The 141,861-nt window shown below is 53.1% G+C and overlaps 2 protein-coding genes across 3 annotated transcripts; one reads left to right on the forward strand and one right to left on the reverse strand.

Moving 5' to 3' along the window:
* Window positions 1-14,421: 14,421 nt before the first annotated feature.
* On the reverse strand, window positions 14,422-106,339 carry HIVEP3 (HIVEP zinc finger 3). Of its 2 annotated transcripts, XM_044237970.1 has the most exons (7): window positions 106,301-106,339; window positions 69,940-75,547; window positions 65,680-65,825; window positions 31,992-32,167; window positions 25,622-25,708; window positions 20,303-21,216; window positions 14,422-19,269 (listed from the first exon to the last, which is right to left on the reverse strand). In XM_044237970.1, exons 2-7 carry the CDS (start codon window positions 75,013-75,015, stop codon window positions 18,457-18,459), a joined length of 7,212 nt encoding a protein of 2,403 aa, XP_044093905.1. In that variant the 5' UTR covers window positions 75,016-75,547; window positions 106,301-106,339; the 3' UTR covers window positions 14,422-18,456. The 2 variants fall into 2 exon arrangements, with proteins under 2 accessions (XP_044093905.1, XP_044093907.1); XM_044237972.1 differs by lacking the exon at window positions 106,301-106,339 and having other exon boundaries at window positions 14,422-19,266; window positions 69,940-75,561.
* Window positions 88,972-90,175, forward strand: LOC122899831 (delta(3,5)-Delta(2,4)-dienoyl-CoA isomerase, mitochondrial-like). Its single transcript, XM_044237973.1, has one exon. The coding sequence runs from the start codon at window positions 88,998-89,000 to the stop codon at window positions 89,982-89,984; it is 987 nt and encodes a 328-aa protein (XP_044093908.1). The 5' UTR covers window positions 88,972-88,997; the 3' UTR covers window positions 89,985-90,175.
* Window positions 106,340-141,861: the final 35,522 nt, after the last annotated feature.

A 141,861-nucleotide genomic window follows, 5' to 3' on the forward strand; every position in this document is an offset into this window, starting at 1 on the left:
CCTGGAGCCTCTGTGGCTTGGCAGATCCAACTGTCAGCTTCAAAGCCCTGTGACTCAGGCTTGAACCCCTGTCCTGCCCCCCAGTCCGCCCCCAATCCCCTATGGCTGAGTGTTCAGCCCCGGGCCAGGATATAGGTAGTGTGGGGCAGGCGCTGGACAGTCTGAGGCTGGTTTTCATGCTCACTGGCCGTGTGACCCAAGCCACACCACAGTTTAACCTTCCTGAGGGTCAGAGGCCACAACTGTCAAAGGGATCTGAGAAGAAAAATCCTACCTCATAGCTACCGGGAGGGTTTCTGGTAGAGCCAATGGCAGATTTGGCCTCTTGCCTGGCCAGATCTACTAGAAATTGTCATGCCACAGGCCAGATCCCCCACGAGGCCCCTCTACTACTCTGGGTCACATAGATGCCCCCAGAGCACCTGCCCCCACCCCCGGCCTGCTCCGTCCACCCCCATTGGCTTTGGCATGCCATATAATGCCACAACAGACAAGAAGCATGTGCAGGTTTGGGAAACGCAGCCTCCCCATGAAAACCAGGCTTCAGCAGGAAGCCTGCAGCCAGGACCCAGCCCGGCATCAGGGTGAAGCGACTCGCCGTGCCCCGATGCCCACCCTGGCGTCTGACCTGCTAGGGATCGGACGCTGAGCTACCCTTCCTTCTTCATCCCACCGATGGTGACCTGGGTGCGCAACACTTTAGCCCACCACACTGCAGGGCTTGTCATTCCCTGGAGACATCACAGATTTTCTTGCCTCTTTGCCTCGGTGCAAGCCTGGGCCTCCTGGCCTCCTTCCAGTCTTACCTGATTTATTCTGGCCGTACTTAAAGCCCACCAAAATGTTACCTCCTCCAGAAAGTCTTCCTGATTCCATCTAAGATATGAGATCCAACCATCCTCTGAACACCCATGTGGTTCTCATTTATAGGCTTGCTAGACTCTAAGTCTCTAGCTAGGCCTTACTCGGGGTCTCCAAGGGCTCTGCCTCCCGTGTCAGGCCGAGCCAGGTTTGGAGCAGAGGCCCACCTCTCATGACCTGCGCTCTTCCCTCTTTCTTCAAGCCCCAGCCTCCTCAGTCTCGTCATCTACAAATAGGCGTCATCACAGTACTGTGGCTGTCGGAAGGGTTAAGTGAGAAAGGGCTCTGTCCGTGGTAGCCATTGTTGAACACCTAATTACAGAGCAGAGTCCTGTTCTCGTTCTCACTTAATTCTGACAACATAACCCTCTGAGCTGTGTCAGTGCCTCCATTTTCAGACGAGGCTTCAGACTCTGAAAGCTTGGAGAGTTTGACCTGTAATGGTCAGAAGTTCAAGTTCAGGTCTGTCGGACCCCAGTGTCCGTGACGTTTCTCTTTCCTCTCTGCCCTTCTCCTCCTATGTGAACTCTCCAACCTCTGTCCCCTTGTCCCAACCAGAAGCTCCATAGGACTTGTTGAATTGGAAATGGGAAAGTCGGGAATGTTCTCTCTTGGGTCCACTCTTCCACCACTGGCCTTGGCCCAGGCTTGCTGGGTCCCCACTTGGGGGTCCACAGCTTGGGGAGTGGCCTTCTAAGCATCATGGGACCCGATAAAGACAAAAGCCTTATAGGCTCATGAAGCCCAGCCCAGGGTTTCCTGTAGTATGTTCCAAGGAAAACAATGGAAGCAGGTGGGACTCCATTGCCAAAGGAGTTTGGGAAACTGGGTTCCGAGCAGGGTTCCCGAGAGCTTCCTGTGGACAGATGAGCTCTGCAGTCCTCCACAGAATGCTGTCTCTGGCACTGGCAGGGGAGGGCATCCTGGGTCCTGAGAGGTGACTGGGAAGAGGGGCATGGAGTGGCAGGCTCGGGTTCAACTTTCAGCTGGGAGGCTGCAGGCAGGCCCCTCCTTTGGTCTAAGGAGGTCTAAGGAAGTCTAAGGAGGTCTAAGGAGGTCTAAGGTCCTCCAGGAAATGAAGTGTTCTGTGGCTACCCTAGAAGCTGCAGAGTGTGAGGTCACCTGTGGCCTCTTCACAGAGCCTTCTGGAACCACCTAGGGAAGTATGGTGCCCAGCCTGCAAAGGGCAGTCTGGAAGCTTCAGTGTCCAGGGAGTCTTTCCCTGGAGTGGCTTCAAAGACCGTGTACTGTCTCCCCACCAGCCACTGAAACCCTCCTGGGCTTATTAAGCAGTTGGCACTGCTTAATAAGAATGAACCCTAGGCACTGTTCAATCACTTTCCAGATGGGGAAACTGAGGTGTCTTGTCCAAGGTCACCCATTCTGACGGCGGAAGAGCTGAGATTTGAATCCAGGTCAGTCTGAGGCCTTGATCTGAGCTCTTTACCTCAATTCCAGATTTTGCTGTCAGGGCCTCAGAAGCGGGTTCTGGGGGTCATCCTCGGGGCCCGAGTCTAAGGACAGTAGGAAAAGCCCCCCATCCCTCAGCCTGGCTGGTGGGCCTTTAGCAGTGGGAACTCTGGGAGCTTGGGGGAGAGGAGTAGGCTGTTTCTGCTGTGAGCCACGTGCTGGGTGGTGAGGTGAGCGGTGACTCAGGATGGGAGGCCCTGAGCGGGCAGGCAGGGAGTGGGGGCAGCCCAGGCCAGGCTGTGCCATGGCTGGGGTCCCCTGAAGGAGGAGGTCTGGGTATGGCAGGGCTGAGTCACAGCAGCGAGATGGGACAGGGAGCTGGGATGGCCAATGACCTCACGCTTTCATGTGAGCCTGGCAAGGAGCCTCGGGCCCAGGCAGGCCTGGTGGGCCCACCCTGGCAGGAATGGCACACGCCCTCTTTGGCCACCCATAGCCATGGGGTGTCTGTGAGACCGCAGGGTCCCCCTGCAGGCTCCCCGAGGCCTGGTATTGGCAGAGCCCTGAAGCCCTGACCGACTGGGGAAGCAGCTGGTATAGGGCCCAGAGCAGGGATAAAGGGGACCGAATCTCTGCCTCTTTTGCCGTGTGACCTGGGCCAAGCAATTCTGGCTCTCTGAGCTCTGATGACCTCTTCTGTCCTAGGGATTCATGTGAGGACTCATAAATGGATTCTTGTCCAAGCCCTGGCACACAGCTGGTGTCCTGGCGGGTGGAGAGGGAAGGAGGCAGCCAGCACCGGCCAGGAGCCCACAGAAAATGGAGGGCTACAGCGTATGGGCTCTGACTAGGCTGACAGACCCACAATGCCACCGGCCCAGCTGTTGGCTGTGTGGCTTGGGGTAAAGGCTTTCCGATCTCTGCACCTCAGTTTCCCTAAGTGGCATGTAAAAATAACTACCCCAGGCTCTCAGAAGGATGATGTCATGGGGTTGTTGGAAACTCCTACCACCACCTTGGGCCAGACACTGAGGAGCAAGAGAGCAGGACCTCTTCCTCAGGGGCCCAGAAGCCGTAAGGGAGCCCCTCTCGCCCCAACCCTGCCTGCCTGGAAGGCATGCCCACAAGCTTTGTGAAGCCACTGCCTGCCCCCAGTCAGGACTTCCCCAGGCTGGCCCGGAGAGGGTGAGGGGTGCCAAGGTCACACGGAAGCCAGCTGAATAGCTCTGTCCTCCAGGGGGAGGGGACCTTTATCTCCCCCGATAAGAGGACCAGAATGGCCTCGGATTTGGGCAAATCCTGGGGTGGGGAGTAGAGGGCCAGGGCTGGGTTGGCTCAGGCTGACCAGAAAGCAGCGCTTCTCCCGGGACCTTCTCAGCCTGAGTCAGCCAGGGGCTGGGGCTGCTGCTGAGTTCATCAGCCGCCTGCCGCCCAGCCTCAGCACCCAAGCCTCCGGCACAAGGCAGGTCCGTCATAATGACCCAGTGATAATGACAGCTGTGTGGGGTGCTGTGCCCACGTGCCAAGGATTCTCTCTGTTTTCCTTCAAACAATCTTGCAAACAGGCCTAGGAAGCAGGCAGGGCAGGGCCTACCTCAGCGGCCCAAGGTCCCACAGCCAGAGGGCAGGGGTCCCCAGGCCCCAGGGCTGTGCCTTCTACTGTCGCACAGCGAGCGTGCTGAGCCAGTTTTGCATCAGATGCGGGCTGGGTCTTTGGGTAGCTGGCCCACCTGAGATCCTGGGAAAGAGACCCAGTACCTGCCTGGGACAGGGTCTTAGGAGCCTGGAGGACCGGGGATCAAGGCTCTGGGCCCAAGGACCACTGAGCTCTGTGCCACGCTTTGGGTTGGTCGAAAGGGAGGGAGAGACACGGAGCCCCAGGAACACAGAGGAGTGAGTGCCTGCCTCTATCTGCAGGGTCAGGAAGCCTTCCTGGCAGAAGAGATATTAGAGCAAGGCTCTGAAGGCAGAGAAAGCATTCTGGGTCGTAGAGGAAGCGGCATGGGCGCCAGCTGGTGGGCCTGAAAAGGCATGGCTTGTCCTAGGAGCTGCAGTGAACGGTGAGAGAGACTCAGTGATGGGAGAGGAGCTTGGAGGCCAGCCCAGCGGCCTTGTGTGTCTGGCTGGGAGTGGACCTTCCCCTGAGCTCAAAGTCGAGTCTCAGCTGTGCTGGCTGGGGTTCCTTGGGATTTCCTTCCAGGCCCTTCCCTGACTTTCAGATGAACCCCAGGTGGGTGACACCATAGCCTTGGGAGAGCAAGGCCACCTGCTGGCCATTTTGCTCCTGTCAGCTGGGGTGTGGGGGGGGAGGCCTCTGGCCCAGACACCCCAGGGTTGCACAGAGCTCCACCTTCTCTGAAATCAGGCTGCAATGGGTAAAGCGGCCAGGCTGGAAGAGGGACCAGGGCGAGGACCCTTCCCCCGTCTCAAATATTCTCCCAAGGGGCACAGGCAGCTCAGGGCTCTCTAGCCTCCTGGTTGCCCTTTGGAGGCCACCCCAGTGTGTCCGTGCCTGGCAGGTGTCCCCAGGCTTAGCTTGGCTCCTCTCGGTACTCTGCTGTTTGCCCAGCCCACCGCCTGGCCCTGCGGAGGAACACCGGTAGAATCTTCCTCCCACCAACCCCACTTGGATCCTCACTTGTCATTTCCCAGACCGCCCCTGGAGGGCGCCCTTCCACAGGCACTCACTTAATAGGCTAGGGAATGGAGGTTTATTGAAGTGAGGGGCCTGGCCGCAACACCAAGAGGGGCAGCAGCCAGGGACGACACCCCTCGCTCTGCGCCAGATGCTTCGCTGCATACTTCAGCCTCGGGGGTGGGGGTGGGGGTGTTCATGAAGATTCCGGAAGCTTACAACCTGGGTTCGAACCCTAGCTCTGACACTCACTCGTAGGGGACCTCAAGCTAATCAGTGCCCTGGCCTCCGCTTCCCTCTTTGTAAAACGGTGATAATAATACACGTTTCTCCTGGGGTTGGTGTAAGAACTAGTTGAGGCGGGTCATACCAAGTGCTTACGACCGTGCCCTGCGCATCCCCATTTGGCAGATGCGGAAACAGAGGCTCCAAGACAGGTGCTCCTGGCCCTCCGCCGGAGCCTTGCTCACCCTCCCACCCCGACGTGGCCCCCTGCCTGACCCTCCCGGGCCGTCGCTGGGACCGCGGGCGTCCCCGCCGCCGCTCCCTCTCTGGCCTGTTTTGGGAAATCCTCGGCGGGGCGGGCAGGGTGGAGGGTGGCGGCCCGCGCACCGCTCGCTCCCCGCCCCGCGCTCCCAGCCGCCGCGCCGCGCTCGGCCCGCCCTCGCTCGCGACCAATTTTGGGCAAAGCGGCGGTGGCGGCGGCGCGCTACGTGCGGGCGGTGAGTCAGCGCGCAGGAATGCGCAGGACGCTTTGTTCCCCGCTCGGCGGCCGAACGTGCTGGGACCGGGGCGCGGTGGGGTCTGACATCACCGCGGTGCAGCGCCTCCACGTGCCACCCCCCCCCCCCAAGCCAACCGCGGCTCCCCCTGCGGGACTCTAGGACACACCGGGGAGGCCGCCCCTTCCTCCTGCCTCTGGGACTCTGGCTCTGCGTGGTCCCTGCGTGGGGCACAGGGAAACAGCAACTGGGGGAACTGGGAGGGAAGGGTTGCCCAGAAGGAGGAAGGCCTGTGCCCTGGAAGGGCCAGAGGGTGGCACCGAGAGCTCGAGAAGCCACAGCAAGACCCCAGGGCTATGGACTCTGAAAAACAATCTGAGGGGTTTGAAGTGGCGGGGGGTGGGGTGGGGGGTGAGGTGGGGTGGGGTGGTTGGGGTACCAGGTGGTGGGTATTATAGAGGACATGGATTGCATGGAGCACTGGGTGTGGTGAAAAAATAATGAATACTGTTATGCTGAAAATAAATTTAATTAAAAAAAAAAAAAAAAGACCCCAGGGCTGCCCCAAGGACACTGCTGGGAGCCTGTGGTCTCCTCTCCTCTTCGAGGCTGCCATGGGAGAGAAAGCTGGCCATGAGTCCTGCGGGCCCTGCCTGTTTGTTTCCCGGAATCACTCCCCCTCTCTGGGCCTGGGCCTGGGTCTGGGAAGCTGAGAAGTGGGTTGGCACTGGCTGTCTTGCTCTGCTCCAGAGTCCTGTGCTGGGTAGCGTCTCTAGCCTAGGAGTGCTTTAGAAAGGAGTGCAGGGGCCTTAAGAAGTCTGGAAACTGCAGATGGCCCTGGTGAGAGCTTTTGTGTAGGAGGCTGTGCCTGGCTCTTTCGGAATGGGACGGCAGCTAAGGGTCAGAACAACCCTGAGTGGTGGGCAGTGCTGCTGTTCAGGGAGACTGGGACCCAGAGAAGCGGAGTCACCTGTCTCCACCGCTCCTGGTGCTGGCAGAGCAGGTGGGAGCCTGGGGCAGTGAGACTGCCCCCCACTTTTTGAAAAGGGCTGGACAGGCAGGCTGGGGACCCCAGGCCTGACCAGCGCCGAGGCTCCACTTCAGGCTCTCCTCAAGGAGCCGTGGCGGCTGGAGCTACAGTCCTTCCTACCCTGGATGGCTTTGGCATGTCACTAGCCTGCTGGGTCCTCCCTTGACTCCACTGTCATTGTCCCCTTTTATCTTCCCCAGGAATAAGACAGCCCAGCCTGTGGGGGGAGCCTGCCAGGGCTACGCAGGGGTACCCATCCAGCTCGGGTTCTCTGGATGGGATTTTGGTTATTCACTCTCTCTTTCCCCCTCCCTTCCTCCACAGGGTCCTAGACACCACTGCATCATGCTCCTTGTCCCATGGGGCTGGAACATGGGGGACCCAGTTGACTTGGGGACCTTTCACAGGGGCCTATGAGCATCAGGTCTGGTCTCAGGGACTCTGCCATCAGGCGGGTCCTCACTGGGGTCCTCACCAGCCCCTCCCCCTGCTCAGTCTATTCTGGAACTCATTGGCTCCTGTTCCTCTGAAGCCATATGTTCTTTATGGGGGAGATAGGGGATGGCCTCCCCGACCCTGGGGCTGATGATACAGAGAACTTGTTCCCATCTCAGGGCCTGCTCTCTCTTGGTACACCAGCATGGCCCCCATGTAGCCTCAGCTGGTCCCTTGTGCTGGGTGCTGGCAGAAGAGCCCAATGCCCCCAGGTGGCTCTCAGCCTCCCCCCTGCCCCGCCTCCCACCCCCATGTGGTCCCACCCGTGGGTAGCACAGCTGTGATCTGCAGAGGGTAGATGTGGCAATGCCACCTGGGGCCAGGGATCCTTGCCTCTGGGACCGTGCTTTTCATGCTGCCTGCAGTGTGTAGGCCTCACCTGCAGACCCCTTCACCTGCTGTATGCAACGTGCCCACTGGCAGAGGCCGCACACATGCACCTGGGTGGAGGCTGGGCTCGGGAGTCGGCCAGCTCTGGGACCCGGGAAGGTCACAGACTCAGACTCCATGTCTGTAAATGAGAGTAGGGCCTGATTTGTGAGCATCTGGGGAGCTGGTAAATGCAAGTGCCTTAGCACACAGTGGCTGTTGGATCAGCATGAGCCCTACCCAAGGAGTTCTAGAGACTTCCACATCCTGTCCATCCCTTGAGTTGAGTCAATGACTGCAGTCCTCCTGTAGATCTCTGTGGTCCTAGGTTCTCTTGGTTCCCCCGTGAGGAAGACCAGCTGGTGTGGCCCCTCACAGCTCAGACCAGCCACTGCAGCCCAGAGAGAGAAAGGGCCCTGCCACACAGCAGGGCTGGGCAGTCAGAACCTGCTCGCTCCCTCCAGGGGAGGACAATGGTCTGTGAGACCCTTTGGCCTTGAAGTCCCAGAGGCTCCGAGGACACTGGGTGTTGGGAGAGACGAGAGTACGAAAGTATCTGCACATGCCCCCCCTCCCAGCACAATTTCTGGCACCCGAGGGCCCCGCCTCAGCCTGGCATGCCTGCCTGGATGCCTGCCTGTGTGGTTTCCCCAGGGCCTCTCCCTCACGTCCGCTGGCAGAGTGTCCCCAGCTGTCTGCATTCCTCTGCTGTGAAGACGGTCACCTCAGGGCCGGGCCCGGCCGGGACACCCCTGAGTCTGAGAGCGTGCGTGCTGGTGAGGGTGTATGGGGACACACCTGCAGGCACCCGCCTCTCTGTGCCCATACATGGGTGTACATTTGTGTGCACGGCCGTGCCCTGGGTGCCCGTTTGTTCATGGACGTGTGTGTGTGCAGGTACTCATGCGGGGGTCACGGACATCCGGGTGGACATTCACGAGCACGAGGGGTGCAGGGGGGCTGCTGCGGAGACCACAGCACAGCAGGGACCTGAACGTGGCACGGCCCAGGGCCAGGCTGTTCCCTTGGCGGGCAAGAGCCTCAGAGCTGCCCTCCCAGGCCCCAGCCTCACAGCCCCCATCTGCTGGGCTAGGTGATCGCAATAAACATGCACAAGCCATTGCTCCGTGCCAAGCCCGGGTGTCAATGCTTGGCATGTGGTAACTCATCTAAACCTCCCTGGCACTCTTGGAGGCTGGCGCCCTTATGGGCTCTTGTTATTGTATGTACGCAATATATATTACATGTAATATTTATATTATATCATAACATGTAATAAGAACTACCATTGTTATTCTCATTTTAGAGACGAGGAAACTGAGGCACAACTATATCCAGTAACCTGTCTGAAGTCCCACCGCTGACAAAGGGACAGCCTGGATTTGAGCCCATGCGATCTGGTTCCAGAGTCCGAGTGCCAGAGCAGAGCTGTACACATCCCGCTCGGGCCAGCCTCTCCTCGTGCACGAGGTCCCAGCCTCATCCCCTTTCTGCTGGGAGGTCTCCAGTTCCATGGTACCTGCAGCAGGCCCAAGGCAAGGGAGGGCTAGGTGCGCCAGGCCCCCATCTCCCAGGTGGGGAAACTGAGTCCCGATGGATGGAGGGCCTGGGCCTGAGAAGGTGACCTCTAAGGCCAGGTGCAGCCCTGGCTTTATCTGCACCTGACCTGCTGGAGAACTTGAGGCAAGCACCCTCCTCCCTCTTGGGCCTTGGTTTCTGTCCCGCCCCCAGAGAGCAGGTAGGAAGGGCTGTCCCAGAGTTCCCAGGTGGGGAGTCCTGGGAGGAGGCGGGGCGGGCCTGGCAGCGGGCACAGAGTGGGCAGGCAGGTAAAGGTGAGACTGGTCCAGGGCTGAAGTCAAGGCGTGGAGCCGGTTTTCCCAGGCTGTGTCTGAGTAATCCTGGGTCTATATTTATCTCCTTTCTTGGGTGAGCCAGCAGGGCCCAGTGGCAGCCTGGCCCACCACCCCCCCATGCCGGCACGTTTCCCTCACCTCCAGGTGGCCCCGGAGAGTACCGCAATCTTGGCTCCAAGCTCAGCTCGGTCCACGTAGAACCCATAATGATACTCAAGCCCGGTGGCTTCCATGATGAATCTGATAGTCAGGGAAGCTCCATGTGGGCCTCTGAACATGGGGGCAGCCATGGCCGTGGCCTGGGCAATGGCACTCAGGGGTCTGGGAAAGCCCACCCCACACAGGAGCAAAGGTCCTCTCATCTCGGGCAGCCATTTTCCTCCCTGCATATGCACTTAGGTCCAAGTGGCCGCCCCCGTCCCTTCAAGATCTGAAATTCCCAGAGGAGGAAGTCCGCATGCACGGTGGTCCAGAGTCAGACTGCTCTGGGTTTGAATCCTGGCACCCTGACCTTGAGCAAATAATCTGTGACTCAGTTTCCTTGCTTGTCAAATGGGGCCAAACCTTCCTATCTCCCAGGGATCTTGTGAGCATTAGTTTGAGGGCACTGTGAGCTGACAGGTGGGATGAGCTGGCTGTCTGTCCTTGCTCGCTCCCACCCTCCCAGGCCCAGGCCCTCAGCAGTGAGCAGGAACCCCACAAATTCCATCAGGGGACATATATGTCTATGACTCTCACAACATACACACACTCACAGACACCCCTAATTCTGAAAGGCGCATATAGCTTACACTCAAGATGGATTAGCTGAGTTAGGGATTGGACCCTGGGAAGACCCCAGAAAGAACCAGATACTAACTCTGCCGAGACCCTTCCCAGAGAGGTCAGGACAGGTGGCCAGTGAGGCCAAAGGGGTGATGGGAACAGAAGGGCCTCTTGTCAAGAGACGACGCAGCTTGGACCGGCCCCGGCTCTATCTGGCTGGGATCCCTACGGCTAGCTAGGTCCCTGTCCCAGTTCTGGCCTCTGGCCTCATGGTGCCACCCTCCTGACCCTCGGGAGCCCTGGGCCTGGTGCACGTGCACCACGGCCCTGCCCACTCCCAGGCTGGATTAGGCAGAGTCCAAGGACGTGCTGGGCCGGCAGGCTCCCAGGCGGGGCGGGTGCCTGTGCTAGGGCTGCCCTGTGCTGGCTTGAGACTGGGCCACAGCAAGGCCTTGTATGGCTCTGGCAGGGTAGCTCAGCCGGCAGCACCCATTGGCTGGGCGGGCACTCCCAGCCGGGGCCGCCGGGGCCTCAAACCACGGTAACCAGAGCTGCCGGGAGCTGGTGGATTAGGATGGCCGCCTGCCCACTAGCTTGCCTGCCACCAGGGCTGCTCTTTTCCTTTCCTAAAAAGGCAGAGCTGGGAAGGATAGCCAGGCAGGTGAACTTGGGCTTGGGGTGGGCAGAGGAGGGGGTGGGCAGGTGTGCAGGGGGAGTGTGCTGAGGGCTCAGGAATCCTAGCCCTGGCCTTGGGCCAAGCCCTTCTCTGCTCTGGACATCCATTTTCTCATCTATAAAAGGGGGCGCTTGGCAGCTCGGTCTCCCTAAAGTGGCTGAGGCCTTGATGGGACCAGGGAAAAGGTTTGCTGGGGTCCCCCAAGCCCACCCCAGATTCCGGGGCTGCTCAGTAGCAAAGAGGCAGATTCTCTTTCCATAGGAAGCCAACCACGTCCCAAATATCAGGACCTGGTTTGAAATCCCAGCTCTGCCACTTAGCACGACGACCTTGGGAGGCAGCAGCATCTGTCTGAGCCCCAGTCCTCCTCCTCTATAAACAGCATGGGGCCACAAGCCCCCTGCCCTGGTGATGGGCCCCTGCAGTCAGCCCCAGGCCGCTCTTTCTCAGCTGCACTGTCCTCCCCCGGCCCTTTCTTCTTCCCATTTTCCCTCCACTCACATCCATCTCAGGCTGGTCTGCCTGCAGCAGCCTGGCCCCAGGTGTCTCCAGGTCCCGAGCCCAGAGAGCGTCCAGGCCTTGGGGTGAGGGCAGGGTCACCCCAGCCCTGGATGAGGAGCCAGGCAAAGCCTGACTCAGGCCCCCATGGTCATGGACAGCAGCCTAAACCCTCTTGAGGCTCTGGGTCAGGTCTTATTAGGTCACTGGCCCTGCCATTGGCTAGGGTGTGATTGGGAACTTGACCCTTCCTGTGAAAAATGGGGGCATGTGCCCCATCTTGCCTTACATAAAAAGGGAAAGTGCTCATGACCTCTAGAGGGCAGCCGTGGGAGGCCTGTCCGCGGTGTAAATGAGTGGGAGGACTTGGGCCCTGAGGCAGGTGGCGGAGGGCAGGTGGTGAGTCCCGCAGAGTTCACGCACAGTCTTCACACTCTCCAGTCCGGGAAGCCAAACCTCGGCACCTGCCAGCTGATCCTGGGGCCTGCGGCCTCGTCGTGAGGAAGCCACGTGACTACCAGATGGCATTGCAGAGAAAGCAGGCAGCTGCTGGGGAGAAGCCCCAGTCCGGGTCTGCCTCGTCCCATTGCTTCCCGGGGCAGAGGAGGGGCGCTGCCTGAGACCCAGGGCTTCCCCTCGGGCCAGAGTTCCGGTCGGAGAGAAGGAAGGAAGGAGCTGCCCTGGCGTCAGGTCGGTCTTCATGCTGCCCCCGACTAGCTACGCACGTGCGACTGGTCCTTTCTCCTCTAAAGATGGGGGCCATAGTTCTCCCCTTCCTGGGTTGTCGTAAAGACTGCAAATCAGGTTTGTAAAATGCTAGGCATGGGGCATGGCATCTACGAAATCTCTTTTTTCTGTGGGGCTGTTGGGGACTTTTCCCACGGGCCTGGACCGAGACCCAGGGGTGGCGAGGAAGCCGCTTCCTTGGTGTCTCATCACCCTTGCGCACCCCACGATTCTAATGCCAGAGGCCATCTTCCCTCTCTGGGCCCCTTCCAGACCTTTGTTTCTTTCATCGCCTGGAAAAATCCAACACCTCTGAGGCTGATGTCATCAGGCCTGCCCTGCCCCCTGCCACCGCGGACCTCTGCCCCTCTCCCGGGCACTTCTGATTTCGGGAAGTCCTAGCATTGAGTGACGATCTTGAGGGCTGCTTGGAGGGACTCTGGGTCTCTTCCCTGAGGCCTGGCTATGTGATATGCATTGGCCCCTGAAATGTGAGTGGAGGGAGGTTTATTTCCCACTGGAAGCATTTATCTGTCCGGCCAAGGGAGCACAGCGCTCTTTTCATCTGCTTCTGAGATTACGGGAGCACGGAGATGCAGCCTCCATCAGTCTGGGTCTCTAAGTGTCTGGGATCCATGGGGCTATCCTGCTGACCCACATTGAAAGTGTGGCCAAGGGGGGAAATAGGCTTCTGCCGAGTCAGCCCCAGAGTTTTGGGGGTGCTTGGCTCTGCGGGAGGCAGCCTTTCTCCTGACTGCTACTTACCCCTTCGCTCAGAGCCCCAGTTCCCCCCGAGGCCCTGCAGTCACCGGAGGTGATCTCCATGACCACTCGTTCCCCCAGCCTGTCCCTACCTAGGTGGCGGCCTCCTCTCTCCCTGCACCCCAGCAGCCTCACTGGAGGCCAGCCATCCTCTGCCACACCTGGCTTGCCTCTGAAATAAGGAGCTAAGACAGCTCATAGTCACTTCTTTTCTCATCCAAATCCCCCCCCGCAGCAGCACAGCAAGTCCTTCTTTCCTGGGCTGCATGCCCCTTCCAGAGGCTGCCTCACTCTCCCCTGGGAAGGCGTCTGGATCTGTTGTCCCCGCTTTCCACCCTTTATTTGACACCCAGCAGTTCCTGGGAAAGACCTGCTATGCACCAGGCACCGTGCTAGGCCCGACTTTCCCGAAGTCGGCAGCGATCCCCTCATAGCTGAAACAGAACTTCTTGGGTTCTCAGGGCTGAACTTCCCAGCTGCTCCTTCTCACAGCTTCCCCTTCCTTCTTAGGTGCCCCTTAGGTGTTTCCCAAGAAAGGGCTTTAGGACGACTCAGACCCAGTCTGGACTACAGCTTTTGTTCTCTCCCGCCACAGATATTACGGTGATTGGGTCATTAATGACGTCATCAGGAGGTAATATACATGCAATGCCGCGTTAGAGTGGGACTGTTTTGCTCACTGTTGTATCCAGCCATCGGCCCCTCACTGGTACTCAACAAATCATTACAGAATTCAAAAGGTGGGGGGGTCTATGCCAGCCTTTTCTCCTTGGCATCCCCAGGCCCCCATGTCAGAGCTTCTCAGAGAAGATTTCTGGAGGCTTTCTCCATTCAAGCCTGCATTAACCTCCCTGTGTAGACCAACTCATTGACTGCCCACCACCACCCTCCGTGTTACAGCTGGGCAGCGGAGGCCCAGAGAGGTTGTGTGATTTGCGAAAGCTCACACAGGAAGTAAGGGGCTGGGTCACAGTCTGACTCCCCGTCTTACTCTGCAGGGAGCTGGGTGATGGCCTTCCAAAGTGGAACTCATGCTCCTGTCCCCAGAACCTGTGAGTGTGACCTTAATGTGGAAAACCGGTTTTTGTAGATATATTCGGTTAGGGATCTGGAGATGAGATCATTTTGGTTTAGGGTAGGCCCCAAATCTCATGACCAGTGTCTTTAGAAGAGAAGGGGAGGGAGAGGGAACCTACGGAGAAGGCAGGAGGAAGGCAGAGCTACAAACCAGGGCCCACCAAGTCTCAGTACAAGGCCACAGAAGCCAGGAGAGGTGTGGATTGGACCCTCCCTCAGAGCCCCCAGAAGGAGCCCACCCTGCCAACACCCAGACTTCAGACTTCCGGTCCCCAAAACTCTGAGGGAATAGATTCCTGTTGTTTTTTAGCCACGGCAACCCCAGGAAACAGACCCCCAGATCACAATGGTGATGTATCCAGTGCTCGCCAGGCCTGGAAGCCAAGGGCCCCACAAGGCCCAGGCTGTGTGTCTAGGGCCTGCTCACCTCCTCCTCGGGGCCTGATAGCTGTCCTGTAAAGCAGCGCTCAAGACAGCAAGCATCCCTCCAACTCTGACCTTCTTCAACCCTCACGAGAAACCAGGAGCCAGGCGAGCAGGGCTATGTTGGGATTTTCAAATTTATTCCAACGTGCTGTGTGTGTTTTTTTTTTAAAAAATATCCTCAGGCTGAACACTCAGCCAGAGCTGTAATAAAGGCAATTATTATACTTGTAAAAACCTCTCATTCACAGTACAGATGTAATTTACAACAAAGGTCACACACATCAATACTGAGCATTTTTTTCCTTTTGTACATCAGACTCTGTGCTTTAGACCTGCATGGGTTTTTTTGTTGAGTTTTTTTTTTTTTTTCCTCTTTGCACTGATAGATACCATACCAACATTGCAAGTTGCAGGTGTAGAAACTGGAGTTTAAATAAAATTACAGGCAAAACTACCCCATCCCCATGTTGCTGCTGTACATATCTACAAGACAATTTTTGGAATGTATTGCCATTTAAGAACATAGAAACTCTCTACAGACAATTCACATACAGAATACATACACCTTTTAGAAAAAAAAAAAGGCAAATATTTATCTTACAGAGCACATGTATCTTACATTTGCCTACACATTTCCTTTTTCGGTTTCTTTTCCTCTTCTTCTTCTTCTTCTTTTTAAACGCTAGGTTTAGTAAAGTGATCATAAGTGCCGAAGCGGTTTTCTAATGGAAAGCAGACCGGAGCCACACCACAGAAGCAGAATTTGCGGGACTGGCCTTCGGGAACTTTCTCCCCCTGCTCAGGGCTGCAGATCTGTCTCTGAGGCAGGGCTTTTGCTTTAAGGAGGATTTTTTCCTGGAGAAAGGACTGGAGAGCAGTTCAGCTCAGATATATTGCTGGTTCCTATTCAGAAGGGCAGGGTGGAGAATGGAATGAGGCGCCAGGGATCTGGAAGGTAATTCTTTCAGACTTTTTCCCCCCAGAGGGAGGCAGAGGGACTTCTGGGCCTGGAAGCTGGAGGTGATGGAAAAGGGGGAGTAGCCAGTTTGCTGCTGTCAGCGTCCTGGAGGGGCTCTGGGCGGGGCCAGAATGCAAGCCGTGGGCAGGGGAGCCGGGTGGGGGTGGGGGAGGGTCCTGGGCGTGGTGCCTCGGAGAAGGATACCCAGAATGGCCCTGAGCTTGCTGAGGGTGGGGGGCATCCTGGAGGGTAGGCCTGGGGGCTGAGTGTCTTGGAATTCCTAACAGAGGGTGAGGGCTGGCTGGGAGACCTCGGCAGCTTGGTTCCAGCCACTCGGCCAAGAGCCAAGGACCAGCCGACACGCTTCCACAGAGCACCAACAGGTGTCTGTGGCAGCCAATCAGCACTACTCTTGGTGCTGCCCCTGTTTAACAGGAACAGGCGCATGACACGAAAACTGCAAATGGAGGAGGGGTTGGGAGTGGGACAGGGTACCCTCGGGGAGGGCATGGAGTGAGCATCCTTTTCCAAACTATGGAGGGGTGTGTGTGTGTGCGCTGGGGCCTCTGTGCTTGGAGGAGCACGGGCAGAGGATGGCAGGAGGGGTTAGCCCTTGCCCAGCGACAACTGTCCCAGGCTGGTGGCACTGATTCCATCCCTCTGAGGATCGGTGTGGGGCAACAGCCCTTCAGCCAGATTCTGTTTGTGCATTATGTCCTCGTCATTGAGAAACGGATCTCCGGTGACTCCCGGTCCATGTCCCCTCTGCTTATGCCTGTGGGCCTGAGTGGCTGTGAGGACTTGGCCACATTGACCATGACTGGGTCTCCCAGGGAGGAAATCTCAGTTGGCAGGCTATCCCAGAACAGGGGAATGATGTCCAGGAGAGCAGGGGTGTGTGCCTGGGTGGAGAGGCCTGACTACCCCCAAGGTCAGGGGCTCGGCTAGCAAAAACCCCCATCTGCTACTTTGTAGGTCTGGGCTAGAAGATCTTGCCCAGAAAGGTTTCAAACCTGGGCTGAAGTGATGCCCTTTATCTAGCTCCCAGACCCCAAGGCTAGAAGTGTCCACTGGTAGGGCTGAGAGGTGAGGGTGAGGGAAAATGAGGGAAGCCTGGGCTGTAACCAGGGCTGGGCACCTTCCCATTTCCTGTGAGGCCAAAACAGGGCCAGTAGAGTCAAGACTGGGCTTGCTGGTCTTCTCCCAGGGTGGCAGGAGCCCCGGACTCTGGGGCAGGCAGCTGAGCACGGACAGCTGACCTCATCCCCCGCGCCTCAGAGCCCAGCAGACCCCCAGGGAAGCCCTTCCCCATTGTCCGGTTTGTGTCTTAACGGAACTTGGGGCTGGCCTGTCTACTCAGCAGAGGCCAGGTAGGGAAAGGCCCTGAACTGGCAGAGAAGGGAATTAGAGCCTCAACCTGTATCCTGTCTGTACAACTTCAGTCACTCAGGAGGCCCCAGGCACAGGGTTCGCACAGCCTGACTGAGGCCTGGGGACTGGCCAGGGACTTGGCTGCTCTGTAAGGCAGCTTCAGCACCTAGCCCAAGTGGGCTGGGGCCATCGTCCCTGTGGTTTCTCCCCCTCTGTAGAAAGGAAAGGAAAGAAATTCTGGAAGGTTGTGAGAGAACCCGCCTCTCCCAGGGCAGGGTAAACATGAGTTCTCTATTTCAACTTGGGATTTTCATTTCTGGTCTTATTATTTCTCTTACAAAGCAGGTTTTTGCCCCCAGGAAATACAGGGCAGTTTCTTGAGGGAGGAGACAAGGCTGAGGGAGGAGACGGCTGCCTAGTACTGATTGCTTTGGAGAAGAATTCAGTTGATTTAGGACAATTCTTCTAGGTCAAGAGAATCTGAGGAGGCTGGGAGAGGTACCAAATACCATCCTGTGTGTGTGAGTGTGTGTGTTTGTGTGTGTAATTTTTCAAAGAGATTTAAACCAACAAACAGGCCTGGGCAGTTCCCAGCAGTCATGGTTTTGGGTGCTTCCTGGGGGGTAGTGGAGGCTTGACAGTGTGTGGGGTGCGATGAGGGGAGGAACCCAGTCCTGCTTTTGAAAAGAAATCCAGAAACGGGTCCCTATACACTTACACTTCCAGTTCTGAGCACTAGAAAAGCTCAGCCATGGAAGAAATAGGGCCCTTTGAGCCCTAGGGGCCAAACATGCAAGGAAACCCAAGCCCTGGCCTCGGTAATGCAAGGCAATACACCTTGGGTCTTGACCCCTAGGGTCTGGGCCCTGTCACTTTGGCCTTGTGGGTAGTTTCTAGAACAAGGGAGGCAGTCTGTAGCTGGGGGCCCGAAGCAAGGCCCCATTTGGGTGTTCAGGAACCAGGACATGAATAGTCAGGGTTCTTTTCGCAGCTTAGGGGCTAGGGGGTGGGGATAGAGGGGAAGGTTTGAGGATGGGGGGGCCAGGGGAATTTGTAAGGGTGCCAGGATGGGTACACAGATCAGGACACCTGGGTATCAGGGAGCCCTGGGGGAACCAGCAAGCTCCTACCTTCTGTCTGCTCCTCTCATCTGTGTTGAAATCCTAAGAAAGGTAACATTTTCTTTTCCTCGGGAAAAAGAAAACTGGAGTTTTCTGAGAGGCTGAGTGGGGTCCCCCTGCCTTGGGCCACTGACCTTCTGCTGGCAGTGAGGGTGGCCACTAGCTGGGATGGAATGAAGTGGGAATAAATAGGAACCATGAACATCTGTACATAGGATGCTTACTTTTACATTTAATTATATATTTTTAAAGGTTTTTTTGTTCTTTTTTTTCCTTTCTCCTTCAGTGCATCCCCCTTTCCCTCAGCACGTGGCCACCTCTTGCCAGCCCTGGGGGGAGGGGGGGTGGCTGCAGACCACAGTGGCCCAGGCTGAGGCCACACCTACACCCTTGCTCAAAAAAAGCACAGAATATTCACAGCCTCAAACTCCTCGTGGGTTGTTTGTTTGTTGTGTGTGTGTGTGTGCGCGTGTGTGCGCGTGTGTTTTGTTTGTTTCTTTTCAAGCAACAAAAGGTACAGAAAAAGGCACAGGAAACTGCATACGTGGGAAGATAGAACAGTTGGGTGCTGAGCAGAAGCTGTTTGGACAGACAGACAGATGGGAGAAGGAGCCCGTGAGAGCAAGATGATTCGAGGAAGTTGGCTGGAAATGTCTGTTGCTGAACACCGGAAGCCAGATGCTGAAGCAGTCGGAGAGAGGCTAAGTGCTTGGGGGGCCCCTGTCCTTGGGCTGGTGTGGAAGTGCCTCAGGCCCCCCACTTCCTGAGGGCTCGGGGGAGCCCTGACTGGTCCTGGGTTCCCCAGAGAGGTTCCTCCTCCGGGCTGGGAAGCGAGTGGAGGCCTCTGCCAGGCAGCCCACGGAACTGCTGCGGTCCAGGGGCGAGGCGGTAGAGGCCACGGGGTTGGCCAACGTGCGTGGTGACTCCAAGCGGGGGCTCCAGGACTCTGGCCTGCGGCCTTGGGATAGCCGGGGCGAGGCCTCGGGCGGGGTGTCGGGGCTGTGGGTGGGTACGGGCTCTGCGGGCACCTCAGCCACTCGGGGCTCCCAGTCAGGAGGTCTGCCCAGGCCCCCACTCGTCCTCTCCCTCTCCTTGGGGTAGTCCCTGCCCTCCAGCTCCGATGAGAGTGTGAATTTGGATACCTTAGCCACAGGGGACACGGAGGCTGACGAGCTCTCGGTGGGACTCCAGCGGCCTCGCTCCTGGGCCTCCCGGGCCCCTGTCAGGTCACTGCCACCTCCTGAGAAGCCACTGACCCAGGCGGCGGTGGGCCCCGGCAGCAGGGTGGGGTGGGCCCCCGGCCGGGCCTGCACCATCTGGATCCCGCCGATGGGAATCAGGGGGCACGGGGCACGGGTCAAGTGCTGGGAATGCAGAGGGAGATGGCTGAAGATGTTCTCCTCTGTCCGGGCAGGGGTGTGGCCATGGAAGTCATGGGGGGCTGAGAAGGGTCGGGAAGAGGGAGGATGAGCAGGGCCTGGTGAGCAGGAGGGACTCCGGGATGCGGTCTTCTGCTGGGGTCAGAAAAGAAGACAGGGTAAGGCAAGGGCTCGGTGCTGGCACATGGAGACCCCCGCCGCCTAAAGATGAGGGGCGGGGGGCTCGCCCGAGATGACAGACAAGTCTTGGCTGAGCTAGGGCAGGAGCTGAGCTCCGACCCCCGGCCCATGGTGCCGCCCTGTCCCCAGCCCTGCGGTGATCGTGAGCACGCGGGTCCCCACGGTCTTCATGCCTCAGGCCAGCACACCTGACCCTCTGGCTCCATCCTGCTGCCTCTCCTGTTCCTGGCGTGGTCTTGACCCAACTCTACCCTTGGAAATGAGCTCCCACTCATGAGAACCACTCATGAGGTTCTTTATACTCTCCCACCATCAGCAATAATAATGTGACGCCAAGAGGGAGGATTCCCAGCCCATGCTCCTCCAGGATACTAAGCCTCTGAGCAATGGTGTCAGTGCTGCTGGTAGGGGAGGGTGGCATTGGGTTATGACAATAGGGCTCCAGAAGAGGCACTGGGAGGTAAAGGTAAGCTGACAGGGATGGAGTTGGTGGTGACGGGAGAGTGCTGGGCTGCCGACGTGGGAATGCGGACGGAGCTGACCTGGTGGTGGCCGGCGCTTATTAACTTAGTAATGGTGGAGATGGCGCTGGGGGCGGGGACAGGGAGGGTGCTGATGGACAGTGATGGTTTGGCAAGGATGGCATTGGTTGTGGTGTCCCTGAGGCTGCTGGTGACAGGGCTGTTGGGGAGGTGGGGTTGGGGGACTTGGGGGGAATGGCACAAACCTTTCTGCCTGCATTCAAGACCAGTCCGAGTCCATGCTCTGCTGCTTCCAAGGCTACACTGGCTGGCTCTGGGGGCCCCCGTGGGGTGCCTGTCATAGGAGGCACCCCACAAACTTCTGCTCTGTTAGCAATCACCCAGCTGGCAGGGCTGTGTAGCTGCAGGTCTGATGCCTCAAGGAGGAGTGCACTGTGCCCACCCCCCCGCCATCCCCCTTACCCATCAGGGATGAGCAGCCCAGTCACTGGGGGGCAGAAACTCACCCACGTGGAGGCGTAGGTCTCGGGGCTTCTGCCAAGAAGCTTGTGAGGTAGAGGCACGGGCGGGTAGAGAGCCCGCGGGGCCAGCCCCGAGCCTGGGCCGCGTTCGCCTCCTGAGGGGCTGCCCGGCCCAGCCAAGGCCCACTTCCCTGGCAGTGCCGACCGTGGCGGTGACTCGGCCTGGCCCGGGGACCGTCTCCTGGTGGGTGAGTGTCTGGGGGGGCCCGGGTCCGGGGCCCCCTTGCGTTCGGGGGGCGGATGCGCTCGAGAGGACAGTTCCCTTCCCAGGGGGCGGGGGGTGAGAGGAGGTTGCTCGAGTCTTGGAGACCCACAAGGGAGAGGGCCCGTCTGGGGGCCAGGCGGGCTTGGGGTGGAGGCCTGTGGCTCTCGGGCCGGTGAGTGTCGCTGGGGAGACGAGTCGCTTTTGGTGAGAGAGTGTTTGTGGGTCAGTGGTGGGCGGCTGCCTGCGTCTTTGCTTGGGGACCATGGCCTTCTTGGGGACACAGTCTTGGAGCTCAGGGCTGAGCCTGTGTCCTTCTCCACTGGGCCTGGAGGGGCCGGTCCCAGCCGGGGGAGGCACGGGGTGCTGAGGCAGGACGCGGAGCCACTGCCGGCTGCCAAGAGCTCCGCTTCCGACCCCGAGCTGCCCCGCGTGGCCTGGCTGCCCGAGGTGGCATCGGGGTGCTGAGGGCCCAGACGGGGGGAGGAGTCTGCCGGCAGCGGGGCCAGCGGGCCAGGCGGGGGGGCCTCCGAGGCCGGTCCCGATGGCTCATCCTGGCTCTCCTCTTCGTCCTCATCCTCGTCTTCGTCCAGGTCTGAGTCCGAGTCTGAGTCCTCCAGGTCTGAAAACTGGTGCTCCGCCACGGCCTCTGAGCCCTCTCGCCCTTCTGAGTCCTGGAACGGGTCATCACTGGTTCCTGAGGGGTAGACACAGGAGGCCTCGGGGTCACAGCCAGCCCCACGTGCTGCCGCCCTCTATGCCCCTGTCCTCGTCTGCAAACCGGGCTTGATAGCTGTGGCCATGGTCCAAGCTTGTGGAGAGAATGGGGGCCGCAACACCCATGGGAACACTATGTAAAGAATCCCAGCGAACAACAGTTACCTTGTAACTACCCTGGGCCAGGTTCCTTCTAAGACCTTCACGTGTGTTAATTCATCTAATTCTCAAATGCTCCGAGAGGTCCCACTGGTCTTACCTTCATGTTACAGAGGAGGGAACACCAAGGTAAGATTAAGTAACTTGCTCAAGTAAGAGAGGTCCCAGGGCTGGGACTGAACTGCAGCAAACGAGACAAACCTTTCTGTTGGTTGGTCTCTTCACTAGGATTTCAGGACGGGATCCCCTCTGAGCCTGTGCAGTCACCTTGCTGTACTGTCATCTCCCCTTTTGTCAAATGAATGTGATACTCTCACCTCCTTCACAGGCTTGGCCAAGAGGAATAACCCCACGGGGCAAGAGAAATGGCTCAAATAATTATGGCCACTCAATATGTTCATGAAGAAATCTAGTATTCTGGGACCCAGCAGCCAGGCTGGCTGGTCCAGCAGCACCAGCCATGGTCAATCTAAACACACACCTGCCCCACGGGCCAGGCTGCTGCTGGCTGGCCCAGTAGCATCGGGCAGGTGGCAGGTCCTGGCCTCTGGGAGGGGGAGGGGTGGCTAAGCTGGCCTCAGACTGCACAGCAGGGTCCCCTCCCAGTCGCTCTTGTCCAGAGGACGTGTTGCCTTTGGAGAACTCCGGCTGCTCTCAGTGAGGAGGGAACGGACTTCTGGAATACTTTCAGGTCTGGCTGCTGGTGGGGCAGCCCCAACCAGCCAGGTCACGTCTAACACGACACCAGTCAAGTGTGGGCATCCCTGAGACGGGGACCAGTCAGGACTCTGGGGAGAGCTCTGCTGACATCTGGCCCACCTGTCAGGCTCCTGAGGGTTTGGGTCATGCCAGCCCCTCTCCGGGTTCATCGTCAGCACCCATTCCACCACCAACCAAGAGAGCTGGACATACAAGCAGACTTGACCATGGCCGGGCTTCCAAACTCCACCACACCCCAGCAGCCCTGGGGCTGGAAAGCCTGGTGTTCCTGCTTCTGAACAGCTCAGCATGCAGCGGTAAGAAGCCTGAAGTGGATGCTGGTGGGTCAAAAACCATGGGGTGGAACTGGGGTTGGTAGATGAAGGGCAGGTCAAGGGACCAAGGGCAGGGTCTCCTGACCACCAGGAGCAAAGGGGAAGGCAGGAGGGATGTGGTAGTGGTGGTAGGGGTGGTATGCAAAACACAGAGTTGCAGTGCCCCAGGCCCTGCCTCAGACCTGATTTCAGACCCAGCAGTTCACCTCACCTCACCCCTCATTTACATATGGGGAAATCCAGGCCCAGAGGGGGCAAGGGCTTCCTCCCCAAGATTAGCCAGGGAGCACTGGCTGAGTCAGGACTAAGGTTTACAACCCTTGCATTATTACTCTGCCAGTATAAAATGATATTTATGTGCCGAGAAGCAGGAAATGGTCTGGGTTTGGATCCCAGCTTTACCCTTCCTAGCTGTGTGGTGTGCAATTGACTTTCCCCGTGTTCAGTTTCCTCATCTGTAAAATGGGGGTAAGAGCAGTAAAAGTCACCTGAGGAAGCTGGTAGGAGGATCATGAGGGTCTGACACATAGTAAGTACCCAATACAACTTAGCAAATACCTCAAGTACCCCAAAATGCCAAGCAGATGGTCAGCCTTGCAAGCATCTCACGGTTGATGGTCAGAAGGGTAGTTCTATTTGTGAGGGAGAGTCAAGACCAGTGTCGCCTGATATCCAGCAGGGATATCTTTACGAATGAGGAAGTGGAGGCCCAGAGTGGCCTGCCCTAGGCACCTAGGGCAGGAATGATGGAAGCCAAGGGTCCCCTGTCTAGAACGGGGTTCTCCAGACCCTCTGCATCTGGGCTCCTGCAGGACTGTGTAAGATGCCCTTGCCTGGGGGGGTCCATCCCCAGTGCCCCTCACGGAGCTGCCCGTCCACTGCTGGCATCACCGGCAAGCCTCCATCCACAAAGCCCAGCCCGCTTCAGGCCAGGGGACCACGGAGGAGATGCAGAATGAAACCTGCGAGGGTGCGGAGGGAGTCTGGGTGCTGAGGGAGTCTGGCCACACGGTGGCACTGGTGCCCAACCTCCTCACTGTCAGGGGCGGGGCTTTGTTGGGGGGAACCTGGCCACAGGGGAGCAGTGGTTCCTAGGCTGTGTTCCCAAGCGCCACTTGGCGTCTAGCAGACAGGCTCCTCCCAGAACCTTCCTCATCATCACGGGAAGGGGAGACTCCGTCCTTCCAGTTTCTTAAGCCATAAACCTTGGATTCATTCTTGGCTCCTTTTCTCTCATGCCACCACCATCCCCCATCATGGTAGCCAAAACCTGTCGGCTCCACCTGTGGAATGTTTCCAGAACCCTACCACTTCTCCCCACCTCCACCTAGTCCAGGCCAATGTGTGCTCAGCCTGACAGCTGCCTCCAGCCACTCCCTGTCTTGACTGTCCTCTGCACACAGAGTCACTGAGAGTTGGGGGACATTACTCCACCGCACGGCCCAGCCCATCCCTTGACCTTCATGGCCCTGTTCTCTAAGTTCATCCCCCACCTGCCGCTCGGGTCCTCAGGAGCTCTGTACCTTCTGTCCCCTTTGGGGGAGAGCCCTTCCCCAGACCCCCACCCCCGCCGCACCTCCTGACCACTCCCCTCCTGTTCTCTGCTCACACCTGCCAGAGCGAACCCTTCCCATCTCCCAGCCCCTCATGCGCACCTTTGCTTCCTACTCATGGACCCTGTCCTATTCCGCATTTGTTTGCTGCCCTGCTCCCTTCGAGAATGCAAGCTTTCAGAATAAAACATACAGTTTTATTCACTGTGGGATCTCCAGCAGCTTCAATAGAGCCCGGGATAGAACCGGTGTTCAGTAAGTACTTCTAGAATAAATGTGCTGATTTTATCCTCAAACGAGGTGGGTATGGTTATCCTTTTTTGCCTCATTGGGAAACTGAGATTGGGAGAGGGGCAGGGGCCAGCCCTGGGTCCCGCAGTGGACCCTCGGTGTGTGCCTGTCACAACCTCTTGACTCTCCCCCAGGTCCAGCCCAGCAGGCACTGGGCTGCTGTACAGCCAGCATTTCTGTGTGACCTTGAGTAGCTGCCTCTACCTATCTGAGCTTTAATTTCCTCAACTGAAAACGGGGTCACACAAGTCCCTACCACACGCTATGAGGACTCAGTGAGACAACAGGTGCACGGTGCCCCCCTCATTTCCATTTTGGTGGAAACAGCCCCAAGTTGACCGTGTTTAGTGCAGTAAAGGTGATGTCGTATGCCTAAAAGGAAACGTGCTTTACCTCTTCTGAAAGACTGTAAATGGATCTTGAAATTGGAAAAACAAAGACACGCGCGCGCGCGCGCACACACACACACACACACACACCCTCTCTGTCACACTCTAAATCCCGATACTGATTTTAGGGAATCTGGTCAAAGGGTTGCTGCATACAGGGGAATGCCCCTGGCCTCCCTGACTCCCTTTGCCGGGGTGGGGACGGGGAGACACTGCTGTCCACCTGCCAAAGTCCTCCTGGCCTCCTCCCTGGATGCCGTGGCTGCCCAGGGCCTTTGACCCCCACGCCCTCCTCTGTTGTTTTTTTTTTTTTTTTCCCCAGAAGTAGGTGCCTCTTGCTGATGGAGGACTTTGGCCAGGGTGCGGGTCTGGGGCTGTGGGATTTGATGGGGAGGTGACAAGGGGCTGTCAGGTCTAGCTTTGGCTCTCTCACTCCATAGCTTCCCAAGTTCTAAAAGACCCAGGTGTCAGGCTCAGGCCCAGAGTGTGGAAGGTGGGGGGCAGATGTGGAGCGTAGGTACCCCCACCCCCTGCATCACCGTGAGGATTTATGAGATAATCCCCAGCAAGGGTTTACAACCCGCCGGACACATAGTAGGTGCTCAGTCAATGTTGACTGCAATTACTCATGTGCTAGTGTTTACACCACACGTTGGCTGAGCACCTGCGAGGCGTCAGGCACGCCGCCTCCTTGCTAGACCACGATGCACGTTCAGTGTGCCACAGTACGTGGACTCCAAGTGTATGGAGAGAAGGGGGCGGTCCCTCTGAATTTGACCTTTATCTCCCAGTAGATGGGAACCCTGGCTGTCGGGGAGGGCCCAAAAGTGGGAGAGGAGACAGCAGGGAGAGAACAGAAGGAAGGGGAGGGCAAGGGGGACAGGGGAGGAGCAGGCAGAGGAAGGAGGGGAGACGGTGAGGAGGGCAGAGGGGAGAGGAGGGAGTTGGCAGTCCGGTACCTTCTTCGGCTTCCAGCTCCTCAAGCACCCCTGTCTCTTGGCACTTTTTGCTGTGGGCCTTCGACTTCATGTGCTTAGTCAGATTCCCTGGAAAGAAATGAGAATGGACTCAGGCTCTTGGCCGCAGGGCAGGGGGTCAGCGAAGGCCGGGGGCTCGCTGATGCAGTGCCCGGCTGGGAAGGCTGTGGCTTCGAAGACCCGCCAGGGCCCCGCCGGCTGCAGGGGCTGGGCAGGGGAGCTGGGACATCCCTGCGCCTGGGTGCTCAGGCTGGGATGTGTCCCACAGCCCTAGTTCAGGACCGTGCTCAGGAGCTGGGGGAGGGAGGGAGGGGGGCGGGCTGGGAGACGGAAGTGGGCGTAATGAGAAAGTGAGATGCTTGTTAACAAACACACAGAAATTAAAAAGACAACTCATGTGGAATAGGTTTTTCCTGCTTTGGGTTTAACTCTGGGCCCAGGAGCTAGTTACCCTTATGGAGCAGGATTTCTGGCCTTCTCAGATGCTGGGATGCCGGGAGGGGCCCTGTGAACCGATGTGCTGGGTGGGTACTAAGGATGCCCTTCTGACTGAGGCCATGAGTGGGGCAGCCCACAGGGTTTGGGAAAAGAACCAGGACAAAGTTACTGTTAGAAATGGAGAAAGAGCAGAAGGTATAAGGAAGTCTGCTGGACAGGGACCTTGAGCCACAAAGCCTTCCTCAGAGAAGTCATGGCCCGGGCCTCTCTTTCTCCCAGGTCACTGCGCCATGCAAAGGCAGGGAGGGCTGGGCAAAGCTTCTGCCCACTCCATCCCTGCCTCTGCCCTAAGCGGTCCATCCAGTCCCACAGCTGTGGGCAGGAGCAGCAGTTCTGTGGGATCGGGGGAAAAGGTAGTGATACCTCTGTTCTCCCCCAGGTGTGCACAGCACATCATAGACCATAAACCTCTGTGGGCAGGAGCACTGGGGAAGGAGAGGCAGAGCACCCCAGTCTGCCCCAGAAGGATGCAGGCCAGAAGCCTCAGGATGCTCCTCTGAGCTCAGCAGCCACCTCTAAATGGTGATGGTCTCACCGTAGCTGGCAGATTGCTACATTTCCCCGTGATTGTTCATATAACAATCGTCAGTGCCCCGAGTCAGGTGCTCTGTCTCCCTGAGCTTATTAATTGCCAAGTGTAAATAGATGGTTGGAAGAGAACAGAATGGACACTTGAACAGATGCAGAGAGACCGGTGGGTGTATGGATGGATGGACAGATGGACGGGTTAGTAGGTAAGATGAAAAATGGGGTGAAGGAAGAAGGGGAAGAATGTGGACAGACGGACAGGACACTGGATGATTAGATGAGCAGGTGGAGAGACAGATGGGGAATAGATAGTTAGATAAAAAAATAAATGGAAGGGTAATTGGAAAATGGGCTAATAAACAGGTAGGAGGATGGAGAACTGGAGAGGAGAGAGAGGCAGGGGTGAACGGGAGAGTGGCTGGATGGTTTGCAAGGGTGAGGGGTTATGTGCAGGAGGGGCAGACAGGAGGGAAAAAGACTGGGCAGGTGGATGGAGGGATGGACTGGTGGAAGGACAGATGTGAGAACGGGAGGAACAGACAGAATGAGAGAATAAATGGAAAGCTATATGGTCAAGAAGAGAAACTAGGAGATGACAGAAATGGATAGACAGGAGGACAGACGGATGGGTGGGTGGGTAGGCGAAATAGAACAGAGTCTGTGGGTGAGCCAAACGGTGCTTCTTAATCATTCCGAGAATTTTAAGGAATCTGTAAGGTTTTGCTGAGAAGGCCATGGGAACCTCAACCCGGGATTCCCTAGGGTACGCAGGTCAAGGGCAGTGGGATGGAAGGGGACTTCTTTCCTCTTTCTTCCCTTACTCCTAGTCTGTGACTGCACCTTTCCCACTCAGTCTCCTCCTATAACCAGACAGAAACCTGGATCTTTTACTCCTGGCCAAAGGGAAAGCAGAGTCATAACTTCAAGAGGCATATTGGAGCCAGAGGGTCCCCAGAGGTCCGTATCTAACACTGGGGGCCTCTGCCCTCCCTGTCATGAGTGAGTGAGCCCTGAGTAGGATGTCGAGGGCTAGCGAAGGCAGCAGGGGTCTTCCAGGGGCCCGAGATATCCGTGGTCTCCTGAGGTTCTGGGACTGGCCCACTGTCCCGGGACCACAGAGGACTGTGCACACTGCCATCCTGGCTAGGACACTATTCATCATGCATGTTTCATCGGGAAGGTTTAGGTCTCTTTTCAACCAAGGTAGGTTCTGAGCACACAACAGGTGCACAGTCACCACAGGGGGCAATGCTCTCCTCACCACAGAAGCGAAGGGTTGGAAGGAACCTCCCAGACCTTGTAACCAAGTGCCACCCGGCCCCGGGCAGGGGAGGATTCCTTCTTGTTTCTGCTCTAACTTGGGGCCGTGACGCTGTTGGACAGGATTACTGACTATCTCAGCAGCTGGGACGTCACCGGAGGGCTCCCACGGACCAGCACTGTGACCCCCCAGCAGGTGGGTTAGTACAGCTAACCCCGTCTAGAAGCAGGTTCCGGGGCTCCAGGGGTCTCGCTTGCCGCACGCTGGCAGAATCAACCCAGGCTGGCCCAGAAGCTTGCCAGCCTCGGGTCTGAGTTTGGGCCCCGGCGCTGGCTAGCTGTGTGCTCTCGGGCAGGCTTCTTAACCTTCTGAGCTCCCCATTGCGGCAACTCTGAAGTCACACCTACCTCTCGGGGGTGCTGGGAGGAGCTGACGCTCACCTTGTGGGACCCCCTTCCCTCCCGAGCCAGGAACCCACCTCCGCCCGCGTGACCACCCTCCAGACTGGGTGCCAGGGATTCTGCCACAGGCCATGTTGGTCATGGGGGACAGAAGGCGAATGGCTCTGGTCTGGGCTCTGGTCTGGGCTCGGGGGCTCCCAGGAGAAGGTGCTGGTGGCCCCTGGAGGCTGCAGGGAGGAGTCGGGGAGTCTGAGGGGATTCTGCCGGGACAGGCCGTGCAGTGTGGGTAACAGGAGATGAGACTGAGCAGCCCTGAGTGTCACCCGGTGCCCTCCCTGACCTCCCCTCCCTGGGGCTCTTCTGTGAATGCAGGGAGGTGTACCCCATGGCAGCAGGCATTGTTTCTCGGCTCAGACACCCCTTCTCTGTCAAGGGGCAGAGCCTCAGCTTGCCAGGCCGAGTCCACAGCTTCTCACGGTCGTCCCAGCCCCCACCCAAAGACCCCCCAGTCCTGGAATGAAGGAGGAAAGGCAAGCGGATGGAAAATGATGCATGTCTGGAAGAGGTGGGACCCCTGCCAAGGGCACCGGCCAACGGCTCTGCCTCCTTCAGCTTTGACCCCTTGCCCTCCTTTGGCCCGCGGGCCTGACAGACGGACGCCTGCCCACAGCTGTCATCGCTGTCCCCTGCGGCGACCGGCGCAAGGGCCTGTACGTGGCACAGCCACCCCGCCGGCATCTGGGAACCATCTGAAAAGAGGAAAGGGGACGCCCACACCTCCACAGGGACATCGTGGCAGCCTTTCCCACACGACCCCCTGAGACGCCTCTGCTCCCGCCCAGGAGTCCAAGCTGCCGCCGCAATGTATGACACGGAGACAGAGACACAGACAGGCAGACAGAGACAGACAGGAAGGGCTCCCCGGGCCTGGGTGCAGCCAGGTGGTGGGTGGGGGCATCCTGAGGACCACTGGGCCCAGCCGGAGCCCAAGGGTAAGAGGGGAGGGAGGGTACGGCAGCCTGAAGGAAGCCGAGAGCCTTAGAGGAGGTGCCGGAGGTTCCTGAGTGATGGCTGAAGGCCCACCCCTCCGGGAAGACATAAGGCCCTGGAAGAACAGGAGCGTCAGCGTCCTGCTGCTTCCCTCAGTCCCCGCGCCGCAGAGACTGCCAAGAGCAAGCTTCCTCTGCTGCAGCTGCCCGCCACCCACCCCCGACTGGCCCCTCTCTGCAGTCACAGTTAGAGATGCCTCCATTTCAGATCCGCTTCCTGCTTCGGCTTTGAAGGTGTGGTCTTCCAGAAGCCTCTATGAGCATTTGAAGAAAGCTCACAACGCTCCCTGATCACTGACTGGGAACCGACCCTCCTGGGCCTGGCCTGCAGGCAGTGTGGGCGAGCCTGCACACCCAGGATGCCACGGCCCGGGGTGTGCGGAGTGTCTGCTGCTGCTCTGCTCAGGTTATGCCCTCCGGCCCCTCCCGGGCTCCATGCCAGTCCAGAGGGACCCAGGAAGGGACTGCGGTTAGGCTTGGCATGGCCTCCAGTGGAAAGAGCTCTGGAAAAGAGATGTTCATGCCAGGGACCAGACCTTTTCTCTCCAAAAAGGCAGGAGAAGCTGGAAGGGACCATCTTTGGAGAGAGTGTTCTGGGTGGGAACCTAGATAGGTTTTTCTAGTCTCACATGGCAGGGGGAAGGCTCCCCAAGATGGTCCTCTGGGTGCTGGGCCCAGGCGAGCTCTGGGTAACCCTGCGCTGGGATGTACTCTTAGGACCGGGGTCCTCGGGCTGAGAGCAGAACGGGCTGGTCCCTGAACGGCCTGGAAACAGGGGCAGCCGCGGTGACCCACTCTGGAGGCCACCCGAGAGGCCGCCCGAGTTTGCCACTCCTTCCAGAGAAAGAGGATCTGCTCACTGACAGGAAGATGATGGGGGTGATGCCCTGAGGTGGGGGTCCTGGGTTCGCACCACAGCTCTAGTGTTAACAGTCAGTTGGTTTGCAGGGACCGGCTTTCTTTACCTTCAAGGGTGTTTTGGACAAGTGGCTTTTTATTCTGTTACTAAATTATCAGTCAACTATTTCTATCTCTCTTCCTCCATAAAGTTCCACTGGCCGCCTAAGGCCAGAGGGAGTGAGGCTGTAGGGGACACAGCGGGGACAGAGCCTACATCCAGGGCCAAGGCACGCTGGATTGTACTGCCTTCGACATAGCAGGACTCTGGAGCTAGATGCACCCATGATGTGGGGGGGGGGCAGGTACCAGGCCTACCTGTCCTCTCTGGGGACCCTTTGGAACATTGTTTATAAGACGCCAAGGGAGAAGAAGATCGGAGAAAGAAAGTGGGAGAGAGGGCACCTCCATGCCACCCAAAATGTAGATGGGAAAGTTTGAGGGTCCCTGAGAAGGACGGCCAGAGGACAGAGGAGGGCAGGGGTCGGTGAACGGGGTTAGGCGAGCAGAGACAGAGCTCTGGCAGAGAGGATCTGGGAGCCAGGAGATGTGGTAAGCTGCCCCCGGACCTAGTCCAGAGAGAGCCAAGGGGACCAGCAAGAGGAAGAGGAAGGGAGAAAGGCTGGTGAACTCCACAGGGCTTGGTCTGGCCTCTCTGGCTGGGAGCAGCTTGACCAACAGAAGAAAGAACAGCCAGGGCACAGCTGAATCTGCTCTCGGGTTCTGTCTGCAGAAACATCACACAGCTCCAGTGGGGGCCAGCATGGAGGCCCCCCGCCAATTGCTCAAAGGAGGAGGCAGGGCCCTCATGCCCAAATCCTTACCCAAGAATCTGCAAAGCACAAGAGGCTGAAGCCATCAGGGGGGTCAAGAGCCCTAGCCCTTCCTTGGCTTCACCTCTGTCCCTCTGCTCATCTACCAGGAAGCGATGCATAAGCCACTGCATCTTCCCTGCCTGGCCTGTGGGAACTGCGCAGGTAGGAGCCTGGTCCAAGTCCCAGGGACTCGGCCCCTCTTGTTCACCCGAGGGTCCAGGCAGCTGCAGCGGGACCCTTCTTCCTTTCTCAGGTGACAGCCAGAGCCTGTGCTGAGCCTGCCTTGGGGCGTGGCCGGGGCCCCAGGTCCGGGTCACCAGCCGGGGCAGGGGGATGTGAGCGGGTCTGGGCTGAGAGCTGCAGAGGGGCTGGGTGGGTGGTCGCAAACATGGTCTGAGGGGTGAGGTGGGTGGAGGCAGGGGCGAGCTGTGCCATGAGAAGTGACCATGCGAGTGTTCTACGTGGCTCAGAGTGGAATGGAGTTCCGAATGCAAGAGTGGTGGTGACAAGTGTGGATGCTGGAGCTCGCCGGCTCCGTGGATGGAGGGCGGAGGAGACATGCAGCAGAACAGGGGTGAGGAGAGAAAATCAAAACCAGGAACCGTGTGCAAGAGCGCCACCTGGCGGCCGGGGAAGCAGGCAGGCGGAGGGGCTGTGTGGGATCCAAGAGGACAGGCTGGGGCAGCTGGGCGGGTGTGGGGTCCAGGGGTGGGGAGGGGATGTCACGGCCCCGTCTGGAGCGGGCTGCACAGCTGGCCGCTGGGGAGTGGGGGCAGTGGGGGGACAGGGAGGGGCCCAGGCCCCAGGCGGAACGGGTCCGGGCCTCTGATCTCTGAGCTAGGGCTCCCAGAGGGGAGCTCCCTACAGTGGGCCGGGGCAGTGCTCCAGCTGACTGTCTCTTACCTTTGGTTTTAAAAGCAAAGTGACAGTGCTTGCACACATAGGGCCGGACGTCAGTGTGGGTGCGGATGTGTTTCTTCAGCATGCTGGGCTTCTTGCAGCGAATTCCACACTCCTCACAAACATATTTCCCTCGGCCGCGGCCTCGCACATATACATACTCTTCGTTTGATTTGTACCTATGAGCAACAGGCGTCATGGTAAAGGAGAAAAAAAAAGGAGGAGAAGAGGCTGGTTCCAACCTTAGAAGATGCACACGCTTCCTAGGTATACCTCCAGCCCTTCATGGATACTGGGTGAGAAGGACGTGGACCAGAGAGAACTGCATGGGGGCAGGGGGCAGGGAGTCGCCCTGGGGATCCACCGCGGACCCCTTGCACCTGCCATGCCCTCGGCCGCATATGGCTGCCCCCTCTCTTCCCTCCAGAGGCAGCAGGCCCTGTGCTTCCCACCAGAAAGGGAAGCCACAGGTTCACGGAGTGCCTCTGTCCCAGAGCCGGCCTTGGCCCCAGGCTCTGCCTGCAAAGGACGCCCCCTGGGCCAGCAGAATCACAACGTACGAGTGATGGAAGGTGACAACCACGCTCCAGTGGCTCCAGCGGCTACCATTTGCCGAGGGCTCCCTCTGGGCCCACACTTTAGACAAATTAAATCACAACCGTGAGCACGAGCTCTTAAGAGCCTAAGGCTCAAAGTCCTGCAGCCAGAAAGGTATGGACCTAGGATCTGAACCTGCCTGCTCCAAAGCCTGCCCATCTCCCGGGAGCGGCAACAAGTGCTAAAACAGCTCGTTTGGAAGCCGCCTGGACACCGGGGTGACAGGAGGTATGTGGGACCGCTGTCACCTCCCTGTTTGGAGAGTCAGAAACCAAGAGTCCTGTGCACTCTCCCCGACCACATCTCCTGATAAGCTGTAAAGCTCTCAGGACCCAGATTCTAACACCTTGCTCCCGGGGACCCTCCGGGGTCACCATATCAGGGCCCAAAGCTTTCCTAGGGCAGCTCCTAGGGCAGCCATCCCACCTGCCAGGCCTCAGAGCCACCAGGGCTCTTGGACCTGAACCAGAATGGTCTTATTTCCACCGAGAAGGAAGCCCAAGAGGCTCACACGCTACGATCCTTATCAGAACGCCTCGTTGTCCCTGATGTTACAGCAGCGCCCTTCTCCCCTCGGAAGCAGGAAAGGCTCTGCTGGGACCGGGAGGGTGGTTCCTGGTGGGATTCCAGGACAAGAGCCTTCTGATGCATGAGGCCGGTGGGGGGGGGGTGTCTGACATCATGGGCGCCTTAGGGAAGGTGCAGCCTCTCTGAGCATGCCCCCCAGCACCCAGCAAGGGGCCTGCCAGTGCCCCACACTCAGGCTACACAATAGGTCCCGGCCCGGCAGTCTTGGCTCTCAGACTTGGGGCAGGCACAGGGGGCAGGGAGGTGGCTGGGAGAAGGTGAGGCAGTGGGGACAGCAGCTGGGACTCAGTCCTGCTCTGCAGGGACCATCAGCTTCTGGCTGAGAGGATGTCACAGGATGACCTGAAAGAGGGGACTCTATGAGAGGGAGCCAGCAAACGGCGACGGAGTGATCACACACACACACACACACACACACACACACCCATATGCACACACACACTCACACCTACCGCCTCCCCACACTCACACACACACTCTCACACATGCACTGCTCTCCGCGAGTCCCTGAGGGCCCTGGTATTTGTCAGCTCCCTTTGGCCAACCAGTGCCTCTCCTGTTGTCTGAAACCACCTTCCCTCCTTAGAGGCCCTGACCGGTTGGTGGTGGGACCCTGTTTTCCGGGGAGGGGCCAACTTTCACCTGATCCAGGGCGAAGTGACATCTTGTGTTCAAGGAGAGGAAGGGAGGGCTGTGGGGAGGGGGCGGGGAGGATGATTCTTATCACTCTTATGGAGAACCCCCTATGGGCAAGCCCGGGAGACCCGTCTCTGAGGGACAATGGTTCATCCTCATGCAGCAGGATGCCTCAGGGCCACCAGGGACCCAAACCACACCCTGATCTTAAGTCCTGTGTCCCTCTATGGCCCCCTGGAAACCAGTCTAAGATGGAGTGGGCACCCTTTTCCCAGCCGGAGAAGAAAGAAGTGAGAATGGCTTGGTTTTCTTCTTGGCACTGGAGGCTGTGCCAACTGGATCCTAACCTCCACTCGGCCCTGCCCGGCGGGTCCACGAAACCCCCTCCCCTCCAACATCCAATGACAAAGGCGTCCCTCGGTGCTCCCTGGCCCTCCTCCCAACTGCTGTGCTGGGCATTGCGAGCTAGGCCCACTGCCACTCTGACTCTCCTGTATCTGGCCCCTGCCCTATGCTCGAGCCAACTCAGCCACAGTGACCTGTGGCTGCTCTCAGACCCCCCAGTTCTTCCCCCACAGCAAGCTTAGACCACAAGTGGTCTTCCCTGGCTCACGCTTGCATGTGTGCAGAAAGGCACACATGTGCATGCACATACACATAGAAAAAACTCTGAACTCTCGCCTTGACTTGGGTGTCTTGGCCATGGAAGGTGTGTATAACCTGCTGGGGAGCAGAAGGGGGCTTGGAGGGGCCAGAGAGGACGGTGAGAGATGGAGGCAGGAAGGGGGAGCTCCAGGCAGGGACCAGAAACAAAGGCAAGAGGGATTAAAAGGCCCTGATGGACTTGGTGGGGAGAGCAGATGAGGTGGGATGGGCAGGACGGACGGGATCCCCATCCCCATCAGCCCTGAACGCCACGCTAAGAAGTTCAGACTTGACCAAAGATAAAGGCTCAGAGAAAAGATGCTTCCCTGGCACCAAGAGGAATGGTCCGGTGGGGGGGAAGACCTCGAGTCCCCACAAGAAGCGCGTGTTTTAGGACAGGGGGCCATCGGATGGGGGAAGGGTCACAATGAGGCAGAAACAAAGATCAAAGTATTCAACGTGGCTGGCTCAAGTGATACCACCTGTGGGCGTGGAGGGGAGCGATGCAGGACCCCAGGCCTTTGCTGAGAGTGAGAGGCCGGTGAGGAAGACGTGAAGAGATGTCCAGGGCACGGCTAGAAATCCTCAGGATTCGCGACGGGACGTGCGGATTTGTAGGGAGGAAGACGACAGTGCACGAGAGGATTGAAAAAGAGAAGAGGGTAGTGTGAGGGTCTTGGAGGCTCCCCAATGTTGGGGGGCAGAAACACAGTCCCAACACACCTACCCCCCAAGCAGCTACTTCCTGGGAGCTCAGGAGGTTTGGAAGCCAAGAGAATGGGACTGAACTGACAGCAGCCACCTGCTCCGATGTCCTGGAGAAGGGTGGTTCCCTAGGAGGAAGGGCCCTAGGAGGAGGAGGAAGGGCCCCAGGACTTGAAGAGCGTGGTCCTGTCTGAATGGCCCAGAGCCTATGACTTCTCTCCTCTCTGAAGACTGAGACCGGGATCTGTACAGCTCAACAATCTGTGGTTCCCAAAGGGCGCAGCCCAAGGGCAGGCATGGGGCCACCATCCAGTGTGGGCTGGGTCCTCCCCACCAGCTCAGGATCAGCCTCTTCTTCCCCAGCAGCTCCACAGCCTCTGCCTTCTGGCACATTCTGCCATCACGGACCACACGCTCACCAGTCAACCCACCAACCCCCCAACCAACCTCAAAGCCTTGCTGGACCTCAGCCCGCTCCAGTTACTGCTCCCTCTGCTCTCTTTCTCAGCCCAAGCCAGGGAAGGGCAGCCCAGGTCTGCTCTCCCTGCCTCCTCCCCATGCCCGTTCCTGAACCGCCATGATTCCGCTTCCCTGGCCAGCTGTCCCTGCCAAGGTTGCACATTGCTAAATCCAAAGGACAGCTGCCTTTTCCTGTCTGCTCTTCTGCCCGCTTTCTAGAGGCTCCTGCCTGGCTTCGCGATGCTTCTCTGCAGGCTCCTTCCTTACCCCTTTCCCTTGCTGCCACTCCTCAGGCTCCAGCCCGCACTCTTCTCCCCTCGCCCTTCCCAGGTTATGCCCCCTGCGCACGCCTGACTTTCCACCTGGACTCCGATGGATTCCCTGTGCTCTCCAGGTCTGACGCCCTGCTGTGCATCCAGATGTCCCCTCAGTCTCTCGCCTGGTGGTGGTCAGGCCCCTCCTGCCCTGCACGCCCAGAAGTTTCCACATCCCCTCTGCAGCACCCTCTCCTCCTGGGCACTCGTCTCCACAAGCAGGACACACACGTGTATGGCTAGTGAAGCCGGTGGCCAGGCCTTCCTCTCTCCCACACGAGAGCTGTGGCACTGACATGCTCTGTCATGCTCCTCCCAGTCTGGGGAGATGCTCCTCCACCTCCGTCAGGACAAGGCCCTGTCCCTGCACGGGCACGCCACCAGGTCGGCTACCTCTCCAGAGCCCTGACCCCTGCACCTTCCCACCAAACATGCCAAACATCACTGGGGGCCACAAAGGCCCTTTCCTCCAGCCTTCTGCCCTCCCCGGCACCATCCCCCTACACCTGTCCGGCTCCTCGTCTCCTTCAGGGCTTTGCCAAAAGGTCCCTTCCTCCGAGCCCTCTCTTAAACCTCTGAGCCTGGGGGTTCCCCCTGCTCCTCCCTCATGGCACGGTCAAGCTGTGGGCACTGAGGCGGCCTTCTCAACGTGTGTAGCCCCCATTATCCCAGCTGTTGGTACATCCCCAGGACTCAGCACAGCGCCCGACCCCCACAAGGGCTCAGCACTCCTCGGCTGCCCATAAGAAAGCCAGACCAAGGCCTTCTTTCTGGGTCTGCTCTAATCAGACTCTCAGCCATGACATCCCCTCTCTATGAGGCTAGAACACAGGCTCAACACAATACAGTGGCCTCTCCGCAGGCATGGCACCTAGCCACGATGGACAGGCCGAACTCTCTCCAGTCCCTGGCAGGAACTATTCTGCTCACGGGTCAGCACGAGACCTGGGTCTGAGTTCCGGCTGCTGTTCAAACTTGTCGGGTGACCTTGAGTCAATCAGTCCCATTCCTTGGACACAGTCAATCTTCATTGTCCTAAGATACGCCAAGCCCCGTCACACGCCTGACCTCAACCGGTCCTCGCATTGGCCTTTTACCTTTGTCCTCATTTTATGGAAAAGGGAACCAAGGCCCCTGGAGTTTCAGTGACGTGGCCGATGCAGCCAGTCAGTAATCTACCCCCCCAGTTCCCCAGCCACGCACAGACGTGCCGCACAAATACTTTTTGGTGATGTTGATGTTTCTTTAGCACTTTCCTTCTCCAGGATTCCCAGGGGCCCACCACACAGCAGACAAAGAAGCACAGCATCGTTCTCTACCCAGCCCTTCCTGAAAGGGCCGCCAGTTCTGGGTAGGACCTGCAGCTGTTGACAGCTACAGAAAAATGCCTTGCAGAAAGCCAGGGCAGGAAACCAGAAAACCATGGTGGGGCCCTGAGGGGAACAGTTCTGCCTCTCAGGTCTGCTGGCTCCTTCCCATTGCCCCAAGGCTGCCCTTGACTCAGGGGGGGGAGTGACACCCCCCTACCCCACCCCCTACCAATTCGGAGGCCACAGATAGTCCCCGCTGACAAGCGTGGTTGCAGCAGATTCGTGGCTCCCGGGATAGGGAATCATTTCTCTGAGCCCTACCACCTGCCTGTCTTCTGCTCCCCTGACAAGCCAGAGGTGTTAGCCAGTGTCAGAAATGTTAAGTTTTGTCCTAGACGGATAGCTATTTCTGTGGATTCCAGAATGCTTTGGCTAGAGGGACCTCGAGACCAGAGGCCCAGAGTCAGGCTGGCCACACAGCAATGGAGCTGGGCAGAGCAGGGCTGGTTGGGCCGTGGCCGTAGCACCAAGCGGGCGGGGGGGGGGATGTCTCAGACCCCTGCCTCCTGGATGCAGCTTTTTGGTTCTGCTGCCTTAGGTCGAGCAAAGAGTAAGACTGCCAGGAGGGGCGAGGAGCTGCCAGATCCCGCCACGTCTGGTTTTGTTCTTACGCTGCAGCAGTCAGACTCACGGACTCCAAGGAAAGAGCGAGAATCTCAAGCAATCCCCGATCCAGGGGGTCTTATTATCGTCCTCTGATAGAGAAGGAAACAGAACCAGACAGGTCAAGTGTGTTGCCATAGCTACAAGGCAACTACAGAGTGGTGAGGCAGAGCTTGGACCCCAGGTCTGATCCCAGAGGACAGAGGGCACAGCACCACCTGCCTTCTCTTCCAGTCCTGCTGCCAGGGATGCTGAGCCATCTGACTGGGAACGCTTGTGGCTCTAGACTTTTCAGCGGCACTTCTGGAGCCCGCAGCTTGCGCCAAGCTCCCCCGAGCTCCAGAGCCCGGACATGGAGGGGGTGGAAAACAAATGTCATCGCAGTCACGGTGACAGGGGAGCCGTGCTTGGCTCTGCTGATGACGAAGACTCAGCAAGGAAGCTGCTCCGTGCGGGAGTGAGGTCCCCGTCACTAGCACTGTTCACACAGAGGCCAGAGGGAGCCTGGAGCAGGTGGAAGTTCAAGGTTACTGCATACCCACACCGCGTCCAGCACCATGAAGCCTGCTTACTCCTACGATGGTGCTATAAGATGGACATAGTTATCCATTAAGTATTTCATATTTATTCCTGACCAAAGGGAAATTCAGGGCACTAGGTGAGGGGCTGGCAACATGACTGAGTGGGCAGAGGAGGCATGGGGGGAGGGCTGAGGTGGGCTGGAAGGCAGGACACAGTCCCTCTCTAAAGGGACAGGGGTTACACCTTTCTGGCCAAGGGTTGCAGGATGCCGTCGGATCTTCCAGGTTTTCAAGAAAACCACAAATACAGATTTTTAATAATATGGGTCTACTCGTATGTAGCTTTTCCTAGGTACCCAACACTATTCTAGATGCTTCATATGCATTACTTCATTTAAACTCCATAAGACAGGGGCTCTAGTCATCCTCATTTACACAGGAGAAACTGGAGTCGCAGAAAGGTGAAGTAACCTGCCCAAGGCCACACAGCCAGGAAGTTAACAGAGCGAGAATATGATCCCAGGTCACACGTTACAAAGTTCAGGTGCTTAACTGCTAGGCAATGCTGACTAACACTTGAAATCACCTGTTTCAAAAGACAATTCAAGGCACATAAAATAGAAGAAGAGGCGGATTCAGAGCTTAACTTCTGGCTCTAAGTAATGTCCCCAAGGTCACGAAGCTAGCGGCAGGGGTCCGTCTGACCTTCAAGTCCACGACTTTTCTCTCCACCAAGCTGCATTTTTCTTCTAAATGAGGGTGTGAACTCTGTGGCTTCAAGTTACCAGCTCTCTGAGGCTGGTCTACAGCTATGTTACTGACTTTTCCATAGATTATTAATATTTTATCATTAAACCCTCACCAATCCTCCAAATTCACATATAATCATGCCAAGCAAGAGGAAGAGGTGATGTGAGGTGTGCACGTCACCGCTCTGAGTCCCACTTTTGCAGGGAGCCTGTGTCCCCCGAATTGAGGTTAGAGTCGGTTCCCAGAGGTCACTGTGTCCCCGAAGGTCCCACCATAGCGGGCCGGTCGGCGTGTCTGCAGAGACACACTGCTCTCGTGGTGCAGCCTTAAAGGAAGGGATGTGGGAAAAGGAACAAGGGGCAGGTGGTCCAGCCCACTGAGCTGCCTCTCTGTTACAAATATTCAGCTGCTAAGAGGTAGGGAACACATCCCTCTGCGAGAAGTAAACCAGAGAGGCCAAGCTCTGGGCCATGGAGGGACGTGCCCACCGGGTTCTCGGTGCATCCTGGATTTTCCTTCTGCGGGGTTCTGCAGAGATGACATTCCATCACAACATCTGGGGCTGGGGTGGCCCTTAAGGCATGGTCCAGGGACAGGCCTGCTGGGCCAGGAATTCCACAGCCGGTCTGTAACTGGAGCGCAGGCTCAGAGCCCACCTGTGGGCTGTCTATTTTAAGCCAGTGTTCTGTGTATTTACTCAACGGTACTGACCAAGGCCCGGTCGGAGCCTGAGGCTGGACCAGGGCCAGGAAAACAAAGCTAAATAAAACTTGGACCTTGGTCTCCAGTGCGACGAACAGATACTTCAAGATCACGAAACAAAGAGGAACAGTAACTCCGATCATGTACAAGTAACTCCGATCATGTAACTCTGATCATGCTTTGGATGATCAGGGTGTGTCTTAGGTGGTTTTCTCGGAAGAGATGCTTTTCCTCTGGTAACTGCGGGGAGTCCGAGCCAGGGCAGAGGCGGGAGGACAGAGAACGCAGGTTGGAGGTCGGCTGGCATAACGGAGGCAGGAGAGAAGCGGGTCAAAGAGCCTTCGTTTCCATCTTGCAGAAGGACTTCCTCCACGGGAGCAAGTCCTTGTCCATTTCACAGGCTTGCATTTGTGCCTCCGGGCCATTTCCTTGGTTTGACCGTAATGAGTTTCCATTCTTGGGGGCACATCAGCAGGCAGCATCAGCTTTCCGGGAGAGAGAAGCAGTTCTGGGGACTGACCAGGCCCAGAGCTAAGACCAGGAGGCGTCTTTGATTCTAAAGACATTGGTACGATTCGTGGAGATGTTGTGGAGTGAACGACCAAGGGCAGACACCCAGAGCCACCAAGCGGGCACCGCGCCTGGGCCCATGCCAGCTGGGGTCAAAAGAATGCAGCCAAAGGTCCTGTTTCCGAGCAGACAGGGAGATTAGGGAGAGAGTGGCAGGAAGCCAGAAGCTGGGCCTCTCGTGTTCAGAGAAGTGAAACTGCCAAAGAGGCACTCACTCCCTAGATGTGCACAGATACGGAGCTGCTCCAGCTTTCGGCAGGCTCTGGCCTGCAGGGTTCTAGAACAATGACTCTCATACCGTGCTCAGGACTCCCGGAGGCCTCCCCCTCCACACTGAGCTGTTTTCCAGAGGAGGCATCTAGGCAAACTGAACCTGGTAGCAAAAAGCTCTGTGGGTTTAAAAACATTGAAAATCACTGTTAAAGAACATCCATGCTTGGAAGGACCTTAAAACCTCCGACTTCAGAGTGGCGGAGGGGGCTCGTGCAGCCTCTGAGGCGGTCATGGTCAGGAGGATCCCATTCCGCCTTCTCCCAGGGCTGCATACACCTGGGCACCTGGGGGTCTCACGGTTTCTGGGCAGCTCTTCTTCTACTAAAGCTAAAGAGGTCAGCCTGTGCTCCCACCTGCAGCCCGAGCTCCGGCTAGTGCCCCTCTTCTACATGACAATCTCCGAAGGGGGCCAGTTCACCCAAGACTGCTCTCCTGCAGACCTGTCATTTCCATAGCCCCAGGCTACGCCACTCAGGATGGATGCGGGAGGCCTCCGCAGACTCCCCCAGGCCTCTCTGGGTTGTCCTTCGTAAGACGGGAGCCCCCCCCCCCCCCCGCCCAGGGCCCTTGGGTGGGGCTGGACCAGCCCAGCTGAAGCAGGACTCTGGTCTCAGTTCTTCCTGCCTCCTTTCCTTGTTCCCCAGACAGGAAGCCGGCCCAGAATGGGGACAGGACCAGATCCTGGAGACTGAATGCCTGCCTTACTCTTGAAGAAAAAGCAGCGACAAGAAAGTCAGCCGGGGTTCGAGCGGTCAGCTTTTATCACGGGAGAGGGCTATTGTCTGTTGAGTGCTCGCTCCGTGATAGGCACTTTTTCCAGGAATTCTACTGTGGAAGCCAGGAATTCTACTGTAGGACCCGTGGCAGGAACTGAGGCTGGAGGGTCGTGTTGAGGCTGGCTTGAAAAGTCTCAGATACCAGCACAAAGGCTGGGCCCGTGTCTTGCAGGTGGCGGGGGTTGGGGAGGGCTATTCAGTGAGGGCTGTGTTCTGGAAGCACATGCTGGGGCCGCGGCTAGAAGGGGTGCTGACCAAGGCCGTCTTCTAGCAGTGACTGCTGAACTGAGTGTATACACGAAGTGCCTGATTAATGCTTGTAAGCCAATGGCTAAGACTCCTGGGCCAGCTTGCTCGTGATCTGTGAAGCATCAGTGTTTCCAGAGCAGACATATATATGCACTGAGATGCAAATAAGGTGAGAAAAGGCTGCGAAGTATATTGGAATATTCCAATCTCACCCTCAATGCAAGTTCTCAGCCTGGTCCTCTCCCCCTAGTAACAGCTTTCCCAGAGGCAGAGAACAGCAGCAGTAAAGAGAATCAGGCCTAGGAGCCAGAACTGCCAAGGCTGAAGCCAGGCTCTGCCCCTCATTAGCTGCATGACCTTGGGCAGGTTACATAACCTCTCTGTGCCTCAGTTTCTTCATCTGTAAAATGGCGATGATGACCTATTTCTTGAGCTGGGACTAACAGAGCATAGTGATGGCATATTCACTGCAAAACAGCTCACGGACTATATACTTAGGACTTGGATCGCTTTTTATACGGATGATACGTTTCCTTTTAAAAATCACTGAAAAATAATAGTACACACTCATAGGGCCCTTGCGAGGTTAACTTCATTAATCCAAGTCACACGCTTGGAACAGCACCCAGCACATACATTGGGCTCTGTCAGTACTTCCCTCTCCCTCTAGCCCTTGGCCATGATAGCCCTCATGACAGTTAAATTTATTCTTCAACAATGTAAGGAAAACCAAATGGCCCAGTTGTCCATCGACTGAGAAGCTTGGAGATGTCCCCTGCCCTTCTGATCAGAAAGGAGGCCAATGGTTCAGTGCTGTGATGCCAGGCGATCCGTCCATCTGTGGCCATGCGTGGACCGGCTGATGGAATAGCAGGCAATGACGATGGAGGTTCTGCTATCTCCTCCTCCCTTGCCGTGGCCAGGTTTGCAAAGCAATCCCAAACATGCTGATGGGGAGGCCTGTGCCCTGGGAAGCCGGTCACGACCACAGCCAAGGTGATGGTGGTGAGGAACAAGAAGGAGCTGCTGACTTGGGACGTGAAGCATTCTAGCATCCAAACTTGGATGGTGATCACACGGCCGAAGCAGCTTCAGTTTCCCCTATGAACATGATCCATGCCACAGCGAGCTCGACCAGTCTTAGCCTCCGGCCGTCCACCCACATGAGACTACTTGTGAAATGGAAATTGGGAGGACCCAGGGATCAAGGTGCAGAGAAAGAAAATACAGAGGAGGAAGAAGCCTCAGTGGGAGGAAGAAGCCTCAGTGAAGTCAACCAAAGCTTTTGAAACCCGATCAGGATAATACAGGTGCAAAGTGGGCAACAGCTTTCAAGAGAATTCCAAGTTTAAGAGCAAAGGGATTTGGTTATTTGCATTTCAAAGCCGCAAACCAGGACTCTGCCAGCTGGAGGGACCTTGCTGGCTTTGACTGGACGCAGAGTTTTTCTCCAACCCATCTCCTTCACCCCCAGGCCGTCATGGTGGCCCAGTTAGTACCCTGGCCAGAGGAGGGGTGTGGGGAGGAGGGGTCACAGCACAGCTGCAAGCAGGCGTGGCCCGGTGGTGGACAGTCTGACCTCCTGCCTGACGACCACATGGCATCTGGCCTTCAGTTAAAAAGCTCAATGCTCTGGACAGTTCTTAGCAAGACAGATGGAACAGACACTCTGCAGAGAGGTAGGCAGGGTGGGAACCCTGGTGATCCGAGCTCATCGTGAAGATCCCACTGAGCACTACTGCCCCAGCTCACCGGCCTCCGGAAATGCCATTTCTATGAAACCTGGTCAGAGGTGACAGAGTGTGCGGGGCAGTGGGCAGAGAACACTTCGTGTGTCCCCAGCACGGTGAAGCTGACCGTGGCCAGGGGCTGGACGGGAGAGAGCAGACCCAGGGCACATGAAACGAGGTGGAGGCTCCTAGGGACCTGGTTCTTTTGAAATCCTCCAGTGCAAATAAAGGGAATGGAGAAGTTTCTTAACTCCCTGGAGAAGTTCCTCACTGGCTGCGCACCATCCCTCAGACAAGGCAGTTGCCTCGCTCCCTTGCCCTTAGATGCCTCACAGCCTTCCTCTCCGGGAGCCAGGTACCCTGTGTGTGGGACCCCCAGTCTTGCCCTCAAAAGATCACAGCTTTGGAAGACTCTTCCTTATCTTCCAGTGGGGTAGGAAGCAGCACCTTTGTCGATGGGAGCCTTAGATCATCTTTACGGTCAAGGTGAAGTGGAAAGTCTCCAGTCTGATGGGGCTGCTGAGGACGGCTTTGCCTGTGGCTACTGGACTCAACACAACTACTGAGCCATTTCCTGCTCCGGAGGGACAACGGCAGCAACAATAGTAACGACTGAACAACTGTGACCCTTTAGCACGATGGGGCCGCCTTCCTCATTATGGGGCTCGTCTATCCCTTACTGGAAATCAGCGAGGTGCGTAATGTCATGGCTCTTTTCAGATAAGGCAGTGGAGGATCAGAGAGGTAAGGTAACTTGCTCAAGGTCACACAGCCAGTGGGCAGCAGAGAAGGGCACCCAATCCCCAAAGCTCCTCTCTGGCCCCCATACCCTTCTAGCTCTCAGGGCTGGAGAAGATGCCACTGATGGGGGTGACTGTTCTCCAGAGCACGGAAGGAGAAAGGGAAAGAGGAGAGATATCCAGCTCTCACCATGAGCCCTGGGGGAAGCACCACCATCGGCAGCATCTCCATGCACAAGCATTTTGTGTGTGGGGGGGTCCATTCAGGGCCTGGCCCTGGGCATATGCGGGGGCAGCCACAGGGTCTCCCCAGGAGCTTGCCACACAGGTGGCCGAGAGTCAGGCACCCTAGTGTGTAGGGCTGTGGAGGAAAGAACACAGATTTGGAGCTGGTAGGGCTGGCTTTGAATCCCAGCTCTGCTCCTCAGGACCTGAGCTGAGTTAGAAGTCCCTTTGCTCCTCTGAGCCTCTCATCTGCAGATCGGACACGTGTGTGTATGTGTCTACATAGGTAACTGTGACTTAGCAGGTGGTGACGAGGGTCAGGAATGACAGTTTTGGAGAGCTTAGTGCTCCATTCTGCACTGCGGCATGGCAGGCCCTCAGCAAACTTGGGCTATCATTACTGCAAGTGGTGATGGTGAAGGGTGGGCCCTGGGCAGGTGACTGCGGTTGGGACAGGGCTCAGCCCAGGGGACCTTGTGCCACACCTCAGCAGGTATTTCCCGGAGCTGAAGTCAGCCACCTGGGATCTCCCTGAGAGCGTGCACAGGGAGGGCTGCTGGGGAGAAGGCGCGTGGAGCCAAAGTGCCAACCGGCCGTGGGAGAATGAGGCTCCCCGCGGGGCCGGAGAATGCTCAGTCCCGGGCACAGAAGAGTGAGGAACGTTCTCAGCAGGCTGAGAGCTAACCGAGAAGAGTTCCAGAGGCAGAAGAGGAGCCCTCAAGAGGGTCTAGCTACATTCTGAGAACAGTCCCCTCAGAAAGGTTTTAAGTAAGTTGACCGCAGGTGTATGAGGGCCTGTGGCTTCCCCAAGGTCGCTTGCACAGACATCAACAGCAGAGCCAGGACCCACGGCAGGGCTGATATGACCGGGCGTGTCCTCATTACAGGCGACCCGACACTCCCCACACACTTCCCTGCACTAGGCCCGGTGCCCAGTAGAGAACTGAGTCAACACACAGTGTCTCCAGAAAGCCCTGGGCACCTGTCCAGCAGCCCTGGCCCAGCCTGGACCAAGTGTCACTTACGACTGCTATTTACAGCCCACAGGGCCTTTCCGAGTGACCCTGTGGCCTGAACTGAGCCCAGAGGGGATGCAGAATCAGCTCGAAACGGCTGAGAGAGAACAGACCCTGCTAACATCTCCTGCAGGCCCACGGGGTACTTGCTGGGAGTGCTGGCAGAGGCTGAAGCAACCTTCGGGTTTCCCAACGGCCTGTGAAAGTCCAGGTAGCTGTCCCTATCGCAGAGATGGAGAGACTGAGCTCAGAGAGGCACAGGGACGTGCTCTCAGCCACACAGCTCCTAAGTGGCACTGGGTCCCCCCAAAGATCATTCTTATTGTGCTCCCTGCCTACATTTTTCAACTTAACATGTTTAAACCACACACGGGTTTTATGGAACGGATTGTCCCTGCCTGTGGGCTTCAAGGCTGTCCACCAGGGGCAACCTCTGTCTGTCCAAAGCAAACCAAAAGTAAAAATGTCAAGCTAAAGTAAGAGGACACACCCCGGGGTTTGGAAGGAGAGATGGGGTCTGGCAGGGAGTGGCAGGGTGGGGGAAGGTCAGGGAGGTGACTGGAATGGGGGTATTTGACCTGGGCTGGGAGGACAGCTCAGCTGTGAGGATTAGGAGATGAAGACAGGGAGAGGGCTCTCCAAGCGGAGGGAACAGCATGAGCAAAGGCACAGAGGCAGAGAAGCATGGGCAGCACAGTGGCTGGGCCCAGGGGGAAGGGACTGAGGACGTGGTGCTTGGGAGGGAACTGGGGCGCCAGCAAAGACTCTGAGCCAGGCTTTAGGGCCAACTGTGTGGTAGAGGCACAGAAATACCAAGCTTTGGGGATTTAAAAATACTTCGAGCGGGTGATGTGTTTACAACTTACAGTAATTCCCATTTGCTCATCCCCACTCTCTCCCCTGCAAAAATGCGATGAATGAAAAGGGACAGAGGATCTTCCCCTCCCACGGCTGACACCTGTGACAGGATCCAAGGCCCCTCCCCATCCATCCTGTCCTCTCTGGTCACCAGCCCCCCTCCCTGCGGCCTCCTTCTGGCCTCCCTCCAGCCTCACCAGTCCCCTGTTCAGGTCGCTTCATCTGGAACAGTTCTCCCTCCCCCGCCTCTCCCCATGCCTTTGTCAACTGCGGCTGGCCCTCAGAGGCTCTTCCAGAGCGCAGCCCAGTCCTCCTGTTCAATGGCCGCCCGTGCTGAGCCATCCTGGAGGTGCCCGGCTGCAGGGACAGGGGCCCGCAAGCGGACATTCAGTGCGCCACTAGGACTCTCCCCGCTTTGCCGGGGACAAAGGGAGGCACAGAGAGGTTACACAACAGCAGGGGATAGAGCAGGAACTCAAACCCAGTTGCACCGGCTCCAGGCGGAGCTCCCAGACCCCCCAATCCTGCCTTTGTCCTTCTCCGGTCCCTTACCCCCAAGCAGGCTCTGTTCCACCAGGCAACAGGCCGCTTCCAAGCTTGGGGGAGAGGCGGGGGTGTTTCTTTATTTAATCTCATTGTCTGCGTATTTAATCCTCACCTCAGCCCAGGACACAGCCTGTCACCCTCCAGATCACCTCAGCCCAGGACACAGCCTGTCACCCTCCAGATCGCGAGGCACAGATGGGCTCACAGCTTGCCCCAAATCACGCTTGCCTCCAGACGCAGTGATTTTCCCTGGCACTCGTAGAAGAGGACCCAGAGCAGAGGGCCCACCCTCCAGTCCCTTGCTGCCTCCCTCGGATTTACTGCCATGCCCTGACGCAGTGGAAGTGACCTTGACGGTGAGTGTGGTAAACGCCCACCTTGATGTTCCTGGGGGCTGGTCCCAAGGCCCCACACAGCTGGGGCTCTCCAGCCTCTGAGCAGAGAGCCAGAGCAACGCCTGCAGGGCCCATCCGGCCACGGCTTCACCCTAAGGACTCCCAGTCATGGAACGGCGGGTCCTCTCTCTAACACACATTAAGATAAAATGTGGCCGATGAAATAAGGAGCATTTGTCCCGATATGGCCCAAAATCCCCATGATGGTTTGCATCACAGCCCAAGGGAGGCTCTCGCCCAGAGAGCTGTGAACACGGAGAACTAGCTATGAGGCAGGTAGATGCTGGCAGGAGCCACGTGCCCAGGAGTCCAGGGAGGGGACATGGCCTGGGAGGAATTCCTGGAGGGACAGAAGCAGTGTTCCGAGTGTGGTACGCCCGCACCATGATTCTTCAGGAGGACAGCGACAGTGTCCTCTAGGTCCAGCCAGTAGCTGGGGTGTGGAGAGCAGCCTGGGTCCTGGGGGACAGCCGGGCCTGTCTACAGAGCCTGTGGGGACTCCAGCTGCCACCTTGGGCCTCCCTGCAGAGACCAGTACTTGACCCCCATTTCATCCCTGTCCTAGAGAGAAAGGCTCCGGCCCTGCCAGGGCCAGGGGTGCCAGGGAGCATGGAGGAGCCTGGCTGCTTTCCGTGTGCTGTTCTGTCCGAGAGTAAGGGCACCCCCTTTGATGAGGACTTGAGCAGCCTTCATGCCTTGTCCTGCTGGACCCCAGAGAGAGCCTTCCTGCAGTTACAGCAGCCTCTCCCAGCCCCAGGTGAGGGCTGACCTTCAGAAGTCCTTTAGAAGAGTAGGGGGGCCGATGAAGGCCCCTAAAAAGGGAGGGAGGGAGCCTAGAGCAATGTGGGGACACCCGCAGGTAACTGCTCTGTTCTTCCTGCTGTAGCCAGACCCCGAGACATCTGCTGGAGCCTGGGCAGGGGCTGCAGCTGGGCCTGAGTCCCACCTAGGCTGTCTCCTTCCATCCCCCAGGGTGGGGTGGGGGACTCCTGGGTCACCGCCCCTCCTGCAACTGGTTTCCTAGGGGACACTGGGTTTCCTGGTTCCAGACCCATTCCAGCCAGGGTCTCCTGCTTGCCCCAAGGGGCTCCTCCCTCCTCATGGTTGATTATAGAGGAGGGAGGCGAGGCCCCAGCTGCCTTCCTCATTGAGGGCTCCCCACTCACTGTGGTGGTAGAAACCCAGAGTCCATAGAGTGCCACCACCGGTGGGTTACAACCTTCAGGAAAATCATGGTTCCAGAATCTGCTCCTGAGCTTGCAAGTTAAGCAGTCCCAGAAACTTCCGAGAGACGGATCGGAGGTGCCCCAGCTGCTGGATCTGCTGACGTTTTGAAAGTCTACAGGAATCGGCCTCCTCCTCTTTGCCAGGGAGCGGGGGGGAATGGCTCTCCTTCCCCCTGAATCAGCCTGCGTCCAACCTGGCCCCCACCACACAAACATACTTTCCTACCTGACCCCTTGGCATCCTGACCAGCACAGCCTGTGGACAACCCTCCCCCCACCTCCCTGCCCTGGTCCTCTGGACCCTGCCAGCTGCCTCCACTCCTTGCCACCGTCCCTGGGGAGATGCCCTCCCTGTTCCTGGCTCCTGTCCCCGGAAGCCCTGCCTGGCCCCAGTCTGCCAGTCGTACTTGCCAACGGGTCATAAGGCCTCGATCACAGCCTGGCTTTCTGGCTGCCTCAGGCTCGTTTTGGCTCCTGTGTCCTGCCCCGTCTGTTGCCACCATGTTCCTGGGAGCCTGCCTGCCTGGCATACCCACCCCCAGCTGCCCCGCTCTGGCCCGATCTGTCTTCCGCTGGCTGCTGTGCCCCAGGACACACCGCCCTCCACCCTCCTGCCAGCTGGGCTGTCCCTCTTTGGTCTGCAGGTCTCCCATGGTGACAGAAGACACCTGTCCATAGCATGGGCCCAAACTTCTGCCTGGAGTTCAGGTCCCCCTTGTGCTTTGGTCTGATGCCCTTGGCTTGTCCGGGAATCTGCCAGACAGCCCCTGAAAGCCTGCGTCCCTTTTCAACACTTTCCTTGATTCCCGGCTTCCTCAGTCTCCTTTCTTCTGAGCCAAACTAGTTCTCTTTTTTCATTTTACATTTTTTATTTTGAAACTATGACAAACATACAAAAAAGTTAAAAGTAAAATGAAAAACAAAACAAAACAAAACCAAAAAAACCCAAAACCCCTTTCTCCCTGAATCAGTGGAGGGCAAGTTGCCCTATCCCATCCTCCCAGAATTCTTCCATTCGTATTTCCTCCATCCAAGGCCATGCCAGTCCACCCCTGTCAAGTCAGGCTCTGCCTCTCCAGCCCTGGCCCAGCCCCTGGAGGGAAGTGCCCCTCCGCCTATGGGGGTCCTGGCCCTCCCAACCGGCCGCCCTGTGTTATCTCTAGAACCAAAGGCTCCTCTGGGGGTCCATCATCTCTCTTCATGGAGGCTGAAGGCATTGAGAGGTTTTCCAACGCAGTAGCACACCAGAGCTGTCTCCTTACTGTCACCAAGATGACACGTGTCCCTCCTGCACTCCCACACACGTACCACACCATCCTTCCTCCTTTCCTCCCACTGGGATGTTTTGAATGGGGGTCAGCAAGAGGGTTTCTGTTATTAACATGCCCTGGGCCATAGCTTCCTCATTGGCAAAGTGAGGAATTTGGGTGAAATGATTTCTGGGGACCCTTTTGTAGTACTAGTAATAATAGACTTTCACTGAGTACTTATTATGCACCGAGCACTGGACATTCTTCCCATGGAGTGTCTTAGTTAATCCACATAAATCCTTTGAGATGGAATTACCGTGACCATTTCCACCTTACAGACAGGGAAACTGAGGCACAGAGGCGTGAGCTAGCTTGCTTCACATCAGAAGGGCACTTGATAGATTCCGGATTCCCAAGCGGGCCATTTGGCTTCTGTCCTCTTTACCGCAAAGTGTTTGTAAAAGGCAGGAGACACCAGGAATTGACCCTTTACTTGAAGAGGCCATCATGTAAGTAAATATTGATAATTCATGACGACGGAATAAGAGGTCAACTTTCTGCATGCCAGGTACTGTGCCAGGTATTTACAAGCATTGTTTCCTTTTATTCTCAACAACTTTGATAAATCGGGACCATTAGGATTCTCCCTTTCCAGCTGAGAGGGCTGAGCCACAGGAGAGGGGAAGCAGAGCCAGGATTTGAACCCAGATCTGGCTGGTGCCAAAGTCATGCTCTTGTCACTGTGTTCTACTGCCAGAACGAGACGGGTGCTCTGCGCGGCATGCAGGGAGTGAAGGATGCCCCCCACTCCCTCTGCTTGGCAATGGGTTGGGGTGGAGGGTTTCTTGTGTCTGATTCTATCAGATGCCCACAACAGCCCCGAGAGGGGTCTCCACCTCCAGAGTGGAGAAAGACACCCCAGGAGCCCCAGAGAGTAAGGTGGGCAGACGCATGGCAACAAGGTATGGTGGGAGGCATCGGTGTCTCCTGGGGCTGGACCTCCACCCTGGGGACGGCAAGGAGGGGGAGACACGTAACTGGGACCCCACCTTCAAGAGACCCCGCACCATGAAGACAGAGCAGCTCCCTTCTCATTTTTCTAAGCTGTGGGGCCAGAGAACCCTAGAGACTGAGCCTCCCCATTCCGTCCTTGTCCCTTTACCTATGCGTGCTCAGGCAAGCGATCCGCAGAGCCCGGCTCTGGGCTCTGAAAGAAATTCTCCCCGACAGATGTCTCATCTCAGGCTGGGGCATTCGGCCAGAGGCTCCTGCCCAAGAAGGGGCACCCTGCGGATGAGCGTGGCTTCGATTCTCTGACAGCTAGAAAAGGCCAGCTTCTCCTGAGGGAGGGACAAGAGCTCACAATAGCCTGTGGCGCTCCCCCACCCAGGCTTTTCCCTGAAGACTGTATCTGAGCAACAGCTCTTCCCAGGATCCAGTACAGAGCCGAATGAGCTCATCCTCTGACAAGAGCCGGAAAGTTCCTGCGTGTCACATCATGATCGCCAGAGATCCTTCACCCTGGCCGAGCAGCAAGCACTCGTTCTACGGATACAAACCGGGGTTCATGGAGAGCACAGGCACCGTCCGGGATCTCAGAGCCAGCGGCAGCCGTCAGCACTCGGACCCCAGCCCCGACTCCAAGACTCAGGTCCTCTCCTACATCTTCCAATTACCAAGGAGGGAGCTGAGATCCAGAGAGGGGACACACTTACTCAAACTTGCCATGGCTGGGCTCCCACCATGTTACCTCCTTCCCTGTCGGGGCCTCATTTCCAACAACACCTAAGGTGGAAAAGGCCAGCGTTTCCTGTGATTTGCAGCTAATAAAATCCAGCCTGCTCCACGCCAGTGTCATACACTCCCTCTGCCCCACAGCCCAGGTGTCGTTTTCACTGTCCCAGGATCTACCAGTCACAGACCTGGAGCTGACCTCCAACTCTCCCCCCTGTCACGTGGGGTCCTCATGCAGCCGGGCCCACAGAGACACCCTGACTTAGAGCCCTTAGCGGCTTCCCTGACCAGGCAGAAAGAACACCTCAGCCAGGAGAAGAACAGAGTCGCGCCGGGGAAGGGAAGGCGGGAAGAAAGAGAGGAAGATGGGAGGAAGGAAAGAACAAGGAAGACGGAAGGAAGCAAGGAAAGAAGTGGCGCCTTTGTGGGCACTTCCTGTATGCCAGGCCAGCGGTACGGGGACCCCGCACTATCTCGCCATTCATTCCTCACAAGCAGCCTGGGAAGTAGATACTTCCGACCCTATTTTTAGGGACTGGCCAGTAATTGCTGGAGGTGGGGCTGGAATCCGATTCCATCTCAGTCCAGAGCCCAAATACCTTCCAGACTTTCTGGAACTGGCATTTTGCCCTCCGCTCCTCTGATGCCTAGAAGTTTAGGGAGGCGCCATGGGGGAGCTCCCAGGGCCTATGGGGGAGCTTGGCAGGGTGGCTTTCCCTGGGGTTCTTCAGAAGGCAGGACACTGGCAATGAGCTCACAGACGGTGGGAAGAAATGAATGAGTGCAAAAGAGTTTTTGCAGACTCAGGAAAATGGAATCCTTCACTGACAGTAGGGAAATACAGGAACCATGCCCCCCTTACACCACAGACACTCTCAAGGACTCTAGAGACGAGAGTGGGGGGAACCAAGAGAAGGAGGCTGATTTTATTTACTTATTTACTTCTTTTATTTTTTAGAGCAGGGACAAGGATGAAGGGTGACAGAAGCTGATGACTGACTGACTGACTTTTAAGTAAACTCTACCCCAAACATAGGACTCACTCTCACAAACCTGAGATCAAGAGCCGGGCACCCCAGGGTAACTGCTTTTATTTTTATTTATTTTTAATTTTAACAAAGATTTTATTTATTTGAGAGATTGAGAGAGCGAGAGAGCGCACGAATGCACAAGCAGGGGTGAGAGGCAGAGGGAGAGGGAGAAGAGCCTCTACTGAGCAGGAAGCCCAAGAACATGATCTGAGCTGAAGCCAGATTCTTAACTGACTGAGCCACCCAAGCACCCTTATTTTTAAAAAAATTTTAAGGTAATCTCTACACCCAATGTGGATGGAACTTAACATCCTGAGATCAAGAGTCACAAGTTCCACCACGTGAGCCAGCCAAGTGCCCCTCAGGATGACTGCTTTTAGACCCCTATCCCTTTCTCAACTTCGGTAGCCAGGAGACCACCTCTCCTCCACCCCAGAGAAAGTCTGGAAGTTTCTCTACAAAGGATGAAATGGGAGGCCTTTGAGGAGGGCATCAGGCGAGCTGAGGACAGGCAAGGGCACCATGAATAAATGAGGGGATGAAGGGCGTCTCTCCCCTCTACCTCCCACCTTTTTCCATTTTGTGGCCCACAAAATAGAAACTCTACACCTTCATTCAGGAAATTGGAATCTTCGTGGGGGTTCTGTCCAAGCAGAAAGCCCTAAAGGCACTGTCACTGCAGCGACAGGGCCTGGATGGGCAGCGACCAGGATGCGCGCCGTCGATGAGCCCCCCTCAGACCCAGAGCTGCCGCCCACCTGTGAGCCTCCTTCTTACACAAGCAAAGACGCCAGAGGTCACCGGACACCTGAGAAAAAAGACAAACACACGGGCCAAAGGGAACCTGAAGGGAACAGAAACCAGGTAGAAAAGAAAACCAAAACCCAAAACGACGGACATTAACAGCCTCTGAGAGATAAGAGAAGGTATGGGGATCTATAAGGATACTATTAAGAAGAGACCTCCAGGGAGTAAAAGGAACTTTTGATAATTAAAGATGCAATGACAGAAAAGAACAAAATGGCTGGAAGACAAAATGGAGAGAAGTACCCAGAAAGTAGTGTGAAAATACAAAAAGATGGGAAATCTGACAGAGAAGTATGAAAATCGGAGAAACAAGCTAGGAGGTCCCAGCCCTGACTCCCAGCCCATCCAGAGAGAACGGAGGAGCCATCAAGGAAACAGCACAGGACCTTTTTGTTAAGCCCAAGTCCTTGAGTTGTCAGACTGAAGAGTCACTGCCTCAGAGGGACGGCCGCATGCTGGGAGCCACACCTGCGACGCTTCCCAGCTCTGAGCCTGAAGGGAAGATCCAGAGACAGTCACAGAGAAGGCTTCAAGGCACAGGAACCAGAACGGATATGGAACTCTTGCCAGCAACCAGAGCCTCGAGGACAGGGCAGCGATGCCTTTAGAACTCGGAAGGAACGTTATTTCCAACCTGAAATTTTACCCTTCGAGCAACCGAGAAACAGAATAAAGACTTTCCAATACCTTGAGTCACATCAAGTGCCAAAAAACCCCCACTCATCAGAGACCCTTTTCTCTAGAAGACCCTGCTGAAGGATGGGCTCTGTGAAAATGAGGAAGCAGAGGAGGAAAAGGAAAAGGTCAGTTGGTGGAGAGAGGAGATCTGATACAGGAGGAAGAGACTCTCCGGGCGTGGGGGGTGAAGGGAGACCCCGGGGTGGCAGCCGGTACCGTGCAGAGGGAGCCGCTGGGTGACACAGGAGGGGCCCGCGTGGGTACTGTGGAGTTTTCACAGTAGCCCGTGCAGCCGAATGTCTGGAAGGGGTTTCAGAGGTGAGAATTTGAGGGCTGAATTAGTAATAAATATATGGAAAAATAAGTGAATACACGCACCCACTTTTATCCAAAGAGAACAGAAAAGTGCAGGAAGGAAAAAGGAGCCACAGGTCATTACGTGACTTGGGTGTGAATTATACGTGCGGCACTCTCATGAGAGGCTGGGGAAACGGGGGGCATGGGGGGCATGGGGAGAGGCTCTCGGCTCTCTAGTTAATGCCGAAATGCTATTGTGGTAGCAACTTGGGCCCGTTTGTTAGAGATAGAAGGGTGAACAAAGAGGAAGGTCTGCTACTACTGCTGTTTTCCATAACACAATTTATGGAAATAATTCGTTCTTTAAACTCTATGCCTGTGCAACTTTGATAAAATTAAAACCAGAAAAAATGAAAGATTGTGCGCAGGTCACTATATCCCTGAGAGGCCACTGCTCCCGCAGGAGAGAAAGGAAGAAGCTGGCCTCCTCCTAGGTGCTGGTCCAGATTCCCTGGGATGCGAGAGTCCAGGACTCAGACACACACCGTCCAGACTCAGGCGGATGGAGTCCTCAGCGCTGAGGGGCCACAGTGGGTTGGGGTGAGCACCCCACTTCCTGCACTCTAACCCCCACGCTCGGGCTGAGCCCCATGCCTCCTTAGATCCCCTACTGGAACCCAGGGGGCAGCGTCTGCTTGAGAAATGGATTCTCCTTTAAATTTTAATAGGATGCATTTAGGTCTTCTCCGACCGTGCTCAGGGCTCCGGGGACTCTGGTCCCAGCCCACACAGACACTCAGTCTGCCCCGTGATCAATATGTCTTTTCTCATTTCCATTTTGCTTTCACGCTGGCTTTTTTTTTTTTTTTTTTTTTTTTTTAACACTGTCCTGGACTTGGGTTTCATAGTGACATAATCCGCTCTCTCGCATGCCTGGAGTTGAGTGTTTCCTGGGAAGTCCTTCGAGTCCTCAGGAGAAGGATGTCAGGCCAGTACTGAAAGCTGACCTCACTAGACTGAGATCTGATCCAGTGATCCAGGCCCACCTCGGATGGACATACTATGAGTTCACTTCCAGACCTCGAAATAAAGCAAGACAGATGGATTTTTTTTTTTTTTGGTTTCCCATTGAATACAAGAGTCGCATTCATCTGATGCTATACATAGCCTAATAAGTATATAACAACATTATGTCTAAACGGTGCACATGCCTTAACTTAAAAATATTTTATTGCTAGAGAAATGCTAACCGTCATCTGAGCTTTCAGTGAGTCATGATCTTTTCGCCAGTGGAGGGTCTGGCCCCAATGCTGGTGGCTGCTGACTCATCAGGGCGGTGGGTCCTGGGGTGGCTGAGGCGACTTCTTAAAATAAGATAAGAATGAAGTCGGCTGCATCAGTTGACTCGGCCTTTCGTGAATGATCTCCCGGCAGCACGTGTGATGCCGTTGGATAGCATTTTGCCCACCGGAGAGCCTCTTTCCAAACTGGAATCGATCCTCTCAGACTCTGCCGCTGCTTTGTCCCTGTAGCGTATGGAGTGTCCTAAATCCGTTGTTGTCATTTCCGCACTCTGCACAGCATCTTCACCGGCAGGAGATTTCGGTCTCAAGAAGCCCCTCTCTCCGTTCACCCAATGCAGTAACTTCCTCATCTGTTCGGTTTGATCATGAGATGGCAACGATCCAGGCTCCACCTGGAAGGCTGGTTCCCCCGCTCTTCCCATCACATCTGTGGCTACTTCCTCCGCTAAAGTCTCGAACCTCTCTTTGATCAAAAGGCACTGATCGGGCGCCTGGTGGCTCAGTGGGTTAAGCCACTGCCTTCGGCTCAGGTCATGATCTCAGGGTCCTGGGATCGAGTCCCGCATCGGGCTCTCTGCTCAGCGGGGAGCCTGCTTCCTCCTCTCTCTCTCTGCCTGCCTCTCTGCCTACTTGTGATCTCTCTCTGTCAAATAAATAAATAAAATCTTTAAAAAAAAAAAAAAAAGGCACTGATCTGCAAAGCCCAGGAGAGTGAAACCCGGTAAAACGAGGTATGCCTGTATTCTTATTTGAGGGGATAATCTTCCCAAAGGGATAACCTTCCCAAGAATCTTAAGTGGTTTCCTGGGAACAGAAATGTCCTGCCCTAGTTTTCAAAATAGCCATTTGCAAATCTATCGTTGGCCAAGACCCAGAACCCGGTTTGGGTCTGAGAGAACCCTCCCGGCTTCCTAGTCCAAACCATCAACCTGCTCGCCTGGCAGCCAGCATCTTTCCTCCTGCCGCCCCAGAGGAAGAGCTCTCTTCTTTTTTTTTTTTTTAAGATTTTATTTATTTTATTTGACAGATAGAGATCACAAGCAGGCAGAGAGGCAGGCAGAGAGAGAGGAGGAAGCAGGCTCCCTGCTGAGCAGAGAGCCCGATGCAGGGCTCGATCCCAGGACCCTGAGACCATGACCTGAGCCAAAGGCAGAGGCTTTAACCCACTGAGCCACCCAGGTGCCCCGGAAGTGCTCTCTTCTTAACTCTGCTTTGGCCCCCATCCCTCAAATCTTCTCCAGAGTCCTGCTCCTGCATTCTGTGCCTTGGTAGAAGTCATGCCTAGCAGCCCTAGGATTCCTCAGTTTAGACACCCACGTGCTCCACTTTTCATCTCTCCAGTCCCCACTCCCTTCATTTCTCTGCTTTCCTCCGCAGCCAGCCTCTTGGTTGGAGGTTTACCGTCCCCTGATCCCTCCACTCCTCATCTCAGCGCACGCCACTGGGATTTTGCCTTGACCCAAACAGCTCCCATCCGGGCCACCAGTGACCCCCCTCATGGCCACATCTCCTGGACACTGCCTGACCCCATGTTCCCGGGCCTCTGGGCAGCACTCAGCACAGATGACCATTCCCTCCCTGAACACCCTCTGCCCTTGGCTTCTAGGACTTCTCACTCTGCTGGGTGTCCTCCTACTCCTCTGGCTTTTCCTTCTCCAACTGTTTGCAGCTTTGTCTCTACCAGCCTCTAACTGCTGGTGGATCCTGGGCTGGGTCCAGATATCCTTTCCTTTTCTCTCATTCTGTCTCCTCAGGTGACCCTTTCCAGACCCATCCCCTAAGGAGCATTGACAAACACGTATCCCAGTGTGTATTTCCAGCTCGGACCTGACCTCTGAATGCCAGGCTCACCTGTGACCTGTCATGACCCAGCATCTCAAAATCAACATGTCCACCAAGTTGCGATTTCCCCTTCCCCAAACCTCCTTCTCGCTCTCTTCTCCCCTCCCTGTGCAGCTCAGTAAATGACACCACCACCCACCCACTGTCACCTGAGCCTGAAGTGGGGCAGTCATTCTTGATTCCAAGCTTCCCTTTCTCACCCTCCACACTCGGTTCACCGGGAGTCTGATAGTTACATTCCTGTCTTGGCCACCGGATACTGCATGTGGACTCCGCTGCATCCTGCCCTTCCATGCCCTACTCCTAACCCCTCCTGAAGTCCAGGTCATCCTCTTTAGGAGAGTTGGAGCAACAGGATTTGGGGAGGAGGAGAAAGAGAACAAAACCCAGTGTGGGCACATGATATGGGGCTGAACAATTCACTCCCTAGCCCACTGGGACCATACTCAGAGTTGCACATCCAGCTCCACTTCCAGGGAGAGGTCTGAGATTTAAGGAGAGATCAGGGTACCAGGGTCCTCTCAGGAAGAAGACAGGGCCCTGGCAGCCTGGTCTCTTTCGGGCTCTACATCCAGAGCAGGGCGCCTGGGACCACTTCTCTCTGGCCCCTAGGACATAAGGGGTTGGTTCAGTCTGGGAGCTGGCAGCCCACAAGCCCTTTTCAGCATCACATGTTTCATTTTGACCATGAACACTTGCAGGACAGGTCAGCATGCAAATGACCTTGGCTGCCAACCCCAGATGCCGGCCCCATCACTGAGACCATCTGACTTTACCCTCCCCAGATCAAGCCTGACTCCAAGTGCCCAGCCTGGTTCAGTCCTGGCTCTTGTCCTTGTTCCTTGTGAGACCCAGAGCCTTGATCCTACTCACAGGTTCTAGAGTTGCTGAGTCCAGGGACCTGCCCCTCACCTACAGTCTCCTGACCATGCTGGAGGGATGATCATTTAATAAGCACTCTTTAGCACTGACTATGTGCCAGATACTTTGCTCAGCATCAGGGATACCACAATGACCAAAAGATAATTCCTGCCTTCACGCAGAACTTACATTCTGGTGGAGGAAATAGAAGCAAACTAGTAGGTACATGAAAAAAAAAAAAAAACAGGGAAGGGGAATAAGAAATGTCAGAAAAGGGCACAGGAAAGTAGGTAGTCTGAGAACGCTTTACTGAAGGATAACTAAAAGAAGTGAGAGAACCATGGGACTCCTGGAGAAAGTGTTCCAGGCATAGGGCATAGCAAGTGCAAAGGCCCTGAGGCAGAAGTTCTGGTCACTGGCCAGAGCACAGGGGCACAGGTAGAAGGGCAGCCATTGGCTAGGGAGGAGCTGAAGTCTGCACACAAAGGTCTCTTGAGGGCTGTGGAGGGTGCAGGACAGCAGTGACAAGGTCTGTTGATGTGAAACAGGATCCCCGTGGTGGCCAGGTTGAGAATACACTGTGGTGGGAAAGGTGGGGGGGGGGACGCAGGTGATTATAGGAGGACACTGTAAGAGATGGCAATGGCTTGCCCCAGGAGGTGAGAAACAAATAGGCAGTTTCTGGGCATGGTTTCAAGGGTTGAGCTGACAAGATCTGCTGATGGACATGAGACAGAGCAGTCTGGGGCCTGAACACCTGGAAAAATAAAGTTGCCCGTGCAGAGTGTGAACAAGCGCTTTGTTTTTCTCTTGCAAAAGATGCTCCTTTCCCCTCTGGCCACTTACAAGACATTCAAAAGGACATTGAGCAAGTGCACGGTGAGGCATCCAGTTTCTCCACCCGTGTGACACGGCATACTCCGTACATTACCAGCTCCTGAGCAGGGGCTTTTTTTGTTGTTGTTGTTCTGGTGTGGATTTTCAGAGCGGTAGACCTGATGAGTTTATCGCTTACATCTATCCCCAGAACTCCAAATTAACAGCACGTGATTCAAAATTTTATCAATGTGCTCCTCGAAACATATTACAGAGGAAACAAATATTACTAAAGACAAAATCCAACATTGTCCTTCATCAGGAGTTCCCAGGGAGGAGGGGCTAAGCAAAGCAGAAATTTGGAAATTTGGGATGAAAAATGATACACTAGTAAGCCTCAAAGTCCAAGAAGAAATGAGTTTCTGAAAAATTACTGAGAAAGAGAATAACCTTTAAACTTAAAAAAAATGAAAACTATTCTCTTCAAGCGACTATTATATAAACACACACACACATACACTTTAAAAATATGGAAATATAGGTGCACCATAATACTGCATGAGCTCTTAGGCTTGAATAAAATAAATTCAGCTAGGAGAAATGGAAAGACATGAGCTAGAACAGCATGTCTCTTAAAAATCTATCTCCCTCCAATGGAGCAATATTGAATTAAGACAACTTTTAAAATAAATTCTTGAACAACTGTCCCAAGAACCTGATGAGCCACCGTGGTTCTTAACATTTGTGTGTGTTGCTCTGAGGATGTGTCCACTGAACACCCCAGTGGACATTACACAGATGGCTGGAGACCCGACACGAAACCCTGGGGAGAAGTCCGACTGGACGTATATGTCTGGGAGCCATCAACCGGCAGTGGCATAGCGAGTCACCTTGGGATTTTAGACAATGGAAAGGAGGATGATGGAGACCAAGCCCGAGGAACCCTAATATTCAGAAATCAGGAGATGATGGGAAATCACCAAAGAGGAGGAGAAAGTGCCACTGGCAAAGGAAGAGCATCAAGAAAGATGGCGCCATGGAAACCAATGGACGAAGGGTTTCAAGGAAGGGAGAAGAAGGAGGGATCAATGGTGCCAAATGCTGCTGGCAGGTCAGGGAAGAACAGAAGTGAGAATGGACCACAGAATTCTACAGGGTAGAGGGTGCTATTGACCTTCACAAGAGTAGTTCTGAGGGGTGATGAGCCCAAAGGCACACCTGGAATGGGCTGAGAGAGAACGGGAGGAAAGACACGGAGGGGAGCAAGTATGGTTCACTCCTCCTGGGCATCAGAAAAATCTGGTGATACAGGCCGTTCAATCAAAGATGTGCTTTTAAGGTAGGAAACTTCAAGTTTGGACACACTGAACTGAATGGGCCAGGAGAGAGGCAATGAATGGCTGCAGTGACATATCGGGGAAGATGGGAAGAGATGGGACCCAGCACCCTCTGATGGGGGACCTGGGTGCTCTTCTTTCAGCTGGGCTTCTGGGTGATGCGGTCAGCAGGGTCTGGGATGGAGTCCTGCTAAAGGCCTGAAGGGATCAGGGGCAGCCCTGGGGTAACCCCGTGTCCCTGAGTCACCTTACCCACCCTCCCTGGCCCAACCACAGCGGAGCTTCCATTCTTTGCCCTAGATTCCAGTTCCGAGTTGAGGTTGGGCTGCCCCGCTAAACACCAGTCTCTCCTCAATCCCTTACTCCCTGGCCGTGGTCACCTTTCTGAACATCCCCACCCTTGCTGGGCCTGGCCTTTCTGGCTCTTATGTCTGATCCATTGTTCCCTTCGGACCGAAGCCCCAAGCTCCCCATCCCTCAAAGCTCGGATGACCACCTCCAGCAGCCAGGTAGTGTTACTGATCCCAGTTTCTCCTTCTTTCACACCAGTCCTCGGGGCTAAGTTCCCAGCTTTCCTTGCAATGAGTGAACTTGAATTAGGACAATATAAGCATTGCCCTCAATGAACAATATAACTTTGTATGAGTGAAAACAACATTCCCTAACAAAGGAGGCCTTCTAAAACAACCCAGGCAAATGCATAGGTGCTGGGTGAGAGAGCCAACACATTCCTGATGGGCACTCCCAGAGGCCGTCTGGAAAATGCAAGCTTTGTTCGGGTGTGGAAGTGATGCAGAGCGAAGGGAGGGGGCTGTGTGCCAGGAAAATCAAGGCAACAAATAGGAACCGATGCATAGTGTGTACAAAGCAAGGCCCTAGGACCCAAGTCAAGAGGGGTCCTGGAATGAATTTCAGTGCCATGGTTATTCTAGAAGTAACACAAAGAGCCACGGAGTTTTCTCCATGGTGGGACCTGAGAGGTTAGTTAAAAGAGAGGGTTGAGGCTGGATAGGACTTGGTAGTGGGCAGAACTCAGCAGGTCCAGAGGGGGATCTACAACAGGGACGGGTCAGACTGGGGGTCCATTCTGTAGATAAGGCAGCCATAGAAGGCCCTGGGGCCCAAGTGTGACATAGGCAGAACTCTGATCAGACACCGAATGGCACCAACATGGGTGTCTGGAGAGAGGGGGGCCAGAGATCACAGCTGAGTTATGAACCACTTCATGTGGACACCAGAATTTGGGGACTAATAAGAAGTAGGGGGGGTCAGGGGAAAAGGGGCCCAAGATCATACTAAGGTTTTGAGTGTCAAGGTGTGGGGACATCATCTGAGATCTGGATGCAGAAGATTCTCTTGGTGGTTTGGTTAGCACATGCTGAAGTTGAGGGGCCCAGGAGGCATCAGTTCAGGAGTGAGACTCTATCTGGAGACCCAGATTTAGTGTTGCTCACACAGTGACAAGGTTAGAAGAAGAGCGAGATGATGCTGACAAGGGAGAACACTCAAGGACATAAGAAATCAGTCCGACTGACCAGGTACAAGAGTCACCGTTACACCCAGACTGCTGACCCAGCGACCTTCCCTCTCCACCCGTCTCCTCCACCTTCCCAGGCCTCGCTCCCCCCGGTCCAGGAAGCCCCTTCTGGCTGTCCAGCCCCAGAAGTCCCCGCGTGCTGGGAGCATCTCGACATTAGCAGTCCACACATCAGCACCCAGCCCTGGTTGCCCCCCGAACCAGGCTCCCGGCACCTGGAGCACAGAGCCATGGTTTACCCCCTTGGCTCTTGGTTTCTTCGGGCACAGGCACCCAGAAGGCGTTGAATTAATGGGTCCTCCTGGATGGACTGATGAATTGATCGAATGCTGGGCTGGAGGTCAAGTCGAAGGGTAAGGAGACCAGCGAGTAGTTTGACTAGTGATAAAAAGACTCATGAGCAGGGGACTCGCAACATCTCCTCTTTGTGTCTGGCTTCTCGACTTTTGGCTATGAATTCAATCTACGTCAATCAACAAGGATACATTTCAACAACGCTATTGAGGAAAAACAAGGTGCAGACAGATGTGAGACCGACTGAAGTCATTAGCACTGTCGACTGAATATCTCTGGGGTCCCCCACGTGCACGGGAGTGCTCTCCCCCATTCTCTCCCCAAAGCAGGTGAGGCCGCAGGGGGCTTGCCCTGGCCATTCACGGGAATAGAAGCTTCTGGGTGCAAGCTGTAAGGGCCAGTGCACAGCTGACTATTTCTCACCTTCCTTTCTCAGTCTCCATCACCCTAGGTCTCTGAGTGACCCCTAATGACAGAAGCCCACCACAGACCCTTATCAAACAGGTCCTTGAGGGATAGCAATGCTTGCTGTGTTAAAAAAAAAAAAAAGAAAGAAAGAAAGAAAGAAAGGAAAGAAGTAGAAAAAGAAAGGAAAAAGGGAGAAACCAGTCGAAGACAAAACTGTGGTGGCCTCAGATGGGAGTGCTTGAAGGATACAGTCAGTTTCTGGGTGGGGGGACACCCTCGGCAATTTGAAGGGGACAAGGGGTTTCGTGGCTGGTTGAATGGATGATCACATCCTTGGCCCCAACCATGAAATGCTGGAGGTGCCCCCTGTTACACAGCAAACTAGAACATGCCCCCCAAATTTCCAAACATTCCTGGGGGGGGTAGAGAGCAGCCCTCAGAGAACCATGAATGGAGAGGGATTGCCAGAAGCCGGGGGTGGGAGGCACAGCGGGGGCCTCAATGGGACAGCTGGGCGGTAGGAGAAAAGAATCTGACGGGTGACACCATGTGGCCCCAAACTGCCCTAGCTGGACATGGCGAGCTGAGCATGAAGAAGCCATGTCTCACAGTCCACAGAACCGAGCCATGTCATCCCGGAGGGAGGGGGACACACGAGGTGGCTCCAGCAGTGACAACATGCCCTGATGCCCATTTGTCAGCGTCCTGAACCACGACCCTTAACGTGGGGGAACAAAGGACCTCCTGCTCAACCCATAAAGCATGTCCTTTCCCCTCTTACGGATGAAGAAACATAGCTGGAGACTCGATGGCTAGTCTGAGCAGGAGAGAGCTAAGCGAGAGAGGTAGGGAGGGTGAGCCTGGAAAGGGACGGAGATCCTGGAACAGAGCAGGTGGGACTAAGTGGCAACCTGAATGGGACAGTGAGGGGAGGGGGGTCCCAAGGCCCAGGCTGTAGGAAGAGAAGGGGACTCAGGGGTAACCTCTCACGTTTCAGCTGAAGGCGGAGACTCCAGGTGAAGTGACTGGAAGCGGGGAGAGGTTCCTGCCAGCTGCCCTTCCTGAGCTCGGGCTTCCCAGGAAAACGAGGGCAGCAGGGAGCCTCCTTGGGGACCCCCATCTCCAGTCTGGAGGCTGCTGCTTCTCAGGGAAGAAGCAAATCTTTTGGTGCACACCAGCTATCCCTCAGCAGCCCCTCAGCGTCTCACAGACGGTTCTTGAAGCCAGAGGCGAGAAGGCAAGTCATTGTGACCAGACGCATCAGTCCTAGGATGAATGAAGTCTTAGGGGGCCTCTTGGGTACCCGGTGATATGAGGCACAGAGACACAAGAGGGCGCTCTATTCAAATATCAGGGACTAAGCCGTTCTGCCCTCAGCTGGGGCTTAGTATTTTGAAAAACCTTTGAGATTTGAGATGAACTACGAGAGACTGTGGACTCTGAGAAACAAACTGAGGGTTTTGGAGGGGAGGGGAAGTTGGGGGTTGGGTGAGCCTGGTGGTGGGTATTAAGGAAGGCATGTATTGCATGGAGCACTGGGTGTGGTGCATAAACAGTGAATCTTGGAACACTTAAAAAATTAAATTAAATTAAAAAATATATACAAATCCTTTTGAAACCTCCTTCTTCTTTATCTCCCCCAACTTCCAAGTATGTAATCAGCCACAAACAAACAGCCTCACAAACCCGGGGCAGCTGCTGTTTCTGCCCACAGGTCCTGTCCCCGGGCTTTAATATGACCACCATTTTGCACCAAAAGACCCCCCAAAACCAAGACAAACAAACAAACAAAAACACACCTTTGGGCTACTATTTCTCATGAAGCTGCTACTGGAACTCTGGACAGGATGTTTCTCTCCCTAGAGAGAAACCTCTACCACTGCATTTTTTTTTTTTTTTTTTTGCCATCCTTGACCCCCTCCATTGACCCCCAGTTGCGACAACCCAACTCTTCCAATTTTGTTTCCAAACATCCCCCTCTCCCGACAGCCCCTGTTCCTCACTGCCACCAGAAGATGCCCTCCGGTGGCCTTGGGGAGCTTGGCCATCTCTGCTCTCCCCAACCAACAGAGGAATCCGGCACCTCCCACTTTGATTTGCTGAGTTAGGCACCTGCAGGTGCTAGAGATTGGCAGGTCCCCAGTGACACCCCCCGTTTGCAGGTGCTCACGTTCGGTGACGACTCTCTGCCTTGGCAGGTAGTGCTATCGTCCCTTGGGACTGCGTGGGACGAGGGCTGCGTTGATCACACTGGGAACACAGACACAGGACCCTGAGACAGACACCACATCCCCGGGAGCAAACACGTGGTCACACACAACACAGCTGGCACAAAACTTCCACAAAGCAAGTCCATAACAAGGCACCCTTCCGAAGCCCAGAGGGCCCCACAGTGTGAGTTGTGAGATGCTTAGATCATTGGGTTTTCAAAGATAAGCACCAAGGGTAAAAAAAACCAGCGACGATATTCCAAATATTTACCCACCAATGAGTCCCCGGCCCCAACCAGTCAGAATGGAGACCGGTGTAGACAGTTGGAGTGAGCAGCGCCTTTGTGATCAGCCCAGCGAACAGCGTGTGGGCAGAGCCCGAGTCCCCTGTGGGACAGTGCACATGCCGAGGTGGCTGTTTGCGCAGAACCGAGTGATCTGGGGGACCATGCACGAGGTAGATGGCAGTCGGGACACAGGACCTAGTTGGCGTGCTGTCAGCCCCAGTGCCGCGACTAGAAACGGAGACGACATCCGAAGCAAGAAGGGGCTGGAGGAAGACCCAGACTGCTCCGATCCTCGGCACACAGCCGGCTCCCATCCCCCGCCAGAGAGCCCGGCGTTGGGGACCAGAGACGGCCAGCGAGTCCCGTGAAGGTGGCGGCTGCTGGAAAGCGCCCATGGGCGCAGCACGGTCGGGGGAGACACTCACCGCCTCTCACCACGGACGGCACCGCCTCTGCCTCCGCAGGAAGCAGAACCAAACGCTGCCAACCAGACACGATTCTTACCCTCCTTCGAAGATTTTGATCCTCGCTGGCTCCCCTCGTTTGGAGGCGGGAGCGTCCTCCTCCGGCTTCCCTCGCTTCTCTTCTTCCTTCTGCACTCTAGCTAGATCTTTCTGGCCTTCCGGGGAAACCAGCGAAGGGAGGTGAACCTGGCCCACCACAGGAATGACAAAATCACAAAGTCAACGACATAAGCACTGCGTGGAGCGGGAGTCGTGGGGCGGGGCCTTCGGGGGCCCTGCGTGCCTACACTCCCCTGCGTGCGCCGCACCCGCTGTTCCCTCCACCCCGTGAAGACATGCTAGAAGCTCCAGCGGGCAGAAAGAAGGAGCTGGCTCCCCAGAGAGCTGAAGTCCCTTCTCCCAAGGCCACCCGGTTAGTTGGGTGTCCAAACTGGGACTCTCATCAGGACTTTGTCCTGGAAAGACCAGGCCTTCCCACGAGAGCCGTGTTTGCTTTTTCTTTCCATACTAGTCTAGAATCTTCTGGGGGACAGGCCCTTATCTTGGTCCTTGGTCACACCTGCACCTGAAACAAGGCCTGCCTCAGAGAAGAGTGTGAGGAAGGAGGAGCAAATAAATGAAGCCTCCATGCCGAGATTAATTGCTCCAATTCTCCTTGACAAATCAGAAAATGAAGGTCACCCTGCAAGTTAAGGGCATTGCGGGGAGCAGAGTGCAGGTCTTCTGAGGGCCCTGACCAAGACTTTGCGTGCACACTGATGGGCATGCACCTGGTGTGCAGGCTCTGGCCGGGAGTCTAAGGGAACCCATTCTCTTCACAGAGCTATGGGTCTCAGTGGTGGGAGCTGGCTCAGGAGGGAAACAGGTCCTCTAGACCCTCTGCCAGCTGTGACTGGAGTGATACTCTCTTCCTACTTCACGCCACTGTCAGTTAAGGTCATGGTTACAGCCCGTGGGAGAAGCACCCATGTCTCTTGATGCCAGGACAGTCTAAACCACAGGCTCCCAGGCCAGCTGTGCTGTTTGCCCTTATATGGGGTGCTTGGGCTGAGCAGAAAGAGAGCTGGTTGGGAGTCAGGGGACCTGGGTGTTAACCCCACACAGACTCCATTGCACGCTGAGCCATGCTTGGGTGGCTCCAAGCCCTCCTCTTTCTGGGCTTAGTTCGCCTCTGAGGAGATTTAGATCATCTTGAAGATTTATCCCAGGGCCAATGTCTATGACTCAGTGATCCCCCCAAACTGTCTCGTCAGCACTGGAGATGAGGAGTGGAAACCGAGGGAGGCTACGGACTGCTGCTCTGCCAGAAGACAGCAGATACTGCGCCGTGCCCAAGGAGTTCCAGAACATGCTCTTTTCACTCCTATCTTGGCCTGCCATCTGAGCCATCCGTGGAATGACCAAGGGGGACTTCCACAGGCTGCCGGAGGACTTCTCTCTCACAACCAGCTGTGATGTCTGGGCAGAGCTGGAGGAGACTGGTTGGGTGGCAAAGTGCCATTCTATCAGGAAACACTGTTAGAACTGAGAGGGGGACCAGGAGTCTGCATTGGCTTTTAAAGACAATAATATGATTGTCTTTAAATCGTAAAAATGATTGTTGAGTGCTGGTGTGCCAAGCACTGTTCTGACACACTTTGTATATTTTAACTCACTTACCTCTACAGCCCTAAGAGCTGAGTATTTTTTGCACCTCTAGTTTATAGATGAGGAAACCAAGGCACAGACAGAAGAGGTAACTGGCCCAAGGTCACACAGCTAGTATGGGAGGTAGTGGGAAATGTGGCACTGAGTCCTTGTTTTCAATCTGTTTGCAATATGTGGTTGTCAAAGTGACCCCCAAAGGGGAAAAAAAAATCGCAGGAGAAACTGGGAAATGGGACATGGCTGCAAAGTGACTTTTGTCTAAGCTGGGGTTTCTCCAGGGCTTAGATATGGGGGGAGAAAAATACCTGTGACCCAACTGAAATTTGATAGTGTGGCCTAGACCTACATGAGGATAGTTTGGAAGATCTTTACAATGCTAAGATAGCCCAAAGGGCTTTTCAGAGCTACTAAGAGAGAGGGGAAACTATAAGACAAAAGACAGCTCAGGAAAGAAATCTCTTAAAGTACTGTCCAAAGACTGTTTGGGTTGTACCAAGAGATGATGAGCTCCCCATCACTGGAGCTATGCAAACAGAGGCCAGAGAGAGAGGTGTGTAACTGTAGGAAGGCATGAAGTGGTGGGCCATGCAGCTATATGAATACACCATACGGGTGCACTTCTGGTAGGAAACACGCCAGTGTATCTAGCATTTTATTTTAAGAAAAAGTTTGCAGGTTTCCGCTCATTTGATGAAAGCTGACTTTTAAACCAAAGATGGCCAAACTCAATTAAGTTAACTCTTCCTTTCTCTTACATGGACTTTTAGTATATAGTCATTCAAACAGAGGAAGTCCAGATCGTTGGAAAGGGCTTTGGAGTGAGGTCTGGTTTTGAATCGCGGTGCTTACATTTACTGTGTAGCCCTCTTCAGGTTACCTAACTTCTCTAAACTGGCCATTTCATTTATAAAATGGTGATACAGTACCCTAACTTTCAAGGTGGTTGTGAGGATGAAAGCAAAGTTCTACACAATGTGGCCCACAGCAGGGGCATGAGAAGTTGTAAGTATGAATACAATTACAACAGCATCTTGGGGGGAGCCATGGCCAGGAAGACATGCTGGAGAGAAATCAGTCACAATGTTTATGGCAAACATGGAGATCTCATCTAGGGATGTCTGTAAACTGACAAGGATATTCAGAGACTAGATCTGAGAAACAATCCTGTGAAGACTATCCAGCTGAGCTAGGGACGAATTTGGTGCACAAAATTCACTGGGTGATCAAAGAGGTGGAGACAAATATAGGAGGAGATCCCAAACACAGTTTTGTTCGTGTGTCTGTGATACGAATTTAGTTTGGTGGATTTAGGCCTGATTTGATCAAAGCGTCTGATGTGAAGACACTTTGATGAACATTTTAAAATCTGCAGTCACGGGACGGCTGGGTGGCTCAGTTGGTTGGACGACTGCCTTTGGCTCAGGTCATGATCTTGGAGTCCTGGGATCGAGTCCCGCCTTGGGCTCCCAGCTCCATGGGGAGTCTGCTTCACTCTCTGACCTTCTCCTCACTCATGCTCTCTCTCACTGTTTCTCTCTCAAATAAATAAATAAATAAAATCTTAAAAAAAAAATCTGCAGTCACTTTTATGGTTTTGTTTCCTCCAATAATAGAAAAAAAAATTGATTCTCTGGAGTCAGAGAGGTCTAAGTTCAAATTCTGAGTGTTCCAAAGACCTTCCATGTGACCTTGACCTCTCTCACCCTCTGACCCTGGGGTCCCTCATCCATAACTGAGCTGGGATGTGGCCTGGCTGCCTCCTGGGTAGAGACAGCTCTGACTGGGTTCAGCACAGCGTCTGGCACACCAAGGTGACTCAATCAACAAGACCAACTCTTATTCCACACACACCAAGTTGGTGTTGTTTCGCATGGCCTGGGTGCTCAGGCTGGCCCTACTGGGGTATGCGGGTGTCATGTATCTGAGGCAAAGAGGAAATTATCAAATGTCAAACTCCCTGGACTGGCAGGGGTCCATTCATTGTATGGCTCCTGAAGCAGGCTCAGGTCAGAGGCACTGGAAGAGACCCTGCGACCTTGGTCAGGGCTGGGTGCTGACACACAGCATAGATGGGTCAGGCTGTGAGTGGTCTTGCCCCCTAGTGGCAACGAGGAACACTGCAGCCAAGCTCTGTTGGCTATCCTGCTCCTGGGAGAGAAAGCAGCAGTATTTCAGAAGCTGCTGGTGTCACATTCTAGAAACTTGAGGAGTGGGAAGATTCTGAGTGCTCCCAGAAAATGGAAATAGCAGGTGTGGAGAATAAGAAAATCGGGAGAAGGCTAACAGGACCATGGAGGAACACGTGGAGTGGCATAAAGTTTTGAAAATGAAGTAGGCTGTCCTACCAGCCAAGTTTTCCAACTTGGTCTCTTGGAGAGCATTTTCCACCCTAGCTCTGACTGTGTCTTTGATTTGACAATAGTGGCTAATGGGAAAACAGGACGACTTTAAAGCTCATTTCATTGGAATGTATCTAGCCTGGTGATGGGAGAGACACACTGACAAAGAAACCCGATAAATATGTTTCCTTATAAGATACCCAGTCACAGCTGACGGGGGCAAACCCACCCACTCACCCGGCTCTAGTTACGCAAATAGAACTTGAGGGGAACGTGCCTTTAAAAGCTCAGCAGGACCTCTAAAGCTGACTTACCTCTGTCATGCGGGGCTTGCGGGAGCTGGATGGCACAAGCCTTCCTGTCTCAGGATGCGGAGCTGTGGCCATGGTGTATGTTTCTTTGCTCACCTTCTGCTTAGACCTCAGGAGGGACAAAGCAGCTTTAGTGGAAACCCCCGGAAGGTTGGGGTTGTACAAACTTATGCACCAACCAGCGTAAACAGAGGACCTCCTATCTGCATGCTGGATGTGATTTGGCTTAATGTAGTTTAAATAGCACCAACTGACATTAGTGGTCGTGTGGAGGCTGGGGGACTGCAGTACCTTCTTTGAGTCCGTACCTTCTTGCGACTTGGCTGGCCTGGGGGACGTTTCTGACAGAGGCAGCGAGCTGGAAGGTGCCAGTGGAGGGAGGTCAGGTTGTTCCTTGGAATCTTCTTTCTTCACACTCAGTGGGGGCAGCCCTCTTCGGTGAGGCTTACTGGATGGCTGGGTGTATTCCTTCAATGCCTCTGAGCCTGGGGCCATTGCATGGGGCAATGAGGAGTGCGGAAGGGGAGTCATTTCCTTTGGGTCAGAAGGATCTGAGGATAGGCTGGATGCTGTTTCTAGCTCCCTCCTGCCCTGGCTCTGGCTGCCCAGGTGGGATTTCTCTGGCCTTTTGCTGTCCTCTGTGCTGGTGAGCACCACGCTGCATGGTTTTACCAGCTCGAGTGTTTCATCTGCCTTGGAAACCTCCTCTTCCTTCACCCTTTTTTGCTGCTGGGTTTCCATGGTAAGTTCCAGGCTGCCAGCCGGTGAAAGGACACGTTTGCTCCCCCCAACTGTGGAAGAACTCCCCTCCAAGCTCACAACAGTCTCTGATGACAGGGAAGTGCCTTTTCTTTCTGGTAACGTCACAGGCACTCTCAAGTATGGAGTCGGGAAGCCTCTGCTCTGCTCTTCACTTCCCCCAGCCGAGCCAGGCCTGACCTCGTACACGTCTGTCCCACACACCGTCGTCCCTTTGCACGGGGGCTCCTCACACTTGGGAAGAGTTGCAGTTGCTGAGCTGCCTTGGGACTGGGTGACCAGGAGCTGGGAGAGGGTGGTGTACATGACACTCCCATAGGATGGCATGTTGGTCTGAATGCGGACCGGCACAACCAGGGACACCGTGGCGTCAGGACAGGCTGGCAGGGTAGGCGGAGTGGCTGATATGGGTGCTGAGCAGCTGGCTGGGGGATCCCTGGGGGGCAGCTGGACATCATTGCCGTACTCTGTGCTGGGGGAAAGGCCCGTGCTTCCTGTTGCCAGTGGGGCAGGGCTGGTTTTGATCTGGGGCAGATGGCTTTCCACATCCCCAGGGAGTGGAAGCGAGAACTGGGATTGCAGAGGCAGGAAGAATCCAGAAGAGAGTGCTGACGAGGCTGGGTAGGGCACGGGGAGAAATGAAGGGGGCTGCCGGAAGGGGATGCTGGCTGGGTGAGGCAGGAGCTGGGGGAGGGGGAGCTGGCCGGGGTGCAGAACGGTAGGCTGGAGAGGAAGTGGCGGGGCTTGAAATAAGGAGGGAGGAAGAGGGGGCATAGAGTATGGTGCAGAGAGGAGGCTGGACATGGCCTGGGTGGAGAAGAACTCTGAAGACTGTCCTGGCTCATGCTGTAAGAGGTGCTGGAAGGAGAAAAGGGAGACGGGCGGGGACAGGTACGGCTTCTCATGCAAGGGAAGCTGGGCAATGGGGTGGTGAAACACCTGCAGGGCTTCTGTGTAGGGTGGAGTGGACCCCAGTGGGGGTCTGTCCTGCACCTGGCTCTTGCCTCCCGGGTGCCCGCTGTGTGAGGTGGCCGCTGAGGAACTCTGGAGCAATGAGATTTTAGTGGAAGGTTTACTGCATGAGGGCTTTGGTTCCTCGCTCTCCTGTCTCCCCTTGGGGGTAGTCTCTAGCTCGGTGTCTGGAGGCCTGCTCAGAGAGGCCTGTCTCACCAAAAAGCATTTCCTTCTCTCTGGCGGGGCCGGCGGGACCACAGGGGTCGTGGGGGCTGCAGGGGCCAGCACAGAGGGGCCTGTCAAGGACAAGCTGCCGTAGTCGAATGATTTGCTGCGTGTCTCAGTCATATGGGCAGAATGGGAGATGTTGGGGCTCTGCTCTGAGGCTGACCTCCGCATCTCTCGGGCGTGCGGGTGGTGGCTGGGGACAGTCAGCATGTGGGTGCCCAAGGGTTTGGGGCGTGGGTCGGATGAGAGCCCAGGGGCCTCGGCTTTTCCGTGGTCGTCCCTCTCGAAGGAGGCGGAGCGGCTGGACCCGCTCAGGGAGACACTGCTCTCCTGACTGGGACTGCGAGACAGGGGTGCAGACGACTCAAAGCTGGACTCCCCCGACGACTGGGCCATCTCTGCCAGGCGCAGCCTCTTCTTCTTGGGTGGCAGCTTCTCAGCTGGGAGCTGGGCAAGCGTCTGGCTGCGCTGGGGCCACTGGAATTCCTCTGTCTTCTCGGGTTCCTTGGGGGGCGGCTCAGGCTCCGTGTCTGGCCGGTCGGGCTCCTCAGTCACCAGGATCTCGGGGACCTGAATGTTGGGCTGGCGGACCAGCCTGGGCTGCAGGGAGTGGGCTGAGCGTCCGTGCGGGGTGGGGGGAGGGGAGGAGAACGGGACCGGGGGCTTGTCTTCCCCTTCCAAGCCGCTGGGCTGCTCCAGAGAGTCGGACTTCTCGAAGGAGCTGGTGTGCTGGATGACAGAGATTTCTTTGGATGTTGTTCTCCTCTCCTTCCCTGACTCTAGACCAGACCCTGGCTTGGGAGTCCTTGGCTGGAAGCCCGTGGGTCCCTCCAGGGAGGGCACTGACTTACTCGGCTCTGCTGGTGACTTGGTGGACTCCAGGGGAAGGTTCCGAGAAGCATCTGACGGGCCGGAGCTGCCGAACTGACTTTTCGTCGACTCAAAGGCAGGTGGCTCTTCCTCATCCCCAAGGCTCTTCTCTTTCCTCCTCTTCCTCAGTGGGGTGAGTTCCAAGGTGGTCCCCAGTTTGTAATGCATCATCTGGGACCAGGGCTCGTGCTCGGCCTGGCTCTTTTCGGCCTCCGGGGACGCGTGAGCGCCACCCGCAGAGACGGGCTTCGAGATCTGAAGCTCTGAGCAGTAGTACTTTCGATGGGCTTCGTAGTTGTCCCTCTTCTTGTACCGAGCACCACATATGTTACATTCATAGATCACCCCTTTCGTTTTCAAACCCTTCTTTGTCTTTTTGGTGAGTTCGCTTTCCTTGGTTTCCGGCTCGTCTGCGGGCTTGGAGGCCGTGTCTTTGCTACTGGGCCCCGCCTCCTCCGAACTGTACTCCCCTCCTAAAGGTAGTTCGATGGCCGGCTGACGCTTGAGCATCCGGGGGTGGGAGGTAAACACGTGACTGCTGCGGCTCAGGGCTTCCGCGTCGGCGACGTGGTCGTCGAAGGAGTAGCTACCTCGGAAGGTGTGATGAGGGGTGCTGAGGGTGCAGGTCGTAGAAGGCATTGAATGGCTTCTCAGCAGAGGCACAGGGGGGGTGGTGCTGGGTGGGTGCTGGAGGCTCAGCAGTGATTGTTCAGGCTTGGTGGCTTTCTCGCCGTGGGACGACAGGGGCTCCCGGTAGAGGCTGGATTTGGGTGACTCCATGCTGCTGCGCCTGGACAGTGAGCTCCTCCTTGGCTTCACGCTGTCGATCTCGCTGGTGTCCACCACAGCCTCGTTGATGGTGATGAGCTTGGTGATGTGCTCAATGACCTGCGTCCGGGGCACAGACAAAGGTACCAGGCTGGGCTTGTCTTCAGTGGCCAGGGGCAGGAGGGGCTGGGTGGAGGTGGCCGTCAGCATGGCGGTCCGCTGCCCGATCCGCCCGCACTTGCCCAAGATGATCTCGGCGTAGGACCTGGCGTTGGTGTTTGGGGGGCTGACCTGCTGCTCGGCGCTCTCGGAGCGGGAGAAATACCCAGATTCTGTACTCCCTTTGCTGCCTGGGCTCAGAAACGCCTGCTCATCCATCACCTTCTTCCTCTCACTCAAGCGGAGGGCCAGCTTCTGCTTTATGGTGTGGGTGTCTTCAGGTTTCTGGCTCAGGGGGTGTTCCGACGAGGGCTCCGTGAACGGAGCGGGGTCCTCGAGTGACGGGGCTGAGCTGGACTGGGACAGGGAACAGCGCTCGTGGCTGGAGCCCTGGCTCCCAGAGCTATACAGACCGCTGGACAGAAGGGGGTGCTTAGGCCTGGGGGAGAGCTCTGCGGGGTGGGCAGATGCGCTGCCTGTTTCCTCCTCCGAATCTGTGCTTTCCCCCTCAGTGGGCTCCTCGAACTCCTCCCCGGGGACCCTCTCCATCTCCAGCCCCGGGGGGTACATCTCGCCACCCACTCCTGAGGCCAGGCCAGCTTTGATGCGGTGGGCATGGGACTTCCTGTGCTTGTATAGGTTACTCTTGGTCTTGAACGAGAAGCCGCAGGGGCCACAGGGGTAGGGTCTCTCGCCAGTGTGCGAGCGGATATGTTTCTGGAGCACACTGGGCTTGGCGCAGGGCCGGCTGCAGTACTGACATATGTACTTGCCTGGCTTCTGGGGTTTCCTCTCCTTCTTGTGTGCCTCTTCTGGGGGCTTCAAGGACACCTGGGAGGGACGGGGCACAAAGACTTTGGGGAGGCCAGGCAGGTCCTCAGGAGGGATGATAGAAGCGTGGGAAGGGAGGAGCTGGCCTGACGGATGAAGCCCAGGGGTCACAAAAGAGCTTGAGGGTCCAGGTCTCATGGGGTCGACCAGCTGCCACGTGGACCCCTCTAGGAGATGCTCCGGTTTGCCAGGCGACATGAATGCTGGTGTCAGAGGGTGCTGCGGAAGCTGTGAGATGGGGATGGAGGTGTCAATGGAGGACCTCTTGGGGGGCTTCTGCTGCTGGCCTGTTTTCTCCTGAGAGCCTTCCCTAAGAACTGATGGGGGGCCCGAGAAGGGCTGCGGGGCTAGGAGCTCCTGGAGGGGGCCCTCTTGGGGGACAGCCGTGCTGCTGCCTGGGTACGGGGCACCGGACGAAACACTGGCCTGCACGGCCTCTCCTTTGGTCAGCCGCTTCCGGGGACTTCCCTCAGCCTTCTTGGTGCCCTTGACACTTTGTTCAGGATCCATGACCTCCCCAGAGACTTCAGATGCTATTCAGGGAGGGCTGGGGTAGGCTGCATTTATGAATAATCCAAGTGTCCCAAGGAGGTGTCTGGCTTTGGCCACATTGGTCAAGAGCTGCGGAAGCCAAACCCAAGATGGGCTTTGGGAATTTTTTGCAAGTGTCACTGGCTGTGAGTGGACTCAGAGCAGGTCATTGGGGCCCAAACTATTCACATGGGTGAGGCATGGCCCTCTACTTTGAAGGCAGAAAATGCGCCAGCACTTTCTGCTTGAATGTCTGTTGTGGAAACGTCATGAAGGATGTCAATGTTGCCATCATACTGTTTCAGTTGGCAGTGGCGAGTGGCCACCCGCAAGTCCCCTGTGTGCTATGCGAGTGGTCGGAGGCTAGACACATCTGCAGGCACGTCCCACTCATCCCTCGTCCTGGCGCTGGAGAAGCCACGCTGGCTGCCTCAGGCAGCTCGGTCCAGTCCCTTCTCCCCTGGGGTCCCGTGTTGGAGATCCGCAGCCACAGAGGGGAAGTCACGCTCTTCTAGTGATGAAAGCACACACACAGAAATACACATACACACAAGAGAAGGGAGAGTTACTGCAACATGTCCACAATCTGTGCAGCATGGACTCTGTGAGACACGGTGATGTCCCTAGAAGTTTAACCAGAGAGACTCGACCAGAAGTCACAGCCCTGCCTCCATGCACCTGAGCACAGCCTGAACCTCCCTCACCTGCATTCACAGAGGCACTGGGTGACCTGAATGCCTTGGCAGTTCTGAGGACAGGGGCTATGTGGGGTGGTAGGAGCAGGAGATGGGGGAGGGCAGGCTCTGGGAATGGCAGGGAAGTCAGGGATGGGAGGCCTAGGCTCTGCTCTGAGGCAGGTTCAGCTCCCAAAGCCTCCATTGCCCAATCTATATAATGGGATAACATCAAATCCTGCCTCAGTTGCATCTCGGGGCTGCAGTGGAGTTCAACATGATAACGGATATGGATGCCACTGGGAAAATGTGGGCTGATCCTACAGCTGGTGGAGGAGGAGGTGCTGGGGTGTGATTCAGGGATGAGCTCTCCCATATAATCCCAATAATCTGAGAATGGATTATTCTCAGGTTAGTATTATTCCTTCTCTGGCCCTGGGCTCTGAAGGTATCTACAAGGGGCACCATTCCTGAGCTTATTGCCCTTGTTAACCCAAGCCCGTGTTTCATGGAAAAGCTAAAACCCACTGCCTCAGCCCATGCAAACCCACAGTCTAATGCAGCCATGGCTAGTTTGCTAAACAACAGCTGGGAGGGTCATTCTGGCAGGTTCTTCCAGCTTTTCCTGCCAGCCAAAGAGGAGAGGGGGCATGGGGTCCATCACCAGGCTCTGGCAGCCAGAAAGGGAGACATAGCTGAGTTCTTTGCATGAAGCTAAGTTTTGCTTGCAAAGAACTTTTTCCCGTGCTACTTTAGACAGGGGCAGTGACGGGTACATGAGGTCACCTACATCTTCAAATGACAGCCCTCCAGCAAAGGCAGTGACTGACTTTTGTCAACAGAAGGTCATAACTCAGCAAAGGCTCTTCTTTGAGCAATTCAAAGGCCTCCTCTAACTTGGTTAGAGAAGGCATCCTCATGAAGCAGGCTGAGTGTATGGAAGGCCGAGGAATCTCATTTCTCATATTACTCTCAGTAGGATGGTCACATAAAATGGCATCATCCAAAGTGGGGCACTTTTGAGAGTGAAAGAGGCATGACTAGTAATTATGGAGGAACAACAGGACAAAATCAGCGCTGTCCCAGGCAAGCTGGAACAAATGGTCTCCTTACAATCCATAGTTACTTTGTGACTCCAGGCAGGCCCAAGTGCTGTCTCTGGGTGTCTGGCACAAATTTTCATCTCTGCTCTGGGGACTGAAATTACACCAGGGCCTCCTAATGGAATCGTAGAGATTGGGTGTCTAGTCTAACCACCTCACTCGACAGATGAGGAGGCTGAGGCTAGAGGGATGTCGTGATTTTCCCTAAAACTTGCACAGTGATGGTGGTGGGATCAGAACCCCCTGTGTTTCCTGATACCCGGCCAGGGCCTGTCCCCTGCCTCAATGAATAAATGTCCTCTATGACTTCTAGAGGAGTTAGTGGGCACCAATCTATGGCTCCATGTGTTATGAAAGCATTGGCTTGGCCCCAAGGGGTATGGGCTATATCCCTGGAGAGCTTCTGAAGGTGTCTAGAAGCTTAAAGCCAAAGAGGCCTTTCAACCCATATTCTATACTTGTTGCAACTACTGGACAGGAGAAATGGGCACAGCTTAGGTTGAGGAGGTCATGATGATGGCACTACCCCAGGCCTAGCTTATCTAAGCGAAGGTAGGACAAAGCAGAGGCAGTGCAGGAACAGAACTATTCTCTGGGGTGGTCTGGAACGCCTGGTGGGGCCCTTGGGTGCTGTGCATGGATAGTAAACATTTTTCTATACTTACTATTTCCACTGACCCTTTGAAGCAAGGATCTCAAAGCACCCTCAGAATACTAGCTAGTGGTAAGCTTTGCTTCTTCTGATGGATGGATGGGACCCTGCAGCATGACTGATCTCAGTGGGGCTCTGTTGGCCAAGGAGGACCCTACATTGTTGAGTCCTGCGGCAGTCCCTTCACCCAGCCATGGGCTCTCCAGGGGCCAGGCAGGAGGGGTGGGGTGGGTGAGGAAGACAGTCAGATAACTGTTGGGTCATCACATGACTCGCTGGGCCAGCACCATGTGCCAAGGGTCAGCCTCTGGCCTCTACCTGCAAGCGGAGCCCTCCTGGCTCAACCCCCTGAAGGAGGAGCAACCAGGACACATCCATACTGTGGAGTTAACGAGGCCTGTGAGCCAGAAGGTCTGCTCCTTTGTTCCGCAGGGAAGGCTCCTGAGCCATGGTGAGCCATGACCAGCCCAGGACCACACTCGTCCTCAGACTCCTGGGACAGGGCTCTCTGCTGCACTGTCTATACCTCATGATGGGTCTGAGGTTCTTAATACAAGAGGCAGTCAGAACTGGGGGTGCAGGCACAGGGAAAACCTATGAGAACTCAAAGGCCTTTCAGCCTTGGAGTGGATTGCAATTCAGACCAGCATTAATGCTTTCTTACTTTTTAGCTCCTTTAGAAGGATGATTTCTAATGACCGTGACCAAGTGACACCAAGAAAATAGGTTTTTTTCCTACTGTCTGTTCTTCTGAGGGTATGTGTAAAATGTTAATATAAACTTGATATAACAGAGGAAAACCTGCTTCTCCAGAGAATTGGTAAGGGCACCTGTAAAAGTCACCAGTGACATGAGGTCAGAGGTAGAGGGTTCCCCTGACAGAGCCTGGGAGCCAGGCCAACAGGGATGGACAGAGGGAGGATGGACATTGTCTGCTGGTGGTGGCAGAAGGGCCCTCTGGCCCATGTTGTCTGGCACCCAGACCACAACCCTCAGAGAGCTCTGGCTTAGAAACCAGCTTAGAGGGACGCCTGGGTGGCTCAGTTGGTTAAGCAGCTGCCTTCGGCTCAGATCATGATCCCAGGGTCCTGGGATCGAGTCCCGCATCGGGCTCCTTGCTCGGCAGGGAGCCTGCTTTTCCCTCTGCCTCTGCCTGCCTCTCTGTCTGCCTGTGCTCACTAGCTCTCTCTCCCTCTGTCTCTGACAAATAAATAAATAAAATCTTAAAAAAAAAAAAAAAGAAACCAGCTTAGAACTGCAAGGAGAACCTGAGCTTCAAGAGCCAGTTGGTTAACATATCAGACCACCTGGCTTCTACTTCTGGAAGCTTTCTAGGTCTAGCTGTCAGGACAGCCCAACAGGGAAGAGGATAGGGTGCTGGGGCTGGAGACCCACAAAGCATGCTCATGTGAGCATAACCACAGGATCAGTTCCTAGAAGGGGAACTACTTGGCTAAAGGGAATGAACCTTGAAGCTTTTGATAGGCCCTGACGAATCGCTCTCCAAAAAGCACAAGTTCACGCACCCACCAGTTGCATTCAAGGACAGTTTCTCCAAACACCTTCCTATCTAGAATATAACCAATCTCTTAATACTTAATAATAGAAGAGATAAAATCGCTGTATTAGTTTCCTCCTGCTACTGCCACAAACTGTCACAGACAGTGGCTTCAAACAACACAACTTCTCATGAGACAGTTCTAGAGGTCCGAAGTCCAAAATGGGTCTCACAAGAGCTAAAATCAAGGTAGGGCTAGGTTCCCAACCTTCTTCTTTCTGGAGACTCAAGGGGACAATATATTTTCTTGTCGTTTCTCACTTCTGGAGGCTGTCTGCTTCCTTGACACGTGGCCCCTTCCATCTTCAAAACCAGCCAGTAACGGCCAGCCATATTCTTCTCACGTTGAATCATGAACCCTGACTGCCCTGCCCCCTTTCCACTTGTAAGGACACTTGTAATGACACTGGGCCCAGGTGGATAATCCAGGATCATCTCCTACCTGCAGATTCTTAATCACATATGCAAAATTCATTTTGCCACGAAAGGCAACATATTCGCAGGCTCCAGGGTTTAAGATGCGTGACTTCTTGGGGGATCATTATTCTGCCTACCACAGTGATATTTTGTTTGTCTTGAATCAGTGTTTCTTAATCTCCAGTGAGGCTTAGAACTCTGTACAAACTTATTAACTCATTATTTCATCCAGCGAGTTATTTTTCATATCCTTTGTTTGTGTTCCTAATAATTTATGTTTTTCTTATTGTTTTACAAAAACTCTTTTGATATTGGGCATATTAATCCTTTTTATATGAACTGCAAGTATTTTTATTTATCGGTAGTCTTTTTTTAAATTATTATTTTTTATTATGTTAGTCACCGTACAACACCTCATTAGTTTTTGATGCAGTGTTCCAAGATTCATTGCTTGCATATAACATTCAGGGCTCTATGCAATACGTACCCTCCTTAATATACCCAGGGGTCTTTAATTTTTCTGAATAAGAAACTTTTGTTTTTACGTGGTCAGATGTATCATCAATCTTTCTTTTTTGGATTTTTAGACTTCATGTCCAAGTTTATTTTCTAGAATGTCACCCAATTTCTTTTAGTTCCTCTATGAATTAATTTTTTTCCTCCCTTCCTCTGCTCCTCGACCTCTTTGTTCCTCCATTCTTCCCTCCCTCCATCCTTCCCTCTTCTACTTCTTTCCTTTTCATTGAGTCTTCGGCTCCATTTGACATTTGTTTTTGTGTAAGGAATGAAGTAGGGACAAAGCTTAATTTTTCCCCATACAGATATCCAGTGTTCCTGACATCATTATTGAAGAGTCCATCCCATGCTCCCCAAACGCCCTGGGACATTTTCTGAAAGCACAGGTTCTAGCCCCATTTCAGATCCACCAGAAAAGAATCTCTTGGGAAAGGACCCCCGAATCCATATTTTTACAAATTTCTCCACGTAAATCTAACATATACACTTCTGTTCTAGAGCCTGGTATTTGGGAAAAACTGATGAAACTCCTCTAAGTGCCTCCTATAATGAATCACCTTGCCTCTAGGTTTCCAACCTTCTCCACCCCACCCCACCATTCACTGTGGAAAGAATAATCTCTTCAATTGTCAAATCACCCAGCTTCTCCCTCTGCCAAGAATGTCCAATAGCTCCCCACTGCAGGGAGATGCAGCCAATGGCATTTCAGCTCCCATAACAGGCCCCAGCTAGCCTTCCCAGCCTCCTCTCTCCACCCTGCACTTTCCCTGTGCATACCCCCTAACTGGCATGCTCTTGACCTCTCCGTGTTTACACACCGCTGTTGCCAAGGGAACAAGCAGAGAAAGGAATCTGAACACTAATCCCACAGAGGAGTTAGGGAATGCAGGCAGAAGCTGTGTTTGAGCTGGGCCTTGAGAGATGGGGAAAATGTTGATGGTTAGATTTGGAAGGAAGGGGTTCTAGACTAGGTGGGAGGTATAGCACATGCAGAGCACAGGAGGCTGGAATGTGGCTACTGGGAATGCTGAGTTTGTGGCCTCTACCCTAGCCAAGACTTTGGGGCTCCTGAGCCCAGAGCCTGGGCAAGGATCCTACACTGTACTGGGGTGAGTTCAGGGCACAGACAGGAGCTTCCACACGTTCCCTCCTAGACCCTAGAATAACAAAACAAACAAATGCCCCAAACTGTGACAGCCCAGTTGTGCCACACATCTAACTGAGCTGGGGTTAGCATTGGCCATTGGAAAGCAGGTGGAAGGCACAGTCTGTCCCATGGGGTGGCCAGAGGCAGACTGCTGGCTGGATAAAGTTTTCAGGCCAACCAGATTCACACAGGCTCTGGCCTAGACTCACTCATGGAAAATAGGCACTCCCAGGATCTGATGGATTACCTATGTTGGGATGAAGTTTTCCACTAATCCAACAGATCCAATAAGGGTGCTTCCTTAAGAAGCCCAAGATGTTGGACCTGTGGCTTAACCAGTTCATTAGCATCTTTCCAACAAACCCGTGTCTCCCCGGACTGAACAGGGACTGGGCTTTATTTATCTTCATATTTCCAGTGCCTGGCACTGGATCCAGTATTGAGGAAAATATTGAACATATTTTCAAAATACTTAAAGAAGCATCCACCATGTCCCCTAAACTATACTAAAGATTAACATATCGATCCCCACCCAGGTCCTCTTTTGGCAGACGAGAGGACCAAGACTCAGTGAAGTGATGCCAATTGCTTCAGATGACACAAGAAAGGGCAGAGGTAGGACTGAACCCCAAGAGCAGGCTCCCCCTAGCAAAACCTTCAAGAACGCTGACCTTGATCACGAAGGCTCAGATAGATCTTCTCTTCCTTTTCGGTACCCCAGATCCTCTAAGAAGTCTTCTTGATTAATTATAGTCACCCCCATTTACATCAAATTCTCCTCCCCATGTGTAAAATCACTCTTCATGACTCTGCTAAACTCAGGGCTGAGTTTCTTGATAAATGCTTCCCTAACCACAGTGAGTAGTCGATTATTCACTGTCTGAAAGTTTCCCAAATCATTTCCCTTGGATGACTGTGGTCTCTTCATTTCTAGTTTTCCTTCTCCTCCTCCCTAACCCCAAGACCCAGACAGGACTTGGAATTTCTGCACACTGGTCAAAAAGTAAAGTCTCTTCATAACAAAGTAAAGTCTCTTCATAACAAACAAATAGGGAGTCTGTTTCTCCTTCTCCCTCAGGCCCTTCTCCTCGCTTGTGCTCTCTTTCTCTGTCTCAAATCAATAAAAAAATAATCTTCAAAAAAAAAAAAAAAAGAAAGAAAGAAAGAAAAGGCAGTAGAATCCTGGCAGATAGAACTCAGACTGGAGTCACAGTCCTAACATTTGGGTAACTAAACCCTGTTCCTAGCAGGTGGGCTGGCCTTGTTAAGAGTTTTGTTTCCCCCTTCCACCTAGAAAAGTGCAATGTTTAAGTCTTGCTCCCGTTGAGGTTGAAAATGAGCCATGGTCAGGGACTGCAGTCTGGTCTCAGCAAGGGCTCAGTGAAACCCAGATGCTTGTAGTTAAATAATCTACTAAGTTCTCTGTTGTTATATCTTTAGTTATCTATCCACCTACATATCTCATCATTTATGCATATCTGACTTGTTTGGTAAAGATTAAACAAGTCGCCCATGGGAACTGGTGAGCTTCTGAATGTAACTGGACCTGCTTATCTAAATGGTCCAGGAAGGACTTGTAGGCCAAAGGGTTTAGGGAAGAACAAAGCCTAAAGTGAGAGCTGGGCCAGGTTGGGCAGACTTGTCAGCCATTTTCATTCTTCCAGTCTCTCATCATAACTGCCCAAGAAAGACCCACACTTCACATTTGTTGCCATGGCCTGTTCTCTCATTTTTCCAGCAGGTCTCTAGCTGTCCTTTCGATGGCCTTTTGTTTCTACACAAATGACAGTGGTATAAAAGACACATCTATTTACAAACCTTCTGAAAGTTAAGGATCTTTGGTCTACTGTGAAGAGCAATATATAGAATACTCTCTCTTTCTCTCTCTCTCTCTCTCTCTCTCTCACACACACACACACATTATAGAATAAACCACATAAAGAAAAATGACCAGGAATACTAGGTGACATATATAGTGTATTCCAAAGTTGGACAATGACAAAAATAGAGAACTGTGGTCTCTACCATTCTTGCCCACGTGGCAGCATGAATGTAAGAGTACAAGTAATGATACAGCACTTCTAAAGATTAATTGACAACTCATTTGTTCATTTGTTTACTCAGTCTGCAAGCATCACAGAGTCCTTCTCAATGCCGGGCCAGTAATATGAAAACAGACATAAATCATAGACCTTACTATAAAGCTACAGTAATCAAGGCAGTGCGGTATCAACACAGGAGAGACAAAACACAACACAACACAGCAAAACCATTAACTGAAACAACAGAGTAATGAAACAGACCCTCTAATATACAATTACCTGATTTGTAACTAAGGTGCTATTGTATTTGGTGAGGGAAATGATAAGTCTTTTCAAAAAATGGTGCTGAAGCGATTGAATATCCACGTGGGGGAAAAAATGAACCTTGGTCTCTACCCCTACCACATACATAAATTAAGGTGAAAAGGTTGATTAGCTTGGATACCAAAGATTAAATAATAAAGCTTATAGAAGAAAACACAAGAACATATTTTCATGAACTTGGGGCCAGCAAAGATTTCTTACAGTTTACAAAATGCATAATCATATCACCGTAAAGGAGAGGACTGATAAATTTGGCTTCATTAAAATGAAAAACTTCTGAAGAAAACTTTCTAAAGATTGGCAAAGCCTTTAAAGCCAAACACACAACTTCTGTTCATCAGAAGATACCAATAATAGAATAAAAATACAAACCACAGACTAGGAGAAGATATTTGCAATACATATTCAAAAAGAACTCACCCAGAATATAGAAAAGTCCTAAAAATGAATGTAAAAAGGCAGACAATCCAATTAAAAATGGCCAAAATTAACTCAAAATGGATCAAAGTCCTAAACATAAGAGTTAAAACTATAAAACTCTTATAAGGAAACATAGAGGGAAAACTTCACAATATTGGATTTAGCAATGATTTCTTGGCTATGCCACGAAAAGCATAGGCAATCAAAGTAAAAACAGATAAACTGGACTTAATCAAAATTGAAAACTTTGTGCACCACAGAACATAATCAGCAGAGTAAAAAGGCAACCGACAGAATGGGAGAAAATATATGCAAATCATATATGTGAGAAAGGGTTAATATCCAGAATATCTGAAGAACTCCTTCAACTCAGAAACAAAAACAAAACAACCAGATTAAAAAAAATAAGCAAAGGACCTGAACAGATATATCTCCAAAGAAGACACACCAATGGCCAACAAGCACACGAAAAGATGCTCAATATCACTAATCATTAGGGAAAGGCAAATCAAACCATGAAATATCACCTCACACACATTGGGATGGCCATTATTAAACAAAAAAGAAAAGAAAAGAAAAGAATGAGTATCGGTGAAGATGTGGAAAAACTGGAACCATTGTGCACCACTGATGGGAATGAAAAATGGTATAGCTTCTCTAAAACAGTATGGTGCTTCCTCAAAAAAATTAAAAATTGAATTACAATATGATCTAGAAATTCTACTTCTGGGTATAAACTCCAAAAACTTGAAATCAGAGTCTCAGAGAGATGTCTGTCCACTTATGTTCATAGCAGTATTATTTATAAGAGTTAAAAGCTGGAAGAACCCAATTGTTCATCTACAGATGAATGGATAAACAAAATGTGGTATATGCATGCAATGGATTATTATCCTGTCTGCCTTAAAATGGAAGGAAGTTCTGACACATTCTACAACATAGATGAACCTGAGGATATTGTACTAAGTGAAATAAGACAATCACAAAAAAAATACCCCAAATACTATATGATTCCACTTCCATGAGATACCTACAATAGTCAAGTTCAGACTTAACTGAAAGAATGGTGGTTGACAGGGGCTTATGGGCTGGGAGGGTTGGAAGACTGTTAATTAATGAGTATACAGTTTCAGTTTTATAAGATGAAAAGAATTCTGGAGATTTATTCACATTGCACAACAATGTGAAAATTGTGAACTTCAGAACAGTTAAGATGGTAAATTTTATGTTATTCTTATTTTACCACAATTTTTAAAAATGGCAGAAGATTTGAACAGGTATTTTAAAAAGCAGGTTGTCTAAATGGCCAATAAGCATATGAAAAGGTGTCAGCACCATTACCCATTAGGGAAATATAAATTAAATCTACCACTCACTCACCAGAATGACTACAATGAAACAAACAAAATGATGCCAAATGTTGGCAAGGATGTGGAGCAACTGGAACCCTCTTGTACATTGCTGGTGGGAAGGTAAATAGACACAACCATCTGGACAACTGACTGGCAAAATCTTCCAAGCCAAACACACACCCACCCAATGACCCCAAAATTCCAATCCTAAGAAGATATTTCACATAAGTGCATACATCTGTCTGCCATAAAACACAAACAAGAATGTTCACAGTAGCTTTACCCATTAATAGTAAAAACAGAAAGAAACCTAAATGCCAGCAATGAATAGAACAGGTAAATTACAGTATATTCATGCAAGAATTATTACATAGTAATAAACAAGAACAAAGTACTGCTATAGGAAAAATATGAATGGATCTCACAGATATAATAATAAGCAAGGCATTCAGACACAATAGATGATATACCATATAATCCCACTTAACTGAAGTTTAAGAACAGGCAAGTCTAATTTTATGGCATTAGAAACTAGAATAGAGGTTAGCTCCGGTGGGGCAGATGGATATTAACTAGGAAGGGAAATGCAGGAGATTTCTGGGGTGATAGAAATGCTCTATATATTGATCTGCTTACAAATATATTACAGAGATGTATGTATACAAAAACTCTTTGTGTTGCATATTTATGATATATGTACATAACTGTTTGTGTGTCATGCCTCAACTTAAAAAAAAGACATGGACTTTGCAGTTGAAAGATACAAAGCCTTTTAAGAGACACAAACAAAACCAGGTGATAAGATGTGGTAGATGCCGTGATGGTAACAGGTTCTGAGTACAGGTTGGTGGGAAAGAGAGGGATCATGAGGGTAGGCTATAGAGAAAGTACACTGGGCTCTGAAGGACAAAGGGGTTTCAACAAGCACAAAAGGAGACTAGTGTGAGCAAAGGCAGGATGATGCTAGGTAAACCCGGTGTGTGTGAGGTGGTGGGCAGTCCAGCATTAGAGGACCAGGTGTTCAGTGCACAGTGGTGAGAGAAGCAGCCGGGAACATGAATCAAATCAGACTTCTGATATGTTTGTATCAACATGTTCCCCACCAATGTTTGTTGAATGAATGAATGAACCTTTCCACAGCCATTACACATCTGAGTCGCAGAACAGGTGTGTTTGCATGGCAGCAAGTACTGATGAGATGCAGTGCTAGTATGGTCGTGGAGTCCATTTCTTTTAAAATTATTAATTTCCCCAAAGTATGATGTCTCCCAGGCCCCAGAATTCAAAACCATCCTCACTCAGTTATGGGACTGAGTCTCTGCTATGAAACCTGAGTAACTTTCTATATGTACCCTCTCCCCAGTTTCCTCCAACCATCTCACCATTTTTTATATTTACATATTGGTTGTCCCAGCAGTTGCCTTTAACATCTTCAAATAATAGACTTAAATTGATGCTTCCTTGTCCGTCAACTTTAGACAGTATCTATCCACTTTCTGTTATGAACAATGAAGAAATGTGTGTACACACTCTTCTTTCCACCTCCTTTTCTCCAACCATCTTTGAATTTTTGGTAGTTATATGTTCTCACATTTCCAAGTTGTGTAACACTTAAATTTCTTCTATATTATAATTGTCTAGTCTATAGACTGAGGCCAGTTCTAAAAAATTGAAGTTAATCAACAATATGATTGTAAAGATATCACTCCCTGGGGGACCACTTAGTATGAAAGGACTTGAGGAAAAAAAAAAAAAAAACAAACGTAATTCCACATAAGTGAAACCTCATCACAAGAGAAGTCTACCACAAGTAAAGATCCAACACATCTACCTCTAAAGAATTTATGGCTTCCTTCACTTCTTAAATCCCATGTCGTCACCTTTTGGGATTCCATTTCTGATTGAGAGAAATAATCCTGGGAGGTTTTCATTATTGTTACTGGGTTTTTTTCCCTAGCAAAATGTAGATGATTAAATAATAAACTCTCTGAGCTCTTACACATAAAAAATCTTTATTTTGATTTCAAAGATTGAAAGGATAGAATTTTAATTCAAAATCAACGTCCTCCACAGTTTTGAGAGCACTGCTCCACTGTCCTTAGGCATTTTGTTTTACTGATGAGAAATGCTGATGTAAGATTTTATTCTTTCTGGAAGCTTTCTGTTTTTCACCGTTGATATTCTGACATTTCAGCAAGATGGGTCTAAATGTTCTTTTTCACTAATTCCTCTCATGAATTTAGTATGCTGTTTGAATTTTAAAATCTCTGTTTTTTCAACTAAGGAAATTTCTCTTCTTACTTCTTTGACTATTCTAACCCTCCCTCTGCCATTGACTGTGGTCTCTGCTTCTAGATCTTCTATTTGGTGGATTCTGAACCTCCCAGATCTGGCCTCTATGGATCTGAAATTTTTCTCCTCAATGTTTTGCTCTACATTCTTGGATATCAGTTCTAACTTCTAGATCACCAACTTGGTCTTCATCCATACCAATTACATCATTCATTTCACCCACTGAATTTTTTTCAGGAGTTATATTTTAAGTTTTCAGTAATTATTTCCTTTACTCTGATTACTCCATCTTTATAGCAACTGAATCCTTTCTAGTAAATGAAATAATCTCAATTATTGCCAAGGATACTAATGATTATTGTCTTTAGAGTTCTTTTATAATTAACTATCCATTTCCTTTGGAGTGAGCTCTTCTTTTTTCTTTTTCCCCCATTTTAGGCCTTCTCTTTCTGCTATTGGTTTTCTTCTAATGTTCACTGATCCTAGTTGTGAATGTAAGACTACATTGTGAATTAGTATATGTACTAGGATACAGTTTCCAGCTCCTACAATAAGGACACAACTGTAAGAGGGGCTTAGACAAGACAGGGATTTGCTTCTGTCCTATGTAAGTCTGAGTGTAAGTGGCCATGGGCTGGTATGGTGACTTAACAGTGTGGGTATCTTCCATCTCACTCTTCTGCCATCCACAACATTTGGCTTCCATCTTCCAGCATCGTGTCCACACTCTGGTCAGCAGGAAAGGGAAAAGGGATGGCAAGATTGGAAACCATACATGTTATTTCAGGTCACACTAGCCATAGGGCCGCACCTCACTGCTAGAGAGCCTTGGCAACATAGTCTCTAGCTGGATGGCCATGTGCCCTGATCAAATACCTATCACTACAGAAGAAGAGGAAGAGGATATTGATGAAATAATTAACTGGATAGGGCTTCCTGTGAAGTTTCTGGTCTCTTTTTCTGACAGGTTTGTCCTTAAATGTGAAGGTGAAATCATGAACCCATCCTACTGGGGGAAAGGGTTCTATGTAAGAGGGTGGAGGATTATGATGGCAAGTCTTCCTGGAAGGACTGTGAGGAGGAAGCCAGCCAGGGAGCTCCAGCAGTCACTGAAAGAAGGGCTTTCCTCTGCAGTGGGCATGGTGGTAGACATCACTGGAGGCAGGCTGCCCAAGTGCCCTGCATGATCCCTGCCCTTCACACTGGTTTGGCAGGGAGTCTGGATTCTCTCAGCTGGTTCTCAGACCTTGAGCCCATCACTTTCCTTAGGGAATATTTCTTAGGCTTGGCCTGGCACTGGTCTCCATATGTGGAATGTGAGAGGGGTTCGGTTGTACCTACTCTTCTTTAAGGAACACTGCAACCAAGGCGGCCATTCCTATTCTTTGTTTGGTTGGCTTTTGGCTTGAACAATGCTTGGGTTTTCTGGAGTAAAAAATCTCTGAGGCGAGCTACTAGTTTGCGATGGCGGCAGCCGTGGTGGTGTCTCGCAGTCTGCGGAGCCTGCTGATACGACGAGTGATGGCTCCCACCCACCCAGGTCTCAGCCTTAGCCTTCGCCCCATGAGCTCCATTGCTCAAGATGTGGCCTCCACAGCAGCCCCTAGAGACGTGCCAGACCACAACTATGAGTCCCTTCGGGTGACAGCTGCTCAGAAACACATCCTGCATGTGCAGCTAAACCGGCCTGAGAAGAGGAATGCCATGAACAAAGCCTTCTGGAGAGAGATGGTGGAGTGCTTCAACAAGATAGCACAAGACCCCGACTGTCGGGCTGTGGTGATCTCTGGTGCAGGAAAATTGTTCACTGCAGGTATCGACCTTATGGACATGGCTTTGGAAATCCTGCAGCCCCAAGGAGATGATGTAGCCCGCACCAGCTGGTACCTCCGTAGCCTCATCAGCAAATACCAAGAGACCTTCAGTGTCATCGAGAAGTGCCCGAAGCCCGTGATCGCCGCCATCCATGGGGCCTGCGTTGGTGCAGGCGTGGATCTCATCACTGCTTGTGACATCCGGTACTGTGCCCAGGATGCTTTCTTCCAGGTGAAGGAGGTGGACATAGGTTTGGCGGCTGATGTGGGAACGCTGCAGAGACTGCCCAAAGTCATCGGAAACCAGAGCCTAGTCAACAAGCTGGCCTTCACTTGCCGCAAGATGATGGCTGATGAGGCCCTGGGCAGTGGGCTGGTCAGCCGGGTGTTCCCAGACGAGGTGCAGATGCTTGATGCGGCCTTCACCCTGGCGGCCGAGATTTCCACCAAGAGCCCCATGGCGGTACAGAGCACCAAGATCAACCTGGTCTACTCCCGCAACCATTCGGTGGCCGAGGGCCTCAATTACGCGGCCACCTGGAATATGAGCATGCTGCAAACCCAGGACATCGTTAACTCTGTCCAGGCTGCAGTGGAGAAGCAGGAACTGAAGAACGTCACCTTCTCCAAGCTCTGAGAGCCACCGAGGCCTAGGGTCTGGCTGCCTCCCACCTGATGCCCATTTCCTCATCCCCAGAGAAGGAGAGTTAGTAAAGATGGTCGCCTAGTGCCTTCTCCCTTGATCTCCCAGTTTCTAACCTAACTCTGATTTCCTTATGCCAGGGCCTTATCTTCACCCGAACAATAAAGCAACTTAACAATAAAGCAGCTTAACGAAAAAAAAAAAAATCTCTGAGGCCTCTGGGGTCCTGTCTGTAGTATTTTCTTCTCTGATTTCCCTGCCTATGCAATCTTATGGGTTTCCTATCTTCCTAAGACCTATCAACATTTTGGTCCATGGGTGGCATTCTGTCTTGTTTTCTAATATTACGATGTCATCTTTTCAAAAAAGGTTTTATCTTTTGACAATTCTAGGATATGGAACTGGACACTTGTGTGCCAGTGATTAGGAAATCATGCATTGTGGTTCACTGGCAGAGAGGCCGATGCCCTTTCCAGGATCCTGATGCATCAGAAGGAAGACGAGTCCTTCCAGCTGAGGGCCATTAGCTTAGAACCCCACAGAGTCCACCTCCATGGAGAGTGCCCTTGACGGTCCCAACACTGAGGCAGCAAGCCCATATAGTTCTATGAAGGGCAGGAACAGCTCATCCTGCTTGCCTGGGCAGCCTGTGGTTCAGGCAATAGTCAGTGACTGGACTGCCCAAGAGGTCTGCAAGCCACTGTATGGTCACATGACATGCTGCTTCTGTCCTCTTTCAGCTTCTGGAAAGAGCCTGAGCAGGAAGGAATTCTGCCAGCAGATGGACAGCCTTTGGACTCGAACTGTGACTCCTCTGGGTCTGCAGCCTGCTAGCCCACCCTGCAGATTTTGGATTTCCCAAGCTTCCATAATTGAGTGAGCCAATTCCTTAAAATAAATCTCTTTCTGTCTCTCTAAATATATGTACTGACATCCTGTTGGTTCTGCTTCTCTGGAGAGCCCCGACTGCACACCACCCCAGACATCAAGCTTTGGGTGTCCCTCTAACATTCAGTCAAATACCCTGTGCATCTCACACTGTACTGTAGCTTGTTTCTAGACTTTTCTCCTCCAAGGACACAGGCTTCTTTTAGACCAAATAGCCTCTCTCATTCACCATTAAAGCCTGAGCACCCCGCAAAGTGGCAGACACACTAATAAATGGTGTTTAATAACTAAAGTTTGTCCACAGGTAGGTGAATGACTGAGAATGAGAGAGGACTAAAGCAGGTGGCCTAGGGGAATCCCACTGGGTAGAGGGAATCAGGTCAAACTCTTGAAAGGGACCTTGTAAGACGGACCAGAGGACAAGGTAACTAGTTCCTGAAAACCACGCTCGTAGAACCCATCAGAAAAATAGGTCAACAAAGGGCTGATCAATCTAGGAGAGGACCCCAAGGGTCAGTCTATAACCAGTCCCAGCCCAGGAGCCTGGTTTAATCCAGTATCTCCTGAATCCTGACCACAGTTTCTTGTCAGGAATTCTCACTTTGGGTCTTCCTTTCTTGATGACACCTAAGCGCCAGAAACACTTGGGGAATGCGCTGTTTGTGACCTCCAAGAGAGAAGATCTCTACGTTTTCTGACTTGTTGCCTGTTCCCCAAATCTCTCTAGTCTTCATCAAGCAAGAAGATGTTGCCAAGTCTAATTTTTCTGAGGCTGAATTAAAAAAAAAAAAAAGCTGATTGCAATTCACACATCCTTTTCCTCATCCAAACCAAAAGCAGAACAGGTGATTTTTAAAAATTCTACCCTGGCAAAAGGCATGACTTGGGGACACAGGGCAGGAGGTGGACCTTTGAGAACCACTGCTCTGTACTTCCCAGAGCTCCAAGCACAGGTCTCTGGTTGACCAAGGCACTGTGAACAAATAAGGGAGAGGAACAGACCAGTGTTAAATAGAAAGGGTTATAACACACAGGTTCCTCCTTGCAGTACAAACTAGGACCAAGTGCCTTTAATTCAGGAAAAGGGAAAAGAGCCACAAGAAAGGATAAGATAGATTGACAAAGGGACTGGCACTGTGAGAAAGAGGAATCACATCTTGTGACAAGAGGACAAACTGAGAATCAGTTCTGGATAATTACAAGGAGGGGGGTGGGGCTGACATTACTGAGCTCCAGAACCAGGTGGGGTTTAGGGACGTGAAAAATGAATTCATCAGGGCCTAGAATCCACCCACCTAGGTACCTCTTTCCAGAACCTGACAATGCCAGCCCCTGTCCCTGCCCTTCACCTTTGCATCTGAGAAGATGGGCAGAGACCATGGAACCCTGGTGTCTTTTCCTTGGCCCAGAGCCTCAGAAGACCCAATAGCGTTTCTTGTTTATCCTGCAGAAATGGGGCAGCCTCTGCCAGTTGCTGGCCAGCACCCATCTGGCAGGGTTCATGAAGCCTGGAGGTTCTGGGGTATCTAGAAAGGGATGCTGGGGTGGCCTGGGAAGGGAGCGGTGAAAGGCAGCCAGGAGTGCTGGGTGCTGAATCATGTTCCCTGAGCCCCAGCCCTGCTCACTCACCTGCAGGGACAGTGTGCTCCCTTCCAAGAACTCCCTAGGGCAATCCTCTTCAAACGGATTTCCCAATAAGTTTGGCCCAGATGAGTGATATCTCTTTCCCAAACAGGATCACACCTCTGCTCTTCCCCGCTCAGGGCATACACAACCCCTCTCTCCTGTGGCAACAACTGTGGCCCATTCTCGATTGCTTACCACCTGCGTGGGGCTGGGCTTGAGCCAGTTTATACTGTGTCCCCTCACCAAGCTAATGGTTTCACATGTCATGTCTTTAGCTACAGATTTTGGAAGCACAGGCTCTGTTTTCATCACCTGTATGTTCGCCATGCCCGCCCCATGGGTACTCGTGGGTGTTTGTGATTGAACAAATGAATGAATGAACAAATGAGTGAAGTTATAATTGTGGGAAACCTTGGTTAAGGAGCAGTTTACACAAGTTATCTTAATTCCTTTTTGGGGAAGAGGGGGTATTTTCATCAATTTGTTAATGAATCAGATTTTCTAAAAGTTGAGTGTCGCGCTCGTAAACATAGCTTCTGCAACCTGCTCTATTAGACGGTGTCTAATAGAATTCACACACCATAAATGTCACCCTTTTAAATGTACAATAAAGTGGTTTTTAGTGTATTCAGAAGATTGTGCAACCATCATCACTATCTAATTCCAGAACATTTTTATCACTCCAAAAAGAAACCCCGTACCCACTAGCAGTCAGTCACTTCACATTCCCTCCCCCACCTCCTCCCCACCACTACACAGTCTCTGGCAACCATTAATTTATCTTTCTATCTCTATGAATTTGCCTATTCTGGACATTTTATATAAATGGAATCATACAATCTTTGGTCTTTTGTGTCTGACTTCTTTCACTTAGCATAAAGTTTTTAGTCATTTGCTTTAAAAATATCAGTATTTCATGGTGTTTCTCATAGCCTCCTGGGCCCTGGGGGGTTCTAAGGCCATAATGCCTGGGGGACATGCAGGTAGAAGCCAGGGGCCATGAGCCATCAGGACAGCATGAGACCTGGCAACAGATGAATGGGACCAGGAGGTGTGGGAATCAGATGGTAGTCACAGCAGGGGAAGTCTGGGGCAGGCAAAGAACAAGTGGTTAGGAACCAGTCGGGTATGGGGACCATACTCAGAATGTTCCTTGCAGGGGTTGAGGTAGGACCCCTGGAGGGCCCAAGGGAACAGCTTCCTGCAAACCTCATTCTCCAGTGGGGAAAGAACTGTGTCAAGCCACCAGTCCTGGGCCTGCTGTTCCAAGTTTGAAGGGAGAGCCCCATTTCTAAGATGGCCTCCAAGCTCAACAGGAGGTGTGGGTCCTCAGCACTTGCTGGTTCCAATTTTGGGGTGCAGAATGGACAGTGGTCCTCCTAACTGTATTATCACACTCTGTAACCCAGGCATCCTTTTAGCCAGGAGGGCAACTCCTGGCAGGAAATCCCAGCAGGTAGAGTGGAGCCAAGAATTCTTTGGTCTTATGTAGTTTGTCCATGAATTGATTAATTAGCTAATAGTTAATTCCCTTTCTGTGTGTTTGTTTACAGTTTTAACTTGCTTTATTCTGCAGAGCATCTGATGAGGTTTAAAAAAACAAAATAGGAGCACAAATTAAAAATCACATATCAACCCAGGGGAAAGGGAAGACACAAGGTCTAGACCAGAGGGATAGAAAAGCATGGATAAGTAGAGAAGGTCCCTCACAGTGGCTGTGTCTGGGCCCCAGGTTTGGGGTATAGCTTCCTGGAAGTAAGAGGAAAGGACAACACAGCTGCATATTCTCCATGTCCTGATGATAAACACACCAGGGGCTCTGAAAAAGCATAGCTCTTCTTGGTGTTAAGATCGGAAGGGAATTTGTCTCATGCTGTTTTCAACAGGGAGCCCTCCATGGAGTCATTCCTCTACTACGGCTTGGGCTCCCATGGGCCGGGACTGGGCTGGGCCCCCTGGCATCTTAGATGCCAGGGGGCCCCACCCTTTCCATCATTAGCTTTTGTTTGGGAAACACCATGTTATTTGGTGACCAGCATTTCAAGTTTTGCCCGAAACACATACCATCTGTTTGATTATTTATGTGATATTTTCATTTACACTGATGAATTTAATTTGTTAAAATATAGGCTCCACTGAGCAATAGGGATCAGAGGTATAACTCTAGGATTTTATTGAATTAAATAAATGACTATTAACGTAGGAAATTTTACCCATGTTCCCCTAAAATCACCTCATGTCCTACTAGTAGTTTGTGTCCTGCACTTGCAAAATAAGCCCCCACCCCTAACTCTCGATGCATTGGGGCACACTTTATGGACAGCAAAGCTCCCCCTCCCACCCTCCGCCTGACAGAGTGATGGGGATGGTCCATGCGCCAGCCCTGGGTTGGGGTCTCTCATCACACTCCACCAAGGGAAGGCCCTTGAATGGCACCCAAGTTAAAGCCTACAGCCTACATGTGATAGTCAAAGATGCTGTGGCTCAGGGAGCAGAAGGGACTTGTCCCAAATCATAAGGCCAGTGACAATGTCCATGTCAGGAGCCTCCCAGTCTCACCGTCGCCACTGCTCCACGTGGATGGGTGAACATTTATATAACTGAAGACTGGAACTCACCGAAGGAGGCTGGCTGTTGGACGGATGGGGTCTCAGCCAACTCCACAGCAAGCCCCATGAGGGCAGGAACCATGTCTCTTTTTTTTCAGTAGGGTAACTGCCACATGTGGCCCTCTGCCTGGCACATAGCAGGTGCTCAGAAAACATGAGGGAGCTGTTACTGCCAGATTCAGGGTGATGACTACTTCTTGGAGGGAGGGAGGGCCCTGGGATGGTGCAGTGGCTTCCATCTGTATTTGCTGTTGTCTTTTTCAAGTGGGCTGCTAGATTTTCTGCTGTTGGTTGTATTATTTCCTATTTTGTTGTCACTATTCGGTTGAAAATTTTTTTTAATTTAAATATATTTGTTAAATATAGGAATATATCTTTTTAAAAATCACGTTAGTCACCATGAAGTACTTCATTAGGTTTTGATGTTGTGTTCCAGATTCATTGTTTGTGTCTAACACCCCGCGCTCATTGTGCTAATACCACTTTAACAAGTACGACTTGAACTGAAGAGGAAGAAATGACACCCCAGCTGGGGATCTCCTTGGTTTGTCATCTCTCCCTCCACTTCCAAAGCCTGGGGCACTTGGGGGTGAATCTGAGCATGACTGAGGTCAACCAATGCAAAGGGTACATCTCAAACCTGGTCATGGTGCACATTTCTCTGCATCTAGCTTTTCTCATGGACAATCTTTCTAGGTCAAAGGCCAACATTTTTGAGCAGTTAATATATACCAGGCACAGTTATAAGCACCTCACATGCATCAAGTCTATAGGGCAAGCACCATTATAATCCCTATTTTACCAAAAAGGAGACTGATGGTCAGAGAGATCTCATGCCAGTTTGTAAGTAGTGGGATCCAGATTTGAACCCTGGCAATCTGTCTCTAGACCCTGTGTTTTCCTAATTTTTCTTTGCCACTGGAATTTTGTAATAAACATCCTCCGTACACATATCTTTATAGACCGGTGCTTTTGTTCTGTAGGCCAGGTTCCCAGAAACAGGACCATGGGTCAAAGGGTATGTGTGCTTTGCATGGGAACATCTAGGGGGTCTATTGTTTGCAACATCTTCCTAAGAAATAAGCCATGTGATTTTTACTCACTGGTTTTAATTCTGTCCTGAAGACACACCACCTCTGACCACCCCCCAGCCCCCCGTCTCCAGGACAATCCCTTGGATGACTGAGGACAATCTTCTCTTCTCTAGTTTCCTCAAATGTTCCTCTGATAATGGGGTTACATGTCTCCTGGGGCTGATCCCTCTGGGGTGAGCTCCTCCCCAGTGAAAGACACAGAGAGAGGGACAGAATCTTTTCTGATGTCAATGGCACAGTAGGAGGGATCCAAGCAGGTAGTGTTCTCAGTCCTCCTCTTCAGCTCCCCCCAAACCACTCACAGGCCTTCCTGAGAAAAAGACCCACCAACCAAATTCTACTCCCACATAAGAAAATGGAGCTCATTCTTCAATTAGGGAAAACGCCAATGACTTGGAGCTGGACAGACCTTCAAGTGTCTTCAAGCTCAATGCCTTATTTTACAAACGAGCTATGGAGGGCAATGACCAGCCCAGGTTCATGCGTGGGGTGCGGGAGCCAGGAGCCGGGTCACTGGGGGGTGCTTGGCTCTAGCTCCCTTTGCCTGCTGGTCCCTAGGAACCGTTTTACTAGAAAGGCACAGTGTAAATATTTTGCTAAGGAGCCAAGAGAGGAAACTTACCCAGGCTGAGCGGCCCTGTGCTGGGCGCTGGCCATGGACACAATGCTCAATGAGGGCCATTATCTAGGAAGGGAGGGCTGTTTGTTCCGCTTCGGGACAGTGCCAGAGCCCGGAGCCACCAGGCTTGCCACTCTGGCTGCCACACAGAAGAGTCCCCTTGCACTCAGCAGACTCTGTGGTTATGCAATGCTGGGCCAGAAGGTTAACTCTCCCCAGACGGGAGCCAAGGCTTGCTCCTTCCTGCCGGAGCGTGTCCATCTAAAAACGCTCAAAATTCAGGGCCTCCATCTTGGCCAAAAAAAAAAAAAAGCTCAGGCCCTGAAATGGCTGGTTTATTCCAAAGGGTGTAGTGAGTCCATTCAGCATCTTTCTACCAAGGCCCTGGGCCACAGCCACGGTGACTGCCCACCAGGGCCCAGGCATCGTGCATGGGCCTCTCAGCCCTGCTTCCCAGGAGTCAGTGCTCCTGCCATTCTCAGAATCTCAGACCTGGTGTGCTTTTCTTGCCCCTCCCCTGCCTCTGTCAGTGGTGCTGGTCAAGCACCCCTCTTAGTTAAGCACAAGTGCTACCCCAAGTTCAAAAACTTGCACCCCAAGCACCCTAACCCTCAGTCCTGGAGCTCAAGGAGGGAGTTTCTCAAACTAAAGATATCTTGGATATTATCTCTACAACTGCTCCATTTTCCAGACGAGCAAACTGAGGCTGGGGGTGGGGGTGGGTGGTGGTTAACTAGCCTGAGTCCGTGTGACCATCATCAGGGCTCTTGTCCCCTGGACTCTCTCACACCTCACATCCCAGACACTTCCCAGAATCCGACCACTTCCCACCGCCTCCACAGCCGCCAGCCTGGTCGGTGACACCGTCACCTCCTGGTGACGACATCAGCCTCCCAGCTGGTCTGCCTCCGGTCCTACCCAGTCTCCTGCAGCACGGCTTCCAAACACAGCCAGGGTGGGCCTTTTAGTACATTCAACAGACCTTCAAGGGCTTCTCAATTACCTGCCCCAATCCCTTCCATCCCAGTTCCAGCCTCCTCTCCTCCTAGGCCTCCTCCCCCACCCCTCCAGCCCCACTGGCCCCCTGGGGTCCCCCCCAACATGATCTCACTATGGTCTCAACACTCTTCCCCAAAGAGCACAGCACTCACTCCCTTACCCCTGAGGTCTTTTTGCTCCAATGCCACCCTCCGAGGCCAACTCTGACCACCTGGTTCCTTTTCTTTCCTGGCTCGCCTCGCCACACATTAGGTACTTTACGTAAGTATAAGGTAACATCTGTCTATTTATTTTACAGATAATATGAAATATACAGCATGTGATAAGGGGCAAAATGGCTGTCTATTTCCCCGACTATTGTGGAACTCCAAGAGGTAGGAATCTGCATCTTGGTGCCTAGAACGGTATGTGGCAACTTCTGTTTAGACTTGGCTGATTTTAAGGAGGCTCCATCTCTGAAGGTGGGTGACGGTGATGGCGGTCCTCATGTCACCGCACCAGAGCCCATGTGAGTTCAGAGTTGGGGGAGGAGGCGAGCTTGGTGGCACAGGCAGATTACTGAGAGGCTCTGAAGGCTCCAGGGAGGCTAGCTGAGAAGCTCTATGTTTAAGACCTGATGGGGAGACGCCAGACCCGGGCATCAGTGCCTCCTTAGCCCTGTCCAGCCGATTCCCAGAGGCACCCACAGAGAGATGCCCCTGAGGCATGGCCGCCCCACCCCGCTCTCAGGTACCCTGAATCTCCAAGCCCCCAAACCTCTCTGTCACTTTAAAAGCCCTCAAGTGGGAGACTCCTAGTCCCCACTGGGTTTGGGGGCCTCTGCTGAGCCCCTCTGCATAGAGTTCTATTCCCCAGGAGGGGGGTGGCGGGGAAGAGCCGCTGAGTGGATAAAGAGAAAGACCAAAGGGAAGGGGGAGGAGCTAAGACAGACCCAGGAGAGGAGACGAAGGCTTGGAGCCACAGAACCTTCCCAAGGAAGCCTGCCAGCCAGAACCCCAGCAGAGACAGAATGGCTTGTCCTGACAGGTGGGGCAGGCGGCTCCAGTTCCCACTTGCTCTCCCACACCTGCAGCTATGCTGGTCGGAAGCACAAATCTCTAGCAAACAGAAACTCGTGATTTCGGTTTTATTTTGATTGACATTTTTATTTACCCACGGCACCATTTCTTCGAGGTTAGTTGGTTTTATTCTAAAGGGGGGCCCAGACCACGTTCTGAGGGGACTGGTTGGGGACACCTCTCTGCTCAGGGGGCCCCCCCGCCCATCCTGACTCTGCTCTCTGCACACCTGTCAGGCTCTCTCACTGGAAGAGTGCCTCCCTCTGGCTCTGGTCCTTAATCCCTGTGTGTCTCTCTTGCATTTTTCACCCTGGCTGATTAGCAGCTTCCCCAGCTGCACACATCACCTGGCCTGCCTTAGAGTGCCTCAGGCCTGTGTCTCCAGTGGCAACAGCTCAGCTTGGACAACTCGCTGATCTCTCCCTCTGGGAGAGCCATTCTCCTCCACTTCCAGGTTTGCGGGCTCAGAAGCACCCCACAACCCCACTCTCCTGCCCCCCACCGCCAATTCATCCATCTGACCCACTCATTCCCTCACTGGTTCAACACTCACTAACCAAGCGCCCTGAAGGCTGTGCTGGGGTCTGGGGACATTCACCATACCTGTCCTTCCTCCCACTGCGGACCCTCTAGGACCATCCCAGGCCCTGAAATCGTGAGAGGAAGCCTAGTCCGAGTTGGCCAGTCCCATGTGTGCAAGTAAGTCACAGAGTGATTTTGGGAAAGTCACTTGCCATGGCTGAGCCTTAGTGTCCTTCTCCACTCTTGGGAAAAATGATTCTTTCCTGCTTCTCCTCCTCCCGGCCTGGCAGGGACACCCACAGGGGATGTCCATCTAAAGAATGCTTCTGATCATTGTCTTCAAGCATACTGCAGCTTTGCTCCTCCTACAGACCGTGGCTTTGACCCCCTTCAATCTCCCAGCTTCCTGAGATTGGACCATAGAATCTGCATTTTAGAGAAACACCCCTGGTGATACCATTGTAGGGGGATGGTTTGTGAAACGCACTTGGAGAAATTCTGGCTCATGAGATAAAGTTCAAATTCCCCCTCCATTCCCCCCAGTCCCTCAGCAGACCCCACCCTGCTTTCCAGGCACTGGTCCCAGTCTCTCGCAGGAGGGCCCTCTATGGTTACCAGGACAAGTCATCCGCTCACCAGCCTGAACCCAAAACTCTTCTCTTGCCACTTCCCCAGCATGGAAAGACTTCCTGAGCTCTCTCTCTGAAAGTCCCTTTCCCACCCTGCGAGGCCCAACTTAAAATGACTTCTCCTTCCTCCATAAAGGTCAGAAACACCTTATTGTGGGTACCCCAGTGGGCACATTCCCTGCCATTTCCCTCCTGGGTTGCTGGTGGGCTTCTCAGCAGCTCCTATCTGAGCTTTCTGTCCAGATTGTAGTCTCCCTGAGGGCAGCTGTCCATCTTACAGATCTTTGAGTTCAACAGCAATGCTTACCGAGCATCTCTGAACACGTAAACACACCCCAGGGGCACTCAAAGGGGGAGGGGTGAAATTCCTGCATGAGGGGTGCCCCCTGTAAAGCAAAAATAGAGGGTACTTGCATACTTGCCCGGAGTAGAAATACAGAGGGGATCCCATAGGGTCCCACAGGGTCCCTGAGCAAAGGTTCCTAATGTCACAGGGGAGGTGACGAGGGGGAAGAGAAGGAGAATCCAGAAGGAAGGAACTTGGGGTAAAGGATTAAAGTGTGAGGAGTCCCTTCTGCACTGCCATGGGGGAGGAGGAGGAGGGAGAGAGATGGAGGACGGGAATGGGTTGGGAGCCCCAGAGCCCCGAGGAGAGGAGCGGAGCCTGGCTCATCCTGTAAGTCAGGGGTAGGCGGATCCAGCCTGCTGCTAGTTCCTGAACATCAAGTTTCACGGCCACGCCCATCCCTCTACACACTGTCCATGGCTGCTTGCACGCAGCGCAGCGCAGTAGAGAGAAGCAGGTGCAAGAGAGATCGCCCGGTTCGCTTAAAATAGTTACTATCTGGCCATTTCGAAAAAAAGTGTTGCTGCTCCCTGCCACGCGTGAGGGAAGGGACCGCTGGATTTTAAGCAGAGGATGGCATGGTCAAATTTTTATCTTCCTATGCCTCTGGGACAATGTAAGGATGGGCTAGAGTAGACAAGCTGGCAGGAAGGGAAGGCGGTTGAGAGGTTAGTGTAACTCTCCAGGTGGGGGACAGCTATGACACCACTGCTGTTGTTCATCAAGAGATTTATTAAGAGTCGCATGTATCTGCACTGGGCTAAGCCCTTTATACATATTCCCTCGTCCTCTCTGCATAGCAGCTGCCGGTAGTGCTGTTCTCGTCTCACAGATAAGGCACAGAGAAGTGGAACAACTTGCCCAAGGTCACACAGCTGCTAGGCAGCAGAGCCAGAAAGCAAACCCAGTGCCAAGCTCAAGGGGGTTGTCAGTGCCAAGCTCAAGGTCTTCAGGGTCAAGCATGTTTTGCTGGTTGACAGATCCCTTCGAGTTTCCCTGAGAATTCACAGAACACAAGCCGTCTATGGGAGAAAATCTTCCCTGAGTCGAGTCAGGCAGGAAGTGGGAGGCAGAGTGTGGCTATTTTGGAAAAGCGACACGAAAAACCACGAAACTTCCTACCTGTCCCGTTTTGCTCCCATCTGTCCTTGGAAACAAGGCTGCCCCTCTCTCAGATAAAAAGGTGTTTCTCCCCACACAGTGGCTATGCCACTGGCGGTGGGAGAGAGCCCTAAGCTTAGCACACATTCGCTATTTTTAAAGGACTATATAAACAAACAGGGCTATGTAAATAAGAAAAAAAATGAGGTCATCCTTTTAAAATCTAAAAATGTTCTTTTTCGATGGGGTGAGCAGCAAAACCTCAGAAAGAACTGGTGGTTTTTTATCCCTGAAAGGCCTTCTCTAGCCCACAGTCTCCCAAAGACACCAGGCCGGCCCCTCCCTTCCCGGCACCCACCAGGGAAGGCAGGCGGCCTGGGAGCAGGGACTCCTGGGTTATATTCTTAACTCTGCCGACTTTGCCTCGAATGCCCAAAGCTGCGGCCCAACTGGAGCTGCCACCTCCCTGGGACACTGGTCCCCATCCAGGTCATGCACAAGACCCTCCTCCCACACAAACGTGCTTGGCATTGCTGCCAGCTCTGCCGTCCCATTCCCTCTCCCCCTGGCCCACACCTGGATCTGTCAGGTGGCTGCAGGGGTCTCTGCCTGCTCCTTAGAAGCCATTCGTGTCCTCCCTCCATATCCCTTAGCCTTACGCCTTGGCTTTCTCTGCACATAATCTACTCTCCCCACCTTCCTCCAGACCTCTTCTCCCAAGCCAAGGCTGGAAGTCATGAGGGCAGCCTTGGGCTTGTATTTAGGTCATCAACAATCATTAGGAGACACCCGCGTTTCAGCAGGAGCCCAGGAGGCTTCACTGTTTCCCAGGAACTTCTTCCAGCACTGAGCTGTGCCCCTCACCTGCCCCGTGACCCTCACCCGCCATCCACAGCATGACCCCACCCCCACCTTCCACGCCTTCCTCCTCTGCCTCTCAGCCCCAGCACCCTTGGCTCCGAGAGCACAGGAATGAGAACCACCAGTATTTGCCGAAGGGGTGCTTTTCAAATTGTGTTCCACGAGCCGTTACAGAAGTTCTTCAAATGTCACTCGAGAATTACAAATGTCACTCCAGAACTACAGCAGGACTCCTCCTACCTAAAACTGTCATGGAAAATGGACCTGTACAGTCCGACGTGTTCTATAGGCCATCGCAGTAACACACCAAGTACAAACCGGGGTGGCCGGCTGAACTTGGTTTGTGCAGAACTCAGACTAAAGCCTGGGTAGGTCTTGAACTTCGGTGTTAAAACATGTCTTCAACTAAAGACTGGAGCTCTTTTCTGGGCATCTTTATGTGGCTGTTTCTTAAATTCGGGACTAAACACGCTTACATAAAACCACACAAACAAGTACACTCTAAAACTTTCCATGATATGAGATTACGGTATGTGGATGATCACAGAAACGTCATCACTGATTGTGGGCTTCCTGTCTGAGTGTTGTAATAAGGAAGGATTCAAGCAGTTTGCTTGATATGGTCAGTGATGCAAACCAGAATTCCCTCTTGCTCCTTCCCCAATGTCCATATGGCATGGAACTGACGATCATCTTGAGCTTAAGCTAAGCCGTTAGAAGCCTGGAACCCTTCACATCACCATATAGATAGGATCGAGAATTTTCTTAATGCTGTGCAACCAAGCCAAACAAAACAAAAGTAAAAAAGCAAGGTTAGATTTTACAGTTGGTAAGGGATTGAATGATTATCTAGAATAGAGGCCAGAAAAATTCTATAGAGGACCAAATAGTAAATATCTTTGACTTTGTGGGAGAGGGAGTCTGTTGCAATTACTTAGCTCTGCTATTAGAGTGAAAGAGCAGTCATAAACAATGTGGAAATAAATGGCATGACTGTGTCCCAATACAATTTTATTTACAAAACTCAGGCAACAGCTAGGATTAAGGCCACGGGCAGGAGTTTGCCAATTTCTGCTCTAGACCCCGAGCTGTCAGTGCGTTTACTGACCGTTTTCATTATAAATAGATGCCAAAATTTTGAATTTAAATGATACATGTATATTAATAAACAACTACCTGCATCTGTTTTATTATTGGCATTCTGTGGAGGATTTGACTTTGAACAATGGCTTCTAAGACCCCAGGAGTTGGCAAACTAATAGCAGAGAGCTTAGCTGCTGAGAACATGCTTTACTGCCTGTCTTCATATCAGGTTCATGTTGACCGATTCAGAAATCAGGTGTAGTCTGGAGAGAGCCCCTGGCCACATCTCCCTGCCCTTGGATAATCTCCAGCATAGCCATTCCCAAGCTCACATGTGTGAATGGGCCTCCCCTGCACAGGGGGGGTCCGCAATGCCCCCGGAGGCTCCTACCGTCCCAGGCCTGAGCCCTCCACCTGCCTCAGACGGCAGCTGTTCCAACCCCCTCTGTGGTGGCTGGGGAGGCTGGGCCAGCCATGGGGCCATGAGGACCTGAACGCTCTGGAAGCCCCCCAGTCAGCACCCCATTAATCCCGGAGGCTTTTATTCCACAGAGAGAGCACAGGAAGGGGCGGGGCCCAGATTTCTTGCTGGAACTGACAGCTTATTTCCCTCTAGACCAGTCCCATCTTCTAGCCATTCTTCTACACAGCTGGCACAGCCCACATGGACAAAAAAAGAATTTAACAGTGAAGTAGGGGAGGGCAAATACCAGGTTTGGGGAGGATCACCCCCAGCACCCTCCCCTTCCTCTGTACTACCCTAGATAGTCTTCCCATATCTCTTTTTGCATCCTCAGAGGTTTCGGCCTCCAGCCAGGTTCAGCTGTTTCCTGCACACCTAGCTAAATAAACCCAGTGCCCTGAGACCCCTGGTGGAGGAGACCCACAACAGCTGTGACATATGCAGAAGGAAACAACTGCTAACCTGAGGCATGAGACGTCCCAAGGAAGGGGACCCATTCCTTATGGTGTTACTGGTTCCTATTAAAATGTAGCTATTCTGGAGAAGGGTCATTCTTGAAGCTGTTACTGCTTCTCTTCAGGAAGCGTCTTGGTGGAGAAGACAGTGCTGGGTCTTCTGCAGCCTGAGGCGCTGATCCTTCTCTAGGTGTGACTATCTTTAAACTACTGAACCTCTCTGTGCTTGGTTTCCTTATCTCTACGAAAAGGGTGACAGAACCAAGACTCACTTGGGTCTGAGCGGTACTCAGGCTTGTCTATAAAATGCCGGACCTCATATACAGTGCTAGTGGCTGTTCTTTGCTCTGACTCTTGAGGACCAGATGGCAGAGCTTGGCGGATCTGTCACAGAGCAGCCGCCACGTGGGCAGAGAGGTGGCCGACCCGCCTGCCTGAGTCAAAAGGGCTGCCTCCCATCTGGGGAGCCCTTGCTATGTGTCCAGCTGCATTCTAGGGCCTCCCCTCTTATCTGCACCACAATGTGGGGGGTAACGGCCATCACTTTCTCATTTTACGAGCAAGAAAGTTGAGGCCAGATGACCAAGCAACTTGCCTTCTAAATAGTAAATCCTCACAAAACCAGTAAGTGCCAGAGTTGGGATTTGAACTCAGGAAGATCCAGAGCCTCCACTAACAGGTACCACATTAAACCTCTCCTCTCAGAGGGAGGTACAGATACTCCATCCTTCTTCCTCAGAGACCAGGGGGGTGATTCCTCCATCTCCACTGAAAAGCCCTGGTCGCAGCCCAGGTCTAGGGGACCCACATGGTGCATCTGAGCTGTGGGCAGAGCCCTGGGCCCACAGGTTGGTGGAGTTACAGTGATGTTATCTTTGAGGGCTGCCTGAGGCTCTGTCCTCTCTGCAAGCGAGAGAGCACTTGGAGGAAGGAGATGATGCAGTGCTCACTGCACCCAGCCTGCTAAGTCCCCCTGGGATTCCTAGCTCAGCCCAAAGACCCAAATACAGGGTGAGCATCACCAGAATTCCAAGAAGGAGGCCCCAGAGCCCCTAAACATTGGTTGTATCTGAATCCACATACAGATTTTGTAGCCCTAATCCCAAGAGTCTGATTCAGAGAAGATGGGTAGGCCTGGGAGTCTACCTTTTTTTTTTTTTAAAGCCAGGCACCCCCTTCAACCTACTTAAGTGATTCCAATATATTCCAAAGCCAGACAAAACATCCAAAGACATAGTCCCAGCCCAAAGACCTCGAACCCGAACCACCACCCGAACCTAACTTGGGACCACAACACAGAGCTGAAGAGCTAACCACATAGTCACAAGGGCCCCTCCCCAGGCGAATTCAGTCAGCATCTCTGAAGGTGGGGTCCCACTACTGGAATTTTTAAAAACTTTCTGGAACATTCTAACATGTAGCCAGGGCTGAGAACCCGACATTGTTTCAATTCCTCACCACAGGGAGGGGCCTGAAGAGATGCGGCACAGGTTCAACACCCACTGTGTTTTTCTGAGGAGGGAGGGAGTGGCCGGGGGCTCCTCAGGCCAGAGCCATCATAGGGTGAAGAGGGGAGCAGAGAAGACAGTGGAGTTCTGGTGTGGAGGCTCATATGTGGGGAGGCTGTGGTACCTTTAAAAGAGGTGTTGCCAGGGACAGAAGGGAAACTGAGGAACTAGGAATACAACTGGGGAGACGAGGTGAAGGCAGGGAAAGAGTGCTGGCCCTCAAGATCTCTGCTCCTCACCAAGGAAGTCCTAAGCACTTCTGATTTCCACAGAGACACAAGGAAGGCAACAGTAATAAATAATAATAATAAATAATAATAATAACTCTAATAATAATAATAATTTGAAAGAGGAATACACTTGAAAGAGGAAGAACATTAGCAAGCTCATGCAAGAAAGACGAAAATGGTGTCCCCAGCAAGCAAACTTAATGACAGCCCATTTCTTACCTGTGCTGAAGGCACCACTTTCGATGACCAAAACTAAAACACTGTTCTCTTTGGAAACCAGCGTTCATGTCCACTTCTGCTGCGTGGCCTTCCTCTCACGCTCTGCTCTGCCCTCTGGAAGGGAGAGTTGGCCTGGCCAGTATCTCTTGAGGCTCTGCCATGAAATAGTTAGAGGCTGCCAGGTTGTGCCTCAAATCCTGCAGGGGATGGTCGAAAAGTATGGTCAAAGAGTTTGCTTGGTCAACTTCTCCAGATATTGAACAATTTCTGGCTGGTTCCAGGAGGCCCAGGCCCCCACAGTGCTTCCCATGCTTCTTGTCTTGGGCTAGATCCCCATGTCCCCTGGTGAGACAAGTGTGAGAGGCAGCCCTGGCACCCTCTTGTAGCTCGCACATACCACCTAACTTCTCAGAGCCCCTATTTCTCCACAGAAAAGAAGGCAGAATTCCAAGATGGCCACCAGGGTTTCCCAGTGCACACAGGCTGTGTAATCCCCAGGACGGTGAATATGGTGCCCTTCACTCTCGTGATCAGGTTATGTTATAGGGCAAGATTGATCTCAAAATGGATTGTTCCGTGGGCTTGACCTAACCAAGAAAGCCCTTTAAAAGCAGAATTTTCTCTGGTTAGTGGCCCAAGAGAAAGTCATGGAGATTAGAATCAGGAGGATTTGACTTGCAAGTTTGCTGCGTTGGAGACAGAGGGGTCATGTGGAAGAGACTGGGGTCCACCTTTAGGGGTGAGAGCAGCACCCCACTGACAACCAGCAAGAAAATAGGACCTGAGTCCTACAACCAGTGGATTGTACCTGGACTCCCACAACAAGTGAATAAGTCTGGAAAAGCAGAACCTTCCCCAGAGCCTCAGGATGAGAGCTCAGCCCACAGGCACTTTGATTTCATCCCTGAACAAAGAATCCAGCCTCTCTGCACCAGGCTTCCCATCTAGAGAATTGTGAGCTAAGAAACAAGTGCCACTCTGTTTGAGACACTTTGTTACACAGTGAGGGAACACAACTATCACTGGCACAAGTGATTAATATTCAGGACTGATCCTGAATATTAAACCCAACAGGTAGACCCAAGAGCACACTGGACTCCCCAAATCACTAAATAGAACAGAGCATTTAAGGCCAAAAGAGATCTGGCTCTGGGCAGGGCCTCAACCATGATTACTGGTGGGGTGCCTGGGTGGCTCAGCCATTAAGCGTCTGCCTTTGGCTCAGGTCATGATCCAGGAGTCCTGGGATCGAGCCCTGCATGGGGCTCCCTGCTCCATGGGAAACCTGCTTCTCCCTCTCCCACTCTCCCTGCCTGTGTTCCCTCTCTCACTATGTCTCTCTCTGTCAAATAAATAAAATCTTAAAAACAAACAAGCAAACACGATTACCGGTTAGGGGATGAATGACGGAGCACTAGTTCTTACTAATCAGCTTGCTAAGAATGGCAGGTACCTCCTGGGTCTCTCTTGATCTGGCACTGCTTGTCCCACAACATGCCCAGCGATCTAGGTCTGGAGTAACCTGTACACGGGCCTGGGGCACTTCCCCCTTTCTTTTCTGGGACACCATGCATTTTACTGGCACAGCCTTGGAAGTATTAGTGTTCCGGCAGCTATAGCCCACTGTGGGTTCCTCCAGGGCATGCAGGTAGCCAAAGCCACCAGGCTGTCCCCTTGTCACCGCACCTGCTGCTCTAGAATCCATCCAGCCCTGCTCCCCATCCCAGGGCAGCATCACACCGCAACACAAGGACCTCCGTTTATCATCTCCCAATTCTGTCTTCCAGAGCATCCCAACTTTTCATGACTCTTTGGTATTCATCAGCCTCTGATCTCACCCCGCCCTCTCTGATCTCCATTATTAATACAAACATTGTGCGCCATCCCTCCCAGTGTGGAAACACTGATTTCTTAGACTATGCTATCCTCTGAACCCAGTCCACGATTCCCAATCTTTGGGCCTCGACTCAATGCTACTGACCTCCCCCTCACAACCACGCCTACCTGGCCAAATCCTGCCTATCTTTCCTCAAAAGACTCCACTAGCTCCTCAAAAACCAGATGTAAGTCCTGCCTCCCCAGAATACCCAGAGTGCATTTGTGGCGCCTCAAGATAAACAGCAGGGCCTGATGTGCACAGAGACTCTGAGAGTCCTGTAGGCCTTGTGACCGCACACACCTCGACGTGTCAGTGCAACCCCCTCCCACCCTTAGAGAGCAGGACAGGGTCTCACACACAGTCAGTGTAGAGCAATTCTCTTTAGAACCTGCCTGGATGACTCATTCACTGAACAGAGACACATGCAGCATCTATTTGGGGTCAAGTTCAATGGTAAGTGCTGAGCATGAAAGAGTTAAGATTCAGCCCCTGCTTTCAAGGGAATGAAATTGTGGGGGGAGGGACCAGGAATGAAGGAACACACAGGGTTACCTGTGCAAATCTTAACTGCATCTTGAAGCCATGAAGAAAAGAGTGGTCAATTCTGACAGTGTCCAAATGCATGAGAAAGAGAGAGCATTTCAAACAGTAAGAAGGGTAGGCAGACAGGAGACCCCAAACTGGCCGAACGTTCAACAAGTTGCATGGTGTCCTTATGGTTGGCAATGAGGGGCAGTGAGAGCTCAGGAAGCAAGGGCTGGTGGGTGGGGAGAACTTGATGCATGGAATAGTCTGGATTTGATCTCCCAGTGGAGTGAGGTCACTGCTTCCTTGTAATCAGTGAGGTAATGTGGTTGGGACCAGAGGTGTGGCTGGTAGGGGAGGAGCAGAGCGGGTGCAGGAAGCAAGCCACTGCTCTCCCCCTGCCCGGGCCCCCAGCCAGTGGGGTCAGCACCACTGGAGTACCACTCCTGGCCTCCAGCTGCAGCAGGTAAGAAAGCTGAGGGGACACACCTGCCTCCCGGTCACCAGGAAACATTACACACACCTGAGCCTCTCCAGGCAAACGGAGCCCATGTGTTTACCTCTTCTCTCCTCAACACCAGTGAAATAAAAAGAGAAGTATTCAAGAAAGAACAGCTCTAGGGTTGCACCAGCTGGCCAGCAAGTCTGAGAAAAAGCAGATAAGGAGAAATGACAGAAAATCAAATCAAAGCTAAGCCAGCTTCACCCACCAGGGGCAAAGGCCCACCTGCCAAATCCCCAGGGAATCCTGCTCAGCCGCAGTGGGAGCTGGGGCAGGCCGGCTAGCTGGAATTACTGAAATCCAAGGATAATGAGTGAATCTTCTGGGTTTCCAAAGAGACCAAAGTAGGAAGGAGAGGAGGACAGAAACCACCTACCCCACGCCTTACTGGCTTCATTAGCAGCACTCTTCTTCCAGGAGACTTGAGCCCTGACAGATGGCTTGATTGCTCAGGACAGAAACTTCCGGAAGGATCCATCAGCTCGTCAGTCAACAGTTTGTAACTTAAGATTCTTTGAGTCCCTTGCCTTGCCTCAAAATTCCCCCTCACTGTTTCCCTCAGTCCTAGTCTGTTGGATTGTATTCCTAGCATGATCCTGAGAAGCCCCACATTGACATATCCATTTTAAAGGAGGCTATCAAAACTCAGCAAATCCCAACCTTGCCTGCCTTCTCTGGAGATGCCAAAGCTCCAAGGAGGTGATGTTTTACCCCTTACCCAGACGAGCAGCTCTGTCCCAAAATTTTGAGAATCAAATTGACATGGGACTTGACATCCCCTTCATTAACTGCCAGAAGGCAATAAAGACTCCAGAGCTCTGAGGAAAAAGGGTTAAAAGATCAGTTACTCTGCCCCTTCTTAAAGCCAAAGAGAGAAGTACTAAAAATAGTATGCCACCCACTTATCTTCTCTTAAAACAGTTACTCAAGGAATTACTACAATAAAACAAAAACTGTATCAGAATAAGTGATTCGGGGGAGGGCAAGATAGGATACACAGGGAACAGTGATGAGCAATAAATGAGAAAAAGGTACAGTCAGATCTAAGCCAATGTTGATGATAATGGTCTCATCTCTTTGGGAATTAGATACCATTTAATTCTTGACATTAATCCAGAAGCAAGGGTTTTCTTAATTTAAGGGTAACCATTTCTAGAAAACATAATAAGATACAAAACTTTTAACCACTCTGTGTGACGGGGAGGGGGAAACAAAAAAAATTCAATTAGTTAATTCAATTAAACATTGGGAAAGGGACAGCTAGATAGGAAAGGGAAAAGTACTTTAACCAAAAGATATAAAATAAGCCCAAACATATCAATAAATATAAGAATGTGACTAAATTAAATTACTCTATTTTAAGATAAGAGATTAGATTGAGTGGGGGAAAAAAATCCAGCCATATGCAGTTTGGAAGTGATACACTTAAAACAAATGGACAAAGGTTGAACTCAAGAAATGGCAAGGAGACATAACAAGCAAAATAGTAATGAAAACAATGTAGAAAAGTTAGTATTAACAGCCGATAAAAATGCCAAAATTTTAAATAGAATAAAATGGGGACATTTTAGATTGCTAATGGGTCTGTTTTTCCAAAAAGACACAAAAATCATGAACCTTATCTTCACCCTGAATCATGGAACTGTAAAATATATGAGGTAACATAGTTTTAGGACCACAAGGAGAGGACACACAGAACAACATAGCTCTTGAATGCAGTACTCTAAGTCTGATGGTACAAGTAACTGCCAAAGAAAAGTAAGGAGGATTTGAAGACACAGTTCTTATGCTTAACTTCATCTAGATGCAAGAAGCAGAGAAAACATCTTTTTCTTGAATGTCCTTGTAGCAGACTGTAAGAAAATCTCAAACTCCAACATGTATACCGCAGTCTCCATTCCCAATGCAACAGAACTAGAAATTAACAAGCAGCAAAAAATGAAAAAGTAAACGGCGCACACAACAATTTATAAATGCTTTTCTAAACAAGTAGTGTCAAAGAGGTACAAAGCTATGATGGTAAGATATTTATCAGTGTGTGACATTGAGAACCCTGCTTTCAAAAAATCTGGGGAATGTAGCCAAATTGCATTTGGAGGAAGATTCAGACCTTAAATGCTTTCATGATAAAAGAAGAAAGATGTTAACCAAACCAACTAAGCATCTAACCCAAGAGGCTGAGAAAAGGGGAGAATAAACGAAATAGTCTATCAGAAAGGGAATGAAAAAACACAGCAACCACCTCAAAAGACTGCAGGCGGGTTCTCTGAGACCAGCAATGGGGACAAACCTCTGGTTAATCTGAGTGGCAGCCAAGAGCCAAATCGTAAACAACGGTTAAGAAGGGCGACGTAAACATGTATGTGCAGGATTTTAAAAATTGAGAGAAATTAATACATCACTTGATGTCAATGAATTTGAAAACAGATCATCTTCTAGAAGATTATAAACTGTAAAAGTGAAGAAGAGGGAGAAAACCTGCAATGATGTTAGAAGAGACAGAAGAGGCTGTCGAAGATGGAATGATAGTGGAGGAAGAATGGGTTCTTTAAATAAGAGAGCTGTGACAACCAGCTGTCTATCCCTTCAACAAGCATTTATTAAGTGCCTACTGTGTTTCAGGTACTGTTCTGGGTGCTGGAGCTTCACCAGTGAATAAAAGAGAAAACAACATTCTTGCCTTTCTGGATTTGTGATTCTAGCAAGAGAGGATGAGCCATTAACCTACAACAGGTAAAATACATGGTTTGCAACAAAATGGGATACAGAGTGAAGGAAGCTGGAGAAATCTATTTTAAAAAGGGTCTGTGCACCATACGTACATAAATTAATTTGCATTAAAGAAACGAATAAACCTCAGAAGCAAATCTACCACATACCGGAACTATTACAATATTGGTGTAACTTAGTGTTAGAAAAGAACTTTCAAACCTGAACTGAGCTTCAGTATTTTTTTTTTAAAGATTTTATTTATTTATTTGGCAGAGAGAGAGAGGTCACAAGTGGGCAGAGAGGCAGGCAGAGGGAGATGGGGAAGCAGGCTCCCTGCTGAGCAGAGAGCCTGATGTGGGGCTTGATCCCAAGACCCTGAGATCATGACCTGAGTGGAAGGCAGTGGCTTAAACCACTGAGCCACCCAGGTGCCCCAAGCCTCAGTATTCTTAAAGGAAGAGAGAAGTCGAGTGCAACTGCACAAGAATATTAAGCACTACATATTAAAAAAGGCCTCAGCAACAGTTACAAGACAAATGGCAGGCTACATATAAATTATTTGCAACATATAAAAAAGGGTCAATATCCATGATCTATGATAAGTACCCATAAAACAATAGTAGAGGCTAATAAAAAAAATACTAAAGCACTGGGCATGAAGCCTGCTTAAGATTCTCTCTCTACCTTTCCTTCTGCCCCTACCCCTCCCCTACCTTCATTAGACATGAAAATGTCTAATAAAGATATGCAAAGATGCTTGGCCTCACTAATAATTAAAGGGATATAAGTTAAAGTCAATATCAACTCTCCCCCATTTGACTGGCAAAGAGGAAATTGACTGCCACCATTAGTGCTGCAGAGAAGGGGCCAAAATTTATGTCAACCCAGCAGCTTCCCAAGTGCACACACAAATACACATCATCTTACACATACATAGACACAGATGCATGCACACATGTGATCACTGCAGTAACAGTTCTAACACTGAACATGGACACAATCCTAACATCCATCAGCAGGGAAGCAGTTGGATAAGTAAGTGATGACAAATCCACGCAATGGAATAGTAGTAATAGGACAATAACTTTTCTTAATTAAAAATAATTATGCACTCCTCCCAATAATAGAGATTCTTTGTGGCTTCATGTATGCATTGACCATGGGGTTCAGCGCTTCTCCCTGGCGATCTCCCTCCCTCCCCCCACAGCTGCAGGATGGAAGGCAGGACTGGGACCCCATTTTACACACAAGGCTTAGTCAAGGCTAAGAGACCTGACAAGTGGTGAACTTCAGGGTGTCTGACCCAGGAACCCCCATTCTTAGCTACTACGTACACTTCCTGTCAATGGAATGGTGTGAGAAACCAGGAAAGGCAGCCTCACAGACCCACACCTGTCCACGTAGCTGTGGCTCTGTGGACATAGAGGATCAACTCCAAGCTGTCAGCTCCTCTGACAGGTGGGACTTTGAAGGAATGGGGTTTGGAGCGTGTATGTTCTTCTTTATACATTTCTAGACTGTTCTTTTTATTTTCTTCTTCTTCTTCTTTTTTTTTTTTTTACAATCAGCACATTTATCACTTTTATAAATTAAGGACAAGGACTATAATTTTAAAATGATATCAAAATGTCTTCTTTTTAGAGCACAGCTGAACAGGGAAGCCCTATTAGGGCAAGAGGGGCCCATCTGCAAGGTGGTGCCCACCCAGGGCAGGAAGGACTCTTCAGCCACTGCTCTACAGGCCCCACCCAAAACCTCAGGGAGGTGGGGGGAAGGGCTGTCCTCTCCACTCCCCATCCTCCCTGTGGAACCGAAGCAGCGCAGCACGGCCTCTACTGGCAGGTGGAAGGCGCCCCACATCCGGTGTGGGCATTGGGGTTGGCATCCCCGTAGGGGAAGTTTTGCGGGGAAGAAGTTACCTGCAGGGGCCAGCCTCATCCCAGGGCTGGTGAGGCAGCCAGGGGGGCTGGGGCTCCAGCCCTGGACCTCACACCCTCGTCCCGGGAAAGCCCTGGCTGCCCTCCTGACATACAGCCTATCCCTCCACTATGAACGGGACATCTGTAGATGGGGCTGGCATGTGGTCCAGCTGAGTTTGATCTGTTTGGGGCAGGGGATTGAGGACGAGTCTTTCCATTTGTATTTTCATTTCTGCTATCATGGTCTGTGGGTCGATAAGAAAACATGCACATCTAAGACAGAATCACATGGAATAATCTTGGTGGGTCATGCTGGGCTCCTGGGCAATTGGGAGTGGACACGGGGAGAATTGCCGGCATGCCTCATTGACCCAAGGTCACAGAGCATGGATAGTACAGAGCGTTGGCCCAGACACCATCAGGACTTGGGTTCAGACCCTGGTTCTACCCATTAACATCTGTGTGACCTCAGCTGAATTACTCAACTTCTCTGAGCCTCACTTTCTTCATGAGTAAAAAGTGATAAACATCCCCTTTGTCTGGGTTTGTGGTGTAGATCAGATGAGACGATGCTGTGTGAGATGTGGCACAGACTCAGCGTGCTTGAGACACTTGACAAATGCCTCTGTCCTTCTCCAGTTAGAAAACAACCACACTGCCCTTCTTCTGTCCATCTCTCTGCCTATAGATCCTGTTTCGGGGACTGGCCCTGCGAAGTTTCCTGCCCTTTTCCCTGTGGCCAAGCTTGGGGCTCTCACTTTCCTGGGGTGCTCACCTTTGCCTCAAATACCTGCCCTTCTTCCTGAGAATGCTGCCAATACACTGGCAAGTTCAGAGGTCACTTCTGGATCCTTCCTGGCTCCTGGCTGCATTCTCCAGACCAGAGGCTTCTCCCTCCCGTGGAGCAGTGAGGTGTCCCAGACATGGAAAGTGAGCAGGGAGAAAAGCCGTGGAGCTCAGAGCCTTTGATGGGGACAAGATGTGCTTTGAGAATATCCAGAATGTTTTCCAAAAAAAGGAGGGATTTTTAAAATAGAGGATGGCGATACGTTCCCCTTTGTACTGACGACAGAAAAAGAGGAATGCCAAGTGCAGGATAATGGATTCTGTTTCGTGATCAGGAGGAATATCCGGGCCCATAAACTCAATTGGCACTAGGCAGAAGAAATACTCAGTTTTCAGGCACCACAGGGAAGGGAGACACTGAGGCACATGGAGGGCACCCAGCCCAGGATTCCCAGAGGCTAGACAGTGGCAGGAAGAGGAGGTACAGATGAAGCCCCGGGGCAGAACGGGAGGCTGAGGTTCTGAGCCGCCAGGGCCCAAAGCGGGGTAGAGGAGTGTTTCCTGGCATACCGGGCCACGCCTCGTGGGGGCCCTCTCGCAACGGAAGTGTCCTCTTACTGGTACAGCAGAAAGCTCACTGGACTGGCCCACACGTGGGGTCCTGCTGCACCCAGCTGAGTGACCTTCCACAAGGTTGCTGTCCCTGGGCTAGACCACAAGGAGCCAAGGTGAAGATGCCTGGCCCCTGCCTCGGGTATCATGGATCTAGTAGGGAAGATGGGCCAGAAAGTCGGGGCTTAGACCCTTTCTCGCAAGGAGCCCCAAGCTTGAGCTGCTTCCTCCCCCAAAAGGCTCCTAACACCTTCCCCAGTTTGCAGAGAAAGAAGGGAGGGGTAGGGAAGGAAACCGACATTTGCGGAGAGCCTACCATATGCTCAAACTGTCCCTGTATCGTCTCTCTGCGGCACTGATGCTCCCCACCCCCCACCACATGACAGCCACGGGAGCGGAGGTCCCGAAACCAGAGAGATATGGGTGGGCAGCCTTGCGGAGCAGGTCAGCCCCAGGCTAAGGTCGCAGATAAAACTGGGCACCTCTAGTCTCTGCCGCCGTGTAGCCTTGGATGCCACTTAGTACTTTGGTCTTAGTTTCCCGATCTCTAAAATGGGCCATGTAAGAATTTCATACAGAGTCAACTTTCCAAAGCATGACCTTCTTGCTGTTCCTCTTTTGGTTACTTCCGATCATCTCACTTTACTGATACTCACAAGGATTTTGTCTTCTAAAAGAAGAAAATTCCAGATCCCATAACAAGAGGACAAAGAAGAAGAGCAGATGGAGAGCCCGGGAGACCTCAACTGCTGGCCCACCTTCGGGAGGGAGGTTAGTAATGAAGGATCACTGGGAAGAAACAAGCCAGATGTATGTATCTGGAGGGACAGTTGACTTGTGTTCCCACCGTGACTGCCTCCTTAGCGAATGGGGGAAGCCTGGTCACCCAGGACCCGCCAGGGACCCAGCCAAGCTTCTGGTCCCAACCTGCCCCCACACCTGCCCAGTGCTTCCCCTCCCCCACCCCCAAGTTCAAGGGCTCAGTCAGGCAGAAGGCACCGTGCCAAAGGAAATTGTTTGCTACAGAGCCCTCTGGGTCTGCTCTGCTCTTCTTCCTTTTTTTGGACTCTGTGGCTGTTTGAGTGGGTACCTTTTTCCATAGAGAGTTTCCACTCCATTCGTTATTTATACTGTCTCCAGCTAGACATAGGCTGTAAGAGCCGGTGAACCGGATCAGGCCTGTGGGGCCCTTCTCAGTTTATCGGGGATGTGGAGGGCCTGGGTCAGTCGCTATTCCGGACAGACAGCCCTGTAGGGGGTTGAGGCCGTTCCTCCCACCCATGTCCACAGTGGGATTTAAGGGCACCACTTCCTGGGTTTGAATCCTTCCTCCTCCGCTTCCCAGCTGTGTGACCAGGGTCAGGTTATTTACCTAATATTTCTGGGCCTCCATGAGCTAGTCTGTAAATTGGGAGTAAAATTGGCACCTACTGGGCATGATGCTGGGGAGACTCCATCAGTTAATGCACATAAAATGCTTAGAATGGTGCCCAGCCTAAAGCCTCAGTAAATGTCAGTAAATGTGGATGAAGTTCTTTTTTCTGTCAATCTCGCTAAGATCCAGTGCCTGTCCCCTCCTCTGGGCCAAAACATAGTAGGGTCTGAACTGTCCTCCTGAGCTCGCCCTCTCTCTGTAAGGCCAGCTACACTACCCTGATACCCAGCTCTCTCCTTGCCCTTTCCTGTCCCCAAGCCTTCAGCGGTTCCTCCTGGAGAGTACGGTCTACATGTGGGATTGCCTTCACAAATACACCAGGAGGCCCTCTGACTTCAACGTCCCCATACAAAACCCCTGCTCCTGGCCAAATGCCTGCCCAGAGGGTTCATGTTCCCTTCCATGCAGATCTCCATCTGGAACTCTTTTCTTTCACTGTGGCCTAATCCAACCACACCTGTTGTGTGAGCCCCGCCCACATGCCGCCTTCTCCATGAAGCCCTCCATGACCTACCCTCCCTGGCCAGAGATGACCTCTTATTTATAGCATTTGGTCTCTTTATTGTGGCATTTACCTCCTCTCCCCTGGGTGTCCAATAAAACATATACAAATTCTTGTCGGCATCACAGAAAAACCACACGAGCTTTGAGGACAGGACTGGGATGCGTCTGATTCATCTCTGTATCACTCACAAAGCCTTGAACATAATTGGTGACAATAAATGAGTGAATAAACACTGAGTTCTCTCAATTTACTACCCCTGGGTAACAGGGGAAAATATCTGTAGGTGGGGTGGATGAGTCAACATCCCGACAGCATCCACACACTCTTCCTGGTTCCTCCTGAGAGAGCCAGCAGATGGGGGTGCCAGCCAGGGATTGGGGATCGTAAGGGGCTCACAGCCTCCCCCACCCCACAACCCGGTCTCTACTGCTGAGGCCCAGGCGAGCAGCCCAAAGCCCAGGGTCAGATTCTGAATCTCAGCACATGGGTCCTGAAAGTCACCCAGGCATCCTAAGAAGTCCAGGAGCCATCACCGACCTCTCCCTCTCCCTCCACGTCCTGTATGCTGCCGGGTTCTTAGGGAATTGGCTCAAGTATGTGCAGCCTTCTAGCTCCCCACCGACCCCCGTCACTGGGTCCTCTCTCTACACAGGACAGAGTGGCATCTCCGCATCACAGATGAGGCTCACGGCCCAGTGCTCCGTGACCACTTCTGATGTCCACCGACTGCTGTCAGAAATCTGGATTCCACCGGAAGGAGCCTCTTCCCCACAGGGCCACCATGACCGTCCAGCCACCACCCCCTTCTCCTGACACTCTCCCTTACCTTCTTGCCTTTCAACTACCTGATAATACCTGAGCACATCGTCTTCTTGCCACGCTTCAAACCCTTGTGGACACTGTCCTCATCCTCAGGAGAGGACTCCCTCCCCTTATCTGCCAGGCCAACTCCCACCCAACTTTGGAAAGTTCAGCTCTGGCAAAATTTCCTTCTGCCCCAGACCCGCCACTGTCCAGGGAGCCGGCTAAGACTCCCCTCTCTCCTGCTCTTGACCTTCCATCCAGACCTATGTGGTGACCCCAACCATGCCACCGTGTGCTCCTTGTCCTTCCCGCTGGTCTGTCTTCCCCAACAGCCAGTGCCTCAAGGGCAGGGATAACGTGGACAAGCCTGTCCCCCAGAGCTCGGCTCAGTGCTTGGCGTATGCAGTAAGCACCTCTGACGTCACTATGTCTGGAAGCTCACTTTCCAGGACAAGCAACAGCTGATTTTTGCCAAACTGGCAGGTCCACAGTCCGCCTAAACCAAATGGTTCTCCCAGGGAACCGGCTGTCTCTCTGCACCATGGCCTCAGGCCCCAGAAGAGCCTGCTGCTAGCCCTTGTGTCCCTCAGGGACTCTATGGCCCCATCTGCCCAACCAAAGACCAGACAAGCCCATCTCTAAAGAAGCCCTTCTGTTCGAAATCCCTGCTGAGGAGCTGATATTCTTTACCAGCCGGAATAATTCTTCCCCATTAAAGAAAAACAAACAGAGAGAACCAGGCCTCTTTCTCTGCTCCTCCGGAAAGCCCAGATGGGTCTCCAACTATGCAAAGAAGCGAGGTGTCCTACTGATCCCTGAAGGAGTGCTCTCATTTGGTGGCAACTACGATGACTTTATGAGCCAAGGATTTCAAACCCCCTGGCGGTATCTGTTCTTTTTTTTTTTTTCTCCTCCGATTTTCATAATTGGGTGAGATTGGTCTTTCTCGCTTTTCATTTTACATAAAGTGAGGGTGAGGGAGGGGAGCAGCTCATGGAGGGCTAGGGCCCTCTAGCCAGGGTGTAGGAGGGGTGGAACCAGCCCCAGGTCATTACCCCACACCCGCCTGGGGCCTCACCCGACAGACAGGGCGCTTCGACAGAACAACAGCACACGCCTGTCTCTGTGCTGTTCTGTGAGCTTTCCTGACACAAACAGAAACACCCAGAGAGGTGAGGGCACAAAGCCCCACAGTGAGCTGGTGGGAGGGAGACGCCTAATTCCTAGAAGCCAGGCTCCTTCCAGGCCCAACATTCCAGACAACAGGCAATGCTGTGAGCCGGACTTTGTCCAGGCAGAGAAGCCTGGATTCCAGAGCCTTCTGCCATCACAGGCATCTAATCCAGGACAATAGAAACTCTGCACCCCCAAGACAGGGCAATGCCCTGTTCCTCCTGTTGGTCTCCCGTGCCCTTCTGGCTTTGGGAGGGTCCTCCTCTAGGACCCCCAGCGAACCCTGACTGCATGTGAGAGAGAGAAGGTAAGGAGCTAGGGCTGTGATTCTGGGACCTTCCTCTGGCCTAGCTCCCCTGCTTGTTACTCATGGTCTTGTGCTATATCTTTGAGGATATATAGGTCCTGTCTTCCAAATTCTACTATAAACTCTTAAACAGAGGCTCACTCTGCATGGACTTACTCAGCACACAACGTGGACAACTGTACACAGCCCATGACTTCTGACCATCTCCGGCATCACAGTCATCAGCACAGTAATTAAGGAGCTAATGCACAATTACTCACTCTCTCCTTCAAGAGTATAAGTTCTCAGGGAAGAGCCAGGCCGTTTGTCTTGTTCCCAAGCTGTAGCCCAGCCCCTAACAGAGTATTAACACAGACAAAATACTCAAGAAATACGCGTTGGAGTAATAAACTCACTCAGACTCTCATTCATGCATTGAATTGGAAGGAAGAGGGGACTTGCCAGAGCTGAAGGTGACAGACAGGGTGTTCTGGTTCCAGCTCTGCAACGAGCTCCCCCTGGGCCCTTGAGTAAAGCATTTCCACACTCTAGTCCTCTTCCCTCATCTAGAAAATGGAGTGTGGGGTTAGACCTTCCGTGTCACATTCGTGTGACACTGAGGGGTATACCGCCTCGGACTCGGGGTCCCGGGCACTTCACTGGCCTCACCCATGTTCTGTGTTTTCTCTTGGTTTTGCCCAGGTCCAGGTATATGGGAGGGGCCCAGGAAAGAAAGGGAAGAAGGGATCGAGGCAGGGGGTGGCATAAGTCCCAGTTGGGAGAGCTGTTGTCACTCTTGGGCCACATGTTGGGGAGAGGAAGGTAACACTGACAGTGAGCCATCCCATGCCCACAGCGTGCCCAAGGCCTCTCACATCAGCTTGCTCACCTCCAGCCTGGGCACCAGGAAGGAGGGAAGTGATCTGCCCAAGGTCAGAGTGAGCAGCCAGGACTGACCATGGATGTCCTGCGGGCAAGTCTAGACCCTTGAACGCATTTGGTGGCAACTTCTATGTCTTTATGAGCCAAGGATTTCCAACCCCTGGGCAAAATTTGTTGTGGTTTTTTTGGTTTTTTTTTTTCATAATTGGGTGAGATTGGTCTTTCTCATTTTTCATTGAGGCTGAGGGAGGGGAGCAGCTCATGGAGGGCTGGGCCCTCTAGCCAGGGTGTGGGAGAGGTAGAACGGGCCCTCAGGCCATCACCCCACAGCTGCACAGCTCATGTGGCTCCTAGGAGCCTGGGCACAACTGGTTTCCACCAGCAGAATCCACTTAGCCTTCTAGGTTCTGGGGGAGAGGCAGCAGCATACCGGTGGTTAAAACAGAGACAACACAAGTCACCAGAGCAACAGGTCCCCCGGGGGGTGGCACCAGGTGTTATGAGAAGTTACTTAAAGGAGACGGGACAAGGGACCTTGAGGAATCCGAGGGCTGATGGGGTGCCTGGGGTGGTGTTCAGGCTGAGGAGACAGCATCTGCCGTGTGCCCGCAGGAGACCCTGTGCTGGGGTCTACAGAGCGGCACAGTCCCTGAGGGGAAGCCACTTTCCCACCTGGACAGCAGCCTGGCCAGCAGGCCCCTGTGATCAGACCCTGGGAAAACAAAAGAATCCACCTGCGACTCTCCCTCTGAGGAACTCCCGCCATGGCAGACCAGCCTCCATGGCTCACTACCTGCTGTCTTGGTAACAAATTACCATCAAACTCAGTGGCTTCAAAGCAACACACACTTACTACCTCAGCGTTCTGGAGGTCAGAAATCCATGAGTTCCCCTGGGTTACAATCAAGCGACTCACAGGGCCCCATTCCCACTGGAGAATCCTTTTTTTGTTGCCTTTCCCGGCCTCTGGAAGCTGCCTGAATTCCTTGGTTCATGGCCCCTTCCATCTTCAAGGCCAGCAAAGGCGGGCAGAGCCTTCCTCACGTCTGACCTGGCTTCTCCTGCTGCTTCTCCCTTATTTAAAGGGCCTTGAGATAGCAGCGGGCTCCAGTGGATCATCCAGGATAATCTCCCTATTGTAAAGTCCGCTGCTTAGCGGCCACAATTCTATCTGCTGCCTTAATTCCGCTTTGTCATGTAAAGTCACTTAGTGACAGGTTCCGGGAATCGCGACTTGGACACGTTTTGGAGGCCGTTACTCAGCCTATCATGCTGCACGGAACACAGCTCCCCCAAACACAGCCTCAGGAGACAGGCAGCGCAGGCAGGGGGAGGGAGGGAGGGAGAGAGGAGGCGAGGCTGGCGGTCTGGGGGCGAGCGGGGCAGCAGACACACACTCACGTCCCATCGGCAACTGCCATGGCAGCTCCCCGGGTGCCTGCTCGGCGCACGTTGCCCTGAGAAAACTCGTCATGTCTCCACACGGAACCAGGCACGTGCAGTTTCCACAGAGACTGCCGGAGCAGGAGCTGAGCCAGAAATAACCTCGCTGAGGTGGAGACCGTCTCTTCCTTGGTGCTCCACGGGCTCTCACACCCTCATGCTCCCCTGTCGACAGGCCCTGCAGGCACGAGGGGACCTTCCAGGGATTGGTGACCGCTGGGGGTGGGGGAGGGCGGGTGTGGACTCCCCCTACCCCCCACCCAGGGATCTGACTGCAGGGCTGGGCTGGTACCCTTGCCTCCTCAGCCCTGTGGAAAGCTGTCCCCCCTTTGTCCTGGCCTCACCAACCCTGAGCTGCAGCGCCCTCCAGCACCCCAGCCTTTCCTTCTCTGACCTCTTGCCACCAAACACTGGGATCCCCGGGACACGCCCTCGGTCCTGTCACACGTGCTGCTCTGCCCTTGTCCCTCCTCCGGCTTCCAGGATGTGCTCGGCCCTGCCCAGAAGGGGGCCCCAAACAGAGAAGTATGAGCCCGGGGGTCCCCTGCCCTGCCTTGACTGGGGGCGAGCCCTCCCAACCTTCTGCATGTGTGCCCTGGGTGTCCCCTGTGGGAAGCTGGGCCCAAACCCTGCCTCCTCCCAGAGCTCCCCTCAGCTCCCTGGGAGGTTTCCTCTAAGATTAAGATCTCATCCCCTGTAGGGGCTAAAAGATGTGCTAAAAGTATAGAGACCAACAAATATTTGGGCCTTACTGTCCACGCTACTCTGATGACAGGATATCCTTAAGACCCTGGGAAATATGGCCACGACTTAAATTTCTCATGTTTTCTCTCTCAAAGGCAAACAAGAGTCAACACAACTTCTACATGCTAGGCCCTATGCTGAGTGTTTCGCATGCCCTTAAGTTCATTTACTCCTCACCTGGACTCAGCTACAATCATCCCCATTTTACAGAGAAGCTGAGACTCAGAGAAAGCAAACAACTTCTTCAAGGTTGCACAGCGAGACAGTGGTAGAGCCCAGACTGGACCACTATGTCCCATGCGCCAGACTCCAAAGCTGAGACTATAGCCACTATATGTCATTTTTGGGGGAGGCAGTGGAGGCTGGGGGCGGAGGCCCATAGGTGACCCATGTTGAATGTTAAATGGGATGCTTCCAGATTGCCTCCTAGAAAGCCCAGAGCTGTGCAAATGTCTTCAGTTTTGTCTCTTTGTATATACTGTGGTTCCATGCAAGATGTTATCTGGGCTAAAAAGAAGTGAGGAGGGGGGAGAGGTGTCACTATTTTAAAAGTTTGGACATCACCAACCCCATCCTTGCACCGAGGACAAGCCAACACTCAGGAACAGACGTGACTTGCTCAAAGGCACAGCCTTTGCTGCCGAAGCCAGGGAGCTTTGCTCGTTTCTCTTGCTCCTTGAAGGAACATTTGCCTATTCTCCATTCAGCCCTCTGCACGGCTTGGCACAGAATTTAGAATCAGATGTGGTGTGGGTCCTGGCTCCTGCTTTTACAGCCACTGCATGCCTGGCGGCTTGGCAGGGAAAACAGCCGAGTCCCCATTTCCTCGCCTGGAAAGTAGGGCCTGTGCGGAGGACGAGAGCAGACACAGACAAGCTGCGAGTCGGTCCTGAGCGGAGAATCGTGACCATGGGTCCTGAGCCACTGTGATGGGGAGAGGGAAAAGAGCCCTACGCTTAGAATCCAAAGCCTCTAGCAGCATCCCAGCTTTGCTACTCATCACCACGTGCCTTGAGCCACCCACTGGACTCCTTTGAGCCTTACTCTTGGAGATAAAAATGTCTGTCAGGGACGGTATGAATCTGAAATGAAGTAATGCAGGGAAATGCTGGAGGCATGAGTGGCCTCTGGGTGACAGAATCCCAGCCTCCGCCCTTACCCTGTCTGATTCAGTAGGCGAGGGGCAGGGCCCAGGGATCTTGCATGTTCCTGAGCCCCTCGTACCACACTGTGATTCTGTTGCAGGTAGGCAACAGACCACACTGAGAAATCATTCTAGAAAGCACTCAATGTGTGTTTGTTCAACAGAATAGACGAATCCTTGAACATCTGTTGAGCTGCACATGGCTGCTGGAAGACATGGGCCGGAGGAAATAAGCAATTTTCTCCAAATACATTTCCTGTGAAGTCCAAATGATGGGAATTGGGTTGGGGCTTCTAGGACGGGGAGGATGATGCAAGAACTCCCTTCCCCGAGGAGAGGAACATGAGCTCTTCCTGTCTGACAGGGAGACACCCGGTGGGAGGGTCAGTGCCCAGTGGCGTGGGGTCCAACCCAGGGATGGATAGCCCAGGGAGACCCCTGGGGACCAGTTCCAAACCCTGTTCTCTTCAGCATCTTCATGCAGACAGGAAAGAAAGAACTGAAAATATGCTCATTAAATCTGCATCTGGCACCCAATTTGGCAGGGTTGCCAAAATTCTGTAAGACTAGAATTAAATTAGCAAATTGGAAGTAAAGTGATTTTAAGCAGACATGATGGAATTCATTAGGGCCAGGTGGAAGCCAGTGGGGGAAGGGACCCAGGAAAGCCCACATGCCCTGGGGGTGGGAAAGCCCAGCCCTGAACAGAAACAGAAGAGAACCAAGCCGGTGAGTGGACCTGACCCAAATGATAGGATTCACCCCTCAGAATGTGCTGGTGAAAAAGACAGCCCCGCACTGCAAGGCGAGGAGCAGCACCTTCTGGGGGACAGGAGATGGGGAGACCAAGAAGAGAGGCCCCAGAGAGTTGCTAGAAAATAAGATGGGGGTCTCCCCAAACTGGGGTCTCCTTGAGGGCAGGCACTCAGTGTATGGACAGGGTTGGAATCCCTATATGTTTATGAGCTTGTGGTCTAGGGAAAACAGAGATGCATGGGGTGGGGGTGGGGGGGATAGGGTGGGGCACAGAGTCTAGGCAGGAAGGGAGAAGGACACTTACTAAGCTCAGGTACTGTGTGACACGTTTGTAAAGGGATCACCTCTCAGACATTAGCTCTTTGGATTTTTTTTCAGGCTTCCTTTTTTTGTTTTCTTTGTTTAACAATTTTTTTTTTAAACACCTAAGTATTTCATGTACAATGTGGACAAGCGTCCCCTTCCCCCCCAACCAACATTCTACTCCCAACATGAAACCACCACTCACAGTTCCCTGGTATGTTCCCATTCTTGTTTCCATGAGCACAGAAACAGATTTCAATGTGCAGACACGTACAGAATTGTTTAACTTTCCCTGTATAAAAATGGGATTGTATTAAACATAGCACACAGAAACCTTTCTCCAGTTAAGAAAATGCTGGAAATGTCTCCCTGGTTTGAGGCTTCTCGATTCACTTCTTTTTAAATGGCCACAAAGTAGTCCATGGAACAAAGGCACCATCACCTTTGTAAGTATGGCCACTGTTGGACGCTGAGGTCATTTGCAGCTTCTTCCTGCTGCAAGCAATGCTGAAAGGCACACCCTTGAACGAACACCTCTTTGTGCCTGTGTATTTCCCTGGGGCTGGGGAATTGCTGGATGGAAGTAGGCGTGGGCAAGTATCATTTTCATTGACAGCAGTTAAGACTCACAAGTTCTCTTTGACCCTCGCCAGCACTGAATCTCATTTATTTTCACATTGTTGCCATCTGTAAGCATTCTAATTTACAATCTTTTGGGTTTTGGTAGCTAGAGCATTAATCCTAGGTTTTTGGACCATCACTGTGAACTACCTGTTTACATCTTTTGCACACTTAAAAACATGCCCATTTTTTCAGTTGATGTCATCGTAAGTAGTGATGACAATTTAACAGGTAGCTTTCTGTGGGTTGAGAACAGTTCTAGGCGCCCCACAAGCTCACAGCTTGGAATAAAAACCCTAAGAGGGAGGTGGTAGCATCAGCCCATGTTGACAGTTGAAGACAGAAAGGTTTAAAGACTCCTTATGATGTCTAAGGTCACACGTTTCAGATGGAGGACAAGCCAGTGTCTGAAGGATGAGCTGAACCAACCAAGTCATCCTCAAGTGAGACATTTGCAAAGCTTCCTCCCTCCCTCCCGCTAAGTCATAGAGAAAGAACCCCTCCCCCCTGAAATTCTCCCTCTTTCTGTTATTTCTCCTTTACTTTATCTGGGGAGGCTTTCAGAGCGTGTTGTGCTCGTAATACCAGGTTAGGAAACTGAAGTTCAGTCTGACAGAGGCAATCACAAAACAGACCTGGATCCTGCATGTTCGACAGGAGGAGGCCCATGCTCAAGGAGGAGTCTGGAGGGGGAGAAGCAGGGTTTGGCTGGGGGCAGGATTTACCTGTGGGGCTAGAAGTCAGGGAACAAGGAGGTTGAGGCAGGGGCCCAGTTGTAAAGCATTGACAAGCATTGTCAAGCTTGGGGGCAACATGGGAATGGGTTAAGGCTGGGACGCAGGAGTGCTGTGAGAATCAGCCTTGCTCAAAATCATCATCGAATCAAAGGGCGTCTCACCGTCCCCGGACACGCCCACAAACGGGCATGTGGACCAGTAACATGCTCTCCTTTCCGTGCGAGAAACACACCTGCGTATATGGAAGTACAGATCGCACACGCAAATAACCATACTTGACAAAGATCAGATTTTGGCCTTTAGTGGCATTTTTAAAATGTGGTTCTTTTTTAGCTCCGCAAACACCTATGTCACAAGTGGGTTTCTGGGTTAGAGACCCACCACTGAGCTGTCACACAGGCTTGGCTACCCTCATCTCAATGACATTACTTCTATCTCCCATGAACGCAGCACAGAGGGGAGGACGAAGGATCATTTGCATGCCATTTGCCACTTTGCTTCTGAGAAAAAAGAAATTAACAAAATCGGAAAAATGTGTGAAACTGACATGCTGAAACTAATATGCAGAACCAAGTTTTAGAGGCACAGTTCAGCATTCGTGTTGTTTTTTTCAGCTTTGACCTCAGATAACTTCAGTGTTTCCCCACATATTTTCATATGGAATTCTAGCCCAGTCACTCCTTTGATACATACACACATTCCTGATGCATATATTCATATGTGTATATCCTATGTCTTACGTGTACATCTACTGGAGATGCATAGGAGTTCTCTGATCAGTCAAGCTTGGAAAACTGCACATAATACCTACCTCTACATATGCACACACACATTTCCCCACATATGCTTTTTTGGAGATTTCCATTGCACACCTTTCCTATTAGAGACCCGGGTGTCCTGCAGGATACAGCCCTTAAGGTAGGTGGCTGTAGCACTTTTATTTCCTCCCTGTAACACCCTCCCTCCTTCCCATCCCTCTGCACCTGTGTTCTCCACACCTTGGAAAGTGCTGGACTTCTTTATTTCACAAGATGAGAGCCTAGTGAAATAAACAGCCCATCTTGGAGGTTCATCCTACTCCTATAAAAATTAAATGCTTTCTAATAGACTCATTTTTTTAAAAGATTTTTATTTATTTATTTGACAGAGAGAGATCACAAGTAGGCAGAGAGGCAGGCAGAGAGAGAGAGGAGGAAGCAGGCTCCCTGCTGAGAGACTCGATCCCAGGACCCTGAGATCATGACCTGAGCTGAAGGCAGAGGCTTAACCCACTGAGCCACCCAGGTGCCCCTCTAATAGACTCATGATGACGGTTTCCTCTCTATCTGGTCATCTTTGACTCCTGTATTTTAGGGCAACACCAAATGCCCACAGGCCAAGGCAATGTGTGGAGTGACATGAGTCTCCTAGAAACCCCTAGGAGACCAAGGCAGGCGAAGTTATGTCGTTCTGCAGTTGTGCGGTGAGCCTGGGCCAATCACCTGCTCTGGGCTTAGAGGGTGGCAGCTGGTGGGCCCCCAGAGACTCACCTAAACCAGCTCACTTGTGTGAATGGGGAATCCCAGCGAGAAGGGACCAAATCTGAGAAAGCCTTGACCCCAGGCTCTTTTCCTTCAATCTAAGAGACAGCCTTCCCTGGCTGTAAATGTTTTCTACCCTAAAAGAAAACCAGATTCGCATTAATAGGCCCTTCCAGCTCCTGGACTCAGTTCTCACTACCTGGCACCCCTCCTTCCCAGCCGTTACTCACTACGATTCCTCCAGTCACGTCATACAGCTCTACAGATAAAACTAGGTTTCCATCTGTCTGCTGCAGCATCAAGCGAAAACGCGTCGGTGAACTTTCATCACATGGAAAGGGCATACTTGCTCTAGCCTAAAATATAGGTCATACAATATACTAGAAACTCATTTAGGGGCAGTCTCCGGGGGAGACCGTTCCTCCTCCAACGTGATACCATCCTCAGTTTATCCTTTTGCTTCTTTTCACCCACGCAACTCTAGGTAGCAGCGTGGGGTATTAATAACAGCAGGGACTCAATGACTTCATGACCTTTTATGACTTGTCCTCCATAACCTTGAGGAGGCCAGCTAGTCGGAGCATATGTGGATTTAGTCATTTATTTTTAAATCAACTATTCGCTACGGAATAATCTCATATGGACTGAAAAGTTGCAGGGACAGTTCCCATAAACCCTTCACCCCATTTTCTTTAATGTTAACATCTTACATAACTCAGGTCCATCATTCAAAGCTCAGAAACTGATGGTGGCATGTCACTATTAACTTAAACTCCAAGCTTCATCCAGATGTCATCAGTTTTTCCACTAATGTCCATTTTCTGCTCCAGGATCCAATCCGGGATCCCACCTCGCATTTAGCCACCAGCGCTTCCTAGTCTCTGGGTTGATTTCGTTTTCAAGAAAGAACATCCCCAGGGCGCCTGGGTGGCTCAGTGGGTTAAAGCCTCTGCCTTCGGCTCAGGTCATGATCCCAGGGTCCTGGGATTGAGCCCTGCATCCGGCTCTCTGCTCAGCGGAGAGCCTGCTTCCTCCTCTCTCTCTGCCTGCCTCTCTGCCTGCTTGTGATCTCTCTGTCAAATAAATAAATAAAAATCTTTAAAAAGAAAGAAAGAAAGAACGAACATCCCCTCCTGCCTGCAAGGTGGTGTGCTGGGTGCCAAGCTGCCCTATGAGGAGACCCAAGGCGTCTGATGGGCAGTCGAGTATGGCTTTGGGTGTCCACTCCACCCATCCCCTGGAATGCGGTCCTGGGCTTGTCACTCCACATATGGAGTTTTCAGAGGCCACATCTGCAAGATGGAAGTGATTGCTTCTACCTTGTTAGGATGAGACAGTCTATGCAGACAGGCATTTTGAAGGCCTAAATCCCAATTCACTTAGAGCCCTATCCAGCTCGCTGTTAGCTATAACAGCAATCAGGAATTAGATACGGTATCCTGTATCTAAAGCAGGATAGCTCAGAGTCTGGGCTGCTTGGCTGAGCTGACCATTTTAGTCTCACATAGGCTCTACCTATAGATACCCACGTACACCATGGAGAAACATGGGTGTTTCTCCATGGTGTACGTGGGTATCTATAGGTAGAGCCTATGTGAGGCTAAAGTCATTCTTAAATTCATTTGTTCTACATTTCCTGCATGGCTTTGCTCAAATGTCACCTTATCGAGGATAACTTTCCTGACCATCCTACAGACAGGAGCCCCCTGAGTCTCTCCCTCTGGCATTCTCTAGCTTCTTCCCCTACTTGATTTTCTCCCACAGCACTCAGCCCATTTGGCTTATTATACATTTCTGTGCTCCTTTGTTCACTGTATGCCTCCCTCTGCTGCTTTATAAGCTCCAGGAAAGCACCACTGCTCTCTGTTTTGGACACTGCTGCACCTCTGAGCCTAGAACAGTGCCTGATGCTTGGTACATGTTCAACAGATCTTTGATACATGAAGAACTAACTGGATGCTCACTTACGCTCTGCCATCTCTCGCATCCATCCCGATAACCTGAAAACCAACCCTTCCCATCCAAACATACTGTTTAATTCAAATAAGAGAAAAGCTACTTGGGAAGCAGATGGCTTTGAGGCTTCTGGGCCTTCTTTAAGAAAAAAAAAAAAAAAGGAGTAATGCCTTTCTTTTAATTTAATTGCATGCCATTAATGTCCCTACCTGCCTCCTCTCCCATGAGCAGCTCTGTCAGTTAGAAACCACAGTCTCCTCCTCGTCCAGAGTCTGTCTGCTGGCCTCTTGGCACAATCAATTCCAGCAGAGCCCAGGCTGGAAGAAGTGGGTGAAACCCCCTCACCCAGCTGACCTGCTTCATTATTGTGATCACTCAGCTCTTGTACATCAAAGGCCTGTAGGCCTCTCAGAGCAGGAAGAAAGCCAGGGGATCCTGCAGACTGGCCTTGGGGAGGACACTGAGGTCCAGAGAGGGGAGGGAACTGGAAAATGACACACAGCAACCGAGCAGCAGGTCCCGGACAGAACCCAGGACTCCCGGCTCTGCACCCTGGTCATGACTTCTCTAGGGCCAGACCTACTCTCCCATGCCCACTCCCCCCAAGGGGCATTTGCTTGTTTCCTTGAGTTCCAATCTGGCTGTCTCCCTACCCATGCCCATTCCTGGGGACCTGATGAGTGTGGGCAGCACTGGTGGGGGGGACTCTCCAAAAGTACCCATACATGGGACAGTAGAGCCCAGAGCCAAAGAGAAAGGAAATGGGGGTCACATTTGGTGAGAGCCAGATACCTTCTTACCAGCTCATCTAACACTCATAGTGCCCTGCAACAAAGGTGTCATAACCACATTACACACCGAGGAAAAGGAAACAGAGAAGTTTTAAAATGCAGCAAATCACACAGCCAGTATGTGGCCGAGCCAGCAGCAGCGTGGAGTTCCTTCTGGTTCCGAAGCCCTTGTGCTCTTCCTGACCATGCTCGTGGAGACCCCAGCACTGAACGCTCTAGAGACAGGTCCTAAAAACAATAGAACCTTCCTCTGGAAAAGGAGCCAGAATCATCCCTTTCTAGAGATGAGGAAACTGATATCTGGAAAGGAAACGCTTTTCTTGTCTGGGGCCACGTGACTAGCGAGTGGCTGGATCGGCCAGCAACCGAGCTTCTCGAGGAGGCAGCCTCTCTCCAAGCGCTTAGCCCTGAGCGGAGCCCGCGGAAGGATGCAACCCATGGCTGGTGAAACAACGAATGAATGACCGAGGAGGTGAGAAGCACAGCTCCTGTATCTCCCATAAGCCACGGCTTTCCCCCCAGCTGCCCTCGGGGACAGGAGAGATGGCTGATGTGGGGGAACCCGAGCCTGTACATCAACACGGACCTCCAAACCTCAGACCCCCCTCTCCCGGCCAGTGGATATGTCAGAGGCCTGGAAAGTGACACAGGCCCTGGTTCCCACTCGGCCCTCAGCTCTCCACCAGAGCTGGAGCTACGTGATGAAGAGGAGTGGGAAGATGGCAGGGCTCACTCTTTGGCCCAGTGACTGACGTTAATGACCTGGAGTGCAACTTCTTTTCAAACGTCTGCTGTCTGGAGTCAAGTGGTCCATTTTTATTGAACCCTTTAGGACCCAATTCACAAATACTATCATTGCTTTTATTATCATGCATGTTTTATACCAACAACCAAAACAACCGTTGGCTGTTCACCTACTACATGCCAGGCACAGACATCTCATAAGATGCCTGACACACATGGTTTCCTACACCCCGTGTGGCCGCCTCGTAGGTCAGTGTTCGTGTTTTTTTATTACAGACAAAAAAGCTGGGGCTTAGGAGAGGTAAAGGGACTTGGCCCAGGAACATGTCATAAAGGAGCAGACGCAGACTTGGGCCTGCGGGTCTCCACAGCTCGTGCTCCCACCGTGAAGCTGGTGTGGACCTGGGACACAGGGGTGAGAGCCATAGCTAAGGATGCATGGAGACTAGAGGCACAGCCTGCCAGCCTTCCGGGGCAGCCAGCCGGCTGGGCTTCTCATCCCTAGGTTGACCTTCTAGCACTAGGGTGCTTCTCCACATGTGCACCCATGCACCCATGCCATCCTGACAGGCTTTGAATCTTTTGTGGTGGGACTTGGAACTCTTCAGTTAAAAACCCTCAGGTGAGGGCACCTGGGTGGCTCAGTAGGTTAAGCCTCTGCCTTCAGCTCAGGTCATGATCTCAGGGTCCTGGGATGGAGCCCTACATCGGACTCTCTGCTCAGCGGGGAGCCTGCCTCTCTGCCTACTTGTGATCTCTCTCTCTCTCTCTGTGTCAAATAAATACATAAAATTAAAAAAAAAACCCTCAGGTGACAGCAAAGGATGCCCTTGGTTCTCAGCCATCAGGAGGGATTTTCTCACATCCATACCTTCATCCAGAGGGTTCTAAAATGTTTCTTATGAAATCCAAAGAATTTCACAATTTACAAACAATACCTTGGAAGCTGAGGCCTAACGACCCTAGGATTCTCAAGAGAGCAAAACTAATTCTGACTGCCACAAATGGTGTGTTTTTATTCACCATGATGACAATTCCCAAACAGGGTGGTGTTTATGAAAAGGACTTTGGAGCCCAGAGTCCTGAGTTGGGGTCCTAGGTCTACCTTTTACTAGCCATGCAACCTTAAGCAAATGCATTCCACAAAATAGTTCCTCAAAGCTTGCTATGCATGCATCAGCCCCAGGACTGGGAAGAGGGAAGATGGAGAAGTGGCCCACAAAAGCCACAGTCTCTCTTAACTCAGCATTCCTCATCTACAAGGTGGGAGCCAACAGGTACCAAGTGCCTATGACAGTGTGTCAGGCCCTGGATGTGCTGGCTCTCTCTTCACCTCCCCCGCCCCCCAAGCACCTCAGGAGGCAGGTTCCTCCTGTATCATGCTTTGCAGCTGAGGACACAGGGATCCAAAGGCTGCATCAGCGGCTTGTAGGAACCTGCAGTGGCTGCATGGAAAGGACTGAGCTCTCTCCCACTTCAACATTCCCCCCTTCGTGGGCCCTCCCCCCTTGGCAGATGAGCCCACAGAGTGAGCGGGATAATAGGAGAGAGTGCTCTGCAGCCGATCAGGAACTGCACAGATGTATGACATCATGGTTATTAATAATGGAAGCGGCGCAACTAATTCACGATCCCTCCAGATGGACCACCTGAAATGTTGTGAACCTCTTGCAGATAGCATCAGATTTTATCACAGTGGCACTGGAAGGGGCCTTAGGAGTCCAGGCTTTGGCTCATTCATAGGGGTAGGGGTAGACAAGAGGGGAGGGCAGCCCTCTGAGACCGCAGGGGCTGCCCCGCCCCCAAAGCCCAGGTCACACCAAGTTGGGCTTTATCGACTGAACCACGGAGATCAGGCACCAGCCACTGGCCCCTCCCAAGGGGACGCAGCAGGGAGTGGCCAGTGTGGCCTCTCCACGGGCCCTGAGCCCAGCTCCTTGATGTCACAGGGCCTTTGTACCTGCTGTTCTGCTCAGAGTACTCCTTCAGCGTGGCTGTCACTGTTTCAGCATTCAGATTTTGGGATAAATGCCAATGCCTCACGAGAAGACTCCCTGGGCTCCATCTTAAGCTTTGCCTATTCCTTCCTAACAGTCATCCTTCTGTTGTATCACTATTTAGCCTTATTTAGTCCGTTACTAGTCATTTTCTCTCCCCCCACTGGAACGCAGGCTCCACGAATTGAGAATTAAATGATTTTCGGTGCTGTCATCCCTAGAAAGATGCCTAGGACGCAGCAGGCACTTAGCAAACATGTTCAGCGAGTCCCCCGGATGTTGGCTTGGGTCGCAGCCCCCCTAGCAGCCCGCAGTCCCTTGCCTATTCACTCATTCACTCACTCATTCAATAAATGTTTACTGAACCCTTCCTCGGTGCCAGGCGTACTGCTAGGAGCTGGGGATTCCAATCAAACAAATGACACAGAGTCCTTACCCTAACAGAGCTGTGACGGTTGATTAAAACAAACAACACAGAAGCCAGAGCTGTCAGTCACATCATGTGTGACCACATGAAAGATGACCCCCAAAAAGGTGAGGGGATCATATGGCAGAAGATACGATAAATGGCACAACTCTGGGGGAAATGCAAACATCAGACCTTGCAAGGGCTTCCTAAGGGCTCAGTCCTCAACTGGGCGAGATGGTTCCAGGCACCCCCACCAGCTCTGGGGAGGTGGGGACAAGGGGACATGCCCATTACTATGGATGCCTCCTGGCTGAAGCCTGGATCACAACAGGATGGATACACATGAGTGATCCTGTGTCTAGGAGTGTGTGTGTATGTGTGTGTGTGTGTGTAGAAGCAGGTGACTGAGAGGTAGGAGGGTGTGTGTAGGTGTGGGATCTAAGTGTGAATGAGTACACAGGATCGAGTGTGCAAGCATGTGTGTGCTCAGGGAGAGAGGGATTTGTGCTTAGAAATTGATGTATGAGTGTGCAGGAGTCAGTGTGTGTGCGTGTGCATGTGTGTGTGTGTGTGTGAGGACACTGCTTCCCCTACTCTTCATCAGAGGTCCTAACCCTTATCATGCTAAAGCCCCCAAAACAAATGACACATAGTAGCTACCCAATCATCATTTGATTCATTCACCAACAAATCATTTCAATCTTCGGGCTTGTTAAATATATTCTGCAGAGTGTCCACACAAAGCAACAAAACTGGTTCGAGAAGAGAATGACGAACCTCTGGATATAACTGAATGGGGTGAGAGCACTGGGTGAGGAGTCCGGGTTCTGGTCCCTGTTTTACCACTATCTTGGGCTGCTGTTTAGTTGTGTGACCTCAGAGCAGCCAGAGAACAACTCTGAGCTTCTGCCTACTCTTCATTCAAGAAGGTAACAAGAACTTCGCTCCCAGAGTTTGGTTGCAAATCCACACCACCACACCATCACTGCTGGTAGCCTCAGAAGCACTGTTTCCTAGGAGAGCAAGCACGTGGAACTTGAAAACGGCTATAGGGTCCCCTGGGAAAATGCTGGGCTTGACAACGTTAAACAGGTTCTTTTATTGCAGTACTTCTCAGAACCTTTAATTTGCCAATATGGATTGAAACTGGCCAGCAGGATGATAAAGAGCTGGCAGGATTTGCCAGACTTACTAGAACAGGGAAACCTTTACTCATGGCACGGCTTTTGGAACTAATGTTTCCCAGAACACGCTTTGGGGCCTCTGCTAGCAGGCACACAGGACACTTATTAGTGTCCCCTTTCTTGCAGCTGACTGAACAGAAACGGCACTCCATCTCCCTAAATCACAGAGCAGAGCCATGGCAAATACCAGCCCAGAACCATCCAAACCACAGTAAGCGGCACGTGCACAGGGCTTTCTACTTACACAACGTTTTCACTTGAATGATCTCAATTCTTCCTGACAACATTCATCTGCGGACCCTCAGCCCCATTTTGCAGATGATAAAATGCGGCTGAACGAAATTGAAGACTCTACCCAGAGCCACTGAATGACAGGCTTCTAACTTGACTTTATCAGTTTGCATTGGGTCCTTGACCAAACCATCAATGAATACATGATCTATTCTGTAGATAAGCAATTGGAGCCACAGAGCAAAGGCCCCTGCAAGATGCACCTGCACCTGCTCAGCAGCGGCCCCCACTCCTGGCCCCCTGCATTGGTTGAGGAGAGGGCAGAGGAGGGTGCTCCAAAAATGCCCATGGAGTAGAAGCTGCTCTGGAAACACCCAGGCGGCGAGACGGGGAGTAGCTCCCTGCCAGGCACCACACCCTCCGGATTATGCCAGGGACAGCCTGCCCCCACCACCTCCGAGGCTGTACCCTCTGCGCCAGGTGCCATTCTGCAAGGAGGGCGGGAAGAGCCAGAGCTATGTTTCACTCACTCCCAGTAAGCCGGAGGAGCACCAGGCTGGTCGGCGGTGACAGTCTGAAACTGCCACCGCCTCCACAGGGAAGGGCGGCCAGGGCTGTCCAAGTGCTTCAGCGGTCCCCACCGGTGTTCTGGGTCCCACCCGGTAGGGAGCACCAGGCCAGAGAGGCGTGCCGGAGCGAGGGTCTGCCCTGGGCCCCGGGGGCTGCGCCTGCCAGCGGCGAGCGGGGCTGTGCCAGGCGCGAGTGTGCGAGAGAGAAGTGTGAACGCGGGAACGCCTGTGTCACCCCAGGGCGGTGACAGAAGTAGCGTCAGGGAAACACAGGCAGCGAGCGCGTGCACCAGGCAACCCCAGGCTACGGAGGAGTCCCAGAGGTCCCCGGGAGTTGGCACCGGCGCGCTCCTGCACACGCGCCCGCGCCCAGCCCGCTCCCACCGGCGCGGCGCCCGCCAGTCCGTCCGCTGCCCGCCGGCCCGGGGCTTCTCGCCGCTCGGCAGCGGTGAGGGGCCCCGGGGCTGCCAGGCCGCGGTGGGGCGCGGCGCGCGGAGCGCTCGCTGCTTACCTGCCGGGCGGCTGCGGCTCCGCTGCTCCGGGCTGGGCTGCGCCGGGCTGCACTGGGCTGCGCTGGGCTGCGCGCCCGGCCTCCGCGCGGCTCGGCAGCGCCCGCTTACTCGGCTCCGCCCGGCTCGGCTCCGCCCGGCGGTGCCCCGGGCGCTCGCAGGCGGCCCACGCGGCGCGGGGTGGGCGCGGGGCGGGCTGGCGGGCGGGCGCCGGCGGCGGGCGCGGCTCTGGGCCGCCCCGCGGCCGCTTGGAAGCTCCTTATTTGGGCAGTGATGTCAGGGGAAGTCGCAGGGGCCGGACCACCCACTTCTTTCCATTCACTCCCCAGAGTTTCCTGTCGCCCTGCCCGGGAGACCCCGGCACCCGCCCCGGGCGCCTCTCTGGCCCGCTCGGCCTCTGCGCGCCCTGCCCCGCTGCCCGCCGCTCTGGAATCCCTCCCCTCCCCGCCCCGAGGCCCGGGTCCCGCTGGGCCGGGGCTCGGCGGGCGGGCGGCGGCCGCGGAGGGTCTGCGCCTGGGGAATCCCCTGCTCGCGGCGGCCGCGGGAGGGTCTGCGTGGCGGCCGCCTCGGTGACAGGCCGTGTCACTCCGGGCGCCGCCCCTCCCTCCGCGCCCGCCCCGGCTCCCCCGCTGTCATTTCCTCCCGGGCCCTCCGGGGAGGGCAGTCAGGGAAGCCCCGGTCGCCGCCGCCCGGGGCCCTGCCGCTTGGCGCCCCGTCTCGGCCGCACGGGGTCCCGCGGGTGTCCATCGTCGTCCCCAAGGTGCGCGCTCCCCGCCTCGCTCCCCACCTCGCTCCCCGGGTGCCAGTCCCGCTCCGGGAAGCCCGCGCCTCCCAAGGCGGGAAGGCACCGTGCAGAGCGCTGGGCGGGGCGGGCCTGACGGGGGGCCTCCCTGGGCTCCAGCCTGGGGTGGGGGTGGGGGGACACCCCGGGGCTTCCCAATGGCCTGACTTTACCAGAAGCTGCCGGTCTCGGGACCTGAATCACACTGATCCAGGCTTTGACCAGTCCGCAGCAAGCTTGGGCCAGTCCCCACTCAGCAACCCCCCCCCCCCACGCCCCCGGCCTGCTTCCCAAGGGAGCAGAATGGCAGGGCGCCTGGAGACCTCACCGGCATAGGATTTTACCGATTCTCGAACCCTGAGGCTCGGACAAGTCAGGTGATTTGCCCGGTTTCAACTCTGAGCCACCAGCGCGGGCCTGGGTTTTGGCTGACTGTAGCTTAGCTTCTCCTGGCCCGGAACAGCCTTAGGAGGTTACAGGAACCGGGGCCAAAGTCAGGACTACGGCGGGGCCACCTCAGTGCCCAGGGTGCCACCTGAGGGAGCCATCCTTGTGGCTCAAGGGCCCAAGAGGTGACTGACCATTATTCTGACCAGGGACAGCTTCCAAGAAGGCCCCAGGTTTCCTCTGGCTCCAAAGCCATGCCCTCAAATTCAAGGCCCTGTCTATCAAAGGGCATGGGTTCCCTCTGACCTGAGGTCACACGGGGCCAGGGGACATAGAGGCCCTAGGGATTTCTATGCCTTCCCCATACAACAGCTTCTAGCAGAGGTTCCAGTTCCTCCCCCTCCAAGTTCGCTCAGAGCAAGCAATCCCCTTCCAGATCACCAGCTTGAATGGAGGGAGCCCCAACTTCCAAAGGGGCCCCACACTCCTAGGTGCCAGCGGGGATGGGGGACTTGGGGGGCAGGGAGGAAGCCATAGCTCCCAGGCTGCAGGGAGTGAAGGGAGGTGGGATGGCAGCCAGACACGGGGCCTGCACACTCGCAGGCACAATTACACACCCGCTGGCCAGTCGCCAGGCCTCCTAGCTGTTCTGCTGTTCCTCACCACCCCAGGGTCCCCATCTTCCATCAGCGCCCAGAGCCCCATCTCATGCCCACATGTAAGGCCCCGCAGCCCAGCCCTCTGCGACTTTTGCCCAGTGCCCCCTGCTCCCCAACCCTGTGCCAGTTTTCACTCCTTGGGGTCTGTGCACTGACTCTTCTTCTGTCTGAAATACGGTCTCCACTCCTCCTGCGGTCCTGCACACCCTGAATCAAGCCTGGACACAGGTCTTTCCCTTGATTAGGGCAACAGGAATAGGGTGCCCCTGGGGTCGGGTCCCTGTCCCCCACTCCACTCCTGCCTTGCCCCCATTTCTGGTGGGAACAGTTCCAGGTGGGAGAAAGTGGATGTCTTGTTATAATTCCTATGCCCTGAGGAGGGAATTTTTGTCATTTATGCAAAGGCTCAGAAGACAGCCTTGCTCCTGCGTCAGGATGAGTTCCTCCGCCAGCTCTGAGGAGTGGCCCTGCCCCACTGGTCCCTCCTGGTGGATTCAGTCACCTTCCTAGGCTGCCACAGGGAGCTCAAGGCTTCCTGCCTCTAGAGATGTGTCCCTCCCCCCCCACCCCCCCACCCCCGCAGTCAGCTGGGAGTCATCTCCCCTCTCTCCAGCTTGGGAGCTATGAGAAACTTCCATTGTAGTTCTTCTCTCCCATCGCGACTGACGAGGTTACAAATGTTTGTTAAGTGAATGAATGATCTTGAGGGCAAACTGAGAGACAAAAATACAAGGAGGGGCAGAATGATCTGACAAAGAGTGGTGGCTGAGGCTCCAGGGGTCCAGACTGGGGGCTGGGGAAAAAGAGGGGGTTCTTAGCTAGACTGGACCAGCTGGCCACTCAGGAAGCTGGGCCGGTGTTGACATCGCTGGGCTGGCCCCTCCGCTGGAGCGCTTTCCTGGAACTGCTCCTTCGTTCCAACTCTCTGTGGCTTGGGATTTGTCTTCCCGCTCCAGAGTCATCCCGTGCAGCCCCATCCAGGCAGCCTGGGATGTCCCCATCCCAGTCCCCCAACCCCACACCATCCTGAGCTGGCCTTAGCTGGATGAGAAGGGAGGGAGGAAGGTGTGCTGTGAGAAGCACTTTCACAGTCCCACTGGACTCCCCCAAACCACCAAGGGCCTTGCTCTTTACCCCACGAGCCCCTCGGGCCGTGTGCCTCTGTGGCCCCCCTCCAGGCCAGGCAATGCTAGCCTGAAAGTCGTCATCCAGCTTCTCCCACAACCAAAGCTACCTGTGCCCACCTGGAGATCCAGCTGCCACCCCAGTTCTGGTGCAAATTCTCACCAGAGTCTGGAAGGGCTTCAGGACTCCAGCTGCAGGGCTCAGGACACGGGTTGGGGGCAGGCAGCCCTGCTTTAAGGCTAGCAACGGAGCTTGGCTCCTCTCTTTGAGCCATGACACCTGCCCTGGGGCCTGAGGCCCGCTTCCCAGCCCACAGCTGGCTGGATCTCAGGTTAGAAGACAGGGGGTGCCAGGTGCCAGTTCCTTCCTATCAGCCCATCCCCAGCAAATAACTGGGCCAGGTCTTAAGAAATTCCCAGAGCTTGGCCCTGGGGGCCTTCCCACATGCCTTCATTCCTCACACATGAATCAGGCCCGTTCCCTGTTATGGGAACATACAACTCACCAACCTGTATTCTGGACGTTCCATCTGAGGATGGAGACTGGCAGGTCATCCCTGTGCCACTTGCTCAAGGCTACACTGCTATTTACCAAGCCGGGTGTGGGGGCGTGGGGGGCAGTGCAGGGGTGGGGGGAGCACAGGAGGTGGGAGATAAGCCTCATTCTACGGCTGGGGCTACAATTCAGGGAGGACACAGCCCAGGTGTCCCAGGTTAGATCGCTGATGGCTTGTTTCCATGGAAATGCTAGACACACACTCACACACACACACACACACACACACACACACACACACACAGGGCTTGGTTCTGCATCACACTGTAGAGACTTCACAGGCTAGAAGAGATTATAGCAGAGGGTAGGTCTGGCATCTGCTCTGTCATCTAGGAGGCTGTTTCTCTGTGAAATTTTGTTTCCAGCTCCTAACAACCAAATTACAGACACAGTTTGAGAACGCACTGTCATTCCTAAGGAGCAGGGGCCTGCCACAGTGTTCTGGGGAATGCTTTCTGGGTGGGGTTGAGCAACCTACCCTGGGGGCCCTCCAGGTTATTTATGTTTAGGCCTTGTACTTATTTACCAGCCATCCCCCCGCCACCACCTTGGCTGCTGTGGCTGTGATTTTCCGGACTCGGATGCTTTGTGTCATTTACTATTTGTGCGTGCACAGTGTGTGTGCGCACGTGTGCATGTGTGGTGGGTGATCTCTCCGCAGATCAGCTCTACACCTAAAACTTCAGTCCTCACTTCTCCCAGAGGGAGCCACCTCTGTGCACAGAGACCTAGGGTCTCTTACAGGTTACGAAGATCGCCTCCTGGGGTCCCAGAATACTCAGCTCCATCTCTCTCTCCCCAGCCCATGGGGGCTGTGTTTCCAGCTTCCTGACTCAGTGGGGGTACTCACTTCACCCCTGACCTGATGCTGTGGGTAACGGAGGGGCCTCCGAGCCACACAGACCCGGGTTCAGATCTTGATCCTATGTTTCCTGTGTGACCTCAGGCCTAGTAAGTGATGTCATTGATCTTGACTTCATCTCAAAGGGCGGCGGTAAAGCTACTGCAGAAGAGCCCTTGATGGAGTGTATTCAGCCCCTAGTAGGTGCTCAGTAAACAACAGCAATAGTTACATTGTTCCCACCTTGTGACCTAGAATCCTGTTCCTTCCATACTGTTTACCTTCCCTACCTTCCCAAGACTGAAGCCAGAGTCCCTTCTCCACGCCTACTGTCCGGGCCAGGTCACTACCATCTCCCAGTTAGGGCAGCCTTCTCTCTGGTGCCCTGGCCACCTCTTCCACCAATCCATTCTTTACACAGGTGGAACTCTCTAGAACAAAGTCAGGTGAGTCCCTGCCCAGCTAAACTACCCTGTGTTCTAATGCCATTTATAAGCATACCTCGCTTTACCTGTCCAAGCCTCCCTCCCTCTGCGCCATCCCTATCTGTCCTTTACTCCCACCATATAGAATCACTCATTGCTTCTGAACCTGCCAAGTGCATCTTGCATATGGAGTTCCCTGTACTGGTCCCCTCACTTGAATCCACTTGGCCAGCTCCCATTCAGCCTTCCAGGTCAGCTCAGAAGCCTCTTCCCTTACAAAGGCCTCCCTGTTCCCCTGGGTGGCATCGGCTGCTTCCTTCTCAGTGACCCTCCAGCGCTTGCCATGGATTGCATGGCATGTGCCCCACGAAACACTGTCATCTTATTTCTCTAGCTGTCGCCCCTTTTACAGTCCGCAGCCCTGTGCACAACCACATCTTACTCGGTGCCAGGAATGTCACAGGTGTCCACAGCATACTAAGGACAGACTTTGGTCCCTCTGGCCATCCTATCCAATGAACGACCCAGCTAGTTTTCCCCAAATGACAAAAGCATCCTCTTTTCCCACACTCCTTGACTGGCCTAGCTTGAGTCCTGTGTCTGCCTCATTCTGGCTTTTCATGAGCATTTTGGGGGGACTCCCACGGGGCCCAGGTGGGGAGGGTGGGACCTTTGGTTCCACGAAATCAGAAGATTAGTCAAGCCACACACTCTCGTGGCTGCTGAGAACAGGTTTTCCCCAAGCCAAGGGACTGACTTGCAAGGTCCTCAGTGACAATAAATATGTACTCTGCATTTGGCTTTGCACTTGCCAATGGGAGATGCAGCAGGAGCGCATCAACTTCTAAGGCTTGGGTTAAGGCACTCCGGGTGTAGGTCCCCACTCTGATACTAACAACTGCTGAACTTCGCCGAGCCTCAGTTTTCACAGCTATGAAATGGGAGGAAAACATATCTCAGGGAAGGACTGCAGAGATTAGAGAACTGATGAAATTAGAAAAGGAAATGCATTTTAAACCTCAAGAGCAGAAGCTGGCATATAGTAGATGCTCAGTAAAGGAAGCCCCCCCACCACTCAGGCTCTTTGGGGGATACTCTGATGCATAAGTC

This window comes from Neovison vison, chromosome 2 (genome assembly GCF_020171115.1).
Source record: "Neovison vison isolate M4711 chromosome 2, ASM_NN_V1, whole genome shotgun sequence".
Lineage (NCBI taxonomy): Eukaryota > Metazoa > Chordata > Mammalia > Carnivora > Mustelidae > Neogale > Neogale vison.

Excerpts from the sequence above, each read along its gene's own strand:
- HIVEP3 (XM_044237970.1), bottom strand. The coding sequence starts at position 75,015 with ATGGATCCTGAACAAAGTGTCAAGGGCACCAAGAAGGCTGAGGGAAGT. Across the intron at positions 25,709-31,991 it reads CTTTGCTTTTAAAACCAAAG|GGAATCTGACTAAGCACATG; the intron begins GTAAGAGACAGT and ends ATTTCTTTCCAG. Across the intron at positions 21,217-25,621 it reads GGAGCTGGAAGCCGAAGAAG|GAACCAGTGATGACCCGTTC; the intron begins GTACCGGACTGC and ends TCTACCCCTCAG.
- LOC122899831 (XM_044237973.1), top strand. The coding sequence starts at position 88,998 with ATGGCGGCAGCCGTGGTGGTGTCTCGCAGTCTGCGGAGCCTGCTGATA.